Source organism: Lepidochelys kempii, chromosome 4 (assembly GCF_965140285.1).
Source record: "Lepidochelys kempii isolate rLepKem1 chromosome 4, rLepKem1.hap1, whole genome shotgun sequence".
NCBI lineage: Eukaryota > Metazoa > Chordata > Testudines > Cheloniidae > Lepidochelys > Lepidochelys kempii.
Window position 1 is genome coordinate 105766498 of NC_136383.1, and position 144179 is coordinate 105910676.

At 40.9% G+C, this 144179-nt stretch overlaps 1 protein-coding gene across 6 annotated transcripts; it reads right to left on the reverse strand.

Moving 5' to 3' along the window:
• Positions 1 to 18004: 18004 nt before the first annotated feature.
• RBPJ (recombination signal binding protein for immunoglobulin kappa J region) lies at positions 18005 to 114129 on the reverse strand. 6 transcript variants are annotated; one of them, XM_073342344.2, is made up of 12 exons: positions 114016 to 114081; positions 60079 to 60115; positions 56321 to 56359; positions 52351 to 52446; positions 43082 to 43247; positions 41854 to 42028; positions 38250 to 38387; positions 37931 to 38043; positions 34342 to 34482; positions 25078 to 25233; positions 23951 to 24054; positions 18005 to 23767 (listed from the first exon to the last, which is right to left on the reverse strand). In XM_073342344.2, exons 2-12 carry the CDS (start codon positions 60111 to 60113, stop codon positions 23452 to 23454), a joined length of 1479 nt encoding a protein of 492 aa, XP_073198445.1. In that variant the 5' UTR covers positions 60114 to 60115; positions 114016 to 114081; the 3' UTR covers positions 18005 to 23451. The 6 variants fall into 6 exon arrangements, with proteins under 6 accessions (XP_073198445.1, XP_073198448.1, XP_073198443.1 ...); XM_073342347.2 differs by lacking the exon at positions 60079 to 60115 and adding an exon at positions 80293 to 80351 and having other exon boundaries at positions 114016 to 114031; XM_073342342.2 differs by lacking the exon at positions 60079 to 60115 and having other exon boundaries at positions 114016 to 114127.
• Positions 114130 to 144179: the final 30050 nt, after the last annotated feature.

The following is a 144179-nucleotide window of genomic DNA, read 5'->3' on the forward strand; positions in this document are numbered from 1 at the left end:
ATTCTATGCCAACTATTTCATGAGGTATCCATTTCCCATAAGTCAGTCTTTCCTATCCAAACTAAGATTTACCAGAGTTCATCATCTGTTTAATATTTAAGAACTTTATTTATTTTCTCTCTATTCCATAGAATTTCAATAAATAGTTATTTTGATTTAATCTCAACCCAACTGGGTTTTGACTAATCCTGGAGATATAAATTTCTGACACTCTTGAAGAAAACAGAACCTGTCCTTGAGGGAGGCAGAAAAGGTGAAGGTGGTTGCCTGGATGCAGGATTACATGCAAAGCAAAGACTGCCCTCTCCTCTTGAACACAGTATGGTACAGTATGATAGACACCATAGAAAGAGCTGAAATATATTAACTGTGCAAAGCATCTTGGATACCATTTAAACATGACTCTAGCCACCCCAATCATACTTCACTTTACTGCAAACATGCATCTAAATTCAGCAGCCTTACATACCCTTCCTACTCACTTCCCTCCATGCAATATTTACATTGCTTGGACAGACTTGGTTCTTTATATTATTTACAGAATCCCAGTGTGCCTTTTCACTTAGCAGTCTCCGAAAGTTGCTGTGTGTTTTGAATGTGTTAGAATGTCTCTGTGTAAACTGTTGGCAAACAGGACAGATCACTAAAATGATGCTTGTTTTGTTCCATGTTGTTAAGGTGCACAGGGCTCCAACTGGAAGAAAACAATTTAAAGGAAATATTCCTGGATTGTAAAGCTGCTACCTTGTCTGGCTAATGGCAAAGGATCCCTGCTAGGAGGACTTATTGTGGTCTCTGGAGATCAATTACTGCATGAACAATTTCCTTCGGTTTCAACTTCCGGCCATGCCCAAAAGCACTAATTTTGATCTAGTGAAGTATCAGCTGTCCATTCTGCACCGAGACACAATAGCAAGACATACTCATTATAGCCAGCAGGTAGCAAACATCAGGGGGGAAATCATCTCCTGCTGAGTAAATACTGACTTTAATTGATTTCCTGCTCATTCAGCAGTTATTAAAATAAAAAACAAACCCTGAACAGAAATGGAGAAATGTTATTTTTTTGGGGTTTGATTTAAAACAGTGCAGAAGTTCCAGTCTGGCTCCTGCGAATGTGGTAGTCATATTGGTATTCAAACACAAGCATGCAAATCAATAAAATGAGCAGAATTTAAAACACAGGAGAGGATGGGGGCCTGTTCATGCTGCTTAGATTTCTCTCATAGCAAAACACCCCAAAGATGACAGCTTTGAGTTCCTTAGTGTAAGACATGTTTAACAATTGATAAGAGGCCTGGTCAGTGACAGGAAGTGAAGGATATTGTATGTATTTGGTACTGCAGGGTAATTAGGATAAGCAGAAGGCAATACCCGGGGTGGATTTTGGTCACCAGACCAGGCATATTTGTAACTGTAGTTGGATCTTTAATGATCCCAGGTGCTCAGGTTCATCTCTCACCTGAAGAGGGTCGCTTCAGCAGCACAGTGCCCTCTGGTATTATACTGGGGGATTAGATCAGAACAGGCTCAGAGCCAACACACTGGATAACCAGCGCTACTTCCAGCATCACCTACAGTTTTTGAAAGTTTCCCTTCGAAGGACTAACCCAGCCCAAACCTGTTTATCTAATGAGATCAGACAAGATCACAGTACAAGGCTCTTTTCTGAAGCTGTGCTGCCTCTTGCAGAAAGAGCGCGCTTTATTTCAAGATCAAGACGCGATCAAACTGCTGAAATTCACAAAAATAAGCCCTTCTTAAGCAGAGGAGCAAGTAGGGGGAATATTTTCAACCATGAGACAGCTTTTCCTTTTTGCAGAGAGAAAGTTCTGGCCAATTTTATAGTTATGGTTTTAGTGAGATGACACAAGTGAGAGATGGGCTCCAGGGAACATTTCTCAGTACCCTTGTGTTTATTAAATACATAAAACTGTTTAAATAGTGTCAAGGGGCTTGAAACAAAACAACTCAATCCAGGAGAGAATGTCAACCTTAACTATGAATTGCCTGGCATTATTCGCCTTCCTTCCTTCAGTGTGGTTAAAAAAAAAATCTGGAGTGGATGACACTCAAACGATTCAGAGACTTGGTTAAGATGCTGTCATCTGCTTCACTAGCAGCCAAACACATTTTGATTCCTCTGGCCCACTAATACCTTATTCTTTTGTAAGAACTGACAATGCCCTCAGTGCTGTACGAGTCACCAATAAAGACAAGGAGCAAGAGAAAAATGGACACAGATCAGACAAGATGCACTGGGAAACCCAGAGGAAAATAGTGACTGAGGTTTTTCTCCCTTCCTTATTATGAGAAATTGGAAAGGGGATGGCAGAGGGATTACCATTTCTGAGCCTGGTGGAGAATGTGAGTCTTTAGGAGGGTTATGAAGGAGGAAAGCGTGGGGCTCGGTGCACAGGGATTAAAGGCAGTTCCCTGGGGCAGCGTGGAAGGCAGTGAGATATAGATGAGGGTACAATTGTGCAGGACCTTGCAGGTGAGCATGAGAAGTTTAAACTTTCTGTAGCAGACAAGAAAGAACCAGGAGACTGACTGAAAGAGGAAACTACAACATGGTCTGAACTGTGGCTAGAGAAGATCCTTTCAGCTGCTGCATTGTGGACAGCCTGGTTGGGATCAATGTAAGAATCAGGGAGGCCAGAGAGGAGATGGTCACACTAGTAATGGCAGGAGATGAGCAGCGGCAGACAAGCATTTTATTAACTAGCAGGAAGAAATTAAGTTTGGGTGTTTAATACGGTATTGAGAAAGAATTGATCCCAGCCTGGATACACTGGAAGATTGAGAAAGACAAGGCTGCACATTGAGAGCCTGACTGATGGCTGTGCTGTCTACAGCGATTATACAGCATTCGTGGTTATGTTTAATCAGACCTTCTTGGGTTCAAACCAATTGTTGCAAAAGACTATATTTTGTAATGCACTTTGTGCTGATCTACAGGAATTATAAAATAATTTAAGGCAAAAAAAATAGTGCTCTATTTTAGCATACACATTGCTAGGCTGCCAAGATGGGTGGTGTTTCCCCTTCCACACCTGCACCAGCTGTAGGGAACACCACCCTGGTAAACAGCAGTGCTGCATATCTTCCTAGTTTGCCCCTTGCCTTTTTGACCAAGGCCCTTCTCTGATGCATGGGGACACACCCGAGGGTAACATCCTCCAATATAGGACAGAGATGAACATGCAGCCACTATCCTGCTCAGGTTACGTCTCCCACCTCCAGCCAGCATTGGTACAAGCGGCCTATAGAAAGGGGAAGTAAGGTGGAGAAAAACCTTACTATCTCTGAGCCCACTGCATTCTGGGAAGAACTGATAGCAATGGCATTCCAAAATTGAGAAAAAGAAAGCATCTTTTCATCTAGTGACAGAGGATGTGGAAAAAGCTAATGTACTCAATGCTTTTTTTGCCTCTGTTTTCACTAACAAGGTCAGCTCCCAGACTGCTGCGCTGGGCATCACAAAATGGGGAAGAGATGGCCAAACCTCTGTGGAGATAGAGGTGGTTAGGGACTATTTAGAAAAGCTGGACGTGCACAAGTCCATGGGGCCGGACAAGTTGCATCCGAGAGTGCTGAAGGAATTGGCGGCTGTGATTGCAGAGCCATTGGCCATTATCTTTGAAAACTCGTGGCGAACCGGGGAAGTCCCGGATGACTGGAAAAAGGCTAATGTAGTGCCAATCTTTAAAAAAGGGAAGGAGGAGGATCCTGGGAACTACAGGCCAGTCAGCCTCACCTCAGTCCCTGGAAAAATCATGGAGCAGGTCCTCAAAGAATCAATCCTGAAGCACTTGCATGAGAGGAAAGTGGTCAGGAACAGCCAGCATGGATTCACCAAGGGAAGGTCATGCCTGACTAATCTAATCGCCTTCTATGATGAGATTACTGGTTCTGTGGATGAAGGGAAAGCAGTGGATGTATTGTTTCTGGACTTTAGCAAAGCTTTTGACACGGTGTCCCACAGTATTCTTGTCAGCAAGTTAAGGAAGTATGGGCTGGATGAATGGACTATAAGGTGGGTAGAAAGCTGGCTAGATTGTCGGGCTCAACGGGTAGTGATCAATGGTTCCATGTCTAGTTGGCAGCTGGTATCAAGTGGAGTGCCCCAAGGGTCGGTCCTGGGGCCGGTTTTGTTCAATATCTTCATAAATGATCTGGAGGATGGTGTGGATTGCACTCTCAGCAAATTTGCGGATGATACTAAACTGGGAGGAGTGGTAGATACGCTGGAGGGGAGGGATAGGATACAGAAGGACCTAGACAAATTGGAGGATTGGGCCAAAAGAAATTTGATGAGGTTCAATAAGGATAAGTGCAGGGTCCTGCACTTAGGACGGAAGAACCCAATGCACAGCTACAGACTAGGGACCAAATGGCTAGGCAGCAGTTCTGCGGAAAAGGACCTAGGGGTGACAGTGGACGAGAAGCTGGATATGAGTCAGCAGTGTGCCCTTGTTGCCAAGAAGGCCAATGGCATTTTGGGATGTATAAGTAGGGGCATAGCGAGCAGATCGAGGGACGTGATCGTTCCCCTCTATTCGACATTGGTGAGGCCTCATCTGGAGTACTGTGTCCAGTTTTGGGCCCCACACTTCAAGAAGGATGTGGATAAATTGGAGAGAGTCCAGCGAAGGGCAACAAAAATGATTAGGGGACTGGAACACATGAGTTATGAGGAGAGGCTGAGGGAACTGGGATTGTTTAGCCTGCAGAAGAGAAGAATGAGGGGGGATTTGATAGCTGCTTTCAACTACCTGAAAGGTGGTTCCAAAGAGGATGGCTCTAGACTGTTCTCAATGGTAGCAGATGACAGAACGAGGAGTAATGGTCTCAAGTTGCAGTGGGGGAGGTTTAGATTGGATATTAGGAAAAACTTTTTCACTAAGAGGGTGGTGAAACACTGGAATGCGTTACCTAGGGAGGTGGTAAAATCTCCTTCCTTAGAGGTATTTAAGGTCAGGCTTGACAAAGCCCTGGCTGGGATGATTTAACTGGGAATTGGTCCTGCTTCGAGCAGGGGGTTGGACTAGATGACCTTCTGGGGTCCCTTCCAACCCTGATATTCTATGATCATTGTTGGCATGGAGACCACTCTTGGGATAATACCTACTTGTGCAGTTTTTCTCTTCCCCATGCGTCTGAAATGCCACGATCCTGATGAACAGGGCCTTATCAGTTGCTGAGCATCTGAAAAATCTCCAAGTGAAGCAAAAGAGGACATGGGAGGAGCTGCTTGCTGACCTTTCCCCAGTGCATTTCAGCAGAGAGGTTTTTATCACGAAAAACTTGGCTGAGAAATTTCGTTGAGGTTCAGCTCCCTGCCCCCAGGAACACCAATAAATCATACAATATTTACACAAGCACATTTCCTTGGTTACAGCATATTCATTTTCTGTCCTCTGCACTCTGGCCTTAAAGTAGCAGCACAACACATCCCTGACCCTGCTTCCCTGACTGCTTGGGGCACTTAGTTTGTAGAGGCACCCTATCTTGCTGGTCATAACACCAACAAAGTTTCTCCGCCTCTAACTCCCAGCCATGGGAGAGGATCTCCCCGCCTTGCTCTCACAGCACCTATCACGTGAGGCAGACATTGTTAACGCACATTCCACTGACATTCTGCAGCTGCTCAGGGCATAAAGAGCGCCTTTCTCCTGTCCAAGTATGCAGTAAAAGGATTCATAAGCCAGGGAAGGAGAGGATGAATTGTGTCTCCCAGGATGTCAGGAGTTGCAACACCATTAACATGCGGTCTTGGGAGCAAAAGTTCCCTTTCTCATTGCAGTAAAGAGATCAGGGTTTTTAAAGATCCTGGCATCACAGACCTTTCCAAACCACCCCACATTAATGTTGATGAACCTTGCATGGTGATCAACCAGCCCTTGCAGCACCATGGAGAAATACCCCTTTCTGTTAATGTACTCTGAGGGCCTGGGATGAGGAGCAAAGAATAGGCACACTGGTCCCATCGATAGCCTCAGTACAATTAGTGAAACCCAACCACACAAGTCCATCAATGCCCACCTGTGCATTGCCTGGCTTTATGACCTGGCCCAGTAGCATGCTGACAGTAGCAGTGCACATATCCGTGAGAACAGCCCCAACAGCTGATCTACCCCTACCTACACCACATGGGTTAGCTACTGACTGGCAGCGATCAGGAACGGGGCGCTTCCAGATAGCAATGGCCACATGATTTCTTCATACTGAAGGGAACTCTCATGTAGGTGTTCTGCAGCTGCGGCTGTGAAGTGAGCTCTGTACAGATCGCTAGGAAAGTGGCCTGTGCCAGACTGAAGTTCTGCTGTCACTGCTGATCGTCCCACGGCTGCAGCATTAGCCTGTCCTCCTGGTCATTTCTAGTGTGTGTTTCTGGCAGTCGCACTACACCGAGTGAAGATAGTCCAGGAATGCACCCTGGAGAAATAACTACTTGGTTTCACGCTTCTCCCCTTCTCATCTTGACATTGCTGTGGTATTGCCAGGGCTGTCTCACAACTCATCCAAAGTCATCTGGCTCAGTGACTGCCCAGGCATATGGAGCAGCCTGTCCATATTAAGTGATGGTCCGGATTGCAGCACTCAGCAGTGTTTTCTCAGCACCTGACAGCACTTAGAAAATGGCACTGACTTGCAAAACACAGATGAATTGTGGGATGCCAGGAGAGGAATTATGGAAGGAGTTTAGTTACACCTCAAATCCCAGAATTCTAGCAGGTTCAGGTAGGCAACCCACCGTGTATAGAGCCTAGTGGCAGAACATTGCATCCTGGGATGTCTACCAAGGATGCTGGGCGGTTATTTTGAAAAAGTGCAGAGCTATGTGGATGCATTCAGAAGGTAGACTCAGCTTAATCTGGCAAAATAATTCTGTTGCCAGTATAATTTACACCAGCTCCCTGAACGAATTAGGGTTTGCTGGTATAGCTATATGGGATAATGTAGACAAGGCCTAAGCCCCTAGTCAAACAGAGCAGTTTCTCTTTCTGTCTCAACAGATGCTCACCTGCTGAGAGTTGCCTCTGGAGACAGTATTCACTTAGCTAGCAGGGGTGCAACTTTGATACGTTGGGAGGCAATGGGAACACCCCCTTCCACACATACCCTTGTTTTGGGAGGAAGGTAGAGATCCAAGCAGGAGTGCTGGAGCAGGTTTGCCTATGTTCTTCCTGGTTCCCCATCCCTGCAGCATGAAAGTATGGGAATGGTGTTGTTCTTCCTTCCCTTTCTCCCTCCCCTGGCAATGGGGACTTCCCACATGGCTGCCTGATAAGAGAGCCTGACCTAATCCACTGCCATTGTATAGTGGAGCCATTACAGGCTGGCTGATTGGCTCTCACCTGCTGGGGCAGGTGGAAGGGTGCATGTGGCTTCTACTTGTTTTTATATGCCAAACTTTATTTGGAGTCTAAAAGGGATTTTTTCCCACTTGGCAAAATTGCTGAGAGGGTTTTTTCACCTTCCATCGAGCATCTCCGAGGTCTGGTTTGGGGCACTTAAATTACGCTCTTGCAACCTTGACAGGTTCCAGTGCAATTTGTGGATTAAAAGGGGCCTTAGGTGAGGTCTCTGTAACCCAGTGGGCCACACTCTGAGCACCACATTGCCTGGTGAGTGGATATGTCTTCATGTCTCGCATAGCATGGAACTCCCTTCACCTCTCCTACCTCCTGCACCGAGGAGGGGAGCAGGTTGGGACTCTGGGCAGGCCTGAGGGTGTAGAGACGACATTGTACAACCTGTGGCCATTGATGCCCAGTTGAAATCTGCACAGCCCTGCTGGGTACTTTACAAAGGAACAGTCCCAGTTGGTTAAAGGTTTTAATAAAGTTGCAGTCTCTGCCTTTAACTACACTATCTGGCTAGACATAGGCACTGACTGACTATGTAATATACCTGCAATTACTCTGAATTAATCTTGAACAATTTTGTCTCATCTCTCACTATAGAAAAGAAAATGAAGAACTCCAGTATTTGCTTCCATCTGCTTATTGGCTCAAAAAGACTGTTTTACTTCAGTCTGAGCCAAAAATTGTTCTTAATTGCTGACATTTGTCCTTGTCCTCAGTAGAGAGGCATATTTGTGTGTGTGCTTTTTCAAGACCTTTCAGCATCTGTGAGATTCTCTCCACCTGTGAGACCCATTATCTCAGATAAAAGTCGGGTGGGTTTTTGAAGACAGTATCAGGCTAGTAAATGATACATTTCTTCACCTGCTCATTTGGAAACACCTGCTTTTTAATACAACTAAGTAGCTGCTTGCCTACCTTAGATATTAGATATTTCATAGCAGCCTTACATTTTCTTTACTCTGTCTCTTGCCTCTAAAGTTACTCATTGTATTTAGCATATAATAACTCAAGGCATCTCTTATTTGGATTTCTCTCCTTTTCCATACACAGTACATTAAATAAGGCAAAATGTTTAATCTTACCATATATGACTCAAGGGCCTTGCTGTATAGAAACAGAACTCTAGTTTCAGCAAGTTTACCTAACTAAAACAATTACTGTTTTACTTACTTCCTGTGCCTTTTTTGGTCAGAAAGTCTCAACCCGGCCTTACTGCCATGTCTGGATTTCCATTGCAGCTGAGGTTTGTTAGCAAGATGGATACTCTTTTCTAAGGCTTCCAAAAATGTTTTCAGAACAAAACTACTGTAAAATCAGTTACTTGCAACAGGAACCCTGAGCTCCACCAACTTTGTATTATTCTGCAGTGAATGGAGTCAGTAAATCTACCGCTATCATTCTGGAGAGGCTCCATACCCACAGTAGGAATAAATTCACAACAGAACCATTTCTCTCCTCAGTCAAGTCCCTTCTAAAAACTCATTTCTTCCATAGTGCCCACAAGAAGGAGGTTAATTAAATTTCAATAACTGAAGAAGAAACTTCTCTGGACTTCCTCTGTATCGCACTTGTTCGACCCAGTCTTGCAAACTCCTACACATGCTTCAATTTTAATACCATTAATAGTACAGCTGAAATCAATGGGATTACTCACCTATTTAAAGTTAGGCATGTACATAACGTGCAAGATCAGGACATTAGATTGGAAACACGGTGTTGCCAACTCTTGTAATTTGATCATGAGTCTTGCAATAGTTGATACTTTACTTAATGCCCCAGGCTCCTGCTCCAAAGGAATCTCAGCTTTTACTTTTTAAAAAAAGTTGCGAGCAATCAGCTGCAGGGAAAAGCTTGAAAATGTGACCGGGGCGAAGCCTAAAAACTAAAAAGCAAATAAAAATAAACCAACTTATTTTTCATCATCATGACTCTTTTGGGGCCTGGCTCGTGATTTTTGAACATTGGAGGTTCGCAATACTATAGACTTCAGGCAAGGACTGTCTTTTGTTTCACAGAGATCAAAAGTGCATTGTCAGCATGTAATAAATAAAGAAGAGAGGGAATAAAAAGTAACTGGAATTCAAAAGAATGGGTTCCTGATTTCACAATCGGGAAAGTTTCAAAAGGAACAAATAAAACATCTCTTCCCAAATGGAAAGTTGTGAGTGAAGGATTTGTCTCTGTTTCTGCATCTTACCTTCTCCAAAAGTCTCTCTTTCCCCCACTCCCTAAAAGTGGTAAGTGGTATTCATTCTGGAATTTTTATCTTCACAGATTCAGATATAATCATTTAGTTTCTCTCCCCCTGCTTTTGAATCTGAAATGACAAATTCAAATTAGGGCTTATACCTGCAAACTGACTGCAGGTTTCTGAATCTGTGACTGGATGGCAAAGAAATGCTAAGTATATCTGGGTTGACTTATTCGAGAGAGAATTGATTCACATATTCATAAACTTCAAGATCAGAAGAGACTATCATGATCATCTAGTCTGACCGCCATAGCAGGCAACAGAACCTCACTCATCCACTTCTGTAATAGACCCATAGACTCCGGATAAGTTACTGAAGTGCTCAAATCATGGTTTAAAGATTTAAAGTTACAGACAATCCATCATTTACACTAGTTTAAACCTGCATGTGACCCGTACCCCATGCTGCTGTGGAAGGCAAAAAACCCCAGGGTCTCTGCCAATCTGACCCAGGGGAAAATTCCTTCCCAACCCCAAATATGGCGATCAGTTAGACCCTGATCATATGAGCAAAACCCACCAGCCAGACACCTGGGAAAGAATTCTGTATAGTAACTCAGACCCCTCCTCATCTACTGTCCCATCACCAGCCATTGGGGATATTTGCTGCTAGCAGTCACAGATCAGCTACATGCCATTGTAGGCAGTCTCATCATACTATCTCCTCCATAAACTTATCAAGCTCAGTCTTGAAGCCGATTAGGTTTTTTGCCCCCACTGCTGCCCTTGGAAGGTTGTTCCAGAACTTCACTCCTCTGATAGTTAGAAACCTTCAATTAATTGTTGACGGCCAGTTTATATCCATTTGTTCTTGGGTCTACATTGGCGCTTAACTTAAATAACGCCTCTCCCGCCCTGGTATTTATCCCTCTGATGTGTTTATAGAGAGCAATCATATCCCCCCTCAGCCTTCATTCGGTTAGGCTAATCAAAGCAAGCTCCTTAAGTCTCCTTTCATAAGGTTTTCCATTCCTCTGATTATCCTAGTAGCCCTTTTCTGCAGCTGTTCCTGTTTGAATTCATCTTTTTTAAACATGGGACACCAGAATTGCACATTGTATTCCAGAAGAGGTCTCACCAGTGCTTTGCATAATGGTACTAACACTTCTCTCTTACCATGAAGCCCAATTGTTCTATATTTATAATTTCACAAACTCATAGATTCATAGAGTCCAAGGCCATAAGATAGATTGAGCCCAAGTCTATCATTATAAAGAAGATTTTCTAATCCTCATTCTCATTGCTCTTCTCTGAGTCCTTCTTGAATAATGGACACTACAACTGGACTAGGATTCTAGCAGTAGTCAAACCAATGCTAAATACAGAGGTAATATAACCCCTCTATTCCTCTTTATGCATCCAAGGATCACATTAGCACTTTTGGCCACAACATTGCACTGGGAGTTCATGTTCAGTGGATTGTCCATCATGACTCCCAAAGCTTTTTCAGAGTCACTACTTCCCAGGATAGAATCCCCCAGCATGTAAATATGACTTATATTTTTTGTTCCTAGATGAATGTATTTACATTTAACCATATTAAAACAAATTGTTTGCTCATGCCCAGCTTATCAAACAATCCAGATCGCTCTGCATCAGCGACCTGTCCTCTTCATTATTAAACATCCCCCAATTTGTGTGTCATCTGTAAACTCCATCAGTCATGATTTTATGTTTTCTTCCAAGTCATTAATAAAAACATCAAATAGTGTAGGGCCAAGAACTTTCCATGAGGGTTGCCAGTAGAAACACATCTGTTCAGTGATGATTCCCCATTTACAATTACATTTTGAGACTTATCTGTTAGCCAACTTTTAATCCATTTAATATGTGCCATGTTCATTTTATATCATTCTAGTTTTTTTCATCAAATGTTGTGTGGCACCAAGTCAAATGCGTTACAGAAGTCTAAGTTTACAATAACAACACTATTGCCTTTATTAACCAAACTTTTAATCTCATCAAAAAAAGATGTCAGGTTAGTTTGATATGGTTTATTTTCCATGAACCCATTTTGGTTGGCATTAATTATATTGTTTTCTTTAATTCTCTATTAATTGAATCCCCGATAAGCTGCTCCATTGTCTTCACCAGGATTTGTGTCAGATTGAGAGGCATATAATTATCCAGGGCACCCCATTAAGCTTTTAAAAATATTGGCACATTAGCTTTTTTCTAGTCTTCTGGAACTTCCCTGGTATTCCAAGACCTACTGAAAATCAGAATTAACTGTCCAGCAAGCTCCTCTGCCAGCTCTTTTAAAACTCTTGGATGCAAGGTATGCTGATTTAAAAGTGTCTAACTTTAGTAACTGCTATTTAACATCCTCCTGAGATACTAATGAACTGGAAAAAGTGTTACCACATGCTATGACTGCATCATCTGTTCCTTCTCCAAACACAGAACAGAAATATTTATTGAACACTTCTGCCTTTTCTGTGTCTTTATTGATAATTCTACCATTTCCATCTAATGATGGACCTATACAATTGTTAGGATTCTTTTTGTTCCTAATACCTAAATTCCTTCTTATTGTCCTTAATTCTGCTGGCCATAGATTTTTCCTCGTGTCCCTTTGTTTTCCATATCAATTTTCTACAATTCCTAGCTTCTGATTTATATTCATTAGTATCACCTTTCCCTTTTTATTTTTTTTATAGCTGCCTTTACTTCCCCAGGTCAGTTTTTTAACCCATACAGCCTTCCTTCTTCCTTGATTGTAGTTTTTTGGGCATCTAATAAAGAATTCTTTAACAATTCCCAATTATCATTTACATTTTTTTCTGATTAAATTCTTCCTCCTAGTAGATTTTGCTCATAATTGTTTTCAGATTTGTGAAATTGGTCCTTCTAAATCATCAAGTAATATGTATTATTGGTTCTGGCTTTATTCTATTTGCACATTATAGATGTGATCAAGTCATGATCACTTGTACCTAAGCTACCATTATTATTTAGTTCTGTAATCAATTCCTTTTTATCTGTCAAGACATGGTCTAATACAGAATTCCCTCTTGTTGACTTCAACACTTTGAATTAGGAAATTGTCATCTATGATATTTTGTAATTCCAAGGACGTTTTAGTACTGGCAACATGAGCCCTCCAGCATATGTCACTCAAATTGAAGCCCCCATGATCTCACAACTTTTTCCCCTCAACCCTTTATAGATAGGTGTGTAAGGAGCTGATCATCCTGTTCCCTAATGCCATTTTATTATCTGTAGCAGACACCAACTAACACCCCACCTTGTTGCTTTATCTGATAGGACATTGATCCATATGCATTCAGGATAATTTTCTTCTGAGTTATCAGGGATTCATTAGGTGATGCCATTTTTGCTGGAGTGCCACTTCTCTCCCCTTTTGCTCACTCGATCCTTTCAAAATAGGTTATAACCGGTTTGCTAGAACTGGTTGTTAAATTTAGAAGCTCTTTTAGAACCAGTTGTCCAGTGAGGGAGAACTGGTTCTAAAAGGGCTTCTCAATTTAACCACCGGCCAAAAGTGGCGCCTTAGGCGTCAACTCCGTGGGGGCTCCGGGGCTGGAACACCCATGGGGAAAATTTGGTGGGTGCAGAGCACCCACCGGCAGCTCCCCGCCCCGCGCCCGACCCCAGCTCACCTCTGCCTCCTCCCCTGAATGCGCCACCCCACTCTGCTTCTCCGCCCCCTCCCCCGGCTTTCCGTGAATCAGCTGTTCGCACGGGAAGCTGGGGAGGGCTGAGAAGTAAGCGGCGGCTTCGCGCTCAGGCCCAGAGAGGCGGAGGTGAGCTGGGGCGGGGGGAAGGGGGAAGGAGGGCCGCCCATGTTGCAGCAAGTAACCCGGGGGGCCGCGCAGGGGAACCACTCCTGGCCCCACCTCACCTCCGCCTCCCTGGGCCTGAGCGCGAAGCTGCCACCTGCTTCTCAGCCCTCCCAGGCTTCCCGCGCGAACAGCTGATGGAACATCCATGGAGTCGGTGCCTAAGGAGCCACTTTTGACATGATCAGTGGGGGGAGCAGCCGCTCCCCCCCCAAGTTACGCTCCCCCCACCCCTAGGAGCCAGAGGGACCTGCTGGATGCTTCCCAGGAGCTGCCTCAGGTAAGCACCACCAGGACTCCCCACCTCGCCCTGGCAGGTCCCTCTGGCTCTTAGGGGCGGGGTGGGCACCCACTACAGTGGCCCACGAGACCCTGCCCAGTTCTGGGGGCAGTCAGGGGACAGGGGAGGGAGGTAGATGGGGCAGGGGTCCTGGGGGGGGGAGCGTCAAGGAACGCGGGGGGTTGGATGGGACAGAAGTCCCGGGGAGTGGGGGTGGGCCACAACCCCCTTGCGGGGTGAGGAGGGAACTGGCTGTTAAGATTTTGGCAGCTCATCATTGGTTATAACCATTTATTTTAACATTCCAGTAATGGGAATCATCAGGTTTCCATAATACCAGCTTGTTCAAATTTATGCTCATACCCATTGTGAGACAATCAGCTGATATGGATGATAACTTGGTCTCTCTTGGCTGGAGACAATCTAGAAAAAAGTAAAGAAAGATCATTCATCATAAACTGTACCAGATAAGACTGAACCACATACTGTATGAGCAGCCTGTTAGACCCATTTCCAAAGCTAATCTTTAAACAATTTTTATTAAAATACAAGCCAAAGAACAGACTTGGTACTATTCCCAATCAAATGAGAAAGTAAATCAAGACCACTATACAAACACTCATCTGCAATATCCAAAGACCCTGTAACTTTTGCTCCCTCTTCCCCGCTCCCAGTAAAAGCAACTACAGCAAATTTACAGCTTCATTCCACAATCCACACTCAAGCAAAACTCACATCACCAATGACGATGTTGCATGTGTATGGATTGCAGAATAAACAGGATTAGAATGGCCCAAAAGACCACATGCTGGCAGGAGAGAATTAGATATGGATAAGGAAAAAAAACAGGGTTTCCATCAGTGATCAGCAAAAATTTATGTATTCTATGATTCTGCAGCTTCAGAATCCACCCTTTGCTGCATAATTCTACTCCAGAGTCTAAGGGTATGTCTACACTATGAAATTAGGTTGATTTTATAGAAGTAGATTTTTAGAAATAGATTTTATACAGTCAATCGTGTATGTCCCCACTAAGCGCATTAAGTCGGCGGAGTGCGTCCTCACTACCATGGCTAGCATCGACTCCTGGAGTGGTGCACTGTGGGAAGCTATCCCACAGTCTCTGCTGCCCATTGGAATTCTGGGTTAAGCTCCCAATGCTTGATGGGGCAAAAACATTGTCACGGGTGATTTTGGGTACATGTCGTCAGTCTCCCCTCCCTCTGTGAAAGCAACTGCAGACAATCGTTTCGTGCCTTTTTTCCTGGGTTACCCATGCAGCCCGCTCAGCTCACCACTGCTATTGCAAGCATTGTAAACAGCTCACGCACTATACTGCAGTATGTGCAGAAACTGGCTAAGAGACGGCAGCGCGAGGACAATTGTGAGGACATGGACACAAACATTCCTAAAAGCACAGGATGTGGCAATTGGGACATCATGGAGGCTGTGGGGCTGGTTGATACAACGGAATGCCAATTCTGGGCTCAGCAAACAAGCACAGACTGGTGGGACCACATAGTCTCGCAGGTGTCCATGGACAGTGGTGGGGTAGTGGTAGGGTCCCCCCTAGAATGGCATGCAGCTGATCACAGAAGCGGCATGTATGGGGCTCTGACCTGGAGCGACCATTTGCCTCCTTTGTCTTTTGGGAGGCTTGCCTGAGCTCCTTAACTTTCACGCGGCACTGCTGTGTGTCCCTGTTGTAGCCTCTCTCCAACACGCCCTATGAGATTTTGGCAAATATATTTGCATTTCTTCTTTTTCAGCGGAGTTCTGCCTGCATAGATTCTTCTCCCCATACAGCAATCAGATCCAACGTTTCCCTTTCAGTCCATGCTGGAGCTCGTTTGCGATTCTGGGCGGACTGCATGGTCACCTGTGCTGCTAAGCTCACCATGCTGGCCAAACAGGAAATGAAATCAAAAGTTCCCAGGGCTTTTCCTGTGTACCCGGCTAGTGCATCGGAGTTCAAAGTGCTGTCCAGAGCAGTCACAATGGAGCACTCTGGGATAGTTCCCAAAGACCAATACCATCGATTTGCATCCGCACTACCCCAAATTCAACCCAGCAAGGTTGATTTTAGCGCTACTCCCCTCGCCGGGGAGGAGTACAGAAGTTGATTTTAAGAGCCCTTTAGGTCAACGGAACGGGGTTGCTTGTGTAGACGCATTCATTATAAAATAGACCTAATGCGGCTAAATTCAACCTAACCCTGTAGTGTAGACCAGGGCTAAGCTTTCATTTAACAGATAGCTCCTAGGTAAACTCAACCTAAGCTTTTGGGACCCCTGAGTTTCTTCTCACTGTGTTTCTATGGGAACTGACCTGGTTAGATTTAATTTGTTTTCTTTACGTTTGTTTATGTATAACTGTGAAGATAATGTCTGTGGATTATAAAATAGCCATGTTATGTCGTAAAAATTAAGTTATTATTTATTATGTTTCTTTATAAGATATATAAAGATACTTAATTAAGTTCATTCCTTTTGTTCTTTTCGGGATTTGAATGTGGGGAGGTTCAAAAAAATTGTTCTTTAGGTCTCAGTATAATCTACAAACCAGGCAAGTTTGAAGCTTTTAGATGTTCAAATTGTGTATGCACAAAATTTCTCATTTGAAGGATTGTTTTTTTTAACATGTACTTATGTCAAAAAAAACCCACTTCAATTAGTTCAAGGTTTTTTGTTTTAAATCACCTATAAACTGAGAGCACAGAAAGTTTTGCACCAATCTAGATGTTTGCTACCAACTTTTATTGATCTATCTAAACTTTAGAATTTTTAAATGGCCCAGGCTTTAAGGGAGCCTGGTTCAGAAGTCTTAAGATTACGGATGTCTGTTTAGGATAGCTCAGTTAGTCAAGACTGTTCAAATGGAAAGGCAAATGGCACCCCCAAAAAGAATTTACAAGCTGCATTGACAATTTTTTTCCTGTTTTTTCCCTGGTAGAGATTAATGCTAAACAAAAAATGTTCTACTGAAAAATGAAGCACTTAGTAGGCAGTGAAACCTTACGTTTGAAAGCTCAGCATTAACTCTGGCCCCCTATTGTTATGTCTGTCTCTCATATTTATCTGTATGCCAGCATAAGTGATTTGTCAACTAATTCAATACATAACATCAAATAGAACTTTATAAAACCTTACATATAAATTATAGTAGAGAATATACAGATCTTCTGACTTGGGTTGATTTTTAAATCTTAGATCTATAAAAGTAGAACTGTTCAGAAAATTTTCATCAAAACATTTTCAGTGAAAAAGCTGTTTTGACAGAGTCACCATTTTTTTCATGAAATCATTTAGATTTCACCAAAAAATCCTGCAGAAAAAAGAATAAAAATAAAAATTTACATCTTGGAAAATTTACATCTTTTGGAAAACTCTGAATTACATATTGGAATTTTGAAATGTTTTAAGTGTTTTATTTGATGGGTTTTCACATTTTTAAAAATATTTTACAGCATTTCATTACATGTCAATGGCAGGAGTTCACATATGTAGTATTCCACTATTACTGACATGTCATATTATGACATCATAGTTCAAATTCTGATTTATTTTAAAAATTATTAAGGGCAGCTGCTACTTTAGTACTGATTGGAACACCTCTTTTAGATCAAAAGTCAAACTGTTTCATTAAAAGACAAAAAGGAGACAATGACAAAATCTTTCAATTAGTATTAAGTAGCAGTTGTTCTTTAAAAAAAGAAAAAAAATATATTTCAGCTATTATTTTCGTATTGTATGTCAATAGAATAGTGCCCAGATTAGCCTGTGAAACTTTTTGCCATGGGATTTCATCGAGACCAAGACCTTAGTAGGATTAAAAAGGCTGTGGACTCTCATACAAAAAACATGGATAACCAGATTTATAATAGTAAATATTAAAAAGAATTTTGGAAGGGATATAAATCCTATGCTTCAGGGTTAAACTGAACCTGTAACTTTTGGGGTTACGAATAAACCTTCCTTGGGGGCAGGTTTTCCCACAACTACCAACTTTAGGGTTTCTTTTACCATTCTCTGAAGTATCTGGTACTAGTCAAGCTTGTGAGAGGACACTGGACTGGAAAGACTCTTGGTCTAACCAAGTACAGTGCATCCGATTTCTAACTCCTATGCTGCTTCTCCAGCCAAATATTTGCATAATATTCTTTATAGCAACATCTAAACCTCTTATCTGTGTAGTTCATTGCCAACTTTCTACTATGTATTCTTCCACAGCGCTGGCCCTAGTTGAAACAAGTATTAGACTATTTCCTCCCACCGTTCTTTTTTTCCTACTGTGCCACCAGTCTTATCTCTGTTAATGCCTCGTCCAAAAGAATTTCCGCATTTCTGCAGTCTCCAAATCGCCCCATCATCAACTGCAATGGAGCAATGGAAGTGGAAAGGGGCTTTAAAGTGGATTTAAGTGTAATTTACATCCATTTTGGAGTCTATTTATTCTTCCAGACCTTCCTAAAGGACTTTAACATAAATGAGAATCAGACCCTTGATGAGCAGTCAGTGGTTCGAGTGTAGTTCCAACCACACTACATGAGATGTGGTGCCTTAAGAGGGCCACTTACTTTGACTATTCTTAAGGCCACATTCTCCCCCTCTCTCTTCCTTCTCCTTCATCTCTGTGCAGCTGCAATATACCAGGAATCATTCCTCAATTTATGCAGACATGATTCCTTCACATCATGAGTCTTCTTCTACCTTAATAAGGGAAACCCTGTTTCAAGTGGTGGGCCCATTATCTGTAAGGACCAGCAAAGTTCAAGTCTTTGTATCTACTTTCTCCAGTTTGTTCACCTTATACTTTGAACTAGCATTTTCACATGGATAATACTCAATTGTACCTATCCCAAAGGTCAAAATATTTCCTATGGTTAAAATCCTCTACCAATTTACTCCAGTTTATGTCTTTGTCCTAGCAGTGCTTTGCTTATCTAGCAATAGCCTCCTCTTTCCCGTCCCTCCCACAATCTCATCACGGTTAATGAGTGCAGTGTCTGCCTGCCATTCCTAACCTTTTTCTGGTGCATAAGCCACATCTATTCCTCATCTCCTTTCAAGAGTTTTGTATCTTTATGTATATAATGGACTTAATCCTATGTGTCTGCAGCCCAAACAGGAGATAAACTCAATCAGCTGTAGCATTTGGACTTGCTGGTTCATGTTCTCCCTAAAACCAAGGCACAAACTAGCTTTGTTACATATTCAAGGATGAGCCTAGCTATTAACCAACATCTGAAAAATGCTCATCCAAACAGAACGCAACTACAGACTAGGATGAAATATAAAACAGGTTAAGTAGTTGTAGTAGTGAGGCTGCTACATTTAAATAAATAAACACAGTTCATTTTTTTCTTATTTAATAAATAATATCAAAAAAGTGAACCGGTTCTTTTTGTACATTACTGGAAAAACAACAGTCACTTGTCTAACTTCAGCAATTATACAAGCTGTAGAGAAACAGGTTTAGATTTGAAACCAGTTTTTTATGTGGACATTCCGTATCCAGTTTACGTGGAGCCAGGATGCCTGCCTCACATCTATTGATGACTTTTCCTCTCCTGGGCTTGGTCTTCTGCTGCTCTGGTTCCACAGATGACCTCACTGTTCACAAGCCAAAAAAAAAACCAAACCTGATTTCTTGTTTAACATTATGTCAGCAAAAATGTAGCAATTTTCAACAAATGTGATCGTATTATATTACTCCCTATATAGTAACATCATACAGCTGTTAAAATAAGTTTGTCACAGGAGCAGTAACATGACATTTCATCGTGACTGAAACCTTATAGAAAAAAAATTGAAATAAAATATTATATGCGCTTACACACACTGGACAAAACACGTAGTTTACATTTCACTTTTATTTATTCCTTGAAACTGCCCGTATTGCAGATTGTTTTGATGAAATATGGAACTGAGCAATTCAAATTTTCTACAAAATTATGGTAAAAACTTGCTCAATTTTCTACCTTATTGCTAAGAAATTTTACAGGTGCACAGTTTGTAAAATATAACCCTTAAAGGACTGAATGCATACACTTGCTGCAAGGTTCAAGAAACAAACTAAAACTAAGCATAGCGCCTACAGCTGGACAAATGCAGTACGGACTGTAGGCAAATGTGTACAAAATTGGAACTGTTCATCCATTTTGTCACTTTATGAAGGGAGGAAACAGTTCAGTCCTAAAAGGGTTAGGTAGAAACCCCAATATATTACTGTTTCTAACAAAGCTGCCACTCAACCCCACAGTACAGTGCTTGAAAACAAAGTCAACCGCCTGGCACAGGAAAGTACACATTTTTTCAGTACTCATCATACACACAGCTGCTTTTGAAAGTAAAAAGTAAATAACATGGTTAATAATTACAGAGCATTTTGTTCCAAAATTGACACCTCTACAGTTACTTGGTCTGAAGTGGGTAACTCACTTGTTTCATTTTTGTCAGATTTGTATTAGGGGTATTTATGGTTTTATTTCTTTAGGTTCATGTCTTTTCACGTAACTTATAAGTCTGTGCAATGAAGACAGAAGTGAAATAGTGTATATCAGCATTAACAAAAAGACAGATGCGGAGAGCCTTCAGATAAAATTAGGAAAATTGTCAGCAGCAGGTTATATCATACTAGTGTTGAATTCTGAAGTGCAGTTCTAAACAAAAACAGAACATAGGTAGCTTTGAGCATTTAACTTGCTTTCTCATCCAATAAGTTGGAACTATAAAAACATTCTGAACAGACTCAATTTCTATGTATACTTTTAGAAATAATAAGACAAGACAAGACTTAACAGCTACAGTAGAACAGTTCTATAGTTTCATATTGAAACATTCTATAAGTAGTTTAACAGAAATTTTTAGCATTCTTGGAATATTGTGAATATCATGAAAGATGATCAACAGCTCTTGATGCCATTAAAAGTAACAAAGCCACTCACAGGAAAGAGTTCAAGAAAATAAGTTATTTGAACTTAAATTACAACTGAGCATCTTTCTTAGTGACAGTGTGGATCTGGAAGACAATTCCTGTGTTACTAACTAGCTACTAAAAACAATGGAGCCACAAGTCCAGGAAAAAGCCAACAAAAAGAGCTTTAAAAATTATACATAAGCAGATACTGCTGAAATGGAATTTAATGTACTTTTCCACCCACTAGCCTGTGGTATGTAGAGTGGCAAAAATTAGGCCAAATGCATCATGTTTGTTAGATTCTTTAAAAGTCCAGGAAGATTGTGTATACTCCATTGGGCAAACTTATTGCAAGGAAAGAAACTGAATACAAAAGTCTATTGCATTTACATGTAAAAACATTTTAAAATAATGTAATATAAAAGCAGGTGCCTCTTATGGTTTGAATAGCTATTTAAAAATATTCCTTGAAAGTTAAAAAGCTTGTTATGGTTTTATCTGCTGTGTATGTAATGGTTTGTTCTTTAATATTATACTAAATTCATTACTAACCACTTCCTTTAATCCTCAAGCTAATAAATGAAGAAAACCTGAGGCCCATAAGTTAAACAGTACTGTATAAAACAAACATACTTCTAGCAAAAACTTGTGAAATGATTTCTGTCAACACAACCAAGATAAAATTAAATAGCACACAGACAAGTAAACAGATTTGCAAATAAATGCCAGTAAACAGCTTAAAACAGAGATAAGGCCACAATGAAGTCTGCCCTTGGCCACTGAAATCGAGATGAGGCAGTATTTGTAACAATGTTCAAGGGAAGGTTACATAGTATAAAATGGCTAATAAGAAGGCCTGTGGTAGAATACAAGCACATTTTAGAAGGACAGTGGCACTGATTTAACAACTAACTGAATATGTTTTACAACGGATTTCTTCCCTTAACCACATTATCTTCAGTTTTCAATGAATGCAAAACCAACACGTTCATCGAGCAGCTGAGGCAAACACGTAGCACAGAGCGTCAGAGAAGACAAACATATTGCAGAGAAGCAGTGCTTTAAAATGGTGCTGGTGCTGAAATTGGAAACTCTTAAAGTGGTCAATGGAAATCTATTCAAATAGTCAATGGGTAAGCCTGCAGGCCATACTCTGTAGTAAACCACAGGTTCACATGGACACAGTAGTTGTGGCTCTTGTTTCATGGGATGGTAAAGGTTGAGCAATTCATAGAGTTTATATTCTTGTCCTGGAAGGGAAAGGTTACACTACATCCTATAAGCCTATGCCTGGTTCTGGGATTGCAAATGAGCCACTGGGATATATTTTCAAATACAGTTGAAGCGATCAATTACATAGAGAGGGATAAAAAAAGGCAAATTCAGAATGAGAGTCACACAAATCAACTGAGTCAAACTGAGCCTTAAATTTATGGTGGAGAGAAGGCTCGAATATTGCACTAATTGTTCGCAGGGAAAGAGAAAACCCCCTGGAAATAGAGATGGGAGCTGACTTCACGACAGTGCTTTTGTAATCTTATAATTGCCCATTTCTAAGTACTAAAATTTATTTTTAACTATTATGGTATGATCACTTCACAATGAAAGCACGTCAATACAAGGATTACACCAACGTTTGGCCTAATTTACTGAACAGTAGGAAGAAAAACCATGCTTTTTGTGATTTCTCTCATTGTATAATGATGAAGGGCATCACCTACCAATCCCATTTGTAGCAAATACTTCTCATGATATTAGTCACATGCCAACAAGACAGAAGACATGCTGCCAAATGAAGTCATTGGGAACATTCCACTTTTGAAATAAAATGTTTAAGTTACACTTCATACAAATTATGTACAAGATTAGAAAAAACCTGAATGGATCCTAACACACTTTATGATACATTTCTGACTTTTAGGAGGGAAGGGGGCAAAAACCACCCTTCAAAACACCAACGTATTCCTGTGACGTGACCAATCATAAACATGACTGTTTGAAATGTCACATATTTTGAACTCCTGTAATGTTAGACCCTCATGAATTAGCACTATAAATACATATTTTAAAAAAAGGAAAACACAGAAATAACGATTAACGACTGAAACCAGAGCACTAACGTTAACATACATTGCATGTATTGCAGGCAAGGCAGAGGCATTTTATTTAAAGCTTTTGCACAGACTTCATATAATCTTAAAAAAAAATATGCTGGCCTTTCCAAGGTTCCACTTGCTGAAATAAAAACCATTTCAGTTCATAAAAAGTCACAAGACTTCAGTTTAAAAAAAGGAACAGTTCCAGCCACAGACCAAAAATATATCTATTTTTTAAAACTGGAAGAGTATGGTAATTAGATTATACAAGCATGGTCAGGCTTGGAACCTGAATATACTTCAGAGCAAAAGCTCAGAGGAAAAAAAAATATAAACTATTTGGTAACAAAAGTGTACTATATGTTGTGATACAAAAAAGGTATGGTGAAAATGTACCTTTTATACTAAAGCTTATACAAGTTCCTTGGTCCGTAAAAATTATGTCATGTTCATGTTTTCTAGTTTGTTTAACTTGTATCCCAGCCACATTTCAATTTCTTGCCCATTTAAAAAAAAACAGCTGAAAAATAGATTTTAATAAAGTTTATACATTTCAGATTTTTTTTTTTTATTGTGGCTTCTATTTTTCAGATCAGCACTTGCAGGTAACAAAGTTCAAATAATATCACTCAGAATGGAAAGGTGTTTTCCCATGAAACCACAAAATTGTTCAGTTGTCTTGTCTGTAGCACTTGCAAGTCTGTTAAAGTCCAAGCAAACACTGTAGTTAGGAAACTACTGTTGCTGTAGATGATGTGACATTGGTTGGATTTGTGCTGACATTTGTGTAACTTCCCTCGCTGTTTGTATTTGTTTCACTGGAAGCCATGAGGCTTGAGTTGGCTCTGAGAATTGCTCCAGCAGCACTGCAGTGTGGTCGTGGGCCTGGCTCCGGTGTATATGTAAAGGTAAGGCTAGTGGAGTAGATTATGCCATCATTACGGACCAAAGTTACTGGAACCTGGACTGGCTGACGGACCCACCTCCAACCCTCTCGGAATGCAGAAATGTCTGGAACAACACACAGCATACTTTCTGCACATCTGACAAGAGAAAAAGGCAACATATTAGCTGCCACGCAGGTATTCAGTAAAAAAGGTAGTGGCTCAGAAAATGAAGAGATATGGAGCAAACAACAAAAATCAATATACACTCGCCAGAACTTCAACACCGACTGTAATCAGAACTCCACCCACCAAAAATAGTAGTAGAAAATAATACTGCACCTGTACATGGTTTCAGCTTCCACGTCCCCAAACCAGACACGTAAATTTGGAGTGAAATTCTGACCTGTAAGTTCCAGCATTGCTACATCTCCACCACCATTTAACTAGAGAGAAAATAAACCAGACATACAAAATCAGAAGGAATTACTCTTGTAGTACATATGAGTACCATAAACATTGGTTTATTCCTTCTTTTCCAATTAAGAAAAGCAGCAAACAAATTTAACTCAGTTAAGAGAAATCACATGATAAATAGCTCCAAATGGTTTGGTGTTCGGAAGTGAATGGCAACGCTTGAAGGAAGACCATTTCAATCACAAAATATAAATAGCCAGCAAGCATCTATGTGTCAAGTGCCTGCACCGTCTTCACCACCTGGTAGTTCATCAAAGCTCAAGTAGGAAGAACTTCAGGACACAGGATATGACCTTTTGTGTAGCTGACCTTTTGAGTCCTCTCTCAAACAGAATGAGGTTTGTTGTTAACAAGGAAGGGTTCAGTCATAGTGTGTTAATTGGTAATTAGTTGTTATTGATAAGGAGTCAACATAAATTTTTAAATAAACAAAAATAAAGATCTTTGAGGATTTATTAAAGAGGGCAATTTTAAGAAGTGCAGCAATTCTTAAGAAATAGACAAAGTCGATGTTCTCTTTATCAAGCATGTGTTCTTGTCTTGCATAACAGAGTTGAAAAAACATAGCTAAAAGTTGATGGAACTATAAACAGTATTTTTACTTAACATTACAAAACACTCTCTTGTGGATGCAGATATATAATGTAGGACTAGTTTAGAATTGTTCTGCTTAAGAGAGTTTGTAAGACGCTTTCTAAGTGTGAAAATGCAGTCTAGTGATTAGAGAGGGAGAGACTGGGAATCTGAACTCTGCTTTTACTCCCAACTCTGCCACTGACTCACAAGTGACCTTGGGCAAATTATTAAAGTTCTCTTTGACTCAGTTTACCCATCTATAAAACTGGTTACATAATACTTACCTACAGCATCTCACAGGAGCACCATGAAGTTTAATTAAAGACTGTGAAGTATTTAAAGATGCTCAGATGAGAAGCCCTATAGTAAATGCAAAGTTTATTAACAAGAGCAGAAAAAGTAAACAACTGACTTACTTGAAGACTTTCTACAACAGGCACAGGTGTTACTGGAGCATGGACTGGTCCCATCCCCTCATAAAATGTATATTCTGCCTTATCTGTACTAATGATTGTCCAAGAAGCTCCATCATTAATCATCTCTTTATTTGGTTCTTTGGGGCATGGAGTGGCCTTTAAGAAAGAATAGTTAGAAGTTTGGTCTGTATATTAGTTTGATATTCACACCAGAACTAATAATGAAGAATCTGAATTGGTAAGAGGAAGTGGGTCACAATGTCTCATTTCAAAGTTATGCAACTTAGTTTCCCTGTGTCTCTTCCTATAACAGAATGTAGTCAAAGAACAACCCCTTGTACAATGCGGAATGCATTGCAATTTGCAACACATCCTCCTGTGCTAAAATAGTCATCAAGAGCCTTACAAAGCATACAAGACACAAAATAAGCAACAAAAATATTCACACCGAAAGAGGGGTTCTACTTGGGAAATGTGAACAGGTCCAGGAGGAACACCCTTCACTATTTTTAATGATTGAATAGGAGGGAAAATCTTGATTTTTTTTCCTGTTATGAGATGGGGTCATGGCATGGAAAAGGTTGATAACCATTGCACTAGAACAAGTACAATTACTGAATGAAATACAGAGCTGAAAAAGTCACTTCATATGCTTAAGTGGTTCTGTGTTAATGCTTTGTTAATTTGGGAGGGGAGTGGGGGGAAGGTGGCTGCACTGCAGTGTCCAGGTTCAGTGTCAGACATCCAAAAGAGGTGACAAAAGGAGAAATTTTACTTATCTGTACATTTACTTTATTTGACCCACTTTAGATCCTTGGGTTATAGTTTCTCCCACCCAACAGATGGAGACAGAACATTAAGACTTTTGATATCACACCCATGATATACAAAGATTTGGCAGTTTGTCAACCTTCTGTTGAATTCATTGAAATCCGTACCAAACAAAAAAATTGGATTGATGCTATTCAATAATCATTAACAAATAAGTTCAGTAAGTAAAAGAAGAAATCTTAACATGGGATTGACTCAATAATGGCATTAAAACTCTCAGTAATGAGGTAGATGGCCAAGCAAGGGAGATGGGAGGTGAACTGATCTAGAAGATTCCAAAAAGATAATAAAATTTCCCCTTCTATGATCTTCTGTACCAGTCCAGGTGCTTGGAACTTTCCAAAGCAGTTCAACATTTTAGTATGGATGGGACTACCATTAAACTACTAGTGCCAGTAACAACCTTCTACAAAGGTTGTGAATGCAATCTTATTCTCCAATGTTTTCGCAAAGATGTGGGCAGAAGCCCTGAGGCAGTCTTGCAAATCTCTATTAAAGAGACTTCTGCTCTTTCTGCCCATGAAGATCCTACTGACCAGATAAAGAGAGCTTTAAAAGATTCTAGTGTTTTTTTTCCTGCTGTAACATAAAGACACTCTGACTAATTCCCTAATCCATCATTTGATGAGGAGTTCAGAGGCACATGACAACCTTTACATTTTGGTGTGGGATGAAATACTTTTAAGACTGCTTAAATTTTGTTATTCTTTCTATTGAGTCCATAGAGCCCAGGCAATGTAGCCTTCCCCCTGTATGATTCTAGGGCCAAATGTGGTTAGAGTGATTTCCCAGTTCAGGTGAAAGACTGATGATGTCTTGAGCCTGAATTCAGGCAGAGTTGTCAGCATGACCACAACCAGGTGAAAAATCACATGACTGCTTTCAGAAAACTCCACTCCTGGAACTCCACAACTCCTCTTGCTCCTATTATTATTAATAAGGTTAGCGTCCAGAGTCTTAACCAGATCAGAGCCCCATTGTGCAAGGTATGATATAACCATGCTTTTATCAGGAACAGGACTTGAAAACACACGTCTCATCAAAATACTCCTCAGAAGGTTCAAAATGGTGAGTTAGCACCAGTTTCAAGTTTTAGCTAAGAACCACGAGGCTAATCTCACTTTATCTGCTGCCTTCAAGAACCTAGAAACATTGGTTTCCAGGCATAGAAGTAGTTTCTCAGCTTTCTCCCCTGGGATTCTTGCCTGGTACTTGCACCTTCAGCCTGACTGTTCAAAACCTGAAGGGCCTACCCTTGATGTTTGTTACCTCTTCTCTGGTTCAAGCCTATCTTTTTAATGTGATTCTGCCTCCCTTTTCCTGAATTATAGGAAGGGCCCTACCAAATTCACGGCTATGAAAAACACGTCACGGACTGTGAAATCTGGTCTCCCACCTTGAAATCTGGTGTTTTGTATGCTTTTACCCTATACTATTCAGTTTTCACAGGGGAGACCAGTGTTTCTCAAATCGGGGGTCCTGACCCAAAAGGGAGTTGCAGAAGGGTCACAAGATTATTTTAGGGGGATTGTGGTATTGCCACCCTTACTTCTGCACTGCCTTCAGAGTGGGGCGGCCTGAGAGCGATGGCTATTGGCTGGGCACCCAATTCTGAAGGCAGCGCCATGCCAGCAGCAGCACAGAAGTACCAGACCATGCCACCCCTACTTCTGCGCTGTTGCCTTCAGTGCTGGATGGCCGGAGAGTGGCGGCTGCTGACTGAGGACCCAGCTCTGCAGGCAGCAGGGTAAAAGTAAGGGTGGCAATACTATACCATGCCATCCTTACTTCAGAGCTGGGCAGCTAGAGAGTGGCAGCTGCTGACCAGGAGCCCAGCTCTGAAGACAGCGCCACCACCAGCAGAAGCTCAGAAGTAAGGATAGCAGTACCACAACCCCTCCCCTGCCAACTCCTTTTTGAGTCAAGACCCCTACAATTATCACACTGTGACATTTCAGATTTAAATAGCTGAAATCATGACATTTACAATTTTTAAAATCCTAGGACTGTGAAATTGACGAAAATGGACCATGAATTTGGTAGGGCCCTAATTATAGGTATTAGTTGTGCTGGATTTGTTCCTGTTGGACTGTAATCCTAGAGCCCATAGGGCAGTGGTTCTCAAACTGTAGATCGGGACCCCAAAGTGGGTTGCGACCCCATTTTAATGGGGTCACCAGGGCTGCCTTAGACTTGCTGGGTCCCAAGCCCGAGAGCTTCAGCCCTGGGCAGCAGGGCTCAGGTTATAGGCCCCCTGCCTGGGGAGGTGGGGCTTTGGTTTTGCCCCCCCGGTGGCGGGGCTTGGGCGGGCTCAGGCTTCGGTGCCCTCTTCTGGGGTCGTGCAGTAGTTTTTGTTGTCAGAAGGGGGTCATGGTGCAATGAAGTTTGAGAACCCCTGCCATAGGGCCTCAGCTGGGGTAGGACTCACTACTTTGAAGCAGCTAAGGACTGTTACATCTTCTCTTTTCTCCTTGAAAATAAATTTGCCTTTGAAGTGCACAGGTGGTAGTCTGACATTAGAGGAAGAGCCCATTACCCATGGTTTGAGTCACAGAATTCTTCTGCCTGCCACTAAGGTGGCCACGGCTCTAGAAGATGAATAGACTGTCATATCTGGTTTCACACATGAATGAGAGTATGAGGTCCAGAAATGGGAAGGTCAAGATCAGTTCAGCATCCTCATCTTTGGCCTCTGCATACCTGCTTTACCTCTGTAGCCACCTTGCCCTTGCCTGGGAGAGACACGCTGCATAAATTGGAGCTTGCAGTGACAGGCCTGAGATCTGACAAGATCTTTTTTAAGGGATGCCTTACTTCTGTCACGGAGAGCCCTAATAGCTAATCCTTCTTCCACAGGAATTATTGTCCTCTTTGCTACCCCCCATTTGGCACTGTCTGCCCTTTTGATTCTCAATGATCATCTCCACATCTGACACTCTGAGAGGACAGAGAGCCTTTAACGCCATGCTTAGGGTCTGCTGATGGTCAGTCTTCTTTCTGACATAGGAGCGGATGGTCAGCAGCTGCAGGGTCCTATCAGATTAGGAAAGCTCCCTGGCACAGCTTCTGGCCAACAGTTCCTGCAGCTCCAAAATATGTGCCATCCTCATAAAGAGCATTGGCAGGTCCTGCTTAAATATGCAAAGTTCACCTTTCTCTTGATCTTAGGGATCCAGATGGACCTGCTGATTTTCCAGTCTCCTTTCCTTTGCTTTGTCCTCTCTCTCTCTCCCTGGCTATTTTCACGCCACTCCACTATGTCCACTAAGTGGACATGCTCAGTGATTTCCTCTCTGTAATGGGCAGGTAGAAGGAGCTGGCTAAGATGCTCCCTTCATTTCTGCTTGTTCTTAAACTATAGAAGGTAGAGTTCGAAAGACTCCATAGAATCTGGGCTGTAGTTCTGGAATAAGAAGCCTGGTGCTCACGTTTGATTGGGTAGGAAGAAGCAGGTGAAGATGAGACTCTGTAAATGCAGAGGCTTCTTTTCCACAGAGCCTTTGCCCGCAAGAAGAGAGTGTGCTGTTCCACAAATAATCTGGAAAAGGGGATGGGCAAGTGAAGTGACAAAGTTTGCAGATGATACAAAATTATTCAAGATAGTTAAGCCCAGAGCAGACTGCAAAGAGTAATCAAGGGGTCTCACTAAATTGGGTGACTAAACAACAAAATGCCAGATGATGGGTTCTAAATTAGCTGTTACCACCTAGGAAACAGATCTGAGAGTGACTGTAGATAGTTCTCTGAAAACTTCCACTCAATTCACAGCAGCAGTCAAAATGTCTAACGGTATGTTAAGATCTATTAGGCAAGGGATAGAAAATAATTCAGAAAGTACAGTACAGACCCATTTACGCACGGATGTCGGGAGTCAAGCAGTCACAACCGCGTGTTAATGGACTGTGGGTTAAGAGGGCCAGGCTGAAAAAAGTGTCTATGATTCACTTAGGAAAAAAACACAGTTATTTTCTGCTCTTTCTGGCTCGCATTTTTTCTCTCTTATGAAGTCTGTCATTTGCTGCAGATGAATGATTTCAATATTTTCTGCATTTTGCTCTTCCATAAATCTTACAACAGTTTCTACAGCACTAAGGGCTTCTCTGGGCGAAATTTTGACCTTTTCAACGACATTCTCGCCATCACTTTCGTGGTCCGATGTAGCCTCACAGCCCATTAATATTTCTTCGTCGGACAGAAATTCTGAAGTCGGGCAATCTTCATCCATCTCCAGCCACTCAGTAATGATTTCCAGCGATGTATCCAAACTAAAATCCTTTATAATTTGAAAGAGAAGTTTACCTTTATCCTCTTTTGTCTGCGTGCATGTTTGTAGGACATCTTCTTCCAAAAATCCTTCAAAGTCTGGCTCTGAATCAGTGCCACTGCTGGAGTTTTCCGAGTCTGAGCCATCTTTGACAGAAAAGGCATCACTGAGAGCCTTCATCCAGCAGTTTTCAATGGACTTTTGTTTTACTCCGTCCCAAGCTTTTTTAACTAAATAAATAATTTCCTTCATGTTTAACTGTTTCAGGAATTCGGAAATGCCTGAAGACATATAAGACACGATCGCCGAAATAAGCTCCCATCGATAACTGTTTTTAAAAATCTGAACAATGCTCTGGCCTAAAGGTTGAATTTTTGATGTTGTGTTGAATGGTAGGTGTAGCACCTGAATTTCTCCATCGCTCGATACCAGTGATTCGGCTGGAGGATGGGTTGTACAACTGTCAATTAGCAAAAGTGCTTTGGCTTTGAGTTTCTTCGACCGCAGATGCTTACAAAGAGCTGGAACAAAGCTGTTGTGCAACCAGTCATCGACAATGTGTCTCATCATCCAAGCATTTTTGCTGTTAGTGTATATTACTGGCAGTTTCGGCTCTACTGAGGTGATTAAAGCAGTGAGGGTTATGAAAGCAGCCAACGAGAAGAGGGGCAAGCTTATGGCTGCCAGTCTTATTACTACTTATTACTACAAAAAAGTAATATATGATTGCTCTCTATAAATATATCAGAGGGATAAATATCAGAGAGGGAGAGGAATTATTTAAGCTCAGTACCAATGTGGACACAAGAACAAATGGATATAAACTGGCCACCAGGAAATTTAGACTAGAAATTAGACGAAGGTTTCTAACCATCAGAGGAGTGAAGTTTTGGAATAGCCTTCCAAAGGAAGCAGTGGGGGCAAAAGATCTATCTGGCTTTAAGATTAAACTCGATAAGTTTATGGAGGAGATGGTATGATGGGATAACATGCTTTTGGTAATTAAATATTCATGGTAAATAGGCCCAATGGCCTTTGATGGGATATCAGATGGGGTGGGATCTCAGTTACCCAGGAAAGAATTTTCTGTAGTATCTGGCTGATGAATCTTGCCCATATGCTCAGGGTTTAGCTGATCGCCATATTTGGGGTCGGGAAGGAATTTTCCTCCAGGCAGATTGGAAGAGGCCCTGGAGGTTTTTTGCCTTCCTCTGTAGCATGGGGCACGGGTCATTTGCTGGAGGATTCTCTGCTCCTTGAAGTCTTTAAACTATGATTTGAGGACTTCAATAGCACAGATATAGGTGTGAGGTTTTTTGCAGGAGTGGTGGGTGAAATTCTGTGGCCTGCGTTGTGCAGGAGGTCAGACTAGATGATCATAATGGTCCCTTCTGACCTCAATATCTATGAATCTATGAGTCACACAATCTTTTATCTTTTTAAATCCAGCTGTTTTCTGTGTCTTATAATTAAAGGCTAAAGTCTTATCAGGTAGCAGTTTTGAAAATAAAGCTGTTTCATCACAATTATAAAGTTGTTGTTTGTGGTACTCTTCATTTTGTAAAACTGATTTTAACTTGGTGGTAAACACGTTCGCGGCTGATTGGTTTTCTCCAGAAATCAATACCTGTGCTATGCCATGATGTTTTTTAAAACTACTTATACCCCCTTGCTGGCTTGGAATGATTCATCCCCCATTAAATTTCCAAATTTTGTCACTTGGGCTTGAAGAATTGGCCCACTTAGTGGCATTCCTTTCAGCCTTTCCTGAGCAAACCACATGCGCATGGCTTTATCTAGTGTGGGTTTTGCTGAATAGCACACAGGTTTTCGCTTAAGCCCTGCGGCAGAATCGATATTTTGTACAAAGCCATTCAGTTTAAATTAGTTTTTTTTAGCCATCCTCGGAGAGTAGATTTGGTAATCCCAATATCTTTTGAAACTTTGGCCTGGGTTTCTCCGCTATTTACTCGATTTATTTCAGCTAGCTTTTCTTCTATGGTGTAGGAACGCTGACGCTTGCCCTCTGCGATTATATTAGGCCTATGGTTAAAATTTTCTAATGTAATTACTATATAACTACTATAGATTATATATCTCTCTAGAGTGACAATGACTAAGCGTGCGTGATACGTCTTTACCAATATCGGTAAAGACGTACAACACGTTTCCACTCCGCACTTTGTCGATTTCTACGTCAATGAGTTAGTGAACAAATCTGTAGAGCTACATAGCAAGTTCCTGCACCGCGTGTTAACGACTCTCGCGTGTTAAATAGATAGCACTGGCAGGCATGGTGCTACCACCCGTTAAGCAAATTCGCGCATAAATGGGTCTGTACTGTATCATAGTACCACCATATAAAGACATGGTGTGCCCACACCATGAATCCTGAGTCCAGTTCTGGTCGCATCTCAGAAGGGATATAGTGGAACTGGAAAAGGTTAAGAGAAAGGCAACAAAGACGATCAAGGGTATGGAATGGCTTCCATATGAGGAGAGACTAAAAAGATTAGGGCTGTTCAGATTAGAAAAAGAGATGACTAAGGGCGGGGGAGAAGGGGGATCTGATAGAGGTCTGCAAAATCACGAATAGTGTGGCGAAAGTAAATAGATAAATGTTATTGACCCTTTCAGATAGTACAAAAACCAGGGGTGACTTAATGAAATTAACAGGCAGCAGGCTTAATACAAACAAGTGAATGTACTTTTTCCATACACCTAACACCTGCAGAACTCATTGCCACCATATGTTGTGATGGCCACAAGTATAACTGGCAGGGACACAACCCATACCTCTGATCATCAGAAGCTGGGAGTGAAAGACAAGGGAGGAACACTCCATAACTGCCCTGTTCTGTACATTCCCCCTGAAGCTCTGGTACAGGCCACTGTCAAAGACAGGATACTGGGCAAATTGGACCATGGTTTGACCCAGTATGACAGCCTTTATGTTCTTATGAAAGTGGGAAGAGGCCCATGTGCAGCCTGAGCAGGGTTTAATCAGTGGGGAGGGGAAGCAGATGGTAGCCTTTCCTTTGTTCTCCCCCTCCATTCTCAAGAGAGAAATTAGAAGAGTTGATGGTTTTGTTCTTTAATCTTGTTCCTACCCCTGAGAAGAGCTGGCTCTGATCTGACTGAGCTTGATGAGTGCCGCAAGAATAGTTACAGTGGTAGGGTGTCTCTGAGTCCCCACAAGCATTTTCCAGGGAGGCTGAATGTACTGCACTCTAAAGCAACTTTCCACAGCAGCAGGAGCTGCTTTTTCTCTTGACTCCCCCGGCTGCTCTGTGAGGGGAGGTATAATCAGGGAGCTGATTCTAAGCATTCCTGGTGTTTCTTGGCTTTCTGTTTCCTGATGGAGGATGTGTTTTCCTAATGGATAAGATCTGATGTTACAACTGTTCCTGCCTAGAAGACACACTTTAAGGTTGAGCGATAGTTCGTGCTGGGGACGCCTCCAGACACTCGAGGGGGCTTCTCCCAGCTACTTAAGATTCTTTCATGGTACCGCTGTCTCTCTTCAGGGCAAGGATCAAGCCTTCTGAGGCAAAGCCAGGACTGAGTCTTCTTGCTCCCTCCTTATACTGGAAGGAAGTTTTTGTCCAAGGCCTGGTAGAGGCAGGTCTTGCTCAGCTGAGTCAAAATTTGGCCCTAATCTTGTTCCCTTGTAGGGGACAGCCACACTAAACGCCTGCTAAGAGTGGTTCACCATATCAGATGAGATTGAGGGATCATGTCAGTGTGTCATTTGTGCTGCCTGATCAGCTGCAGACATCCTATGTAACAAGGCTCCTGTTAGGCCTCCAATGTCTGCTTTTTCACTCGTGATGCAGCAGCTTGCTAGGAATAATTTTCTCCACCTACTGGAGAACAGAATAACTGAAGACACTTATATGTGAGAGAATGACATAATCTACAGCTTTAATGTTCTGTTTCCATTTATTGACTGGGAGGAACTATAAAACTCAAGAGTCTAGTCTGATACAGAAGACTGGAGAAAGAAAAGAAAATTTAACAGAGTTAACAGGAAGAATAAAGTTTGGTACTTCCTATACCAATTTCTATTAAAAACAAAGACTGCTGAGACCAAAAATGTTCTTCCCAGATATTTTTGAAACAAACTTGATTACATTTCTCATTTAGCACAATCTGTTTAAATAACTCACTTGAAACTGGATTATTCTCTCCTGGGAAAGGCACAAGTACATTCTTTCAGTATCTTTAAGGTAGAATGCACATTTATGGAGCTGCGATACTGGATCATCTGCATCCAGTAATGCTGTCTGTTTATCCACTTTTCGAATGATCTGTTGGTAAAAAATACACAAAGAAATACAGTTAGAACCATGCAATCTATGTTTTATTTACATCAGAGATTATACATTTACGTCTGGCAATTTTACATCAATGGTACGGTAACAAGAGACATTTTAACACATACATTTGCAAGTTTAATTTTAAACATTTGATCAAAAACTCCCTGCAATTTCTAAAACAAGGACAGATATGAAGGCTTCTCTGCTTTTCAGAGTCCTAAGTGAGTTTGTGCTGCATGCATATATTTTAACTTTTTTGCTAGAAGAGAGGAAAAAAGCATCAGAAACCAGCAAAATCTAATTTCTTTTGTTTGGTCTCCTGATGCAGAAGAGCAGCTGGTCAAATATCAATACACAATTTTACAGAAGCAAATGCCTCCAGGATTGACAACTGATATAGCCAACTGCAGCATAAAAGGCCACTTATTGAATTTAAACCTTTCAAAATAGGGATTTATGGTAAAAGTATTAACACATCATTATCTATAGTTTTGCAAATGCAACACTATAATAGTGTATCTCTTGACAGCTGGTCATGATAAATATTAGTTAAGACATGACTGTACAGTACACCTGTAAAGGATGGCTGTTTCCTATATTTGACAATCCAGCATAAAAATACCTACTGTTGTAATTCTAAAAAGTTATAGTATTTGATTTTAAAATATAATTATTCCCTTACAGACGACGGAATCTGAAGCTTGGAATTTTAACTCAACTTCTAGAAAAAAAGTTTAGTACTTCATTTTATGCATCAGCAGCAGAAGCAGCAGCCATAGTGCTTGAAGATTTCTAAGCCGCTAATCAGAAAGCCAACCATGTCCTCTGGGATTTCTAACGACGATAAATGGAATTATTAGCAACATTATTTTCAAGGTTTACATTTTTCTTCAGAAATTTTATGAAAAAAATTTAGTTTCTCGCCTAAAACCCTATAGCCAATATAATAAAATTAAAGGTGACCTGCAAACATACTTTATAAAAAGAATTGTAAGGGTGTGTGCTGAATGTTCCCAACTGCAAGGGTAAAAAGTAAAATGTCATGGTAAATGCAAATTTACTTCCCCTTCCCCATTAGAGGTCTCTGGAATTGCAGATGATGGCGCCTTTCCAACTGGTGGCTGGCCCAGCAATCACGCTAATCATGATGTCATATCGCAATATGGAACCTATTACGGTCAAAGAGAATCTTTCCCTGATTTTCATGTATACTGAATCAAACTAGAAACTGGGTAAATGATGGAATTTTCTATTGCTATAACAGCTTAACAAAGTGAGGTTTTATTATTTTATACCATTTCAGTAGATAAAACAAACAAAAGTTTTGCCCTCAGCAGACCATTTCCATTCTCCAACTGAATTTTGTTGTAGAGACAAATTCTCAACATATTCATGCTGGGATATCTTATAGAGCTGGAACTAAATCTGTCAGAGTTTTATTCTGTCACCATCATCATATTTGAGTAGATTACACATAAAAAAGACTGATAATAGTGAAGTCCCTAATGGGCTAATGATCAATGGTTTTAGGAAACTTAAATAAAGGGAAGGTTTATAATCAGTTATGTACTAATGCCTCCCAGGCTGGCTATTTGTGGGCATTCAGTGCTCCTATATCTATAATTAGCTTGTTAAAAAAGCCCTAAACAGCCCTTTCTCAATCATTGAGGCAGAATTGATTACTATCATTTAAGCTTACAGAACCAAAACACAATTTTTCTTTTGCTCATAGGCACAAAGTAATGATGATGTGCAATTTTTTAATATATGTATTCTTATTGTTATATATGGTTAAATAAGTTCAGTGCCAGTAATCATCTAAAATTACTTTGCATAGTATACTGATACAAGGTGGATAGAAAGCTGGCTAGATTGTTGGGCTCAATGGGTAGTGATCAACGGCTCCATGTCTAGTTGGCAGCCGGTATCAAGTGGAGTGCCCCAAGGGTCGGTCCTGGGGCCGGTTTTGTTCAATATCTTCATTAATGATCTGGAGGATGGTGTGGACTGCACCCTCAACAAGTTTGCAGATGACACTAAACTGGGAGGAGAAGTAGATACGCTGGAGGGTAGGGATAGGATACAGAGGGACCTAGACAAATTGGAGGATTGGGCCAAAAGAAATTTGATGAGGTTCAACAAGGACAAGTGCATAGTCCTGCACTTAGGACGGAAGAATCCCATGCACCGCTACAGACTAGGGACCGAATGGCTTGGCAGCAGTTCTGCGGAAAAGGACCTAGGGGTTACAGTGGACGAGAAGCTGGATCTGAGTCACCAGTGTGCCCTTGTTGCCAAGAAGGCCAATGGCATTTTGGGATGTATAAGTGGGGGCATTGCCAGCAGATCGAGGGACGTGATCGTTCCCCTCTATTCAACACTGATGAGGCCTCATCTGGAGTACTGTGTCCAGTTTTGGGGCCCACACTACAAGAAGGATGGGGAAAAATTGGAAAGAGTCCAGCGGAGGGCAACAAAAATGATTAGGGGACTGCAACACATGACTTATGAGGAGAGGCTGAGGGAACTGGGGATGTTTAGTCTTCAGAAGAGAAGAATGAGGGGGGATTTGATAGCTGCTTTCAACTACCTGAAAGGGGGTTCCAAAGAGGATGGCTCTAGACTGTTCTCAGTGGTAGCAGATGACAGAACAAGGAGTAATGGTCTCAAGTTGCAGGGGGGAAGATTTAGGTTGGATATTAGGAAATACTTTTTCACTAGGAGGGTGGTGAAATACTGGAATGCGTTACCTAGGGAGGTGGTGGAATCTCCTTCCTTAGAAGTTTTTAAGGTCAGGCTTGACAAAGCCCTGGCTGGGATGATTTAATTGGGGATCGGTCCTGCTTTGAGCAGGAGATTGGACTAGATGACCTCCTGAGGTCCCTTCCAACCCTGATATTCTATGATTCCATGATATTCTACTTGCCTGTAACAGGGCACATAAATATACAGAGTGATTTTAGATCTGAATCTAGTAAAGCACATAAACCACTCAGCTTTAAGCACAAGAGAAGTGCCATTGGCTTGAATGAGACTACTCACATGCTTAAAGTTAATCACAAGCTCACTTGCTTTAATTCCCTGGCACCTTTGTTGTCATTGCTAAGCTAGATCTATCTTTTTGAAAAGCTCACAGGGTAACCTACATTTAGCATTTTGATTGATCTGTCTATCATGCCTTCTGTTTAGTTTATGCTTTTACACCTTATCCTTAACTAAGAAAATAATTCTACAGCAAAACAGAAATAAAGATAAAATATCATATTAAAATGAACATTTTTAAAATAAAACAATAGCAAAAAAGAGCTTTTAAAAGTCAAAGCCAATTTGGCATTTCTTCTAAAAATAAATATGTGCTAATCAGCACATGAACTTGCATCTAGGTACTCTAATTAGTATATTACAAATTAGCTATAGCATTGGAGAAGTTAAACTGTACCAGTCTTGGGAGTGCCATGCCAGTAACTGAACACACAAGTTTGACAGTCTGTCCATAATGAATGTAGCCATCTCGCACTGTGAATTCCTCTCCCTCAGATTCATCATCATCCACTGCATAAAGCAGACAAAGTTCTATGTTAAATGGTTTAACTAATTTCTCTCTTGATGTCAAGGGCATAAAATGTTACTATATTACACACAAATATATACACACACACAAAGACTGAATCTTTACTTTGAAAATTGATTAAAAGGGAATAAAACTGGAGGTTTGTATTCTGGGGGGTGTTTTTTGTTTGTTTGCTATTTTTACTTACAGAGATGAATGTAAAATGCTCCCCACTGTTGTGAACTGGCATGGAAATTACCTCCTTCTACGTGCAAGTATCTGGTGCTAACTGTTTGGGATCGAAGTCTATTAAATAGTGCCACTTTTGTTCCTGACGCAATACATACTGCAAGAAAAAATAAAGACTTACTTAATATTGTAAAAATGTTTTTAATAATGCAACACTAATAAAAACAACAAACAGATGCATAATAGACTGGTTCAGACAGTAATTCCCTCACCAATCTGTAATTACGTTTTGTAAATTGAACACATTTGTGACACTCTGGAAAACAGTCACAATTATAAAAGTCAATTGTTTAGCTATAATTGCTGTTCTTTGAGGATACTATAAATTCTTGGTAGTTTGCCACTCTTGGACCAGTGCATCTGTCACTGTGGGAAGCCCCTTAGCTCATAGTTCTAAACCACTGGACTCAGAGGTTGCATTGCCCCACCCTACTGAAATACTTAGGCTATTCTGAGTGCCCAGCTCCTTTCAAGCATAAGGAAAATGATGATGACCAGTTAAAAAAAGGAAGAAAACTGTACAAAATTACAGAAACTTTCAACTCTCTGATTTGCTCAGATCTCTCTCTCTTGCAAGTACAAAAGGTTCAGCGAGTCTGGCAGAGTATAATCCCTCACAAACCTGCTTACTGAATGCTTCAGATTTCTTTGAGGACAGAGTCCACCTAAGTGCAATCTTTCTTCTACACCAGGAGTGGACAAACTTTTTGGCCCGAGGGCCCTATCAGGGAATAGAAATTGTATGGCAGGCCATGAATGCTCACAAAATTGGGGTTGGGGTGCTCTGAGGTGGGGCCGAGGGGTTCGGAGGGCGGGAGGGAGATCAGGGCTGCGGCAGTGGTTCAGGAAGGGTGCAGTTTCTGGCTGGGGGTACAGGCTCTGGGGTGGGGCTGGGGATGAGAGGTTTGGGGTGCAAGAGGCTGTTTCGGGCTGGGATCAAGGGGTTTGGAGAGTGGGAGGGGGATCAGGGCTGGGGCAGGGGGTTGGGGCCTGGGAAGAGGCTCAGGGTGTGCAGGCTCCGACTGGCACTTACCTCAAGCAGCTCCTGGAAGCAGTGGCATTGGAGTGCACTGGAACTGGAACTGGGCCATGCCGCAGCTTCCAGGAGCTGCGTGGTGAGGCCCCGACCCTCCACCCCAGCAGGAGCAGGGCCGAGCCATGTGGTGAGGCCCCCAACCCAGCACCCCAGCCAGAGTGGGCCTGAGCCACATGGTGTAGTTCGTGGACTGGCTTAAAACGGCTCGGCCCACAGGCCATAGTTTGCCCACCCCTGTTCTACGTGGTATTTGCCTTCAAAGAAAGCTCAATACAAGCCACCAGAATTGCAAGACTGGCTATAAGAACATAAGTCAACAATGCATAATGTTGGCCCACTGGTGAGACTCACACAGCAACAAGACTATTTCTAGTTGCACTTGCGGCTCTGGACCATGGGTCCCAACTCAACAGTGTAATGGGCACCAGAACAACACAGCTGATCTAGATGAATGTTTTGTTAGAGTGAGTGCAGGTTGAACTATAGGACCTTGACCCAAGACCGATGTTAACCCTGGCTCTTGGGGCTGAAGTCTTTGGATATGTCTACACTGCAATTAGACACCTGCAGTTGTCCCGTGCCTGCTGGCTTGGGCTTGGGCTCTAGGGATGTTTAATTGCAGGGTAGGCCCACCTTGAAGGGTCCTAGAGCCTGGGCTCCCACCCAAGCCCAAACATCTGCCTCACAATTAAACAGCCCCTTAGCCCAACCCCCACAAGCCCAAGGCAAATGGCATGGGCCAGCTGCAGGTTTTTAGTTGCAAGGTAGACATACCCGTTAAGGCTTCCTAGCCCAGTTTCACAACAGAACTGTTGGAAAGGATCAGGAGGGCTTTAAGGTAAACATTCTGGTACCTCACGGCTTGTGATGGTCTCTGGAGGCATAAATCACAGCCCTTCCAAGGCACAAAACAGTAGCTGTGACTCCCCATTAGTGGAGCAATCAAATTGCATTTCAGAGCATGTTTGAGCAAAAAAGAGAAGGGAAAAAAGAAAAACACAGTGCAACCTCATGTGTTGACTTATGTGCTGAGAAATGGTTATCGTCGTGACTTCCAGTCATTTTGGTTGTTGTAGACCCATTTGTGTTGTTGGGAGCAGTGGGCACCTTCCATCTGCGTGCTCCTTTCCACAACGCTCTGACAGAGTTTCTACGATTTCTCCCTTTCCCCTTACTTCTCTTCATTTCTTTTCCTTACTTTCCCTTTTCTGTATATTTTGTTCTTTTCTCCTCCCCTCTCTCATTCCTTTTTTTTGTTCTTCTGTATTTTTTTTGCACTTTTCCTCTCATCCAGCACCCTCTTTTGTTTTCCTTTCTGGCAGCACAATTAACCTTCTCCATATTCCCCCACTTATCAGAAAAGTGAATGCTTTTAGTATTGAAGGATGTCCACCGGTGCATCTAAGGCTAAGATGAGTTCCACATGAGCAGAGAAGAGACACTTAGGCTGGCAGACAACTGCCTTCATCTGCAGATCTCTACTTATGAACTGCTCCTCCAACTACATTCGGCCACAAAGACAGGCAAGAGGGAAGGTAGGGAGTTTTCAAGAAGTCATCTGCTACTTTAACTGCACATTTGCAAGTTGGTTTGGGGGACTGGGGTCTTTCAGCTTTCCCCACTTACACCGATTCCCTCTCCTGAGCCTTGCACCCCAATGAACTAGTCTGGAAATCCCAATGCAGGATTCTGAGATTGGAGAAGATTAGACGACAATATTTGAATACGAGAGAATCTGACGGATCAAGAAAAAGGGAATACACAGTGTCTGATATGCATCAATTGTGGACAAGGAAAACTCTGAGGGGAAAAAAGCAAGGGAGATTATAGCTTGGAGTGCTTCAGTTATGCATCAGTACCCAAGAATTCTAGAGCTACAAAACAAAAAACAGGCGTTCCAGAATGAGCAAGAAAATTGGGTTTAAAGTCTAGAGAATCAACAACATGAAGAGTCCCAAACGCCAATAAAAGTCAATACTTTGAAGATAATCACACAAAATACATTTATAAATAAAATTGACATCAATGAGAGGAAAGATAGTGAGAGACTGAGAGCGATGCAGAGAAGTGCAGAGTTGATTGGGGTGATATGGAGCTAATCACTAATGTTCCTAAAGCAACGCCTTTGCTGTTGACTACTGGAGGTAGCTTAAGTACCTCAGCAGGAAGGGTCCTGACCTGCTCGAATCAACAACTTAGAACTTTGAGATAAGGAAGTTCTTGACAAGCCTGTGTATAGGTATTCAGATCCATGATTGGAAATCTGCTGAAGGACTTTTTTTAAGACTATTAATCTATATTGCGAATGCTAGCCATATTCAATTCATTTACAGCACAGCCAGGTAAATAAAGGGGAATATTGTAAAATACATCAGTGTGCAGAGGTCTTAAATACATTACAGTAAATCTGAAAAATTCCACTGTATTTATTTTTAGTTCCAATCAAGCCTCAAACATACAAGAAGAAAGTCATGTGAGGTCAAACATATCACCACATAAAGTAAAGACCTGCACACTAAATACTTACGGTCTGCATTTTTCAGTGACTGCTTCTTTTTAGAAGGTTTGGAGATGACTTTGATCCGTTTACTGAGGAACACACCGATGTCGTCACTATTGCCATAGAACATTTTTACTGATAACATGAAGTGCTTTCTCTTGTCTGAGTCAGAGATGTATAATGTTTTGGCTGTGCAATAGTTCTGTAGATTAGAATAAACTATTGTTTCTTTTTCAGATAAACTTTTAGTTCAAGATAGCAGAAACACTTACCACACTAAATAATCAGAAAATATGGGCGGAATTCATCTTTAAAAACGCCTACCCAAATGTTTTTCTTTACCACATTCCCTGAAATCACAAAATCCTGCTCCAATTATTTAAAGCGTACATCATGAAGAGCACTGTAAAATAGACATTTACAGCATCAGTGAAGGAACTACATTGCAAATACAAGGTAACTGAAATAGTGCTTGCAACACCTACAAACAACATAAACCTATGCACAGTCAGTTTTATTCTAGTTTCAGAGTAACAGCCGTGTTAGTCTGTCTTCGCAAAAAGAAAAGGAGGACTTGTGGCACCTTAGAGACTAACCAATTTATTTGAGCATAAGCTTTCGTGAGCTACAGCTCACTTCATCGGATGCATACCGTGGAAACTGCAGCAGACTTTATATATACACAGAGAATATGAAACAATACCTCCTCCCACCCCACTGTCCTGCTGGTAATAGCTTATAAGATAAGATAAGCTTATAAGATAAGCTATTACCAGCAGGACAGTGGGCTGGGAGGAGGTATTGGTTCATATTCTCTGTGTATATATAAAGTCTGCTGCAGTTTCCACGGTATGCATCCGATGAAGTGAGCTGTAGCTCACGAAAGCTTATGCTCAAATAAATTGTTTAGTTTTATTCTAGCTATCTTAGTTCATTGATGGCACAAGAAAACATCCCATAGTAATTTGCATTATTGTAAAACATCTCTCTTCATTTAGCAAAATACTATATCAATTCTTTTAAAAGTATTTTTATTCCCTCCTTTTAAATATTTGTTATACCTGCTTAGAAACTTAATAATTTCATTCTCTTTACCAATTGACAAACCTTCCCCACCCTAATGTCTTATGGGCCACAATAACTAGTTAGTGATCAGAAAATAAACACAACATGAAAGCATTTGCTGAAAGGAGACAGTAGTGGTTAGAATGTCCCATGCTGTAATCTGCAGGAGTAATTATCATACGGGCTCTACCTTTCCTTCCAAATTCAGCTGTTGCATTTCTTGGTCGCTGTTTCCTATTCCAATGAAAGCACATGGTTGTGACTCTTGTTCAGAGCAACCATCCCGTTCCATTTGTTCTTTTTTTTTCTTCCATCCACTGCCCATAAGGTACACACATGGTGGGGGGCAAAAAAACCTGAAGATGAACAATTTACAGATTACATACAGCTTTTATAAAAATCTTTGCACACAAGTGACAAAATTGAGTCTTGTCCCGGCAATACAAAACATTCCTAGCCAAATTAGCATTTGATATTTGAACAAAAGCCCTCCATCACAGCATAAAGGGGGAGACAGATTAAAGATATGGCATCTTGCAACTGTACAGAGCAAAATCAGGAGCTTTATACTCTTGGAAGGGAGATATTCAGAGCTTTTAAATAGAGCCCTGGTAAGTATTGGGTCTTAAAATGACACTGAGTGGGTATTTGTAGGTTACACACACACACACACACATACACATATATACACACACACACAATTGCAACCCCTCAATTACGGTCGGGCTGAGAGTTTCACTTTAAGCCAGGATGCAAATTCTGTTTTGCATAAAAAGTATATTGTATCTTCCTCCAAATTTACAGCATATAATCTATGACTAAACTGAATTTTGAGGATTTTCTCAAATGAATCTATTAATTAGTTTATGAATTAAAATTAAACAAACGTGATTCCTTTATGCAATTTATTCTGGCAACTCTCATCTTTGTGTGTGTAGCTTCCTGGGAATGGCGAACCGCGGCCACCAGGAGCTGCGGTGGGGCCGTGTCTGCAGACAGTGAAAGTCGGCAAAATGTCTCGCAGACCGCACTCAGATTACCCTGATGGGCTGCATTTTGGCCGCAGGTTGCCCACTACTACTCTAAGGACCGTAAAGTTGGTGTAGAGATATTAAGAGCTTTGATTGACAGATAAAATAATAAAAACATAAGCCTTTCAGAAAAACCACTCTAAAATATTCACTTAGTATTTATTGTTATATTTACATCCTTTCATCAATGACAAATGAAAACAAGACTTGTTTTCTGACAATGTGGATAAAACTCTGATTTTCTTTAAAAATATTTTTAAATCAGATTTTTTAAAATCTAAATTAAATACTTTCTTTTTTAAAATAAACCTCTGTAAAATTAAATTTGAAATTATGACAAAACTATGGTAAGGACAAAACTTACTATATTCTATTAAAATAATTTAAATAAATACAAATAATATGCTGCCCCAGTGAGCCCTCAAATTGTAATGACTTAAAAGAGTATTGCTTTCTAAATTATCTACAGAAAAAGGGGGAAAGCATCTTTAACTTTTGAGGTCAATTCAAGCTTTGAAAATATGTTACAATGTCATGTACTGTATTACGTATCTATATTATTTTCAGTCTTTACAACTGAGCAAATGCGGGTGTTTACATATTGCCAAATGCAAGTACTTTCAGTTTATGTTGTACAGAAAAGCTTTTGCCAAAGGACACTAGGAGGCGATAAAGACCACCAGAAAACAAGTTAAAACCCATTTTAAGAACAAACTGGCTGCAACACTTCAACTTTCTTTTAAACTAAAACTTACAATAAGGGCATCAAAAATACTGAATTATATTGCAAAACAAAATCATATACAGACTCGTGGCTTACTAAGTTTTAAAAAACTGATTTTAAACTGCCAAATCAAAGAGAGAGAGAGACAAGGTGGGTGAAGTAATATCTTTTACTGGACCAACTTTTGTTGGTGAAAGAGAGAAGTTTTTGAGCTTTACAGAGCTATTCTCAGGTGCGAGCTCTGTGAAGCTCAAAAGCGTGTCACAAAAAGAAGTTGGTCCAGCAAACGGCAATACCTATTACCTGACCCACCTTGTCTCTCTCATTTCGTGGGACCAACAAGGCTACAACACTGCAAACAAGTAAAAGAGAAACAGTCATAATTATTAGACCTGCTTGATTGGTTCCCTTATTGGTCTAGCCTTAAGGGTTAATCTCTCTTACTCTACCTCCAGATGGAGGCAAGTATTGGTTTTTCAATTTCTAACTTTATACAGAGAATCCTAGTATCTCCTGTAAAGAAGAGTTCAATTATATTGTGTAAAATACAGTATAACTTCAAAGTTATGAACACCTCGGGAATAGAGGTTGTTCGTAACTCTGAACAAAACGTTATGGTTGTTCTTGCAAAAGTTTACAACTGAACATTGACTTAATACAGCTTTGAAACTTTACTATGTAGAAGAAAAACGCTGCTTTCCCTCTATTTTTTTAGTAGTTTATGTTTAACACAGCACTGTACTGTATTTGGGGTTGTTGGATTTTTAGGTCTCTGCTGCTGCCTGATTGCATACTTCCAGTTCCAAATGAGGTGTGTGGTTGACTGGTCCGTTTGCAACTCTGGTGTTCGTAACTTTGAGGTTCTATTGTATGTACAGTAACGTGTGCATGTACAGCACTGATGCAGTTATTTCTCATTTAACATGGGACAAAAGAAGCCCCCATCTTTGATTAGTTTAAAATAACTTGGAGAAAAAGGAATTGGAAGAAATGGGTTAAGATAATAAATGAGAATATCTAAGTTTTGGTCATGGGCTGATTTTCAACTACATATGAAGAGAGGAAAGAGAAAAAAAATTCCTTCAACTATTTTTAGTTTGAAACAATTTCCAGAGTTCAGAATTAGAAACAGAGTGGGACTAGGTGCTATGGAACAAAGAAAACTGCTTTCCCTTTCATCTTCAATTTATAGGGACTTCTAGTCCTCTACATTAACCACAAGACCATAAGCTTCTTCTTGAGTGGGAGGTGGAAGTTCCCAAAGAAGTAATCTGACCAACAAAAAAAAGAAAATGATTAAAAACCTATTGCCTCTGATTCTCCAAACCTTTGCCAGAACCCTGACTACAAGAGGTACTAGTAAAAAGGCATACAGGAGTCCCCTTATCCATTGGATAGATAAGGTATTCCCTTGTTAATTTTTTTCTGCCATGCCATGAGCAGAAGATTGGTAGCTTCTTTTTCAAGTAAGGGATGGAGAAATTTACCTCCACTGTTCCTCTGTGAAGTAGGTAGGCCACTACTTGCTCCAGAGACCACTTGTGAAGATCTGTCATGGATCAGCTCTTTCTGTTATGTTCTTCTTCCCTGCTAAATATATGGTGATCAGAAGTGTCTTCTGGGTAAAAACTCATTCCCACATCTGCCAAGCTTTGCGACGTAAGATGCAAAATTTGGTCCCTTCCTGCTTCTTGATGTAAAGCACAGTGACCCTATTGTATGTCTGAACCAGGGCCACCTTTTGGCATATCAGGTCTCTGAAGGTACTTCATGTATTCAGAACCACTCATCTGCTGTACATAAAATGTTCTGTTGTTGCTCCTATAGACAGACTAAATTCCTTGAGTGGGGTGGGGGGCACTTTCTTTGTATGTTCCTCATGTCATGTTGGACGAATCTGTGGTCACTACAATTTGAATGCCTGGAGTTTGAACTAAATCCCTAATTGAAGCTCATCTTTGGGACTGGCATTTAGCCAGAAAAGCCCAGAGGCTGTCCATCATCCAGAAGAGATGTGAGTCCCCCTATAATGCTTGCTTCCACTGTGATCTCAAGATCCACTGAGTTGGTCTCATGAGAAGAAAAGCCAAGGTACTCCTAATTCAGTTGAGGCCACCAAAACTCAAATGCATTCATAGTATGGCCCATGCTATCATCCATCTGATCTGACAAATCCTCTCCATCAGATTGGTCATGTGTTGAATCCTGTTCTGCAGCAGGAAGACCAAGCGGATACATGCCTAGCATAGCTCACATGTACTCCAAATGTCTGCTGGGGAAAAGTAGAGACTTTGAATCCTACTGACTCCAAAACCCTCGTGATGACATGGAAAAGTGAACAGACTGCTCTTTTGACTCCCTCCATAGTGGTGTTCTTGACCAGCCAATTCCCCAAGTAAGGGTACATGTGCACTCCCAGCCCCTCTAGTATGGCACCACTAAAGCCATGAATTTGGGAAAACATGGTGCTTCAGTGGTGAAACTACCCTAACTAGGCTTACCAGGGAACAATGGGTTTAGGCCAACGCTACTGAGTCCTGGCACTCAGCACTCTTGTTCAACTCTGGCTTCTGCTTCAAGGATTTACCTTTTGAAACACTCTGGCCTAGCCCTGTGCTGGTCTCAAAGTAGTCTTCATAGGTTCCCTTGATGTGGGGTTGGAGAAATACACCACTGTTGGAGGTGACATTTGCATGACAATATTTCCCCTTGTACCTGGTGGTCGACTTGGAGACAGTCAAGGCAGAAGATATGTTTGTCAATTACCCACATTGTTCTGAGCATGAAACCACTCAGCAGTCTTCTTTCCTTCTTAGGGGCTGAAGAAACTGACAACATCCACTGAAGAATACAATGCAACAAGAAAAAAAAAAAACATGAAAAATAATTAGGTGCCAGAGTGCTAAAAATAGGCATCGGAGCCACTTGGCAAGCCTTGAACAAGGCAAAGCACTCAATGACAAAACAATCTTAGCAATAACAACCAGGACCTAACTGGAAGGTAGGCACACGGTAAAGCATACTCAACAATGCATTGCAGAGAAAAACTGAACAATAACTACAAGGTACAGCTTCTGCAAGGAGTTCTTTCACTAACAGCTGTCAAGAAATTGCTAACTAGAATATTCCAAGCGTACTAAACAAACTCAGACAGTAGTATGTGACCACTGGTAGAAGGGCTGGCTCAAAGTCCCATTAGTGACTGCCTTTTGAGACCGTAAAAACTTCAATAGTTTGGGGATCTGTCGCATGCCAGGAAGCTGAGAACCAGGAGTGAAATGGTGGATGGTATCTTTACAGAAACATAACTAGCACAATTCTAATCTAGAATCAAAGCCCCCAGAAGGAATCCAGACAACTATGCTGAATGTAACATCTGAGAACATAAACAATAACTAATGTACACATGTCATTGCCATATGGTTCACCTGCAAATTTCTTCTGTTAAATTTCTATCACCCTTGCCATTCCAAAGGCTATTATTACTAAAGAGAAATATGCTCTCATCTTAGAAGAGTGAAGGACCTGTCTATTATTATTTCTATTACATTAACATCTAGGAACCCTAATCAAAGATCAGTGTGCTAGGCAATGAATAGACAAGTAAAGAAGTTGCCAAGAACTTGGGGACTAAGTCTGGAAGTACCTCTTCCTAAGGTTTTTAAACAAAATCACACTACACAACATTTGCACATCGTATGGTTCCTTTCCACCAAGAATGTCATACTATTGATTAAGCCTCATCAAAACACCTGCAAGGTAGTTATTACCCTCATTTACAGATAGATAAACTGCACACAGAAAGGTTAAAAGGTTTTTCCAAGGCCTCATAGCAAACCAAATGCAGAACTGGAACAGAAATGAGGAGTTTCTATAGCCTCGTGATTACACTATCTCTATGACTGGAAACTGGAATTACAAAAGGAGCCCCAACTTCTGAAAATTTAGAAGCCTGTCAAGTAAAGATAGATTATTCATTACACGTCAAAAGTGAGCCAAGATACTACCTTATCACATTAAAGTCCAGGACCAAAAAACATGGAGAGATCCTTCTATGAAGCTTAAAATACAATGTAACCATAGGCACAATCAGTAATGGTTCAATTAATAACCTCTCTCTTTGGAAATGCAAGGAAAAAAAATGGATAAAAACTAATGTTCCATGAACATGATTAATCATTAGAATAAAATGTCCTTAAAACCTTTGCTAATTTTGTTTAGCCCAGCAATAAGAAAGGAATAAGGCATGTCTCGCTATGAGTAAAGTAAAATGAATTTGAAAATCAAGGACCTAAATCTGCACTCATTTGCACAAAGTATCTGGAGGCAGAAGTGAATCCAAAGATTTAATTACAACTGGCACTTCTGAGCCTTCTGTTGATACCGGCAATTTAGTTAATAATGAGACATCATTTGTGATGCCAGAAGTTTGGGAGCCTAGTGTAATACTCTAAGGTATCTTCTTAACTGGTTTAAACACTGGTTTGAGAAGGAGAATAAAAATTAGAATGTTTAATATTTAAACAAAATGTATAGTTCTAAATATTCCAATTTTTCTTTTAATAACTTTAAATCAGTATTAAATCAGTTTGGCAATGATGCTATAATCTTATACTGAACTGCCAGCCACTGTCACCGTGGAGCTCTCTCTTCCTGAAACTCTGAAGGTCTAAAAAGAAATCTATACTCATTTGGTAAGTCTATTACTAGGAAAATAATTCAAAATACCTGGTGTGAATAAAAACTCCAGCTATACTAAATAGTGGATGGACCTACCTCCACAATGTCCACAGAGTGATGGAGGAACATGCTATGCAAAAATATTTTATGTATCTATTTTAATCAATATCTGATTACAGTTCAGTTTCTGAGCCACTAATGGTGGCCATGACACCCCTGATAAGTGATGTAAAATTTTTCGTACCAGATCATGAGGATCCAGTATCAAACACTACAATACAGTTCCCCCTCAGAAGAGCTTTGGCATTTTAACATTTGGCATTTTGTATTTATGTAATATTAATGTCGTTCTGATTGCATCTTGTGATTACTAGTTGGCATGAGGACAGCAATTCTCAGGAGTTGGGAAAGCATACTTGTATGCATGCCATAGTGGTTTTACTAACATTAACAATATATACTTATGATAACCAGCAATCCACATCAAGAATGCCTGAAGCTCTACTCTGTATTTTATCCATGGAATTGTTTAGGGAAATATTACCTGTCAAAGGCACATGGGAATATTTAGAAATTGCTAGGAACAAAGACCCACCTTGGAAGTATCACCTCATATTTCTTAAGAGTCATTTTGGAGAAGGAGAGGGATGGGGACTTTACACATTTTCCTAACACAAATGGTGAGTTTTAAAACTTCAAATAAAATGAGCCCTCCCCCCACTTCCTTTACTGCAATCCAAACAGGAAAAGAGTAAATCTATCCCTAAAAGGGTTGGATGGTGGACGACTCCTGCTCCTGAAGTACTTTGGGCCCAAGAGAAGGAACAGATTTCTGTCTGACAGAGGAAAGCTCTTTAGAAAAGCGTTTTCCTATTGATGGAAGCGTACAAAGCTTTTTCAGGGGTTAAAAGAATTCAGTATGCTGTACTCCTTAACCATGCTATTTTGGAATAGGATGCAATCTGGGAAGTTAACCATGTATTCCTGCTGTTCAGTCATCATGAATCTTGATGGCTGTAAAATCCTCTTTTGTGAAGCAGCAGGTACTGCTTACTGCTATTCTGCCTTGAATTGTAACTCCCTTGCTATGTGCCCAAAAACACTGCAGTCAGCAACAGAGGGCTGCATAGTCGCATACACACGGTGCACTTGTTCACTTGTGTCCTTTTTTTCCCCCTCATTGAGTTTCCTATTTGATTCTCAAGATGAAATGCAAGGCTCTAAAGAGATCTAAAATATCATTAACAATTAAATGGAACTGCTGAACCTGGAAACTGCCTAGAAGAGAAGCTTAGTGAAGACTGCAAGCTGTGAAGGTCTTATCAGGAGAGTGGAAATACACTGATGTACCAGTAACTAGGCACAGAAGTGTGAAGAACAGCCAACAGTGGCCTTTTCATGAACAACAGAGGCCCAACGGTCGGAAATGAATCCATTTGTACTAGTGGTATTACATCTCAGTACTCTGCAGGCAATTTTCTGATGGATTCTGATTTTCAATTGTTTTTGTACATTGAGATGTTTAATATCTCAACCCTCAGGAAATTTTACAAGCAATATGATACAACAGGATGTGGACCAAGGTGGAGAAAGAAAGATTAAGCATCAAAGGTAACAGTACATGCAGCACGTGTGGCTGTTTTGTGGCTATTGCACATAGATAACATCTGTGTCTGAAACCTCATCTGCTCTAGTCCAATATTTTTAGCTCAGCAATTTAACTTTTGAAATTTGTTATGGACACTTACAGTAACAGTCAGTCATTGTGCATTATAAGATAATTAGAAATCTAGACATAAGGGAGCTTTTTCTGATTGATGCTCCAAGTCAGAATTTAAGTGCACCGGCAGAACAGTGCCGAAGAGTCTGCACACAACTTATCCATAAAGCACATTCACTAACAAGCCTTCCCAAAATGCTTCTTCTGCAGCTTCTTGCCTTAAAAACTACCTGAAGCGTACTACAATTGCCTGGAAATGCAGTGATCAGATATGTTGTTGACAGCTGCAGTATAAAAATCTACACAAATAGACTCAGATAGACAGCATCTTACTACTTATATATTGATCTATATTTGGCAAGAAGTTGTTATAACAAGACATACTTTATACTAATTTTAATGATACATCTCGATGTGTCTTATTGCAATTACAGGCCTGATTCAGGACAGCACGTGCTTAAATGCTGTCCTGAATTGAGGCCATGTATATCTTTATTTAAAATTACTGAAAGAAAAAAGCTGACCTTCCCACCACTTCTTCCAAACAAAATACTTTAAACAGACACTTTACCATGGAAAAATAGTTTATACTAATAGGAAAGTCTTACTAAGACTTTCTCCCATTTTTCTAGAGCTAAGTTTAACTATAATCTGAATACGCTGATCCCCTTAAAAGTGACCAAAAAAGAGGGTGTGTGTCACTTTTTATTTTGGTAAAGGTTCTCATTCTATTGTTTTTTTGTTTTGTTTTTTTTTTAAATTAAACACTGAGATATTGTCTACCTCAGAATGCTCCACAAGTAACTGGAGTACTAGTTAACTCAGCTGGCATGAACAGACACAGAAGCACCTGCAACAGATACAACATTGTTATTGGGGTGAAGAAGAGAAGTGAGGCCCAGGCTAAGGATATCCTTCTCCCCACAGAAATCAAACTGTGCAGGGAAGAACCCCTGCAAAGGATATGAGGATCTACAGAACCTCACTGCTCTCCCAACCATGTGAACTAGATAAAAGAAAGAAATCCCAGGGTGAAGTGAACCTGGGGACTGAGACTGCCAGCAGAAACAGACACAAACGTCTATGTACTAAAAGCAGCAGTTTTCCAACATTCACTATACAAACATCTGTCTAGATTTTGGCAATACACTTGATATATTTCATTAATACATTTATTTAGAATCAGATTAAGGTGTTTTTAATTTAAGGCAATTTTGTTAGGTACTATGCTAAAATTAACGACACGCCAGATAATCAGTTTTTTTGACTCGATGGGAGAGAGAGAGAGACTGACTCTTCCTTACCTTTTTTCATTTCCATAGGACTTCTGTGCAACTTTTGCATGGAGGATTAGTACTGTTTGATCACCCCGCTCCTTTAGATAATTCCGCATAGCTTCCCTAAAAATTAAATTTAAAGTGAAAATAAGTTTTGGAAGTTTTTTTTAGTTTTGTAGTTATAATAATTCAAATAGAACTTTAAGAAAAAAGTGCAGCTGAGGTGGAAAGAAGCAAAACCGGGGGCACATGCAGCACACTAACAATACAGAGTTGGGTTTAAACCAGATGTTTTAAAAGATAATTTTGGGGACAAAAAAAACAGTATTCAATTTGCACCTCACAACTGTAAGTTATACTGCAATACTTTTCAGTGGGTTTTCAACATCTACTACCATCTCAAAGTTTTCCACTACAGGGAAACCTTGGGGTGCTGTAGAAGGACAGTGTTTATTTCAATACGTCCATTCACACCAACAGGGATGTTTTGAGGTCTTGTTGTTACTATTTACAATAACTTGCTACCCATATTTGTTCAAAAACATTGAACAAATCCAAGGTCTCCTTTGTTAGTTTTATCTGATGTGCACTGATGTGCCTACATGACATACACGGTCCATGTTGGTTTTCTAACATTCATCCACACAATGACAACAGAAGCCAGACAGAAGCTGTTCGGCTTAAAAACAAAGACAACCATCTCTTCAGTTGAATAGGTAGATGATGACATTTTACTAGTCTTCTGCATATTACACCAACCCTCCATTAAGCACTATAACCAATTCAAGGTCCCCTGGTCCTTACCTTCAAAGCCCTTAACTAGGTAAGTGCAAATACTGAAGCTACCTACTGAAACTGACAGAAGTAGAGATAAAACTCCGTGGAAGGGGTTTCAGGACATTTTTGGTGAAGGGCATCCACCTAAAGGCAGCCACGCAGGAGATCAAACTCAACCAATGTTTGGATAGTTCTTTAATGGCACCAAAACATTTGTTGACCGAGAACTTTACTCAACCAAGGAAACAATATTCTTAGTTGACAAGATCTGTTTCCACTAGAAAGACCCCTCAGATAAAGAGAGCCTATGGAATACAAACTCACCCAGGACAGTGGGGGACAGAACGTAATCCAACTGGGATGACATTTCAGCTTAAATTCTTGTACTTGTCACATAGATACCATGGTAACTGGTGCACCAGAAATATGTATATAAGTGGATGATGCATCGATACAGAAATATGGGCCAAATCACAATTTTAAATGTGGATTACCTTGATCTCGCGAAATTTGGCTAATAACTAGTAACATCGATACTATGCTGCATACAGCCATAAAGTATAGACAATAAAAAACTGTTTCTCTCAAGTATATTTACATATACTATCTGAGACTATTTACATAGGTATTCAGATGTTCAGTACTTTGTAACTACGAAACCAAAGATTAATATCTTCTCAATGAATTATATTTACATATTTCAGTACTGACACAAAATTCTCCATTTTAGCTTCATTTAACTTAATCATAAACATATGTTCAAATTGCAGAGTGAATTATGCAATATCCATGAATATCTACAGTACTCATGTTAAACAATTGTTCAAAGAAACTGAAACAAATATAGTAAAGAATGCCCATGTGCTGTCAATTCTAGTGTATATTAAGCATTGTGTTGGGAGCAAATTATCTCTACCCCTTTCTTCTGCTCTAAAAGCTGTATTCATAAAATCACTGTTGCCACATAGACCTAACCCCCTAAGAATGGAAAGACTATCCTCCTTTCTCTACCGCTTATCAAGAAAATGTTCAATAAGAATAAGAATACCTACCTCTTACATAGCTATTTTCATCAGTAGATCTCAAAGCACTTTAAGGAGGTAAGCACCATTACTCATCATTACTAAATATGTAATTTTATATATGACTGCAAAAGCAAATAGCACAATAGAACAGAAGTTGCTTAGAGATCTTTTTATTCCTTCAAGGAACTTAAGCAATGAAGAGAAAAAGAATGTTTCAGAATTGCTGAAGAACATGTATCAGAAAAAAAAGTTATTTTCCAACTGGAGATGGCAAGTAGGTGCAACATATTCTATTAGTCATATAGGACTTTTGATAAATAGAAAATAATTTAGTTAAAAGAGCATTTGAATTTTAACATAATGGTATATTCTTCAGACTATCTAAATGTATCATATTCTTACTTATATTTTCTATTATGTATTAAGTATAGGATTGCTAATTCAAAGGGAAAAGAGATACAAGAAAGGACTCCAATTCACCAGTTTCCACCTTCTTTGCCCTCTTGTACTCACAAGAAATCTATCTTCTGGGACACGTCTACCCAGATCCTAAAAGATGTTCTCTACTCAATTCTTTAAGCACAGATTCTCAACGAAGAGGTCAAGACCACAAGAGGCATTGGGAGGTCTTAGTAGAGGATAGGGGAGGGCACTTCTTTGTTCAGATTTTATAGGATGGAAGTTCCTCAACATTTTACTACATTTTCAGAACATGGGGTCTTGGTATGTAAAAAAAATTAGAACCACCCACTCTCACATGGGAAATGGTTCCCAGGTTGAAGATACTTTTCTAACCAAGTAGCTGAACCCTAGATTCATCAAAGTTAAGCATACAATACAGTTTATGCCCTGATATCCTACAGGATGTTCATTCAATTTTCCATTTTTAATTAATCCCAGGAAGGTGGATCCTACCAACAAATTTGGAAGCAGAAAATTCCAAAAGTGATTAACCTTCAAGGGGAGAAAATACTTCATGATTTTAAACCTAACCTGTTTAAAAAAATCCACAAATAGATATAGATAACTGTATAACTCATATGGGAAAAGAGAAAATCACCTGTTGATCTTATTTAAAACTATTATGGGATAAACTCTGGTTTGAGTTATAAGTACTTACAGCCTAAATATGAAGCAAGTTGAGCACAAAGCTAGAGTGTATCTGGAAATGCATTCCTGATGAAATGTACCCCAAACCTGACATGACACAAAACATGTTTCTTCTTGTTTTGCATAAGGCATCCTGCTACCTCACATAAAAGGAAGTAGGCCAGGGTACAGTGGGTGTGTTATGCCCCCAAACACTATTGTTCACACACAGAGCTATAAACAAAAGTGCAGGTTTTGTGCAAATCAGGCAAACGCAGTCGCCAGCATGAAGTAAACATTTACCTACAGTTGCCACACAGTAGTAGCCAAGATTACTATAGTTTTCCCCTCTCCACAGATTAATCAGTATTTATAGTAACTGTTTGGTAACAATTGGAAAATGGTGACTATTTTATGGCTTCTACAGTAAGTTACTCCTAGACAGAACAGGAATAACTCAGATAGAATACTTCACAGCCCTTCTCACAGCCTTTCATGAACAGGTTCCCTTGAGAATGTGGTACTACTTATCACTGGTCACACTTCACAAAACTTTTAGGTTAAGATCGTTCCCTGACAGCATTCTTGATTGTGATGTACATTGCTGCGCAAAAGCCGTCAAATACAATATTTAAATTCTGCCAGTAAGAGAGTTTTGGCATTTGATGTGATTTCATTAGCCACACTTATCAATGAATATAGGGATAGAATGTATATGTACTTGTCAATGAGGAGAGGTTTGAAGTCATCTCTGGAAACTTAGACCTGAGCAGATTAACACCTACTACAATGCTCTACAAATAATAAATATTTGACTACATAAAAGCCAAGTGATTTCTGCAAAGAATTTTGAATTTCAGATTAAACAGAGAAATGAAAGGAAGGCAATCAATGTTCAGAGTACTATTTCTGGTTGATAATTTGTTTGTTAAAGCTTTCCATTTTGGGGGAAAGATTTTAAACCAACATTTTGAAATGTACTCTGACTCTCTGCCGAATGATTATCCTTCAGCACTGAAATTAAAGGCTGACAAGCTAAAATTTGTTATATATCTTTGAAAGGAAAAAATAAGTTTAGATAAAATGATAAACTATTCTATGCTCACCTGGTAAGACGTTTAGGTTGAGGTCGCTCACCAAATTTCCTGTAAACAAACAAGAAGCCAGTAATTTAAAACAAACATTCTGTGATAGATTTTTACACTTAAATATTAGAATTTGCTATATTGCTGTTTCTTTTTTTATGCTGACATAATAAAGTATATATACACACACACTGATATATTTAAAAACACAGTACAAGTACTGATAACTCATTTATGATTCAGAATGTTTTAAATTGAGTATGTTCCATTTCTATTTTTGTTTAAAGCAAACCAGCCTCTTTACAGAGTTTTTCTGTAATACTAAAGACATTTCTATTTCAAAAAAATCAGAAAAATTATATGTTATTCACATTTTAACTAAAATGAAAAAAAGCCCTTCACTGTGAAATTGTTCTTTATGCACCAAAAGGCCTGGCAAATGAAATCATCCATTATTGTCCAGTTGGGGGGGGGGGGGAAGGGGGAAATGTAGTACAATTCCTACTAATGTCCTTGTTTACTATGCCTTCTGCAAAAAGTTATATTTGCCTCATTTTTCTGAAGTTTACTTTAAAAGTCCAAGTTTCTTAACTACATCAAAAATCAGGTATCTGCTATTACCACCTACTAGAAGTGCCAGTAAGAACTGTTACTAATCAACACAATGACAACAACATTACTAATATTGTGATCATCAGTTGTCTGATTCTGAGCTGGCAAATACACTGCACTATAAATACTTCACATTAGAATCACTTTTCTAAGAAACTGGGTTTCCCCTGCCCAGTAACTTCTTACAGTAGGGTTGACAAAGTTTATTATATACAATGGTTTAGAGACTCAAGAAAAGTTAGGTTCTCCGCTAACACGTAGGTATAGATAGGGTGATTCAAAAACATCTAATAATCCAATAGCATTGTGAGGCTATACTACCTCACCACAAACTTTAAGCTAAATCTTCCTAAAAATATTAAAGTATGTAAGAAGATGCATACATGAGTTGTATGGAAACATTCTCTTCAGTAATACAAAGCAAACCAAAAAGTTTAAGTCAGAATTGTCAAGAAGATTTGAGAAAAGGAAGGCAAGAATATTGCTCCCCTGCCTCAAAACACGTCTGTTCCTATGTTCAATCTCTTAAAGGAAGTACAATCACAAGCTAAAATGAGAACAAGAAACGTGTAGCAGCTAGCTCAACACCCTTCTACCTAAAAATAAATGATATGAGACAAGGAAGTCAACCATGCAATGAATACACAGCCATTACTGGTAAATACACCAGAATGGCAATGTTCTTGGTTCAGTATATCATAAACAGATATATCTTTCCCTTTATGCTTCATGAACAATGAAACAAATCCATCTATAATAGTGCTCTACAACATTTGAGGCTCCCTATTACATGACAAGAGATCCCCTAATTTATGGAGCAGATCTGCACTAAACTTTGTAGCAAAGCAAGTACAACACAGTAATGTTAATTGATTATGCAATTATTCAATACACCTAAATTTTATTTAAGTAATTCCAGAAATGCACCACAAAGTGAAAATATATAATTAATGCATATAATTTAATTTGCATTGTAACAGAGGAATACCATCCTGCTTAGGAGACCACCAAAAGAGAAAAACTATAAGGGACAGGCAGCAGCATTAATTTAAGGTGATTAAATCCATTTAAAAACACACCTGAACTATTAAACCAGTTCAACTTTCTGTGTAGACCAGACCGGAGTGTTTTGGAAGACATGTCTGTTTTAAATGAATTTGCAAGCTTGAGTGAAGGATTTTGCATTTAGCTCTGAGCAGATGACAACCATCCACTCTCTGAAAATCAGGTCTCTTTAAAGTATCTCAATTTGGGCACCCCAAAATTGAAGTACCCAACATCACTAGTCATTTTTCTGAGTGTTGACCTAAAACCTAAAAAGTTATAAAAATTGATTTTACTTATTATTTATGCTTTGTTTCTTTTTTACATTAGTCTCAGCTTGAATAATGAATGCAGATTGCTCAATTTCACTTATTTTTATGTACTTGTGGCACCTGAGAGACTAACCAATTTATTTGAGCATAAATTGGTTAGTCTCTAAGGTGCCACAAGTACTCCTTTTCTTTTTGCGAATACAGACTAACACGGCTGTTACTCTGAAACTTATTTTTATGATCAGTATATAGCTGCTTTCACTTTATTTCTTGTGTGTTAGTGCAATGCTGAACTGTTTGGCCTTTGAATGTTATAAGAACTTATATGATTCTATTTGGAATGTAAAAGTAAGTGTGTGTGTCTGTGTGTGTGAGATTTTAAACAAGAATATATGCTGCACTAACATCTATTTAGTCACTGTTCTCCTTTGGAGACTTACGACAATAGTTATATTTAAGGAATAAATAGGGTGAAAAAAAACCTGAAGATTCACTTTCCTGAGACTCTCACTGACCAGGCAGTGAACTATCTCTAACCAATGCCACCTGACCAACTGAAGCAGAACCTGAAAGTTGAGTAAGTAGTATGACTTTGTGGAGAAGTGCATTCTCTGTTGCAGTGCTACCTATGTAGTGTAGCTCACTAAGATCACCTGATTAGGGTCCAATGCTGTGCGAGAAAAGTGGATTTCGATTTTTTATATTTATTTATATTCTGACCAGATCAGTTATTAAACTTTCATTTACTTATTTATATTACGGTAGCACTTGCAGGCCACAATCTAGATTAGGATCTTATTCTACAAGCAGCTGTATTATTCAAAGAAAGGAAAAGTTCCTGCCCCTAACTAATCACAATCTAAGGCCTTCTCTACACACACAAACATATACACGGTTTTTTGAGTTAAATCAGTGCAACTCCCTTGCAGAGACTCTCTTATTTCAGTTTAAGAGAGTCTTATGTGGTGTTACTGTGGCTTTAAGAGAATCTCCAGCGTGTTGGAGCAGACAGTGGGAGGAAGAAGTTGGTTTTAGGTTAGACTGATAGATGGACCTGAGTTAAGATGCTCTGTATATATGTTAACTATGTAGCTAATAAAGAGTCTAGTTAAGGTGCTGGCAGTGAAAGAAGTTAAAAAACCACCTATAGTAAAAGTTACTGAGAAGTGAAAAAAGTTTGATCAAACTAAGATGGATCAATTAAGAATTCCCACATTTCTAAAAATGTCGAGAAATGCTATGGAAAACTGGAAAATGTTTCAACAAATATTTGATTGATTTTTGAGGACACTGGGATCTAATCATAAAGAAGATGAACAAAAGACTGCCATCTTTTTGAATATTGCAGGTACTGAAGGAATTTCATTATATAATTTATTTGAGCTTACTGTTGGAGAACGAGCTCACTATGAGTTTGTCTTAAAAAAACGTCAGAAATACTGTTTACCAAAAAAATGAAACATTTGAAAGATTTCAAATTTCACTCAAGAAATCAAAAGTAGGAAGAGACTTCTGCATCAGTCTTAACAGATGTAAAGATAAGAAATCAGAAATGTAATTTCCAAGAATCTATCTGAGTAAATGATAAGCAGTCAAACTGTGATGGGTCTAACAGATATCAGTGTAAGAAAAAGACTGTTAGAAGAACCAGATCTAAATCTGGAAAAAGCAGTGAGAATTTGCCAAACTACTGAACTAAATCAACAATGATTTCATATTTTAGAAAGAAAACAAACTGATGCGAATATACACTTAATAAGAAAAAGTCTATTGAGGAAAACAGTGAAAATATTAAAGTTGAAAAATATGAGCATATGAAAGAATGTTCTAGATATGGAAGAAGACACCAACCTAAACAACGTCCAGCATATGGGCAAACCTGTCATATCTGCAAGAAACAAAATTATTTTGCAAAACTTTGAAAACGTAAAAGTCAAGTAAAATTAGAAATATACACTTAGTTCAAAATTCAAAAAAAAGTCTCGGAGAAGATGCTGAATAAGGAATACAGAGCTTATAGTACACATGAAAACAATCTGTTTCTGGGTATTTTGAAACAGTCATTCTGTGAACTACAAGAAGGATACGACAGTACACTATCTACTAATGGAACATTTATTTCATATGTAATAGATACAGGTGCACAAGCTAATATAACTTCAGAAGAAATTATAAAATATCTAAAGTAAAAACCTGTATTAGGAGAACTAAATATTAATTTGCAAACTTACACTGGTGAAAAAAATCCTGTTATGGGTATTTGTGAATTACAAGTCATAGTTAAAGATAATTTAGAAAACGTACGTTTTTGTAGTAGTTAAGGGACTATTAATTTTTATTTTAGGTTTATAAACATGTTTAGCACTAAATCTAATTGGTAGAATTCAAACTATTCAGGATTCTGAAACATTGGAAATATAGTATCAATTTACAGAGAGTTATTCACTAGAATTAGTAAATTAGATACAATGCATAAAATAGAGTTAAATGAAACAAAGAAACCAATAATACATGCAACTAGAAAAATACCCTTAGCTTTAAGAAACAGGGTACACAAGGAACTGGAAAGGTTAGTTAATTTAAATATAATTAAAAGAGTGTGAGAGCCAGCTGAGTGGGTGAATTCATTAGTAATCGTAGAAAACAAAGATGGATTCTTATGGTTATGTTTAGATCCCAATGAGTATGTTAAAATGGAACATTTTAAAAATATCTACCAGGGAAGAAATATTTGGACAAATATCAGGAACAAAATACTTCTCTTCTTTAGATGCTTTGAATAGATTTAGGCTAATAGTACTGGAGTAAGAAAGTCAATTGCTATGCACATGTAATACATCTTTTGGATGTTATTGTTTTAAAAGATCACCTTTTGGATTATGTTCAGCTCCAGAGATATTTCACAAAGCAATACAAAAGATTTTTGAAAATATATATATATGGCACACAAGTGTACATAGATGATATAATAATATGGGGAAGAACTTTCCACGACACACCTTATATTGGAGTGTCCAGACCAGGTAGTTCCCCTGATTTAACCAAGTTTCTCAACCTATTTAAATTGGTACCATTTTCTTGTCTAGATAGGGCCTAATTAGACAAGACAAAAAGTATTATCATCCACATTTTACAGATAGCGAACTGAAGCATAGAGAGATTAAGTGAGTTGCCCAAGGTCACACAGGTCTGTGGTAGAGCCAGGAATTGAACCCCGATATCCCGAGTAAATTCCAAAACCATCCTCACTTTGTACACTTCCAGATGAAAGTTACAGATTTTGTTGAAATGGATGTGTGATCTTGGATAGGTACTGCCTCTACTTAAAGGAACTTTTTCTAAGCACATAAAGCTAAAATCAAGCCTGAGAGAACAAACTATTAACTCTCTAAGCTGCTATCTTTTTAAAATACAAATACTTTTGGGGATTGTAGGTCCATGTTTGTTTACTGTAAGCCCAAATTGTGACTGCCTCTATTAAATCAAGCTGCCTTTTCTACAACTGTATTATCTCAGTCCCCTTAAGCTGAAGTCCATGGAGAGGTGAATGTCATATCATGGCATTTTTCAAATGAAAACGAGCATGCTACCCTCTATGTTCTCGGCATTTCTTTTCTCACTACAAACAGGTTCTAAAGTCCAAAGCTTTGTATGCACAAATGGCCACAGTCACAGCAATATTAATATATAATTTACTGTTTGTAATGTCTTTTGGGATGCCTTATGCATGGAAAGCAATGTGAATAGATATTGTTTGTATCTAACTGGTAGCAAGGACAGAAGTCTCTTTTACATAAGGTGCTTAGCAGACTGTTGGTGTTCAATGAACAACAAAGGGCTCCACACACTCAGCAGCACAATGGACCCAAATTCCACAGCAGGTAGCCCATAAATGCACTGCAATATTAATTATGAAAAATCAGAAAATTAACATAATGTGTAGTTGATGTGAAGTAACATCTTCTATGGGATCTCTAGATGAGGGCAAAAGTTTCCCAGTAAGGCTGAATGTTGAGAATCCCTATACAAACAACACTCAGTTTCTGGAGACAGTATATGGTAGCTGGGTAAAGCTCCACCCTTTATGGTCCCGAGCTGCTGCCACATCTCTACCTTGGCCAGACAGAGCTCCGACCAACAGTAGCAGTTCATCAGCTTTGGCCCTTGGCTGCCACAACCCTTCCTCCGCAGTTTCTGCACCTCCACTGCATACTTTGCATCCTTGGTGGGACAGAGTTCTGCCCAGTGCAAGTGGCTCATTTTCAAAACCTCTGCATACCACATTCTCTCCCTAGGGCATACACCTTCAATGTTGGGCAAGGGTGGTCTTGACAAGGCAGGACAGCTGTTGTATCACATGCTGGCTCCTGCTTTTATGGCAGCAAGGTGGGACAATGTGCTGTTTAGGTAATTCACTGTGAACACAAAAAATTGTGTTCTTGTGAACACAAAAAATTCTCCATGCTGGGTGTCGGACTCAGGCTGTCTTTTCTGGGAAAACTTCAGCCAAAATGGTCCAGCCATTTCTGAGAACAAGCCTGGAAAAAAAATAATGTTTTGCTCCTGTTAAATTCTGGCAACCCTTTCTTTTAACAGCCCTCGCACCCCAATGTTTTAGAACAGGGACCTTGAAATTTGGCAGGGGTTAACATTTGTGCCAAGGATGTGTCTTTCACCATCCATGTGAAAAATGCCCAATTTTAGCGAAGAAGTGGGGAGAGGAAAGACACTGAGATTGGACAAGCCATCCATGGAGGGAGATTGGGACTGGGCACCACTAGGGATGAGGAACTTGTGAGTAAGGGGGAGGAAGAAGGAACTGGGTGGTTGAAGGGTAAGACTGGGATTCGTGGGCAAGAAAACTGGGACTGGGAATCTGGAGGGGTAAGACTAGGACTTGCTGAACAAGGACACTAAGTCTGGGATCAGAAGCCTGAGGAGTGATGACCAGGACTGGCTAGGTGAGGAGAACATGAATGGAACTAGGAGAAGGCAGAACTGGGACAGGGTCAGGTTGAAGGGGACACGACAGATGGGGTAATGCTTGGGGGGAATGGGCAGAAAAGACCATGCACACTAAAATACACTTGTCTCCAGAGCCTGGAATGGAACCCCAAGATTCCTGATTCTCACCTTTCCCCCCTCTGCTTTCCGCAACTATCTGTGAAACCTACTGGCAAAGTGCCCCACCCCCTTTAGACCAGCGGTACCCCAAATATTCCCCCCATGCCCACCCCAGCCTTGTGACCAGTAATGGCATGTGTCCACACACACACACACACACACACACACACACAGGGCCGGGAGCTGAGTCACAGCTGGGCTGGTGGCCGCAGCCAGGGGTGGAGCCAGCAGCTGAGCCACAGCTGGCGGCTGAGAGCAGGAGCCAAGCTGCAGCCAGGGTCAGGGGCTAGGAGCAGAGCCGGGACCGCAGCTGTGGCCGGAGAGGAGCAGGCAGCAGAGTGGGGCTGGGTGGCGCTCTGGCTCACGCCCAGCCATGTCCCCTGGACATTCCTCTGCACCCCCCTAGGGAGCTGTGCCTCACAGTTTGGAGACCACTGCTCTAGCCAGAGAGGATGACAACCTTCTTCTGCATCAGTTACTCTGTTAGCACAAAGGATAGAGGTCTGTGTGTTGGATCTAAAGGTTTCACCCATGCTCAGGACCCATGTGGGTATCAATATGATGCCATGTGACTGAATGTCTATTTTTTCAGTTTGCATTTAAAAAAATCTACGAAATTACACACAAGAACTATGTAAAACACATTAAGGTTGCAATGTCAAGCATTCCAAAATTAGGAAATGCCAGAATTAAGACTGCCTGTGCAAAATCCTTAAATCAACAAATCATACCTGTTTTTACTATTAATTCACTACTCTATTCATAACAAGCCTAATTCAAAAGTCTGTATGACTGAATTTTGACTAAAGTTCTCAAGCAGCATTTTTCTTACTTTGTCTATTTGTAATTTTTGATTATTATTGAGAAAAATATTTCTTCAGTTTGCATGTGTATGGTGAAATAAACATTTACTGATAAAAAACGAATTCTTCCAAGCCTACATATAATGCTAAGTATGCTGAAAAATCAGGTCCCAAGGGTCTCAAGTTGGGCACCCAATATATTAGTGGGATTCCTCAGGCCCAATCTTTTAACCACCATGAAATACAGAAAGATTAAGTTCCACTGAGGTGCCATGTATGAATGAGTGCAACAGTGTTTGTGTCAAAGAGAAAACAGATCCTAAACAGCTCAAGAGCAGACACTTGCACTTGATTCCTCAACAGAAAACTGGGCAAAGAAGTGTGTAATTCAGTGACATCCTCAGACATAATGGTGATGAGTATGGTAATAAGTAGCTAGAGCAGATGATAAGTAGCTAGAGCAGATGGATTCTTAGCCTGACTTCTAGGTCAGGTAACTGAAGATAAGAAAAGAAGGTTAAAAAGTTACCATGTATCTACATGGCTCAGGTGAAGTAAACAAAGGGAGAAAAAAACCTGCTTGATGGACAGGAAATAGCCACTATGAGTTTGTGCTTGCTATACAAACTTCCTTGTTATTACCACCAAGTAGCACTCCTTCAGTGCTATCATTTGTGGAAACACTAGAATAGACAAGGCCCAAACATTTTTTACTTACATGTCATATTACCTTCTGAACAGCGTTAGATGATGGGGATAACAATGCCTGAGCTTTCCCTACACTAGTGTTGGGCAAGGAGGTTTACCAAGCTCTGCATTGTATGATATCACATTTACCATAAGGCATGGTTTTCAAAACTATTTTTAAATTTTGTTTCATAGTAGCTAAAGCCTGTCAATCTGGGTTTTTAAACTACCATTTGAGAGTCCCAATAGAAGAAAAGAGAAGATAATCAGATACCAAGATGATCTGACTGTACAATGTTATTGTAGCAATATCAAGTGGAAATTGTAGGAGCAGAATAGCTCCCTTCAGAAGATGAGAAAGTTTGTTAGACATCAACAATTGTTTAGAGCAACCAACACAAAGGCATACGTCCCCATATTTAGTTATAAATGAACTAAAACCTTGAGAAAGTTATTTTAAGTAAAAATGAACAATTTTTATATTAGTTCCTGCTATATCTCTATATTGACTGCTAAAATAAAAAATGAATTTTAAAATTTCATTAAGTGTCCTGATTTCAATGGTATCAGATAAGTCCCTTCATGGAATCCACAATTTACATTAATTTCAGCAGCTATTTCATTCTAAATTGTGTAGACCCTAGTTTAAGATATCCAATCTATTCTGCTATGAAAGTTCGCTCAGTAGTGAAATAACCCCAGTATATTTACACTTTTCCTTAAACTATACTAAAATGAGGATTTCAGGGATTTGAAATGTTACTGTAAACATCTTATCTTCTTCAAAGTGCAATATTAATTGTCCTTAAATCAATATTTAATTTATTCATTTATACTGCTCCAGGTTTAAGGATTAAAATATGTAAAAAATTAAATGGGTATGTTGTGATTACATTGCCCCATGTAACTTTGATATACTAAAGAAAATAAATTATGCCACATGTATGAATTCCAACAAGATTCCTAATTATAATGGTACCACAAATTAGTAGCTTATCGAGAGCATGGATGTAACAAAAACGTGAACACCAATGCTCAATTGCTTTTTTTGCTCCCATTCTTGCTATTCTTTATGGTTCATACTCACTTTCACGTCACAGAGCTGGAACAGTACCCCAGCAATGAGATACCATTACCAACGTCTATTTTCATTTGTTTTAGCATATCCAGAATTCCCTGGACCCTCTGTGACATTATGAGTGTAATATAATATCTCATTGAAAGGTGACTGGGCCAGAAAGAGTTAATTAACTCACAGACTGACCTGACCCATGGCCGAACTTTAGAGACTGGTTAGGAAGATATGTAAATGAAAAGAGCTTTGAAGTGCAAACCTCTATTGTTAGAGATAGAAGAATAAATGTTTGCTCAGGTCTTGTGATGTAAGCAAATAAGTCTTGTCTATGGCTATAGCTTTGATTCAAAGATCAAAAAAGGAAAATTAACATTTAGGAAGATACTTGAGTGAAATAGTACTATTGTCTATGTCTCTTTGAAGGTTGTAATAACCTGTATCTGAACTGTTTAATGGACAAATTATCCTGTGCTAATTGCCATGATGCTTGGAAGAAGGAAAGTTAAGCCTATTGTTTTCTCAGGCCAAAAGGCTGCAGGAAATGTATAAAAACCTTGGGATATGATCCTTCTTCATCTCAGATCTGCTTTGGGTTTCAAGAGGGGGAAACCTTAAGCCATAAGGATTGAGATCCCCAGTCACTGACTGGAGTCACCCTGAATATGGACATTGGTCTATAACCTATGGACTATTTCTAAAAGGACTTTTGGCAACTACAAGCTCATCTCTGCTATGTAACTGAACCTCAAGAATTCAACTCAAGTCTGTATGTATATTGATCTTTTAACCAACATGCTCTCTTTTTTTTTTTTAATAAATTTTAGTTTAGTTAACAAGAATTGACTATAGCGTGTATTTTGGGGTAAGATCGAAGTTATTATTTGACCTGGGTCTGGGGCTTGGTCCTTTGGGGTCAGGAGAACCTTTTCTTTTATATGATGAAATAAGATTTTCAGAATTTATCATCATATGTTTGACATGTGTCTGGATGGAGGCCTGAGGCTGGGTACTTTAAGGGAACTGCATTATTTGGACTTCTGAGTAACCAGTGAGGTACTATAGACGCTGTTTTGTGCTGGCTTGGTAAATCTAAGTATTGGAATATCCACCAGCATTTGGGGTTTGTTTGCCCCGTTTTGTTTGCAGTTCAACCTGATTGAGTGACCTTAGCTGGCTCCCACAGGCAGCACCGTCACACCCTCACATGTACAAGTCCAAGTTCTCCGATACATAGATACAGTAAGACTTCCTGAGAGACTAAGACAAATCTTGAACAAACAACTGGCTATGTCTTCCCAGTTCAAGACAGCAAGAATTACTCCCATAAAGTTTCCTGGCTGATGAACAGGGGCCGAAATATACTGTCACTTTATATTTTAAAATATTATAATATATGGGAGGTCGTAAACCACAAAACAAAATTCACACATGCAGCCTACTAAGCTAATAAGCCCCAATAAATGTCTGATACAGGCACAGTTAAAAGTCAGAAAACAGCCCATCTTACTGAAAACAAACACAAAATATAACAATGCAGAAACACTGAAGTAAAATAAGAACAAAATGTCTTCAGTCTTCCCTCAAAGGAGCCAGAAACATATTACAGCAAATATCTAGACCTCTTTCTAAAAGATATGCTGTAGGTCAAACAAAGTTAAGGTCTTGATGTAGGTTACTAACTTCTTTGGCCTGTGTTATAAAAGAGATTAGACTGGATTATGCAAATATTTTCTTCTGGCCATAAAAATCTCTGAATATCCTTGTGAAGAGAATTCAAAAGGAAAAAGCCCTGCTTCCTTCCCAGAGGGAGAGCTGGCCAAAACATGAAAATCCCTTCCCATGAAAAATTTGGATTTTTTTGAAAGAAAAAGATTGCCCTAAACTAATACAAAATGTCAAAAAAGCAGAATTACTCAATGGAAATGTTTTTTTTTAAACTCCATTCTAGGAGAACCAAAACTAATGTTATTGGCCACCCGCCTGGAAAATTCAACTGTCTTAACAAGGGTGTGTGTGTGCTCTCATCAATTTCATGGGTGGAGGCAGAGCACATGGGTGTGCTATAGGAGCCCTCAGGTACAGCTTTTATCAATTTCACTTGCAGAATGTGAAATTGACAAGAGCCTTCCAGGCAGGCAGGCAGTAATTTTGATTTTCCCCAATGAGAAAAAAAAGAAATCTTTAGCCAAATTTAAATTTTCTCATGGAAAATTTCAGTTTCGCAAAAATGGCATTTTTTGTAAGAAAAAACATGCTGATGAAAAATGCGCAATCAGCTCTACACAGAAAGCATGAAGCAGATGTTCAAAAAGGCACAGAATATGACTGAAACAATTTCTGCCCACAAAATTTTCACCCACAAAATTGAACAGCAGAACATTTTGCACAAGCAATTAAACTTCAGGCACAAATCAGGTCAAATTAGGGACAAATTAGGTCAATCAAAAGCATGTTTCACTTTATTATAAAAGCAACTAAATAGTGAAATGAACTGTATCTTGTTTTAATTGTAAAAATCTCAAACCACCTACACATTAAAATGTGGCTAGTATTGCAGGGAGAGATTGTCTATACTACAGAACATCTTTAGAGGGTTCAGACAACTTTTCATGAGCCAGAAGAGAGATTTTTGCAATATTTCAGATGGATGCTTAGAGACGGCATTAACCTCCAGATTTGGGGTTAGGAGGAAACTTCCCTTGAGAAAGGTTATCCTGTTGCCTAGTGCAAGGTTTCTTGCACCTTCTTCTGAAGCTTTCGGCACTGGCGACTGTCAAAAATAAGATACTAGACTTAGATGATCCAATATGACAATTCCTAAATGTGTTTATCAAGTGAGGATTCTCTCTCTTTTAGATAGATCTCAATCTAGTGCGCGAAGTAGGGGACTGATTCCACTCTACTCAGGAGTTACGGAAGGTGAGCCATGTGAAGTGTGTGCTCATTACCGGAGCAAGGCAGCTAAAGGAACTAGACCATACATGGAGGACACAGGGATAAAGAAGGTTTTGGTTTTAACTGCTAGAGGAGAGTAACGCTTGAAAGACAGAGAACCTTGAATGGGACTCCAGATTTTCATAAAATCGGTGGAGGAGTTTTGATACACTCTATGGGGATCAACAAGAAGGAAGTAAGAGAATTTCTGGCTTCTCCAGAGCAGCAAGAGTAGGCAGGAAGGAAACTTCGCAGACTTGGGAACATGACAATAGAGCATTTTTTGCTCATTTCTGTAAATGGGTAGTGCACTGAGGGTCCTTAAAGGGAAACTATGGGGACTGGCATTCCAATGAACTTTGGGTGACATTCTGGTTAGTGCTTTAGCATACAAGAGGACTTTTAATCCTTCATTTAAAAACCACGTTTCTCAGCTGGCAGATGTGATTATTTTATAAACACATTTACAAGTAACCATATGACACAAACATTGTCACAGTAACAGTTAAATTTGAAAAAGTGAAAAAATAATAAATAACTTTAGCTTGGTTGAGGAGCAGTTGAAGGAAAGTTTCTATTACTTTTTTAAAGGAACTAACAAAATCATTCTGACCACTGTACTTTCATGTTTTCTCTCTCCCCACAACTCTTTGTAAGTCACTTATGGGTTTTTTTTAGATTGCAAGATCTTTGTACAGGCATCATGTCTTCTTATATGTTTGTACAGCACCTAGCACAATGAGGCCTTGATCCTGACTTGGACCTACCAGCATTACCACAATATAAACAAAGCATTTTTTTTTAAAGTATATAGTGTGTTGCTATGTTGTTCTGAGTCCTAGTCTTGTCTACTGATGACCCTTGTACCCTACATATTCACATCTGCAATAGTAGAATTCACTTTACTAATAGTATTTTTATAAATTTTGCTTAAGGTATTGCTACTGGCACAAGGTTCAATTAAAAAGAAATGCGGAGAATGAAATTCACAGTTGCCTAGTCAGTAATATATTTATGAAACTTGTATGGGAACTAACATTTTTTTCAGCAATTAATTGGCTTGAGCAAAAGCTGCATCTGATGGAATCTTTATTTTTCAAACATATTGGGACTCTACTTCTCCTTTACATGTTTTGTCTTTTTTCTGATCTCTCTCAGGTAAAATTTAATCATCACTTGGTAAGAGGCGTGCCAGGCTTTTTTATAAAAATATATAATTAGAATTACTGAATATAGGAATGCAACAGATGTAATATATATGGATTTTAATAAAGGATACAGTCCCATGAAATCCTGAAAATGTATTCAAATTAGTCTGGCTGTGACAACATCATGTGGAATTAAAATTGGCTAATAATAAAGCACAATGAATCAAACTGTAGAGGTGTTAGAGAAGGGACTATCTTTTGCCATCAGAATTGAGCTAGTTATTAAAATATTAATACTTTTGAAAATAGGAGTATACTCATTAAATTCATAGTGATACAAAATTGGGAGGAGTTGCAAACACTAGTGGGGACAAATAGATGGTATCATGCAGAAGAAGTTTAACTTGTAGTCAAGTTTTTCTGTGTGCCATTCCACACCAAACACCACTCAACATGCATCACTGAAAAAGCAAAATTAAAAACCAATTTCTGCTTAACAAGACATTTAATTAAATCAAACGTTACATATATCCTGAGTGAAAAAAACTGTCTGCAAAACTAAAATAACCTTAACTCTAACCCTATAGAGACATCAGCCTCAACATCTTTCCTTTTTTACTCTAGTTCACAATTAGGGCCTGATACTGCAGAAGTTTGCATGGTTAATGGTATGCAAGATGAGGCCCCCTAAGTTGTTTCATTTTGGATCAAGGACTTCAAGGGCTCTAGGAAGTTTGCATGTATAGTTGTCGACATCTTAAATTTGTGAATGCCAATGTGTGGTGTAATGACCATAACCCTGCCATTCTCCTATTTTCCCGTGGTTATACTTTTCATAAGAACTTGTAAACAGTATGTTAAAACCTTAAATATGGAGTATGATCCAGACTTAGAAGCTTAATATCTATAGACCCACTAGTTCTGTATTTACAGATGTGCATATACTTAACACATCAGTGACTTCGGTGCTAGGGAATCCTGGTGACAGGAACCAAAGATAGATACATGAATCTTAAGCATCTGGAATTTCTCTATGCTGTAATTTAATTAATAATTTGTAAAATATGTATTTTCCTATGTTGTTTATGGCTGTGAAGATCTAAGTGACCACAAACACTGATAAGATTGCTGTCTGCACATCACCAAAACAACGGTAATCCCCCCATGTAGTGATGTCTTAAGAAACAAAAACAAAATCTCCTACGAGACAACCTTATCCATTTATATGATTTTTTCCCATTCTGTGGGTGCATATTCATGAATGATTTTCATGGATTTAAAGCCAGAGGAACCACTGTGATTATCAAGTCTGACCTCTTGTATAACAATACAATAATAACTTCTATTAAACTCAGTGTCACAATTGTGTATGTAACCTTAGTTGTTGATTCACAGTTTTCAATATTTGTTTGTCAGATGTTGTTGATTGAATTGGGTATTTGATTTGTACTAGACAACCTTAACCAAGATTTTTGGTTTTCTGACAGCTGACACAGGAAATGTTAAATAACATGCAATGTGCTGTTGAGACCCTGATTTGAGATCTGTATTTGAGCAGGTGGCGTTCTGTGTCTTCCCAAAGCTAAAAATCGGTAACACCCAAAAGCCATGCTCTTCAGGCTTAAAAACAAACAAACCAATCGTGCCCTCAAACCAGTTAAAAAAATGGAAGCAGGTTATTTTTTAGAGGCTGCCCAGGAACTCGGGAGCCATTTGATATTTGTTATCACTTAATAGGTTTTGTTTATTTGCATTTTAAGATGCCATATACTTCAATATGCATATTTTGATTTTTTTTATTGAACTATTAAGGCATTTCATACTTTATTCTTCCAAATGTTGTATGAGGCATGGAGCAAAAGGATAATTGACAATCAAGTGCCTTGACATTCAATTAAATGTTCATTGGTATTACGATTTGTTAGAATTTTCTAATATTCAGAGACGAAAGGCACCTTCAACAGAAAAATCCTAGTTTCTAAAAAGGAAAATATAGGTTGAATAACCAGGAAAATGTTAATATCATTATACTGTAGAGTAGCTTCCCTAAGGGGTATGGTGGAAGCTACATCAGTAGGGACATCTGATACTAAACTGGACAAAATACCAGAAACATGTATTACTGCAGGGAACAATCCTGCACTGAGAAAGAGATAGACTAGTTGATTTGATGGGTCTTTTCTCTCTAATTTCTGTGATTCCATAAATAAAGTCTTCAGAATTTTTAAGTGCACTAGCTGTTCTCATCCCCAACCTTTCCTCTTAAGTTAACTTTTACTGATTATCAGAACATTAGAGGCCACTGCAGTCTAAGTTAATACAAGCTGTGAAAGGTTCCAACTCCTAATGATTAGTCCGGGTAACCTCTGAGGGAAAGGAATCTTAAAATTCCTCAGCTTGCTCACATCCTAAACATTTTAGATGCCCTTTGCTGCTTCCTCTCACTTAAATATGGCCATGAAAGTTGTCTCTGTCATTTCCTTAATAAAAATGCTCTGGAGCAGCAGCTCAGTTCTATGCAGAAACCACAGAAAGTTATGCAGATCCACTGTACCACAGTAATGAACATTTTAAAAAGGGCTCATTTGTTTAAAATACTCGGTAGAGTCTCTGCAACATGAAAAGTTTTCTTTTTACAAAATGCCTGGTTATGCTGACAGCCTGATAAAATAAACGGTGTTGCAAAGGTACTTTGCATCTGAAGAAACAGGCACTGTTCTTGGAAAAAATGAGCTAGCTGCCCCCGCCCCGGCCAGTACAATTCTATAATAAGGACAGCCTTTAGGGCAGAGGTGGGCAAACTACGGCCCACAGGCCACATCCAACCTGTGGGACCGTTCTGCCCAGCCCCTGAGTTCCCGGCCAGGGAGGCTAGCCCTGGGCACCTCCCCTGATGTTCCCCCTCCCCTGCAGTCTGAGCACGCCGTGTCGCGCTGCCAGTGCTCTGGTCCGCCGCTCCTGGGCAGCGCGGTGGCATGGCTGCAAGCTCCTGCTGCTCTGAGTGGCATGGTGAATGGGGGGGGTTGGATAGAGGGCAGGGGGTCCCGGGGGTCAGTCAGGGGACAGGGAGGGTTGGATAGGGGGTGGGTCCCAGGTGGCCTGTAAGGGGGCAGGGGTGTGGATAGGGGTCGGGGCAGCCAGGGGACAGGAAGCAGGGGGCAGTTGGATGGGGCCGAGATCCTGGGAGGGGGACAGGGAGTGGTTGGATAGGGGGTGAGGTCCTGGGGATCAGGGGACAAGGAGCGGGGGGAGTTGGATGGGTTGGGGGTTCTGAGGGGGGCAGTCAGGGGGCAGGAAGTGGGAGGGGGAGGATAGGGGGCAGGGGCCAGGCTGTTTGGGGAGGCACAGCCTTCCCTACCCGGCCCTCCATACGGTTTCGCAACCCCGATGTGGCCCTTGGGCCAAAAAGTTTGCGCACCCCTGCCTTAGGGTCTGTCAGTCAACACAAATCTAAGAGTTCACAAGGTCACCCCTCATGCCTTAGCCCATGCAAGGTATGTGTATACACTGATAAAATCGCTTTCAGCCACCATGACATTGCAGACATTTATTATTTATATGCTACAAGCACTTAGAGGCTGCGATCTGGATTGGGGCCCCACTGCTCTAGTAGTCATATAAACACATTTATAAACAGTCAAGACAAACAATACACAAATACAGACAATGTCAAAGGTATGTCATTAGTTAGCCTCAGCCACATTTAAAATAAGCTGCAACATCTGCACCCATGCTCATACTGCAGCTAACTTGCTTCATCGCTGCTGACCCAATATGCACTCTTTGCTGCCCAAGCTACAGAAACAGATACAAGAATTAAAAAACTGCACCAACCTAATGGTATCTGCGTAACCGAAAGTGAATAAAGGCATGACTTCTCCTACTCATGTGCTCCAATGTCACTTCAGCTGCTCTTCCCCATTTGGAGGGGGAGTGCTAGATGGCCTAACTCCACCATGGTTCTTTGGGGAGTCCAGAAGTGAAAGAATAACACAGTCTCCCCCCCACCCCCAGTCAATACACAGAAAATTCCTTAACTGTCATTCAAAACTTTCTTAAAAACCCACCTGTTCCATGATGAATTCCACTGACCATGCACCATTATATCTTTGTACGGCATGGTCCTGTACTACACCAGACTACGTTCACAGACAGCAAGTCCTCCAAAACAGAGAACGTGCTACTTGTTTGAAACAAGTCTCCTATTGTACAGCACTATACACACTTTTGGCACTATACCAAATAAAGCTCACATAAATACAGGAGAAGAGCGCTGGTTCTCTTAGTCACGCCCTCTCACTGAAATCACTTGTTCAATAAGAAACTCCCTCTCCCTTTTCTTACCCTCTTTCATCCTCCCACAGTTCTTTCATCACTGTCTTCTCTCTTTTCCAATCCCCAAAGAAAGAAAACAGAGGCAGCACAGTTGCAATGCTGCGTCGTTGTTCTGTTTTAATAAGTAGGTTAACTTTTAAACAGTTTACAAGAGTAAACAAGCTCACTTCTACAAAAGTGTCATTTTGCATTTGGAGGAAAAACTCAGCTAGTAAGTTATCACAACTTCGCTACCTAATTCCAAGGAACACAAGCTACAGTCCAACCTAAAGTGGTTCGCATTTTAATCCAACTAAAACTCATGCAATTCTGCCACAAGGATAAATAAATAAACCAAGAAAGCCAATATGATACCTCGTCTAAGGCCAACAATGTGCCTGACCATAAATCTGAAGATACTTTTCATGTATTCAAATGTTACCATAGTTATCTGCTGTTACAGGCTGCATTATTCCAATGATCTTTCAAATCTATGAAAGGTTAATATACAATTAATAGAAATACAGAAAGCGGCACTTGCAGTGAAAACCAGAATTTAACATGTTTATTCTAACACACTATAAAAGGAAAGGCGTACTTGTGGCACCTTAGAGACTAACCAATTTATTTGAGCATAAGCTTTTGTGAGCTACAGCTCACTTCATCGGATGTAATTTTGAAAGATACCTTTTATCAGATATGCTACTACATTTTGTATTAACCCCTCATGAATGAATAAGGCTGACTGAAAAGCTCAGTGCAAACTGCAGACTTTCAGACACTTACCTCAGCAACTGAAAGAGATATCAGCTTGAAAAAATCAGCATGCCAACAGAATCTCAGTCCCTAAAACACAATATAATTTGGCTCAGCTATTGTGATTACATTGGGAATGTTCAATGTAAGGCTCTAGTCTGAAATATCTTTATCCACCAAAAAAGGTAAGAAATAGAGATAGCAAGATGTAAAATGTGGGCCGGGCTGGTTTGTTTACCTGCCACGTCTGCTCCCACTGGCTGCGGTTCGCTGCTCCAGGCCAATGGGGGCTGCGGGAAGGGCGGCCAGCACCTCCCTTGGCCCGCGCCGCTTCCCGCAGCCCCCATTGACCTGGAGTGGCGAACCGTGTCCAGTGGGAGCCGTGATCGGCCGAACCTGCAGACGCGACAGGTAAACAAACTGGTCCGGTGCACCAGGGGCTTTCCCTGAACAAGCAGCGGACTGGCTTTGAGAACCACTGCTCTGCACTACAGCATCTAAGTGGCATAGCTACAGTGGCATAACAGTGCCGCTGTAGCACCTATAATGTAGATGTGGCCTGATCCACATACCACAATCAGTAAGAGATTTTGCAACTGAATTTAGTTATTTCTCAGAAAATAATCCTCACCCTCCCAAAGCTGTACTAGCTCTATAGTGCAAGTTGGAGTAAAAACTTATTTGTCAGCTGATGAAATTGTGAATATAAAGAAGAAGCAGAGCAATTGAGTCAGAAGGACCACTTTTTACTGTGAATATAAAGAAGAAGCAGAGCGATTGAGTCAGAAGGACCACTTTTTACAGTTGTTTTCTGACCATAACTGCATAGTGGAGTTCAGACAACAGCAATTTCTAAACTGCAGTAGGAGTTAATTTAAATTAAATAAACCTTCTCAATATAATGTGTTTGCTTTTGTTGCTAGACTACTTAAGAGTCTAACTGACAGAAGTTAGAAATGAAAGAGACCTACTATTAGACTATTTAGGCAACTTTCATGCCAGTGCGGGATTGATTGTTCTCTACAGTGTAATATGAGGTTTTGTTCTATCTTGTTTTCAATGTCCGAACCTCTCCAGTTTTCAAAGAACAGAGGTTCCTGTTCTTAACTACACCTTCCATCCCTGAAGTGGAAGACAGTAATAAACTTTAATCTTATACTCACATGAAAGGTGTCTCGTACGAATCACATAAAATCCGGAGCCATAATGAATTTCTTTTAACTGCCATCATTCCATACAATGCCAGTACTACATACTATAAAGAGAAACTATGAATGACCCAACAAGGAAGTGGTAAAGGACTAAATTGAGCTTGCAATAGTGTCATTACCAAGGAGGAAGGCTCTTACAAAACTAAACCAATCTTGCTAACCTTAAAAGGATTTTTCTTTTCCCTGAGCATTTCTGACCTTCTTAAACAATCTTTTAGGCTGTGGATCAGGATGCTCACAATCCACTTTTGAGTGACTTCTACCCACTGCTCAACTAAGTAGGAAAAGGTGATAATTCTTTTGTGCTCTTATGCTTACCTATGCCCCACAACAGGGAATTTCATCACCACCACTGGAACCACTACTTCCCTACCAACGGATCAGTTACAGCAAACAAAATAAAATACAGTTATTGCTACGATTTCAAAAGAAGGAGAAGACAGAGAATCTTAGCAGCAGCTCAAAAGAGAGACTTAATGTTTGAAGGAAACAAAGAAATTGTTCAAAGTTTCCTCACAGTCTCTCCCAACAGAGCTGGAGAAGCTGAGGGAGAGCTTTCCAAGAAGAAATGATTGTAGCTACAAGTTTGCTATAAATCTTAGACTGGTGTTGCAAAAAAACAAACAAACAAAAAATCAATGGTTAAATGTTAGGCCATTTCTATGGGTGCTTCAGCAGCACAGCTATGGCATGTTAGGATATAGATATTCAGGTATTCAGATATTCAGCCCCCTAACATCTACAGCTATGTTGCTGTAGCACTGTCGTGCAGATACTTGCTATAGCAATGGAAGGGGGTTTTCCACAGATTTAGGTAATGAACCTCCCCATGAGGCAGTAACTAGGTCAATGGAAGAACACATCAGGAGTTAGGTCAGCTGAACATGTGAATTTTTCACATTTGAGTGCTGTAGCTATGGTCACCCAAACAGTAAGTGTAGACCAGGCCTAAGATAAACAACAACAATGAATCTGCAGCTTTTGAAGCAAGTGTCTTGTAGGAGTAAACTCTGGATAATAAAGTTTTATTCTACTAGAAGTTAGGAGTACTTTAGCTGTATTGTTTCAGTGTGTTGGTGACTCGCCTGACTAGACTCTGTTTTGCTGCTTTCCTCCCAAATTTGGACAGACAGACAGACAGACATTTAAAATATATGGGGATTACAGCACACAAAGCTATATGGCAGTGAAATGTGTTAACCCTTGTGATCTTTACACATAGTGTAAAAACTTTATATTGTTTGAGGATACTTTAGCTCTAAGCTATAATTTGTCTTGCATTTGTATTAAAATACTAAAACAATAACAAAGTTCTGCACTTTAACGAAGGCAGAACTAGTCTACTAAAGACGACCTCAAAAAAGGGCAGCGGCATCCCAGGTATAATATCTAGAAAACGTGAGAATGTGTGAAAATATTACATAATTGATTACCCTTGCAAGTATAGCGAAGTCTTAAATTCTCTCTGTGACGGAGGTAAAATTAAACTATCAAGGTGGAAATACAATTCTATTTTGTATAGTAACTTCCTGAGAGAGTTCCTCCCCAACCCCTTGCAAAAGCCAGTACTGCAAACTCAACTGAAATTTCAAAGACAAGCTGTGTTCCTTCTGGCTCATCCATCATTAAGTCTAATAAAGATCTTGCAGCTGGAATTTAATTAATTTAATTCTGTTTATGATGCATGAGCCAAAGCAGAATCTAGATCATTCTCCTATAGATGTGTTTCTGCAGTGCTTAAAGGTGTGAGAAATGGTGACAAAAATATTTGAAACTAAGGTAAGGTAGATAGTGAGACTGACTACGCTGAGAGAACAGAACTGTTGAGTATGAAGCTGTCATTTTCATACACTGTCACTCTTCTGACTATAACCATATGTGAAAGGACACCAAACCCTCTGCAAGTGAAAGCAAGAGGGACATGACATTCTTCCTACCTAGAATTCTTCAAAAGTAGAACCATTTAATAAATAATTAACTTCAATGTAATAGTCAATCAATAATTCTGCTCTTTCCAAATCCAAATAGCTAGGACCAAAACACCTCTTTAAAAATAAAAATTAAAAAAATGAAATTTGAACAGGCAACTCTATTTACATATAATTTTCTAAAGTTTCAGTGGAAGGCCCAAGAAGACTCTGTTGGGGAAGGATATTATGACCATTTTAGAATCATTGCCCTGTGTAACTCTTGGAATCCTCTTTTTCCTCCCCTACCATGCTGCAGGTAGGGACGTAAAACAGAAAAACCACTTCCCAGCAGAGATAAAAATGTTACTATCTTTGATAACCAACATGGGGGGAGTGGGTTTACTCAGAAAATGATCCTGAAGACAGATTTCAGCCTTATCCCAATCTTTTCTACTTCCCTGACACACAAAAAAGACCTGACGCTCCAATATCAACCTGTCTGGTACTATGCGGGTCCTTGAAATCATGTAGTAAAATAATCAGATACCAGTCAGGAAAGCTCTATTACAAAAGAAAGCTTCTGTGTATCACATGAGGCTGTATGCATAACCAACAACACAGGGGAAGAGGACCTTCAAAAAATTTGTTTTCTTTCAATTCTGTTTGTAACCCCTCTACTCCCTACTCCACACACTCTTTTTGGGCAAGACAGTCAGACTCTTCATTTTGTGTTTGAGAACCTTTTTGATACAAGGGGGTGTACAATGTTTATATCTCCCACTCCCTTTTATTTCCTGTCTCCCCCTTCAAGGGCATCACATTAATCTGCCCTTCCATCAAGGAATGGTTGCAGCTACCTCTACCACCTATTAAGGCCATTAATGCAGTAAGAAAGTATCGCTAGAGTGATAAAAGATGTTGCATGGGAGAGAGTGCTCCACCTGTTGGCCCTGAATCCAGAAAATGACAGATCATAACCATCAACAGTATTTAGGCAGAGGATGAAAATCAAGCCATAATAAATTTGTTGGTAGTAGTTTAGTGGGGCCATTTCCTAACTTCCCAAAAAGCATTTTCTTCTTCACTTGACAAAAGCAATGAGAGGAAATTTGTGAATGCACAAGTTTTGCCAGTCTGCTTTCTGTGTGTTTTAATGAAATCATATTTAGTAACAGTAAGTTTTACAAAATTATAGGGTTTCTTAGATTTCAAAGTGACCAATTATATCACCCAAGACATACTTGGTTACAGAACATTCAATTGAGTGTCGTGGCCTAGAATTAATCTTAATAAGCTGTACTATGTGACAATATACCCAACAACACACCATCCCATGAATATACAAACATCAGCAATGCACACACATGTTGGAAAAAAGATGATAATGTTGAAAATTTATGAAAGTTACCAACTTTTTCCTGTGTATTATGGCAGCCAAGTAATTTTTACGTTTTAAAATGTCATAATTTTATGAAAAATTAAAATAATTTAAAATGGCTTAAAAGTTTCATTATTTTATTAAATTAATCTCCATGCAAACTAAGCCATTGCTTTCTAATCTGGCTATTTCCTAAGTGAAATCACTTCACAGAATTGAGTCTGCCCTCTGCAGAAAAGGGTTAGCTACAACTGACATATAATTTGTGTTATCAACTATTTTTGTGGAGAAAAAAAATCAGACATTTACATTTTCTAAACAGCAAAAAGATTTTTTAAAGTTGAATATCTGATGCTAGATATTTTATTAACCAGTTCTTAGGACTCCCAGTATTTATGATTGCATAATTAATTACTTTTTTTGTGACATAATCCATAGAATAAAGCTCCATTAGCAGATGCTATGTACATCTAATATATTATTATAGTTAACTGGGTCAGTGACATAGGAATAAGAAGGTTACCTGCAAATTTCTGAAATATGCTTTTTAATTCATGTCATAGTATTTCTATAATATATCATGTGTGTCAGGTACACTGACATCTCAATCAGTGTCTCATGCTCCGTTCTTTTTGCTCCATTTGAATTGTAGCGTCTCATACAAAATCTCAGTATAAAATATGGGTGCATAAAACAGCACATTTATAAATATCTCAGCTATGTACCTTGTTGTGTTTTTTAATGTCTTCTTTCTCCAAGTGTACTCATCAAAATGTAATGCTGCCTTGAAAAAAAAATTTTATTACTTTTAAAAAGACATTAAAAAGAATCAAATTATTTCATCCACAGAGGAGAAACACATGTTTTCTATGGGGGATCTTCACATGAAGGAGATCTCCAATGAACAAATGCAAAGTCATTATTGTACAAAATATATTTTTCAAAACACAAATAATTGTTGTCCAAATGTATTCCACACTAGTGTCAGGAGCCTTGTTTTTCAGGTTTATCACATTTAAACTCCACATACAGGCAAATTACAGTTAAAGCTTCTCCATGCACCACAGTGAAGTATACTGCATATTACAAAGCAAACTGGAAAAAAAGAATGCTTTAAATTATAATTTTTCTTGGCTAGAATTTTTGAGCTCCCTTTGATATCACTACAAAACTAGTGTTTTAAATGAAAATTCTACCTCACAGAGCTTAACTACTTCTGCTTAAGCGTAATGGTCATAATCTGTGTTTATTACAATACTGTGTTCCCATAACGACAATCATGATATCACCAACTTAGCATTATGATTATACTGCAAGATAAAATTAAGAGCACATAAGCAGTGTTGTAAGGACACCAATTTCTCAGTTCTGCACCCAACCTCTTTTTAAATTGTCTCAGCTTCTAAAGAATATTCTCATCCAGAAAGCACGGTAAATTTGTAAGAACTGTTTTGAAACGCCAAAGAACTGAGCAGGCCTTTTGTCAGCTGCCCCAATACCAACACCACCTTGAGGACCTAGTCTGGTACCATTTTGAAACACTTGGAGATTGCTGAACATACAGGGTCAGAAGCAGCTTTGGTACATGGCTGAAACAATGATTCATTGGGAAAGAATTCTGGAATTGACACTTCCCACTTGATGATAGAGAGGTAGATGGTCTCTCTAAGAAGCAGCATTGAAGAAGGCACTGGGTCTTCAACAGATTCACTGAACTGGAGCCACCACCACAGCTTACCAGGTGGGAGACCTTAGATTGTCCATGAAAAAAGTGTGGAGTTGCAGCAAAGATTCTTCTATAGCTAAGATAGATGGACAGAAATAGTCATAATCTAAACATCAGGGGATAATCTGTTTATCTGAGAAATTAAAGTTCAGATATTAGATTCCCAGTGTCTTCCTTCAGGGTATCCCTCTTTCACTGGAAATATGAATAATGTGATGTGTGCAATTGTAACTCACACACCTTCTGGATGTGTTGTTCCATCTCATCTAGTGGCACCGAGACCACTTAGAGAGAAAGATAAAATGAGTTTGCTCTACAGCCTCAGCTAACAGGCAGTTGGCTTTTACCTCATGTGGTAGAGGCTCATGCACTAAACTCCAGAGGTCCCAGGTTCAATTCCGCCCACCGATGACCGGGGTCTGTCAGCGTTACAAGTGGGGGCTCATCTGGGATATCAACTGGGAAGGCTCTGAAGCTTGGGACGCTCTTCCTCAGCTAGGGGAAGTATGTAACCCACACACCTTTTGTGTGTGGTGTTCTGTCCCATCTAGTGGCACCAAGTCCACTTAGAGAGAGAAATAGAATGAGTCTGCTCTACAGCATTAGCTAAGAGCTAGCTGACTTTTAGCTCATGCACTGAACTCCAGAGGTCCCAGGTTCGATCCCACCCACTGACGACCAGGGTCTGTCAGCATTCCACTGTGACAATGGCATGAAGAAGGGCCAAGGTTACACCAAGAAAAGACTGTCTTATCTAAATCACAAGGGAAACCCTCTATAGCCAACAAGTAATGCTGACAAATTACTTTCTAGATTGATGATGAAAAAAATTCAGAATGTCTCATTTGAACTGTTTTAATTAGACTCATACACTTTAAAGTCAGAAGGGATCACTGTGATCTAGTCTGGCCTCCTGCAGATTGCCGGCCACAGAACCTCATCCACTCCTCAAACAGACCCCTAACCTCAAAACAAATAATGATTTAAGGACGTCAAGTTACAAAGAAAAAAGAAAAGGAGTACTTGTGGCACATTAGAGACTAACAAACTTATTTGAGCATAAGCTTTTGTGAGCTACAGCTCACTTCATCGGATGCTGTAGCTCACGAAAGCTTATGCTCAAATAAGTTTGTTAGTCTCTAATGTGCCACAAGTACTCCTTTTCTTTTTTGCGAATACAGACTAACAGGGCTGCTACTCTGAAAGTTACAAAGAATTCATCATTTACACTAGTTTAAACCTGCAAGTGACTCGTGTCCCATGCTACAAAGGAAGGCAAAACCCCGCCAGGATCTCTGCCAATCTGTCCCTGGGGAAAATTCCTTCCTGACCCCAAATATGGAGATGAAATAAAAGGAAGTATTTCTTCACACAATGCACAGTCAACCTGTGGGACTCCTTGCCAGAGGATGTTATGAAGGTCAAGACCATAACAGGGTTCAAAAAAGAACTAGATAAATTCATGGAGGATAGCTCCATCAATGGCTATTAGTCATGATGGGCAGGAATGGTGTCCCTAGCCTCTGTTTGCCAGAAGCTGGGAATGAGCAACGGAGGATGGATCACTTGATAATTACCTGTTCTGTTCATTCCCTCTGGGGCACCTGGCACTGGCCACTGTCGGAAGACAGGATACTGGGCTAGATGGACCTTTGGTCTGACCCAGTAGGGCCATTTTTATGATCAGTTATACCCTGAGCATGTGGGCAAGACCCACCAGGGAGATACCTGGGAAAGATTCTCTGTAGTAACTCAGAGACCTCCCCATCTAGTGTCCTGTGTCCAGAAGCTGGAGATTTATGTAGGCGATCTTATCATACCATCCCTTCCATAAACTTATCAAGCTCAGCCAGTTAGGTTTTTTAGCCCCACTAGTCCTCTTGGAAGTCTGTTCCAGAACTTTACTTCTCTGATGGTTAGAAACCTCTGCCTAATTTCACTGGCCTACGCTTACTGATGGCCAGTTTATAGACACTTGTTCTTGTGTCCACACTGGTGCTGAATTTAAATATCTCTCTCTCTTTCTCTCGTATTTATCCCTCTGATTTTCTTTATTTAGGTGAATCTTGGTAATTTTAAACCCCTTTTGTAGGAAAACAAGGATATGTAGTTGGATATAACATCAAGGCTTCATCTTACATGGCTTTTCAGTTTGCCATGATACACATGGTATCCCTCCCATAATATGAAGATGTGCTGTTCACCCAAGCCTAACTAAGGGCAATTCCTTGTCCAACTGTAGGGTTATAAATAGAAGGTTTTCCAGAATTCTAAGTTATTACGTATATATCACAACTTAATTCTAAAATTACACATAATTCTAGAGTCCCTGACTTAAATGGATTCATATAAATTGAAGGGAAAAAAATTATGGGATGAATACTAACTTTATCTTAAAGTTTCTTAGAGCAGGGACCAACTGCACACTAGTCTGGAGAATGTCTAATAGAAAACTGGCAATTTAAAGATACACAAAATATTTCCCTGTGTGATTTAATTTTGTCTTTCTCTAGTGATGTTCAGGATGCTGTTATTAATTTATAGGTACTACTCTTTGAGTAGATGATGTCACTGTCTGGGGGTGTAGAAAGAACTGCAAGACTGTCTGTGATGGGGGAAGTGAGGGGTGGGGGACAGGTTCGGAAGCTTGAGGTACTTTTCACTTCTGTTTTGTACTTTTTCATGTACACAGGAAATTCCCTCTGTGGGAGGGAAGACCAACTTCCCAATGCAAACGTAAAAATGAGAATTTAAATAAAGAAGAGAGTTAAAAATTTTCCAGGTTTCCACACCTGGCCATCTGCCAATTCTGTAGTACCGATAATGATGAGTTGCATCAGAGAGTGCTGAAGTAATTGGCGGCTGTGACTGCAGAGCCATTGGCCATTATCTTTGAAAACTCGTGGCGAACGGGGGAAGTCCCGGATGACTGGAAAAAGGCTAATGTAGTGCCAATCTTTAAAAAAGGGAAGAAGGAGGATCCAGGGAACTACAGGCCAGTCAGCCTCACCTCAGTCCCTGGAAAAATCATGGAGCAGGTCCCTCAAAGAATCAATCCTGAAGCACTTGCATGAGAGGAAAGTGATCAGGAACAGCCAGCATGGATTCACCAAGGGAAGGTCATGCCTGACTAATCTAATTGCCTTTTATGATGAGATTACTGGTTCTGTGGATGAAGGGAAAGCAGTGGATGTATTGTTTCTTGACTTTAGCAAAGCTTTTGACACGGTCTCCCACAGTATTCTTGTCAGCAAGTTAAGGAAGTATGGGCTGGATGAATGCACTATAAGGTGGGTAGAAAGCTGGCTAGATTGTCGGGCTCAACAGGTAGTGATCAATGGCTCCATGTCTACTTGGCAGCCGGTATCAAGTGGAGTGCCCCAAGGGTCGGTCCTGGGGCCGGTTTTGTTCAATATCTTCATAAATGATCTGGTGGATGGTGTGGATTGCACTCTCAGCAAATTTGCGGATGATACTAAACTGGGAGGAGTGGTAGATACGCTGGAGGGGAGGGATAGGATACAGAAGGACCTAGACAAATTGGAGGATTGGGCCAAAAGAAATCTGATGAGGTTCAATAAGGATAAGTGCAGGGTCCTGCACTTAGGATGGAAGAATCTAATGCACCGCTACAGACTAGGGACCGAATGGCTAGGCAGCAGTTCTGCGGAAAAGGACCTAGGGGTGACAGTGGACGAGAAGCTGGATATGAGTCAGCAGTGTGCCCTTGTTGCCAAAAAGGCCAATGGCATTTTAGGATGTATAAGTAGGGGCATAGCGAGCAGATCGAGGGACGTGATCGTTCCCCTCTATTCGACATTGGTGAGGCCTCATCTGGAGTACTGTGTCCAGTTTTGGGCCCCACACTACAAGAAGGATGTGGATAAATTGGAGAGAGTCCAGCGAAGGGCAACAAAAATGATTAGGGGACGAGAACACATGACTTATGAGGAGAGGCTGAGGGAGCTGGGATTGTTTAGCCTGCAGAAGAGAAGAATGAGGGGGGATTTGATAGCTGCTTTCAACTACCTGAAAGGGGGTTCCAAAGAGGATGGATCTAGACTGTTCTCAATGGTAGCAGATGACAGAACGAGGAGTAATGGTCTCAAGTTGCAGTGGGGTAGGTTTAGATTGGATATTAGGAAAAACTTTTTCACTAAGAGGATGGTGAAACACTGGAATGCGTTACCTAGGGAGGTGGTAGAATCTCCTTCCTTAGAGGTTTTTAAGGTCAGGCTTGACAAAGCCCTGGCTGGGATGATTTAACTTGGAATTGGTCCTGCTTCGAGCAGGGGGTTGGACTAGATGACCTTCAGGGATCCCTTCCAACCCTGATATTCTATGATTCGATGAAGCACCAGCCTTAATTGCCTCTTGTAACCAAAAAGGAAAACATAATGGAGCTACACTGGCTTTGGCTTTGTTTTTCAAACAGGAACTAAGTAAAAATTAGAGTACCAACAAAGCCTGCTATCCACCACTGAAAACAATGGCAGCTAAACACCTTAAGTTTCTGCAACAGGGTGAGCTGGCCCTGTAAGGTAGGCTACAGGACCATCTCTGCCTGTTCCAACTTTCACCCTCAGAAACGAGGAGTTTCCAGATGGACACCGGGAATTATTGGCTGGGCAGCACTGCATGCTGGGAAAGGAGATAGGAACCAGTAAGAGGTCCTCTAATGGATCAGTAACTGGTTAAAAGAAAGGAAACAAAGCATGAGAAATAAATGGTCAGTTTTCACAACGGAGACAGGTAAATAGAGGTGTACCCCAAGGAGCTGTACTAGAACCGGTGCTATTCAACATTTATTAATGCTCTGGTAAAGGGAGTGAAGAGACATAATTTGCATATAAAATTACTTAATTCAGATAGTTAAGTCCAAACCTGACTGAGAAGAGTTATAAAGGGATCTCCATAAGCTGGGTGACAAAATGGCAGATGAAATTCAATGCTGATAAGTGCAAAGTAAGGCACATTGGAAAGATTAATCCCTCCTGTATATTCAAAATGATGGCATCTAAATTTTAGCTGTTACCAGTCAAGAAAGATCTTGGAGTCGTCATGGATAGTTCTCTGAAAACATCCACTCAATGTGCAATGACAGAATGTTGGGAACCTTTAGAAAAGGGATAGATAAGACAGAAAATAACAGTGCCATTGTACAAATCCATGGTACACCCACACCTTGAACTGCCTTAAGTTCTGGTCATCCCATCTCAAAAAAGATACATTAGAATTGGAAAAGGCACAGAGAATGGCCATGAAAATAACTGGGGGATGGAATAGCTTCCATATGAGAAGAGATTTAACTGACGGGGACTGTTCAGCTTATAAAAAAGAGACAACGAATGGAAGGGTATGATAGAGCTCTATAAAATCATGAATGATATGGAGAAAGTAATAAGGAAATGTTATTTACCCCTTCACATAACATGAGAACTGGAGGTCACCGCTGAAATTAATAGGCACCAAGTTTAAAACCAACAAAAAGAAGTACTTCACACAATGTAAAGTCGACCTGTGGAACTTGTTGCCAGAGGACTGTGTGAAAGCCAAAAATATAACTGGGTTCAAAAAAGAATTAGATAAGTCAGTGGAACACAGGTCCATAAATAACTATTAGCTGAGATGGTCAGGAATGCAATCCCATGCTCCATGTGTCCCTAAACTTCCAACTGCCAGAAGCTGGGCCTGGATGACAGAGGATGGATCACTCAAAACTGACCTCTTCTATTCATTCCCTCTGACGTTTCTGGCACTGGTCTTTGTCAGAGATAAGATCCTGGTCTAGATGGACTACTGGTCTGACCCAGTATGGTCATCCTCATGTTCTTTGGAGACACCTGAGGGAAGAGGTCCTCCTGTGGAGAAAACCTAGAAGGGCTAAGGAGATGACAGGTCTGGGAAGCTAGTCTAGGAGGCAGTTGGACAAAAGAGTAAGGAACCCCAGGGAGAAGAAAGTTCTAGGGACTCTGTTACAGACCTTGGGAATGGGAGGGGGTGGGTGGGGATAGGAGGGGAAGGTAGGGGAACTGGGGAGGACAGAAATGATTTTTATCTAAATAGCCAGAAGCACCCAAGTCCCAGGAGCACAATTGAGACTAACAGAGTAAAGAAAAAGGCTATGGACAAAGGGAGCACAAAGAACTGGTGATGTAAACTAAGTGCTAGCTTTCTTTTACAGGGCCCAGGATCTGGGCTTCCAATACTGGGTGTGAGTAAGATTGGTCAGACCCTTGAAAAACCATTATGACCCAAAGAGGACAAAGACTGGCTTCTTTTTGGAGCTATTGTTTGTTTTGGATTTTTGTATACCACAGAAGGTGAATTTTCCTAATTTAAATCAAGGGGGAAGTAACACTATTGTTTCACACTCTTATAGGAATATCTCCCTGGAGTTATCCTTTAGAAATAAGTGTCATACATGACAAACATATGACACTTACAATAATGGAAGTGGATTCTATCAAAAAGAGAAGATATCATATCAAAGCACTGCCAACAGATTAATTCTTTCATACTGTGGCTAGAATAGCTTATGTTCAAAAAGTTAATGTCACAAGAATGCAATATTTTTTCATATTGTGGCTGGAATATGACTTGTTCAAAAAGACAATGTAACAAGAATGCAATAATTCCACTACACACAAAAGAACCATTATGGTTTTACGTAGCAGGTTTTCAGTGCTGTCCTAACCACAGATACAGTCACAAGAAAACTCCTTCTGCATAGTAAATAATTTTAAAATTTAAGTCAGGCATTTTATTTTAGGCACTAATTAGCTGTAAATTTCAACATTTAGAAATGATGTTTTTTTTATTTTCAGCAGGTCAAAACACTATCTTAATCCTGCCTCCTCCAGAAAAGTTTCATTGCCTTGTAAATGTAGCACTATCATAAAAGTTTAAGAAGATGTCCTGCTGTTTTTTTAGTCTTTATTCAAATAGGGTCTCTATAAAACCACAAGCATTTACTGTGAATGCTTGCGCAACAGAAGACCTACAACAGCTATGCAACTGTGTCCTAACCTAGTAGTTAGTATCCTGCAGAGTAGAAAATTTAGTGAAAATATATTTTTTTAAAATAGTTTATGGTACCAGTCAGTCACACTACACTTATTTATATACTGTAAAGAATTCTATTTTACATACATTTTAAAAAGTGAAAATAAGTTCTTCCTAGCTGGTTCACAAACTCAGTGGACTAAAAACAAACAAGGTATCAGCGTGGGGGGTGTTTCAAAGTCACAAATGACAGTTAAGCACTCAACTCATTAAAAGTCATTGAGAGTCGGGTGCCTAATGGTTTCGTTTGTGCCTATGAAATGCTCCCCTATTATGTTTACAAGAACTATTCCTAGCAGGTATCAGAAATACCTCTCTTCTGCTCATTCACAAGTTCAATTTCAGTTATCTCTCTTGGGGTAGGAGGAGGAAGAGAAGACAGACATAGCTTCCCACACACTTCTAAAACTATGAAAGAACAGCAAAGTTTGAGGGGAGAGAGAAAGCAAAAAGAAACTAAAAGAAAAATTCCCCAACAATGAAGCTCTTACCCTCTGTTCCTCTCCAGCCCATTGCCTTCCCTCAACTAGCTACACCCTGAATTTTTAGCTTTCTTTCATTCCCTTCTCTTTATTTTAGTCTCATCCTCACTTTTTCCCCCCCAAGGGGTATTTGGATTCTCCCACCACTCTAACCTGATTTACCCTAAACCAGAATAGATAAAAGTCAATGATTTATGGGGCGGGGGGGGGGGGATCAGACTGTTGTCATTTAAATTGGATTTATTTATTTTTTTGCACTTAAATAGATCTTTGATTTTATTTTAACAACAAGATTTTCTTTTAAAAATGAAACCTGTTTACAATGAAATCTGAATTGAATACAAAATATGTTATTGGCCTAACCTTATAATAATCTCTTAAAGCTGTGGTTCTCAACCAGGGGTACGCATACCACTGGGTTATGCAGAGGTCTTCCAGGTGGTACATCAACTCATCTAGATATTTCCCTAGTTTCACAACAGTTTACATGAAAAGCACTAGTGAACTAACTAGTTTCAGTACAAACTAAAAGTTCATACAATGACTTCTTTATATAGCTCTATATACTATATCAGTGTTTCTCAACCTGGGGGTCATGATTTATAATTACATGGTAAAAATGAGAAAGTAAGCAATTTTTCAGTAACAGTGTGCTGTGAAACTTTTGTATTTTTAGGTCTGATTTTGTAAGTTAGTAGTTTTTAAGAGAGGTGAAACTTGGGGGTATGCAAGACAAATCAGCCTCCTGAAAGTGGTACAGTAGTCTAGAAAGGTTGAGAACCACTGTCTTAAAACACTTAAATAAAAAATAAATGTGCTAAATCCATGAGTCTCTATCAAAAACTGAGTTAAAGGCTACTTTTCTATATAAAGAAACAATTGGGGAGAAAGATCTAACTTCTGAGGTCAAGCTTTATAAATATGGCACAGTAGGTCATGTACTGTATTGAGGGTTTGCTACTGTGGGGGACCCAGGGGTTCTGCTACTGGGTGCAAAAGGCTAACAGTCATCACAAATGTTGGAACAAGGTCCCTGACTCCAAGAGACACCATTACTTATCTCATCAGGATCATTCATTAAGACCTCCTGGGCGTATTTTACTCCTATTTTACAGCTTGTCAATACCTGAGCTCCAGTTGGCTCAGTTGTCAAATAATGACTATTTATGACTCCACCCACCATACAAACATACTCTGCAGCTCACAGGAAAACACTTATCTGCCGAGTAACTACCAGCCTGTTTCTGGATGGTCCTGGGCACTTCAAGTAAATGGTCTTGCTCTATTTTTCTTGCATATGTACATAGAGATACAAACAGAAATCCATTAATTTCTCAACCTCCTTCTGTCTCAAAAAAAAATATTACAGTGCAAAAGGCATGTGGGTTACACATGCAATTAAACTTATCTAATTCTGTTAGTTTTTGGTTTTCTGGGGGTAGTGGTGGGAGTGGGGTGTGGCAATGGAGTTACGTTACAAGGGAGAAGGAGCAGAGTGTGCAACCAGAAAGAAGCAACTCTGGTGTCAAAGCAAGACACTTGGAAGAAGGGACAACATTCTTCAGAGAGCAGTCTCCACTGATGACTTTAACACTTGGGAACTGGAGAAAAAAATCCTACTGTGGCTGCAGGTTACAAAAGAGACTCTCTTTGGGAGGATTTTCAAGAAATTTCTGTACCTTAGGTAAAAAAGGAACACATCCCAGTGTAAACAGGGCAACAAAGATGCAAAACCTGGTTGTCAAAATGAAACGTTATGAAAAATCTTCCTCAGAAGTCAATGACTTGGAAGATGATGTGGACACACGCCTGAACAATCTGGATCAACCAGTTAATAATTTTTTTTTGCACCATTCTTACAGACTGCCTACTATGTGGATTACTTATGAATTTCAAGATGTGTGTGTTCATAATTTAATTGCTTTGTTAGTTTGTTGTTGCAGTATTTATCAATTACATTGTACTGTTACTGCTGGACTTCTGAAATGATTTTTTTATTGCCCAATACAATCAGACTAGGTGAGGATTTCCTGTTTAAAAAGTAAAATTTTATTAGGCATTATTCATTTTAACATTTAATTTTTTCCCCAAAATGTTTGGTATATTCCTAGAGATCATGATTTAAACTAATTTAGATAACCATATGGTTTATTATTTTCCTTATGAAACTGGGTTTAGAACATAAGAATGGCCATACTGGATCAGACCAAAGGTTCATCGAGCCCAGTATCCTGTCTTCCAACAGTGGCCAGTGCCAGGTGTCCCAGAGGGAATGAACAGAATAGGTAATCATCAAGTGATCCATCCTGTCACCCATTCCCAGAGTCTGGCAAACAGACGAGGGACACCGTCCTTCCCCATCCTGGTTAACATTCATTTATGGACCTATCTTCCATGAACTTATCCAGTTCTTTGAACCCTGTTACAGTCTTGGCCTTCACAACATCCTCTGGCAAAGAGTTCCACAGGCTGACTGTGCATTGTGTGAAGATATTCTTCCTTTTGTTTCTTTTAAGCCTGCTACCTATTAATTTGACACTTTAGATATAAAGGGTTATGAATGTCCATCATCTACAGCGTCTACAACTTCAGTCACTTACTGATACCACCAATTCTGCAATTAAACATACATACTTTAAATAGTGAATTACCTGTATCAAAAAAGAACTTTCATCATCCAATAAAGCCATGTCTGAGTTCACAATCAGGACCAGTAAATTCCAGCAAGATAAAAAGATTGCTCATTTCATTTATGAAACAAAATTCTCCCTTTCACGTCGTTCAGAACAAACATTTCAATGACACGGTTCAATCATTATGATCAGGCTATCCTCCACCCAGCAGAACAGACATCACTAGAAAGTTGCAGGATGGAGTATATGAAAACCAAATTCCACAATGTGCAAAAAACATTGGCAAGATATGGATGGAGTAAAGTACACAATAATCCAGTAATATCTGCTTTTGTGACAGCAAAAGATGGGGTTGTATCAATTGTTTCTGCAAAAACAGACATCAGAAAATGCCCATACAGCAAAATACTTAAAAGTAGCAGCAATAAAAGCTATTACAAACTCTGAACAGAAATTCAAATGTTACGCACATAGCTATGTCACAGACAATGGAGCAAAGATGAAAAAAAAATCTAGAAGAAGATAATGAAGGGAAACTCTAACTTGTAACATATGGGTGCAGTGCTCATTTGAGCATCTTTTAGCTAAAGACAAAAGAGATGGAACTTTCACAGCCAAAGTAGTCAACATCAGACTAAACAGAAATGTAGAAGATATGCTGAATATACTGAAGCCTATTTCCATAGTCTTGGACAAACTGCAGAATATTGCAGCTGTATTGCTAATGCTGTTGAAATTTGGAAAGACCACCAAGAGACACTGAAGAAAGAAGTAGCCAACAACAAAGTTAAATTGCAGGCAGATGGATCAAGCACTGACTCCACCTCATTTTCTTGGCAATATTCTCATCCCAAAGTACCAGGCTAGATGCCTAACTGCTTCAGAAGATGCTGCTATCACATGGGCAACTAATAGTCACCCATAAATCGTGCCAACCATAATAAATTTCACAGCTGGAGGCGAATCATTCAAGCAGTACATGTTTGCTGATGTTTTAGAAAAAGTCACATCAGTGAACCAGTAGAAGTCACTGGCTAAGCACCTGCAACCAGAGTTTGTTGAAGTGCTAATCAGCTTTTGACAGCAGTAGCCTCTTCTGCAGATACAGAAAGAATATTTACTTCATTTGGACTAAATCACTCAAAGCTGAGAAATCGACTGGGACCTGAAAAAGCAGGAAAACTTGACTTTCTTTTCCAGCCTATGAATAAAAACAAGGAGGGAGGGGATGACATCAACTAGTTTTAAAAGTCTGAAGGACAGCTTAAGTAACTGAGGGTAAGTCTACACTGCAGTTAAAAACCCATGGCTGCCCTGTGCCAGCTGACTCAGGCTCACAGGGCTCAGGCTGCTGGGCTGTTTAACTGGTGTGTAGACTTTTGGGCTCAGGCTGGTATCCAGGCTCTAGGACCATGTAAGATGGTAGGATCCCAGAGCTCAGACTCCAGGCCGATTACACAATTACACAACCTGCAATAACACAGCCTCACAGCCCGAGCCCCGTGAGCCCAAGTCAGCTGGCACAGACCAAACTCAGGTTTTTAACGGCAGTGTGGCAGTGTACACATACCCCAAGGAAACTCGTGTCTCATTTTCAAGGGATTTAGGCAAGTCGGGAATTAAGCTCCAGTCACTTTCATTTAGGCATATTTTTCCCAGTCTGATCTGAAATAATCAGCTTAATCCACTGACTACAGTTAATCCTTCTGTTTAATAAATCATTTAGTTGTAAATGTGAAACATTTTGATAAGAAAAGTTTAGGTACCCAAAACATTTAAAGTTGTTTTGTTTCATAAAAATAAATTTTACAGATTGTGTGTGCTTGTTCTGGCCCTGGTTCTCACGGGAGACTTCAATCACCCTGATATCTGCTGGGAGAGCAATACAGCGGTGCACAGACAATCCAGGAAGTTTTTGGAAAATGTAGGGGACAATTTCCTGGTGCAAGTGCTGGAGGAACCAACTAGGGGCAGAGCTCTTCTTGACCTGCTGCTCACAAACCGGGAAGAATTAGTAGGGGAAGCAAAAGTGGATGGGAACCTGGGAGGCAGTGACCATGAAATGGTCAAATTCAGGATCCTAACACAAGGAAGAAAGGAGAGCAGTAGAATACAGATCCTGGACTTCAGAAAAGCAGACTTTGACTCCCTCAGGGAACTGATGGGCAAGATCCTCTGGGAGAATTACATGAGGAGGAAAGGAGTCCAGGAGAGCTGGTTGTATTTTAAAGAATCCTTATTGAGGTTACAGGGACAAACCATCCCGATGTGTAGAAAGAATAGTAAATATGGCAGGCGACCAGCTTGGCTTAACAGTGAAATCCTTGCTGATCTTAAATACAAAAAAGAAGCTTACAAGAAGTGGAAGATTGGACAAATGACCAGGGAGGAATATAAAAATATTGTTCAGGCATGCCGGAGTGAAATTAAGAAGGCCAAATCACACCTGGAGTTGCAGCTAGCAAGAGATGTTAAGAGTAACAAGAAGGGTTTCTTCAGGTATGTTAGCAACAAGAACAAAGTCAAGGAAAGTGTGGGCCCCTTACTGAATGAGGGAGGCAACCTACTGACAGAGGACGTGGAAAAAGCTAATGTACTCAATGCATTTTTTGCCTCTGTCTTCACGAACAAGGTCAGCTCCCAGACTACTGCACTGAGCAGCACAGCATGGGGAGAAGGTGACCAGCCCTCTGTGGAGAAAGAAGTGATTCGGGACTATTTCGAAAAGCTGGATGAGCACAAGTCCATGGAGCCGGATGCGTTGCATCCGAGAGTGCTAAAGGAGTTGGCGGATGTGATTGCAGAGCCATTGGCCATATCTTTGAAAACTCATGGCGATCGGGGGAGGTCCCAGATGATTGGAAAAAGGCTAATGTAGTGCCCATCTTTAAAAAAGAGAAGGAGGAGGATCACTGGAACTACAGGCCAGTCAGCTTCACCTCAGTCCCTGGAAAAATCATGGAGCAGGTCCTCAAGGAATCAATTCTGAAGCACTTACATGAGAGGAAAGTGATCAGGAACAGTCAGCATGGATTCACCAAGGGCAAGTCATGCCTGACTAATCTAATTGCCTTCTATGATGAGATAACTGGCTCTGTGGATGAAGGGAAAGCAGTGGACGTGTTGTTCCTTGACTTTAGCAAAGCTTTTGACACGGTCTCCCACAGTATTCTTACCAGCAAGTTAAAGAAGTATGGGCTGGATGAATGGACTATAAGGTGGATAGAAAGCTGGCTAGATTGTCGGGCTCAACGGGTAGTGATCAATGGCTCCATGTCTAGTTGGCAGCCGGTATCAAGTGGAGTGCCCCGGGGTCGGTCCTGGGGCCGGTTTTGTTCAATATCTTCATAAATGATCTGGAGGATGGTGTGGATTGCACCCTCAGCAAGTTTGCAGATGACACTAAACTGGGAGGAGTGGTAGATACGCTGGAGGGCAGGGATAGGATACAGAGGGACCTAGACAAATTGGAGGATTGGGCCAAAAGAAATCTGATGAGGTTCAACAAGGACAAGTGCAGAGTCCTGCACTTAGGACGGAAGAATCCAATGCACCGCTACAGACTAGGGACCGAATGGCTCGGCAGCAGTTCTGCAGAAAAGGACCTAGGGGTTACAGTGGACGAGAAGTTGGATATGAGTCACCAGTGTGCCCTTGTTGCCAAGAAGGCCAATGGCATTTTGGGATGTATAAGTAGGGGCATTGCCAGCAGATCGAGGGACGTGATCGTTCCCCTCTATTCAACATTGGTGAGGCCTCATCTGGAGTACCGTTTCCAGTTTTGGGGCCCACACTACAAGAAGGATGTGGAAAAATTGGAAAGAGTCCAGCGGAGGGCAACAAAAATTATTAGGGGACTTGAACACATGACTTATGAGGAGAGGCTGAGGGAACTGGGATTGTTTAGTCTGCAGAAGAGAAGAATGAGGGGGGATTTGATAGCTGCTTTCAACTACCTGAAAGGGGGTTCCAAAGAGGATGGCTCTAGACTGTTCTCGGTGGTAGCTGATGACAGAACAAGGAGTAATGCTCTCAAGTTGCAGTGGGGGAGATTTAGGTTGGATATTAGGAAAAACTTTTTCACTAGGAGGGTGGTGAAACACTGGAATGCGTTACCTAGGGAGGTGATGGAATCTCCTTCCTTAGAAGTTTTTAAGGTCAGGCTTGACAAAGCCCTGGCTGGGATGATTTAGTCGGGGATCGGTCCTGCTTTGAGCAGGGGGTGGACTAGATGACCTCCTGAGGTCCCTTCCAACCCTGATATTCTATGATTCTATGTTTTCTAACATACAAAAAATGTACAATTAATAAGAAGCTAAAAATATTATGCTATATAATTGCTTAAATAAATGTGTATAGTTTTAGTGTACCCACATAAGCAGCAAAAAGATGTACTAAATCTATTTAAAGGCTACACTTAGTCATAATCATTAGGCCTTATCTACACTAAACGGAAAAATATCTAAGCTACACATAGCTGAATGGCATAACTCAAATCGACATAGCTTAAATCTACTTACCGCGGGGTCCACACTACTTGATGGGAGACGCTCTCCCGTCGACTTCCCTTATTCTTCTCCATCAGGTGGAATACAGGAGTCAACGGGAGAGCGATCGGCAGTGGATTTAGTGGGTCTTCACGAGACTTGCTAAATCTACCGCTGATGCATCGATCGCCACAGCATCAATCCTCCGGTAGGTGTAGACAAGCCCTTAGAACATGCTGATTTACATCTACCAGTGAGAATACATCTTTCTTTCGAAAATAATTGAAATACAAATGAAAGAGTTGATTAAAATTGATGATTTAAATGAAGGCTTTCCACTTGGAGATTTAAATCAATCCACCCTGCCCTATGTGATGATGTGGACTACGGCAACTCACTTCTTGGCTGAGCAATAGGAATGGCTTTCTCTAGTGTTTCTGATATGTACTCTCTTCCAAGGACCAAGTGGACTGGCTTATCAAAGCTCCTAGTCCCAGAAGCAAAGATCCACATTTGGGCTTGAATTGCAATATGCTGTTGCTTGACTGACACATTGGCTCTGTGGAGTAGGGAAGGAAATCTGTGAGCGATCCACACAGAGGATAGCTGAACATGTATTTGCAAACTAGACTGTCCAGAGACAAAATATATAGGACAGAGGAAGAGGACAGAGCCTTGTGGAAACCACACAGCAAGCTGGACATGGGATTAGAAGGCTCCTCCAAGTGAAATACTGAGGGTATGTCTACACAGCAAACAAAAACTATGAGCTGACTCAGGCTCACTGGGCTTGTGCTGTTTCATTGTTGTGTTTTCATTCTGGACTTGGGCTGGAGCTCAAGCTCTGGGACCCACACACCTCTCAGGGTCCCAGAGCTCAGACTCCAGCCCAGAAGTCTACAAAAAAATGAAAGAGCCCTACAGTCCAAGCCCCACAACCCCAAGTCAGCTGGGATGGGCCAGCCATGGGTTTTTCTTTGCTTTGTAGACATATCCTGAATGAACAATTAGAGAGGCAGAAGGAGAGCAAAGAAAGAACAAAGTTACAAAATCCAAGAGAGGACAAGGTTTCAAGAAGATGATCATGGTCAACTGTGTTTAAGGCAGGATCAAGAAGAATGAGTATAACTGGTTAAAATTTTTGGCCAAGATGTTATTGGAGACTTTCAGAGCCATTTAAGTGGAGTGCAAGGGCGGAAGCGGAACTGGATGGAATTAGAGGAAAGGAACTCCAGACAGCAGTCATAAATGATGCATTCAATGAGTTTAGCAATAAAGGAAAAGGGAGACAGGGCAGTAGCTAGAGAAACAAGTGTTTCTCACTTTTTGTTTGGTTGTTTTTTTAAGATGGAAGAGACTAAAACATGGTAGTATTGTGAGGTGAAGGAGAGGGAGAAAAGTGAGAGGTTCAGTAGAAAAGAAAGGGAAAACAGGATTGTGAGCAATGGCGATGGGATGGGAATATGATTTCGTTCAAGTAGTGTAATTTGTGTGCAGAAAAGGCTTAGAATAATAAAATTTTGGGCTTGAAAATTTCAAACACCAGAAGCAAGTTGGAAGCTTTCCCTTGTGAGTGGAAGAGCCTCCTTCTTTAGATACTTCATGTGTATCAACTATCAATTTCTGTAGAAAGCTTTAATTTTTTAAAAAAGTGTAAGTATTACAATTGAAAAGATAAGCTTTCAAATCTGATGACACAGTGTCATCTTCCTGAGTCTGCAGATTGATGGTCATAGCCCCTCTGCTGCTACACCTAACTGTTAAATTGCTATAGTTTGAAATTAACAAGACTTTACTAAATTTCACTACTGCTAGTAAGAATTCAGGCTACAATTCATGGGAGCACTTACACACATGCTGAAGTGCTATCCTGAATACAGATGCTTCCCTGAATTGGGCCTTAGTGAGTAGCTTCACAAGGCACTAGAGACAGACACTGGAGCTATTCAGCAAGGAAGGATGACCCTTCCAAAAAAAGAAAACAAAGCCTATGGCTACATTAGAGAGCTTACAGCGGTGCAGTAAGCTGCTGTAAGCCAAGGAGTAAGAGCTCTCCTGTTCATTTAATTACTCCAGTCCCCGTTAGTGGTGGTAGCTATGTTGGTAGGAAAGCTTTTCCTGCCCACATAGCACTGTCCACAATGACACTTATGTTGCCGTAATTATGTAGGGCTAATTCACACCCCTGAGTGACAACTTATATTGACTTAAGCTGTGGTGTAGCCATAACCCAAGATTCATCCTCTACTTTCCAGCAGCCTATTGTACCTTATGTGGAGGCAGTTTCCATACGAGTTACAAATGGCCCACCGTGATTATCATACACATTGTAAGGAGAGTGGTCACTTTAGATAAGCTATTACCAGCAGGAGAGTGGGGTGGGGGGAGGTATTTTTTCATGCTTTGTGTGTATAAAAAGATCTTCTACACTTTCCACAGTATGCATCCGATGAAGTGAGCTGTAGCTCACGAAAGCTTATGCTCAAATAAACTGGTTAGTCTCTAAGGTGCCACAAGTACTATTCTTTTTATGAATACAGACTAACACGGCTGTTACTCTGAAATAGAAAGCTTGTGTTTGTCACTCAAATCTACCTATTACTCACCAATAGTCTTCCATTGTTTTTTTCAAATGTATCTCTAGGTCCAGTATAGCAGAATGAGAATGTTTAAATGCTATTTATTAAATAAATAATTTTAAAATACTTATTGTAAAAGGGCTAATCTTCTAAAAAACGTGGACCATTACTTTTGCACTTCTCTATAAATTTGTGAGTTCTGCATTTTTCTGAGACTAACCCTTTTCTTCATTTTTAAATTTTTTTAGTCATGACAAAAAGTAAGTAGCCTTAGCCATGACCTATGACAGAAAAGCAGAAAAAGTGTGCAATGAAGCCAGAAAGAAAGGACGCATAATCAAAATCACAAGCAAGAGTATAACATTTTAAATTAAATAGAGAGCTGATCAACAATGCTATAATTAAATACAGAGAACAAAAAACAACACAGAACTGTTTTCTTCCTTCAGATTGCAATCGGTGTTTCTTAGGCTATGTCCACACTAGCACTTTTGTCAGTAAAACTTTTTGTGGTCAGGGGTGTGAGAAAACCCACACCTCTGACTGCCATAAGTTTCACTGACAAAAGCACCAGTGTGGACAGCGCTACGTCTGCTGGAGATCCTCTCCCACCAACATAGCTATTGCCACTCGTTGGGGCTGGTTTAATTATGCCAACGGAAGAGCACTCTCCTGTCAGCAAAGAACTTGCTCATCACCATAGTTTAATAGGCAAAACATAGGAGACTTGGGTTGCAGAGCAACTCTGACATTTGTTTTAACTAATGGTTGTCAGTGTTAATCAAGTGCCGTTCTCTGTCTCAAGAAGAGCGCAGCAAACATGTCTCTGCAGCAAGTCTCCAGTGGAGATTTTATCGTATTAGTCCCTTACATATTTAATTTAGTCAGTACAATATTTTTACATTACAACATTCTATAGAGTTTTTAAATTTTCCCATTTTGAAGATCCTTAGGGGCATGGTCAAAGGTTACTTGAAATTAAATTCCTAGCTTCCCATCTGTGACAGGGTATATGAACCCCTCACTGGACAGCAAAGAGCAGATCTGCACAGAGGAGGACCCATGCCGAGCATGCTCCACTTGGAGGTGCAATCTACAAGGGAGATGCTCAATTAAGGGTGGACAGAGCAGGGAGGAGGATCGACTCTGGAAGCTCCAGAGCAGAAGGCAGCCACATACAAACTGAGTGAAGATATGCTGGAGAGCAGCAGCCCTTGAGGGACAGAGGGTGGGGGTAGACAACCACCAGAACAGACTGCAAAAGACAAGATGGAGGTAGGAAATGGCCCAGGGAGGCTGACTCGAGGCAATTTAGGGGAAGGCTGGTAAGCAGGCCTCACGGGGACATAGGTCAGAACCCGGTGGAGCGGGAGGGCCCACATTCCTCTAGTCTTTCAACTGTAATCATTAGGCGGGGGGGACTGCTATAGACCGAAATCACTGGGGATGGGGGAACCGCCAAAGACTGTAACCACTAGGCAGCAGACCCCGGGCCTGATCACACCATCTCCAAGAGTAATTTACAGTAACCAGCTGTTCCACTGTCACCTATCCCAAGTATATTTTTCATTGCATCCAGTAAGATCAGCATAGTAAGCTATAAGTTTCTGTTAACAATCAGCAATGATAGTGTTAATATTGGCATTTATGGCCTCCTTTGTAAAGTGTATTTAATTTCTGGAGGTGCTCTATAAAGCTAAATATTAGTTAAGTCACTGGGATGTAAAGATATGATTGCTTGAGCTGAACTGAGACAGTTCATGTCTCAAACTTGTCACAGGCTCCTGTAGTATCAGGACAGATTCACATTTAGATTATTTTCTTCCACCCCACAAAGGCCAGAAGATTAAGTTCTGCAGTGCAACTTTTCACCTACAGAATCATAGACTACACATGGCCTTAAACATATATTGAACTTGTCAACATCATAAATACTCAAACAAGGCAGGGATGTAATTATTTCCTTTGTATTCTATAAAAAAGTTACAATTGTTTAAGAGCTGGTGTAATGGGGAAAATCTCATCAGTTGTGTTTAGAACTAAAAGCTGAGAAAGATCTGTATTCTAAAGAATGTGTACCTGTCTAACGCTTCAATATCTGCTTTGCTAGGTAGCTATCAGCAGTGACTGTGAAACTCCAGAAGAGGTGGCGGGGAGGGCAGGGAGAGAAATAGCTGGTTGATATCTTAATCATTCATATGAAATGGCTGGAAAATATCTGTAAATTAATTTCACACACAGGGAGTCATGGTCCCAACTAATTATTTCGGTTAACTACTCTACTACCTCTCTACTGTCCTGAGATAAAATACAATTAGGTTTTAAAAGCAGAGTTGTGATTAGGAAAGTTATTTTCAGTACACACACAAAAAAGTTAGCTGGAGAATTCCCAGTTCACCTCCACCAACCATGGAATGTTAGAAAAAATCTTGAATGCAAAAAGACTAAATGTTGGCAGAAGTGCTCAACAACATGGAAAGAAAAAAAAAACGTTGGCTCAGAAAGCAGTTGGCCACAGGAGATTTGGTCAAAGGAAGAAGAAGTACCAGAACTGATCATTGGAAGACATCACAACATATACAAAGAATTGACTCGTTGATTTCTCCATGAAAAAGTAGAAGGAGAAAAAAATCCGTCCCTCCGATATAACTGATTTTGCCCTATTTTCATTCCTGCAGCTCACTACAGTTCTGTCTTACTTTTGTTTGGGAAGCTGGAAAGAGGTGTTACATAAAAGAAAAACCAAATCATCTATGCAGATTAACTTGTATAGAGAAATAAAGAGATGGCCCCTGAAGGTTTCATGCCTGTTCTGCTGAGAGCTCTACAACTGCACTCTTCTTGACACCATATCTGTCTGATTGTTCTGCACCTTAAGAACTTACATGAAGGGAGTAGCATCCCTTCTGTTGCCACTGTAGGTCCACACTAGTAGCAATTAAAGCTATTAAAACTGATTAACCATGCAAATGATTACTCCCTTTTGGTTTCTCTTTCCATATTGTTCTGCACTGAACAAGACAAAAAACTACGTAATTCTGATGTCTTCCCTCAGTCTTCTGATTCTACATTTCTGGTAGGTGAGAAAAAACACTGCTTCCACTTGCCAATAACAGCACACCAAAAGGGAGCATGGCCCAGCAGCTAGAACACAGTTCAGAGAATCAGGGCTCCAGTCCCACCTCTCCCATTGACTCTGCATGACCTTGGGGAATTTTCAACTTCTTTCTGCCTCAGTTTCCCCATTTATCAAAAGTGCTTTCAGATCTATGGCTGAGAATCACTGAATAAGCTCCAAGTATTATATATTCTGTTAGTGCAGATATTGGAGCTTACATACAATGGCATAAATTCACAGTGGGCTTGAAAATATCCCCTCCATTCTCCAACCCCCATTTTAAAGTTCCCTGCAGATAACAAAATTAGTACATATCAGAACTGCCCAAAAGTAGAAGCAGCTGCCCACCAGAGAGAAACTAACATGTTTAGTAAGTATCACACAGTGCCTTGCTGAGCAAAACACCTTTTTCTATGCCAGAGATGAGCAACATTAAGGTAGACTAGAGCACAAAATCCACTAAACCCCTTTAGCAGCCACATAGGGTTTTTTGTTTGTTTGTTTTTCAAAAAGATTGCGCCAGGTTGCTAAGGGGCTCAGTCTTTTAGAAAAGCTGCTGTTGTCTCATATCGCTAGGCTTCACTTCCTCAACAGCACAGGCTCCGACTCTACCCCATGCCATCCAGTTCCAGTTACTGCCCCATTGGCTGACTGTTAGGAAATGAAAACCACATTTCCCCTATCCACCCATCAATGGGAAGGAAGTAACCAGAACTGTGTAGCATGGGGCAGCAGAGTGAAGCAGAATGCCATGTGTCAGGTCACACCATTTAAATCTAGCCCAAACACCCCTCCAACATACCAACAGGGAAGGATATTTGCTGTTACACTACCCAATTCTGGTTACTGCCTCCCCACTGGCAGACATATGCCCCGATTCATCCACAGCCTGGAGAGTAGGGGGAGATAGGCTGGCCCCAATCAGACTAGCTGTGAGAGCCGGGAGCCAGTGAGAACGCAGTTAGAGCCAGGTGGCTTGGAGAGAAGCCCCTTCCCTGCATGCATGAAACTAGGGTGGTTGGGCCAACGAGTGGCATTGTGACCGAGTCCCTGGGCTTCTGCTCCCAGTTCTAGGCTCTGCTCCCCCACACCCCACACTTTAAGCACTGTGTCTGGTGCTCAGATTGGGTGGGCCTAGGAGCTAATTGGGTAGGCTGGGGCTCAACCCTGCTCAGCCTCCCACACATGAGAATATTTTCACCAGCTGCCTCTGGGCAGACCAAATAAAATGATTTGGGCAAGCCAAATCTGTCCCCCAGGTTGCCAGTTACTCATCCCCATTCTATGCAGTGCCTTTTCCCGAACTTAAGGTGGGTATATGAAACTGACTAGGCTTTTGTCAAATTTCAGTCTGAGTTTGAGGTTCTTGGTCTGCAAAATTGCTGCACACAGGAGTTGCGGCACAGGTGTAAACTCAGGGCTTGTCTACAGAGAGACTTAGCAAAAGTCAAGCCAAATTGTGACAGTTCATCACACTAGCCTTCTGTGCACCAAGTCGACCTACTGCCTTTCACTAAAAATTTAGTAGAACTTTCGTTCCAAATAGCAGGAGGTCAAAGTACACTATGGAACTTTTAGTGCACTTAGTATACGGCAAGCTAGTTTACTGTTAATGCACGCCTTGGTTTGCCATGCACTAAGTCTCTGAGTGGACACGCTCTTAGACGAGGAAAGGGAGGCCAAAATCTTCTATATACCAGACAGGGTTATCCAAAGGATTCTCAGAAAGGGTTGCTTTAAAGGTGGCACATAGAAAAAAGATGAACCACTGAGGGTTAAGATTGCAAATGGATTTATTTTGGTGACTTATTAACAATTATAAATAATTGGACTAACAGTGAACACACTCTGGCATAAAACCCCTCCTACACACACTTCTGAATACCTCCTCTGAGATACATAAAAATGAAATGAACACACAGATGTATCATCTCATGCAGTGTATTTAAACATGACTGTTTGCCAACCACTCTGCTGTGAGGCCTCTACAAAACTTGATAGTGATTAGGCGGCTAGCGTGCTGACACCACTGCCTATTCCATCTATCTATATCCATCTGTTGTCTCTTGTCTTGTACTTCACTTGTAAACTCTTTGGGGTAGGGACTGTCTTTTTGTTCTGTTTGTACAGCACTTAGCACAACAGGGTCCTAGTTCATGACTGGAACTCTTGCATACTATAATAATACAAATAAATAAATGATACATATTAATAAATGAGTTTGTTAACTAGAGCTACTCAATATTATCCCCCCAACTCTTAGTATTATTTACACATTAGTTTTGATTAACTTAAGACCACAAGCAACAAGTTTTCAAAGTAGCATTGTGAATTGGCATTATGTTGAACATTGTAAAGCTACAATAATTCTGTGGGTGTTTTATATCTTGATTAACCAGCGTTCTCAAGTTTGAAGATACTGTTTAAATGTGGTTTCTTACAAACCACCCATACCATCACATTACAGAGTGGGGCAGGGGAAGGGAGAGCAGGGGAAAGGGAGTTTACCCCCTGCATGAAAGGCCAAAGAAAGACAAATGTTTTTATTTGATTTAACCATATATTGTTGAAGAAGCCAGATGTTTAAGTTAACAGGGAGAAACATTAAATCCTAGTCTACGCTACAAAAACTGTTATTCAAAAAATGTTTGATAAAGGTACCGAAGAATGAAGTTAACTAAAATGCTGCTGACCACAATTCTGCAGTCAGTGTAGTCTAGGACAAATTATGTCCAGTATTATGTCAGCTAATCATGATTAAATGATGACTAGCTGACAAGATGTTGAACACAATCTATCCTTGCTACACTGACCACAGTCATGGTTGGTTTCATGTCAGCTAATTTGATTCTTCACACCAGTAAAACTTTGCAGTAAAGATTTCATATTCTAAAGTTATGTAGTGAAGAAAAGCCCCAAGAAAATATAAAACAGGACACAGCATTACCAAGAAGGATAACAACGTGTAAGAGAAACATTTTAAAGTGTGTTTGTATGAAATGGTATGATCATTACAAATATGCCATCTTGTGTGTATTTTAATCCCTTTCTGCTTATTTTTTGACAAAACCGGGTTTGAAATTTACAAATATGGGTTTGAAATTTACTGTTCTTAGATTCAATAACAGTATAATGATTTTTGAACGGTTACTCTCAATAATTTCCTCCTTAAATAAACGGATCAGCTGTTGGACAGGTGCTCTTTTGTTGCTTGCCTATTTCATAGCCTATTCCTCTGCATCATATAAACTTGCTTATTGAAATTATGTGTAAGAATCAGTATTACCCATGTCTTGGTACACATATGAAAGCTTATTGTGAATTTCTTAATATTGTATGATGACCTTCCACAGTGGAACATCAATCACTCAGCAAATTCAAGTAGGAGGTCAATTTTATGTTGGAAAAATGTACAGCTTTATTAGAATATAAACACTTAAAATTTACATAAAAATTTGTTGACAGATTTACGCATTCACCCTGAAGTAGGTGACATTTTTTACTGTTAACCTAAGTAGTGGGAACAGATGAGCACTGGTTATATTTAAGTTAATGAACATTACAACTGTTCCTTTCAGCTAATTTAATCAAAGTATTTTTTTTTTAATTAAAAACCCACTTGCATGTTCAACTATGCCTTTCCTGTAAAATGCTTCTTGGGAGCCAACAATTTAGTATATTATAGTAACATGTAGATCAATTAATGAAGTGCTTATAATTAATTTCAAAGGACTTGGGATGAAGAGTACTGTAAGAGAGCAAGAGCATACTGCAACCACAGAGTTAGGCTTGGAAATGTTGATTATTTTTTTTAAGACAGATAATATCAATGTTTATTTTTAAGCATTTTTTTCTATTTTTAATCTATTTAAATTTTCAAAGTTGTGGGAAATTATTTGGGGGCAGACAATTATTTAGTGACTGTAGACACAGATTAAAAAAGCTAAAGCTTTACAAACATTAAAAACAAATTGTCAACATTACATGTCAAAATATACAGAGAAAATATCCTTAAATCAAAGTTTAATAAGTTCTCAAGCAGCATTTTTCTTACTTTGCCTATATGTAAATTTTGATTCTCATCAATGGAAATATTTTTTCATCAGTTTCTGTGTGTGTGTACAATGAAATTGACTTTTACTAACATTTACTGATAAAAGCCTACATAAATTTCTGCTTTGCACAGTTTTCTTCTAAAGATGAAATCAAATTATGTACTGCGTAAATTACACTTCAAGAGATATAAGAATGTATTTCATAGTCCTAAATATTTATGATGTTTATATAATTTACATCTTAGGACATCTAAAAGCACAGCTTTTCTTTCTTTCTTCCCCCTTCAACCACTGCTCTCCACCAAAGCAGAGCAAACGTTAATTATTATTGACTATATAGTTTAGTACTAAAACTCTGACCATGAAGACCTAATATCTTTGTAAGCCACTCCAGCTAGAGACATTTCTCCTTCTTTCCATATTTCTCTTCTTTTAGTACAACAGCATCCTGTTAATTTTTACTAATGTCGAAGAACACTATAGTGAATTGTTCTATTGCTAATTTGAAAAAAGTACTCTGTTCTCTTATTTTGACAAGTGCAATTTTCTTTAAATAATTTATTACACTTCATAATGTACTACAGTATATTTTGTAAAAATAAAAGTGTTATATCTCTAAGACTTCATTATTATATTATAGAATTTTTTGCTAAGAAATAAAGAGATGGCCCCTGAAGGTTTCATGCCTGTTCTGCTAAGAGCTCTACAACTGCACTCTTCTTGACACCATATCTGTCTGATTGTTCTGCACCTTAAGAACTTACATGAAGGGAGTAGCATCCCTTCTGTTGCCACTGTAGGTTCACACTAGTAGCAATTAAAGCTATTAAAACTGATTAACCATGCAAATGATTACTCCCTTTTGGTTTCTCTTTCCATATTGTTCTGCACTGAACAAGACAAAAAACTACGTAATTCTGATGTCTTCCCTCAGTCTATTTGGTGCATGTCAAATAAAAGACGTACAGATTAGTGAAGTTCTACATACTACCATAATCTGAATAAAAACAAGATATTTGTTTTTAAGTCAGTCTTTACTCCTGCATTGGACACTGCAGTCCTTTTTGTGGCAATTAAATAATTGTCATAGAGGATTTAGGGTAATGAACAAGCAGCAAATGCAAACACACTAAAAATCAAAGATAATATTTTCATACAACAATCCTTAATAAAACCATGAAAAAAAAATGTGTTTAGAGCTATCTCAAAGATTTTCAAGGATTCCCCAAAGGTTTCTCAATAGCGAAATTTAGAACAGTAATGCTAATGATTCATATGTTAATACTTCCTTCTTGTGTGACTTTTATTCATTTGACCATAAATGATCTTATAAAAACAACCTTCTAGACTATGTATGTGTGTGCATACAGTATAAACATCCATAGTTTTACTATTCTCAAATCTTAACCATAAAGTTTAAACCTAGAGTGATAGGCACATCTCCCTTCTCCCTTTCATTGCTAAGCTCATTGCACAGCTGTTTACAATTGCTGTCTGGAGTTGCTTTCCTCCAATTCCACCCTAGACCCTCTTCAGTCCATCTTCTGTGCCTTGCACTCCACTGAAATTCCTCTTGCCAAAGTCTCTAATGACCTCTTCCTAGCTTAAGCTCAGAACCAGTACTCCTTGACCTTTCAGCTGCCTTTGACATGCTCTTAATTGAAATATTGTTATCCCTTGGTTTCCATGACTGTCCTCTTCTGGCTCTGCTACTTCTCTAATTGCTCCTTTTGCATATCCTTATCCACCCTCCAACTTTCAATGGCAGTTCCCCAGAGCTCTGTTCTCGGTCCCCCCTTCTCTTTTCCTTCTACATCTTTTCTCTGGGTAATCTCATTCACAACCACAAATTCACTACCATTTCTATGCTGACAATTCACACAGCTTCTTCTCTATTCCTCTTTCTCCTCTAAATGCCTTTTGTCTACACTAAAATCTCAGACTCTCTCGCTGACATCTCTGCATCCTCAACATGGCTAAAACAAAGCTTCTAGTCTCCCCCACCACAGTCCTTCCTGCTTCTTTCCTATGGACAACACCACCATTCTGCCTGTCACTCAGGCTCATAACCTCAGTGCCACCTTTGAGCTGGACCGCCAGGTTATGTCTAAATCTTGCTGAGTGCTTCTCCATAAGATCCTAAGATATAATCTATTCTATTCATCCACAGAGCCAAAACTTTCACCCAGCATCCCAATTACTGCATTATCCTACTCTCTGGCCTTGAAAAATGCAATTTTGCTCCACTCATATTAATTCAGAATGTTGCTACAAAGACATTTTCCTAGCATGGCACTTCGACCATGTCACCCCTCTCTCTTCATTCCTCAATAGGCTCTCTTCTTCTCTACTGAATCAAACATTAGCTGCTTGTCTTCACTTTCAAGGCTGTCATAAATATGAAGGGAAGGGTAAACCCCTTTAAAATCCCTCCTGGCCAAAGGAAAAATCCTCTCACCTGTAAAGGGTTAAGAAGCTAAAGGTAACCTCGCTGGCACCTGACCAAAATGACCAATGAGGAGACAAGATACTTTCAAAAGCTGGGAGGAGGGAGAAAAACAAAGGGTCTGGGTCTGTCTGTATGCTGCTTTTGCCGGGGACAGAACAGGCATGGAGTCTTAGAACTTTTAGTAAGTAATCTAGCTAGGTATGTGTTAGATTATGATTTCTTTAAATGTCTGAGAAAAGAATGACTATCCCTGTCTGTGTGTCTTTTTTGTAACTTAAGGTTTTGCCTAGAGGGATTCTCTATGTTTTGAATCTAATTACCCTGTAAGGTATTTACCATCCTGATTTTACAGAGGTGATTCCTTTACTTCTATTAAAAGTCTTCTTGTAAGAAAACTGAATGCTTTTTCATTGTTCTCAGATCCAAGGGTTTGGGTCTGTGGTCACCTATGTAAATTGGTGAGGATTTTTACCAAACCTTCCCCAGGAAGTGGGGTGCAAGGGTTGGGAGGATTTTTGGGGGAAAGACATGGCCAAACTACGTTTCCCAGTAAACCCAGTTAAAGTTTGGTGGTGGCAGTGGAAATTCCAAGGGCAAAGGGTAAAATTTAATTTGTACCTTGGGGAAGTTTTAACCTAAGCTGGTAAAAGTAAGCTAAGGAGGTTTTCATGTAGGTCCCCACATCTGTACCCTAGAGTTCAGAGTGGGGGAGGAACCTTGACAAAGGCCGTTCATGGTCTGTCTCCACACTACCTATTAACTCATATATGCCACAGAGACATCAACTCCTACCTCCAAACAACCCATGATGCCAGCCACTACCACCCACTTGTTACATTTTTTAAACACCTTTGATGCTTCCTCATATGCTGTCCCTCATGCTTGTGAGGAACTCCCTGTAAACATCTCCAAAAACTCACTCATTCTCCTCTACACTCTCTTTTGGTCAGCAGCCTATGACACCATGTGGCACACAGGGCTGCTGTAAAGATGTCAAAAATTTTTCCTAGATGGGTTGCCATGGCAACTGTGCTATTGCTCCAAGGTAGACATGTGCAAGTGGCTCTAGACCATAAAACCAGCACTTGAAGATTCCAGAAGAACAGACTCTAGAAAGGCTTGATGCTGGAACCAAATTTATTTTATGCATTCACCAATGAACTGACATACATCATCTCAAGGAGATTCATGTAGTCCCATGATACCTGCTTGGCCTCAAGGGACTCTAACTTCCAAAAGACTGAAGAGAACCTGAACAGTGATATTGCTGCCAAAGGTGACTACTGTAAGAAATGGAGACAAACCAAGTACATGAAACACTGCATCAGCATGCTTCCTCTTACATCATGAGGAGAGCCAACTTGAGCTTAAATATGTTTTTGAACGGTCAGAAGTTGGCATATGTTCTAAAACCAATGTATCAAGGGGTTACTCTAAATCACACACTTATACACAAATGCCACCTCACTAAAGTAGTTCAAAAAATCAAGAGCAGAAACTGTCTTCTGAACAAACTAGTAGTTTCCTCTTGGGGAGTCAATGCGCTATGTGGTTTGGGGCTCACCATATGCTACTGAGAGGGAGAATGTTGTGCCCATTTGATTAAGCTCTGCACATGCTACACTAGCAGACAAACAACTCAATCATACCATGAGAATTATTACCAGGCACCCTCAAGACAATAAAACTTGTATGTTTACCAATCCTAGCCAAAAATCCTCAACCTAACAGCTAGCATCACAATATAGCGAATAAACTGATCAGGGTGCAAAGTACCTTTATCAAGACACCAAGATATAGCAAATGAATATATGGGATGTACCCCATCACCAACTGCACAGCAGAAATCTTATCTGGACAGTGCTGCACACACTCTGTGCAACTGATATCATCCTCCGCTCACCATGGTGATCAGAATTGAGAGAGAACCTCTCCCACCGCCTGTAACTCTCACATCACCACCAGGCTGGATGAACAGCAACCTGACTTTGGGCAACTATGCCACCTTTGGAGACAGTTCAATAGGTCCAGGTGTGGCAGGGTTTGCTATGCCAAGACAGACCATGTCTAGGGCATCAAGGACAGCCCTCTGTGCACCTTTAATGCTGTGCAGGAAGCTGCATACATGCGGGATGGCTGCACTTTTTGTGTTGGATTCCCCAGAGGTCTTCCCATAGTGAACACTGCTGACTCAATGGCCACTTACCGGCTCAAGACCATTTAGCTGTTTTGGCATTGGTTTGTTTTTTAAAAGCTTGTCTTGCTCACATGCAGTCATGTGCATACTCTCCCTCTGTAAATACATATAGTGTGTGTGTGTTTGTGTCATATCCTTTTTGTGATACCTACAAAAAACTTGACAATGGAAATGCTGCTGGTATACTAATACCACTGCCTATCGTGCTGACCAATACTGTCTCATTGTTTCCTTGTACTCCCCCCATCTGTCTGTTTATAGCCATCTTGTCTCGCACTTAAAATGTAAGCTCTTTGAAGCCTGGACCGTTTCTTTGTTCTGTGTTTGTACAGCACCCAAGTACAATGGCGTCCTGGTCCATAACTAGGGCTCCTAAGCACTACAGTAACAAATAAATAATAATAAATCTGATAATATTACACCTATAATTAAAAACTGTATAACCATACATTATTCACACAGCTAAGTCTACGAAAAAACAAGCTCATATTATTGTTACCCCATCCACCTCTGTTTGCTTATATCACCCATCTTGTTTTAAACAAAACTAAGATCTTTGGTGCAGAAATTGTCTTTCACTATGTCATATATTTGTATGAGGCTTATCACAATGGGTTCCTGACCTAATTGGGGCCTTTAGGTACTTCCATAACACAAAATTGCTCAGAATGAAGGTTTCTTATTGAATCTATGCATCTCTAATAGCTGATATTTTCATTAATACTTCATAGCCTTAAAGTGATTAACGTTTTCCCAATCATTTACATTCTGCAGAAAAGCTTATGATATTCTGTCCATAAGTTATCCATTTCCATTAGTAAAATATTTTTGAGAATAAGACATTTTCAGTTACTTGTCTGCTACATTTCTAACACATTTTTCATTATCTCTCTCTCTGCCCCTGAAGTGAGTAACTTAGGTTCAATCATAATAATGACTGTATACTTCACTATTCCGATAAAAATGTATTTGAAATAAAATGGTTACAGTCTATAACTTCGTGTAGATAAGAAAGCAGGTAGGTTTTGGTCATACCGGAAAAACAACTTATGTGGTGAAGCGCTAACCTCGCTATTTCATGAACAGGTTACTGGCACAAGTGAATAGATGTATGCAGGTTTATTTACTGTAATTTAAGTTTTAGCATTCACAGTTTTCATAGAAAGATTGTTTTTATAGAAAGACATTCAACTTGCATTGACTAGAAAACAATCACTTACATGCTTTGTCTAGCAATCTCAGTGTCAATAAAATTGCAAGCCACCACTGAAAAATTTTCACTTACTAAAGGACACATCAGATTTTAATTTTAACATAGCCACAATGAAAACAGGATATAACATTGCATAACATTAGTATAACATTGCTAATTCAAAACTAGAGTTTAATACTGCTAATCCACAAACCTAGTAATTCTCGCAAAAAACATCAACTCATTCCACTTTATAATATGAAATATTATAAATCATGGCAAACTAAACTACTCCTGTCAAAATTTAGTCATCTGCATTTAGCAAGGTTCTACCAGATAGCAGGTCCTGAGACCATCATTCAGTATACTAACATACACTCCTCAACACAATAAAGCCACACCTGTTAATAAATTTTAGCATGTCTTTTAAAGTCTACCTGTGTGATAGACATATGCTTGAAGTGATTAGCCATAATAATAATAAAAAATGATTCAGGGTCTCAGGTAGTAACAAATGATCTCCCACCTTTAATAAGTACAGTATTATGATTCACGGTTTCAGGGAGTAACAATGAACTCCTTCCTTTAATAGGAATTAGTAAATTTATACAGGTTTTGATCAATACAACCAATTTTAGAATCCTCAAACACACACAGTCTTTTCTGTTCTCATGTTAAAGCACAATGTATTTTCTTCTCTCCTACTGTTAGCCTGGTATAATCATTTCTAAGAAATTTTCTAGGATTATGAATTAGTCAAAAGGTAGTACATATCTCCTAAGAAGAGACAGGATGATACAGACCTGAGAGCATTATTGATAGCAGTTTGCTAATCAACAAGCAAAGAAAATAACTGTCAAATGATCAGACAATTAAATGAAATGAACATAAACTGGAATACAATTCATCCATAACTAACCCCACAGCAACATTTAAAACAAACATTTTAAAGCACTTTTTTGTCTTGTTCCCCACAACCCTTAGAACTCTAAATAGTGCCATCCAGAAACTGTAACAAACACCTGCTGCCTTAAAGAATATTAAATAGGAAAAATGAGCAACAGCAGCAAGCTCCATTTGAACATGAAAGAAACAAGGCAACATCCAGGCAGCAGCTTAGATCTTGTTTTCAACAATCAAGATTAAAAATGGAACAACCATTGAGGCCAAAATGAAACAAGAAAAATACCATAATGCCACTTTTGCCAAGAGAACAAAAGCAACCACCAACCCCACCCCAAACAGGCTGCTGGCCTCTCTAACCACATAGCCATAGCTGGAGATAATGTAATCTCATGGGGAAAAGAGTACTTTTGTGTGTTTGTGACATTCACTGTGAAAATATCAAACTAAGTCCACAATGTAAAGATACCCAGCAATATTCTTACGAACCAGGATTTTGTTATGAACAAACAGGTGGTGAGCAGACAAGGCCCGCTATTGTACTTGGAGCCCCATCCCTCAAGAGTCAGTGTGTGTTCAGTGGAGTGGACGCAACTACACAGTGTGACCCAAGACTGGGGGTATGGTGCCTGCTTTGTGCAGTGTAACTCAAGATGTGGCAGAGGTGTGCAAAACAGCTGCTGATGCACCCTACCACTACAGTGAATCTACCATTATTACCTAACAGCAGCTGACTAGGAGTATGCCACCGATTACCATGACACAGTTTACAGGTGGAAGGCCATTATTCAGTATGACCCAGTGGCCTTAATGGGGATGGCAAGTAGTTTTCATGCGGAGTCAATTAGGAGCAGATGGAGTGGGAAGGCTGCTATTCTTCTGTTGGGAGGGAGGCAGCTAAGAATATTCACTTGTAACCCAGAGAATGGTGAACAGGCAAGGAAAGGGGAACTTCCACCCACTTCTGCAAGACAGCAGGGGGTCTTGCTTGGGAAGAGACTGTTCCTACTGAATGGGACCTAGAGCCTGATGAATTCAGCGCACCCCGGCGCGCGGGGAAGGAGTGCTCTGCCCCCTCTCAGCGCGCCCTGCTAGAAAGGAGGAAGGCACCAGGCGGCTTTCCCACAGCAAGACAGGAGCCTTTGTCTGGTGCCCCAGGGCCGGTGGCTGAGGGGGCCTCAGCCCGGACCCGGGCTGGGAAGCCCCACGAACAGGTACCCACCGTGGGGGTGGGGGAGAGAAGAGTGTGCCCGGCACCGAGCCCGCTCCCCCGTCCCGCCTGGGATTTGGGAATCTCGGCCCTCCCTGGACCCGCCCCCAGACTATCCACCTGGGGATCCCGGCCTATCACCCGGGGGCCTTCTCCGGTGCAGCCACCTGGGGGGTCCCAGCCCCCGAGGGTCTGTGTCTCGTGGCCTCCCCCGGATCGCCCGGCTAGGAGCTCCCGCCTCCCCAGACTGGCGACGGGGAAGCAGCAGGGCCAGAGGACGACGGTGGGTGAACCCCAGTGCCCGCGGAAAGGGATCGCTCCCGGCCCGGCGCTGCGAACCCCCCGCACTTACCCTGTCACAACAGGCGCCATCTTCCACAAACTCTCGCCAAAACTCCTACTCTCGCGAGACCTGCCTCCTCCTCCCCAGGCCGAGTGCGCGCGTGCGCGGGCCCGTGAGACAGACACGCGGTCGCGGAAGGGAGAGAGTGGGGAGGCGCGCCGCCCCCTCATCCCGGGTTCTCCCCTCAGACACAACAGCAGCAGCAGGCGTGGGAACCTGCCCAAGGCTCGCGAGAACTCCAGCAGCGGCCTGCCCGGCGCTAAGCCAGACTCGTATCGCGAGAACAGAGTGAAGGGGAGGGGGTGGGGGATTCCCTCGCTGCCGCGCTGCGCGTTTGTGGTCCTTGTTTCTCTGAATCTCCCTGAGCCGGCGGCGGGCGAGGACTAAACCATTCGGGGGAGAGGTGCGGTAGGGACCATTTGCGTGGGGCAGTCAGGCCCTGTCCCACAGGCAGGGAGCGGAGCGGTTCCCTCGCGCGCCTCTGCCTCTTGCCGGCACGCAACGTGCCCGGCCGCGGGGCTGGCAGCGCTCCGGCGGGGCGTGGAGCCGCCCCGGCCTTCGCTCCAGCGCCGCCCTCCCCGCGGGGCGGGACGGCCCAGCCCGGCTCGGGCAGCCGCCCGCGGTAGGAGGTTGCACGCTGGGTAACCGCTGATGTTCTAGCTCCTTGCGGCCCATTCGTCTCCCCTGCCCGCCACCCTCCATCCCCCTCTATTTTAGGGACTCTCTGAAACCCACTCTTTTCCAGGGGCGGTGCGTCCTTTCTCCCTTCCTCACTAGGCTCCCCCACTCTCCCACGCGGGCCTCCCTGGGACAGCCCCCATGCTAGGTTACCAGGGCACCCCAACTGGCCAGGGGCTCTGCGTGCATCCCCCTTTCCCCTGCTCGGTTACAGACAGATAAGTAGAGAACTGCCGTGGTGGTGAGCATGGGCCTCACTTTCTTCAACACAATTAACTTGGCAACTGCCTTTTGGCTGCACTGGAAAGGTAGAGGGGAGAATGAGCAGGCAAGAGAAACAATGTCAGTAACCAGGCTATTAAATGATCTACACATGGACAAACTTCTTAGAATCATAGAATATCAGAGTTGGAAGGGACCTCAGGAGGTCATCTAGTCCAACCCCCTGCTCAAAGCAGGACCAATCCCCAATTAAATCATCCCAGCCAGAGCTTTATGAAGCTGGGCCTTAAAAACCTTTAACAATGGAGATTCCACCACCTCCCTAGGTAACCCATTCCAGTGCTTCACCACCCTCCTAGTGAAATAGTTGTTCCTAATATCCAACCTAGACCTCCCACACTGCAACTTGAGACCATTGCTTCTTGATTTTATCATCTGCCATCACTGAGAACAGCCGAGCTCCATCCTTTTTGGTACCTCCCTTCAGGTAACTGAAGACTGTTATCAAATCGCCATCGTACTCTTCTTCAGACTAAATAACCCCAGTTCCCTCAGCCTCTCCTTGTAAGTTATGTGCTCCAGTCCCCTAATCATTTTCATTGCCCTCCGCTGGACTCTCTCCAATTCATCCACATCCATTCTGTAGGGGGACCAAAACTGGATGCAGTACTCCAGGTATGGCCTCACCAGTGCCGAACAGAGCAGAATGGTCACTCCCTCGGTCTGCTGACAATGCCCCTACTAATACAGCCCAATATGCTGTTGGCCTTCTTGGCAACAAGGGCACACTGCTGACTCATATCCAGCTTCTCTTCCACTGTAATCCCCGGGTCCTTTTCTGCAGAACTGCTGTTTAGCTAGTTGGTCCCCAGCCTGTAGTGGTGCATGGGATTCTTCCTTCCTAAGTGCAGAACTCTGCACTTGTCCTTGTTGAACCTCATCAGATTTCTTTTGGCCCAATCCTCCAATTTGTCTAAGTCACTCTGGATCTTATCCCTATCCTCCGTCATATCTACCTCTCCCCCCAGCTTAGTGTCATCTGCAAACTTGCTGAGGGTCAATTAATCCCATCATCCAGATCATTAATAAAGATGTTGAACAAAACCGGCCCCAGGACCGACCCGTGGGGCACTCCCCTTGATACTGGCTGCTAACTAGACATCGAGCCGTAGATCACTACCAGTTGAGCCCAACAATCTAGCCAGCTTTCTATCCACCTTAGAGTCTAATATAGTCTTGGCAGCAGGGATTTAAGAGGAAGTGGGAAATCCTGATTTGGGGCCCTAAAATTGGCATTTAGGAGCCTAAAAGATTATTTGCATAACTAAACGTGCACTAGGACTTTCCAGTTCAGGGTCTGAATGTATATCAGATGTGGACTACATTTGAAAAGTAGACTACTGATGTGCAAGATCACTACTAGCTCTTCCTTCACCCCTTCAGCTTCCTCTTGCTGCTTCTGTAGTATCAGAAACCATCTAGCTTAACACTCAGATCCTCCATATTAATAAAAAAAAATGCAATATGAGAATGAGATTCTAAAGTTTACTTCATTCTTATCACTCTACTTTGGCAGGTCTGGCTCTATCATCTATATGATTTTTGGTCTGCTTCTTCAGCTTATTCTCTACTGCTAATATAATGCAATGGAAAACAGCTTCCTAGACAAACTACAGTAAACTTGTGCATTTTAAAAGACTGCTTTGCCACAGAGTTTGCTGTAGTTGTACAAACAACTAGTGTTAGTTATCATTACGAATACTCTTTTCCCACCATAATTTCTCCCTCCTCATTAGTTGCAAAAGGATTTTGATTGGTTCCTTACAGGTACACTCCTCATCTGAAGCACAATGCGTACTGCAAATCCTCTGTATTGTTTGTGGAGCAGTAACTCACAATCCCCCTTTAAAAAGCTCTTCCTGAAAACATCTTTTTTTTCCAAGACTGATGAATGATCTCAGTTCATGCTAGTTCCATTGCAGTAAGAATGGTTTCTGGATTTTTGCCCTAGTTTGTCTGTAAATGGTTATTTTGTGGGGCCTCTTCTTTTTGTGTGTGTTTTGAATCAAACTGGAAAATCTAAAAATATTCTTGTGTACCATATGTCAAGACTTTAATATTTTCCAAAGAGGACATATTTTGATTTAAAAAATTGGATCCCAGAAAGGTATATTGTTTCCAAGGATTAATCATTAATAATTTGAGAAAAGTGCTTTCTATCACTGATTCAGATGCATTTTTAAAAACCCCAGGATACATATTAAACTATTTTTAAAAAATTATAAGTATTCTATAGTAGCCTAAAAGGTCACTCACCCTAACAGTCCAGAATTAAAAATCAGGAACACAAACCATAAAATCAGAGACAGGGCTACCAATGTGATATATGCCATCATGTGCCAGCAATGCCTCTCTGCCATGTACGTTGGCCAAACCGGACAGTCTCTACTCAAAAGAATAAATGGACACAAATCTGACATCAGGAATCATAACATTCAAAAACCGGTAGGAGAACACTTCAACCTCTCTGGCCTCTCAGTAAAAGAGTTAAGGGTGGCAGTTTTGCAACAGAAAAGCTTCAAAAACAGACTCCAGCGAGAAACTGCTGAGCTTGAATTAATATGCAAACTAGATACCATTAACTTGGGTTTGAATAGAGACTGGGAGTGACTGGGTCATTACACATATTGAATCTATTTCCCCATGTTAAGTATCCTCACACCTTCTTGTCAACTGTCTAAATGGACCATCTTGATTATCACTACAAAAGTTTTTTTCTCCTGCTGATAGCCTGTTACAGTTTGTATGGCGACTTCCACCTTCTCTGTATGTAGATATATATCTTCTTACTATATGTTCCTTTCTATGCATCTGATGAAGTGGGCTGAAGCCCACGAAAGCTTATGCTCTAATAAATTTGTTAGTCTCTAAGGTGCCACAAGTACTCCTGTTCTTTTTCCAGATACAAACTAACACAGCTGCTACTCTGAAATCTGGAAAGAAAATAAACTTCAGGCAAATTTAAATTTTTGGATGGACTTTTTTAAAGTATTGCTAGTACTGACTGTTTTTTGTTATTTCACAAAGTGCTGAGTATTTAATTCCTAATGATTTCAATGGGAGTTGAGAGCACCCACCACCTCATGAGACAGGGCCCTAACATCTGATCCTTAATGGAAGACAGTACCAGATCTGAGGAATAAGAACAACTTTAGATACAGTATAGGGCAGTAAGGACTTTGGATTTATTTGTTATACAAGGCAGTCTGTGCCAATCCAGTATACAGTCTTGTATCTAACCCAGCCCCTATTGAACTCAATGGAAAGAGTTCTAAATCAGGTATTAGGGACTACATTTTCAAAAGTGACTAGCAATTTTGGGAGCCCAACTTGAAACACAAAGGGGACTGATTTCAGAAAGTGCTGAGCACCTGTCCTTTAAAATTTAGTCCCCTTTCAAGGTGTCAGTTTGGGCATCCGAAAACAGTAGGATTAAAATTTTCAAAAGTGACTAAGGAAGTACTGTTTTTTAACCTAGTTTATAAACTCTTTGTGGCAACTACTGGCTGCTACTACTACAGTTTGTACAGTGCCTAGTACAATGGGGCCCCATTCTTGGTTGATCCTTAGGCACTGTTTTAATAAACGTAAGAGTCGTTAATAATTGTATTTTTAACCCCTAGCTGCTTTATAAAAGATACTGACACTAATAAGCAACATATATGCCAGTACCTCACAGACTATCCATATCTTAGTTCATTATAAATAATACATTTCATCTCACGATGTTTCAGTTTACATTTCTGGATGTAAATCACATAAACTACTAGTACTTATTATGATATAACCTTTCTGGAATTTTATAAGCACAGGATGTGCAATATGGTTTAACCACGTTTCTAGGAAAGAAAATAAATACAGTTGCCCACAGAGTATATCTTACATCTAAGCTTGTGTGTATACACCAACAAAAGTTATCGCTTAAACTGCTAACTGAATAAGACCTAGATCTCAGAAGTGACTTTGCTGTTTAAAATGGAAGTTCTTATTCGGCATAGCTGAAAGAAAAGAAGGCAATATTACAGTATCTCCTTTTGATCAATAAGAATAGTTATTACTAGCAATCTCAAAAAGGTATGATTTTGAAATTAAACAGTTTACACTTGTGTGTTGTATTCTCAAGTAGGCCACTGGGACAAAAGAAAAGAAAAACTCTAATCTGTCTAAATCTTAATGCTAATAGGTTATATCTTACTATGTATTATTTTACTATTATTATGAAAGCTCCCAAAAGCTAGAGTCAGGTTGGGGCTGCATTGTGCTACACACTGCAAACAACCCGAGGTTGATAGTCCCAGCCCAAAGAGTTTATAATCTAAAGACAAAGTGCAACAAGTGAGCATAACAAACAATAGGAAGGAAGAGGGGGAGGGAGGATGAGGTTAACAGTATTAATATCGTGGTTATGTAGGTTAACAGTGTGCACTGATGGCTCTGAATCATTTAATTTTTTTAGCATCATTTTAAAAATTCCCTATCAAACCACAATCCCTCATACAGTATTACCATTTGTCCCCTACACACCACCACCTAGCTACAAGCATTTAATTGCAGTGTAGACATATTCATTGAATTCCAATACTGTGAAGGTGCAACTATGGGGTGCCCATTACCTCTCTCACACACCCAACAGTCAAAGTTCAGAACTGCTGACATTTTCAGGGCTCTTAAGATTTTGCACCGGACCCTGCCCTGGTGTTAGTGTGCGTTAAGAGAGCTATTGGGGCTGTGGCTCCTAGAGTACTTGCTTCGTGCAGTGGTAAATGCGTAATACACACCAAACCTGTTCTGGAATTAAGCAAACACTAGATATGATTACAAAATAATTTAATAAAAAGAGAAATAACGAATATCCTCTGGAATTTTATTCCGTAAGCATCTCCCCCAATCTTTCAAAATATGCTAGAGAAAAGTGAGATGATATGTCCCTTCTTGCCATTCTTTATTCTACATTTAGGATTGCTTCTGAGATGATAAGAATAGCTTAATAGGAGCAAATTCATTTTTGATTAAACCTTACTGAAATCAACAGAGTTACAACAGGAATTAAACTGGTCCATTTTTATTTTATTTTTAATGGAATTACATCTTTATGGATGCTTAATAATAAGTATCGAAAAGTACATCTCAGAGAAAAGACATTTGCCTGTTTATCTATAATTAAAATTGCACTCTGGATTGATCTGTGACAGCCACAATTTTGAACTGATGTGAAAATAGATGACAATTAAATCTATGTACCAATCTATGACCTATAAGGTAAAAATAAACTACACTTAAAACAGATGCCTTCCTGCAGGAAAAAGTAGTTAACCAGAGGTGCTGCCTCAGCTCTAATCTTTTCATCATGTACAATAGTGACCTACCTACATGCTGGTGCAAATCTCACACCCAGGACTGTCACTAAATAAGTGAGTTTACATGCTTGCTATTAAAGACATCCTTTGAAATAATGCATGTTTCCATATATCAGCACATGAACTCTGCAGGCCAATATGGAAAACATCAAAATCATGATTTTCTAGGAAAAGCCATGAAATAACCAAAACTCAAATTTGATTTTTACAGATGCAAAAGCAGACCACACCCTTGACTGTGCATACTTTGGTCTCATAGTTAGTGCATGAGGGAGTTTCAAACTAGCTATAAAAATATTACAGTGAAGACGTCAGCAGACCTACCCCATAAAAACGTCACTAGACACATACAATCCCTTGATAAAACTGCTGAAACTCTTTGACATAATTTAACCCATTTTACCATATAGTAGCAAAGTCTGGGCCCCAACCACAACTATGTAGAATGTGATAAAATACCAACAGAAATCCTTAACCTGCAATTCTACAAACCAGTACCACTGTATGTGTGTAATGCTGAGAGACGCCGGTCCTCACCGGGAGGGATTGAACCAGGGACCTGTGGAGCTTAGTGCAGGAGCCTCTGTTGCATGAGCTAAAAGCCAATTACCTCTCAGGCCTGGTCTACACTATGAGGTTAGGTTGAATTTAGCTGTGTTAGGTCAATTTTGTAATGAATGTGTCTACACAACCAACCTCGTTCTGCCAACCTAAAGGGCTCTTAAAATTGACTTCTCTACTCCTCCCTGATGAGGGGATTAGCGCTAAAATCAATGTTCCTGGGTCAAATTTGGGGTAGTGTAGACGCAGCACTGTGCAATTCGATGGTATTGGTCTCCGGGAGCTATTGCAGAGTGCTTCAATGTGACCGCTCTGGACCGCACTTTCAACTCCGTTGCGCTAGCCAGGTACACAGAAAAAGCACCAGGAACTTTTGAATTTCATTTCCTGTTTGGTCAGCGTGGCGAGCTCAGCAGAACAGGTGACCATGCAGTCCTAGAATCGCAAATGAGCTCCAGCATGGAGCAAACGAGACACTGGATCTGATTGCAGTATGGGGAGAAGAATCTGTGCAGGCAGAACTCGGATCCAGCAAAAGAAATGCTGATATATATGCTAAAATTGCACAGGGCATGGTGGAGAGAGGCTACACCAGGGATGCACAGCAGCGCTGCGTGAAAATTAAGGAGCTCAGGCAAGCCGACCAAAAGACAAAGGAGGCAAATGTTCACTCTGGGTCAGAGTCCCAGACATGCTGCTTCTTGCATGCCATTCTAGGGGGGGACCCTATCAGTACCCCAAAACTCTCTGTGGATGCCTGCAAGGTGGCAGCCTCACGCAACACAGATGAGGATTTTGTGGAGGAAGAGGAGGAGAATGCGCAGCAGGCAAGCGGAAAATCTGTTCTCCATGGCAGCCAGGACCTTTTCCTCACTCTGGAGCCAATACCCTCCCAGGGCATATTGTTCCTGGATCCTAAAGGCAGAGAAGGCACCTCTGATGAGAGAACATTTGTAAGGACACTACAAGGGTTAAAAGCAATTGTGTTTAATATTTGATTTGCCCTGAACAATTGGGATGCATTCGCAGCCAGTACAGCTAAAGGAAAGGTCTGTTATCGTGTCTGGGGATGGAGCGGGAATCCTCCAGGGACATCTCCATGAAGCTCTCCTGGAGGTACTCTGAAAGCCTTTGCAGAAGGTTTCTGGGGAGAGTTCCCTTATTTCATCCTCCATGGTAGGACACTTTACCATCCCAAGCCAGCAGCAAGAGGTCTGGAATCATTGCAGCACAAAGTGTGGCAGTGAATGGTCCTGGATTTTGGTTGCATTCATGCAACATTCGGTCTTTATCTTTCTGTGTCACCCTCTGGAGAGTGATATCATTCATGGTCACCTGGTTGAAATAGGGGAAGTTTTGTAAGGGAACAGTAATCCCCTCTGTTTGGTGATCACTGACACATTAGGATAGCTCAGTGGTTTGAGCACTGGCTTGCTAAACCCAGGGTTGTAAGTTCAGTCATTTAGGGATCTGGGCCAAAAATTGGGGATTGGTCCTGCTTTGAGCAGGGGGTTGAACTAGATGACCTCCTGAGGGTCCCTTCCAACCCTGATATTCTATTATTAGACCCCAGGCATGCTGGGCTAGTTGCGCTTGGCTAAAAGTGATCATCCTGGAGAATAGCCACGTGGGGGGAAAGGGGTTTGCTGCACATCCACCCCAAAACCGCAGCTCCTCCTGTTACCCGGGGTTCTTGCAACCCAAAGCTCTTGGTAACTTTTACTCTGTGCAAGGTGGTGTCAGGAAATAAATCAGGGGAGACATGGCCGTCTGGATGGCTGGCACAAACAGGACAACACAAGAGTGCTTTCACTTGAAGCTAAACTTTACTTAGTCTCAAGCACTTACACATGTCCGCAACAGGTTAGTAAAACACCCCCAACCCTTGATAATTACTAAAGCTAAGTGTAGCTCTCAAGTGACACAGCAGCAGGCTTCTGGTGACCAAATCTTCTGTCTGCCGGTGGGGACTGTAAAATATATCCAGAGGGAGAGTCCAAAAAGAGTTCAGCTACCTCAAAGTTTTCCCCCTTATTTATACATTAGTAATAGAATGACATGTCCCTTAAAGAAAACTTAAGTAAGTCAAGCAAGAGGTTCCTTCCGATTATTGATTAACCAGGATTGATTTTCCAGAGTTTGCAGCCTTGAGGCCCCAATAGGCATTCCTGGGGCACATTCTGCTCTTCCAAAATGCATGTATCAGCAACTTCAACACAATTCCCTTTAGGGAGGATGCGGGGTCAAGCTGCCCTTTCTGTGGCACCCAAAACCCCCTCCTCTCCTGCCTTGGTAAAGCTAAGTTTGATACATGGGCACTTTACGGCCTGCTGACTTGGCTGCTTTTAGCAATAAGCCATAGTGGTTTCAGGCACTTTACTGGTTTGCTGACATCTCCCCGTACACTCCTGTTGGTCAGCCATGTGTGAGGTGTCACCATACCAGCAGGCGCTCAATATAAAAGGCAAAATGTGACTTTGTACTTAAAACACGTCTGCTGTCTGCTGTGAATTGCTTGATTCGCTGTGAAAGAGTCTCCTTTTTGTTCTCAGAAATATATATTCTTAAAAGTCTATTCTCCCTTTTTTCCCCCCTGCAGCTGCAAATGCTTCTGTGCTCCCAGCATCAACTCCGTCCCTGAGGTTATCGCAGATTAGAAGGTGAAAAAAATGCACTTGCAATGACGTGTTCAGAGCTCATGCAGTCCTCCCACTCTGATAGGGTACAGCTGAATGCATGGAGACATTCAGTGGCAGAGGACAGGAAAGCATACAGTGAGCATGATTGGAACATGCAGGAGGAGATGCTGAGGCTAATGGGGGAGCAAACGGACGTGATGAGGCGTCTGGTAGAGCTGCAGGAAAGGCAACTAGAGTACAGACCACCACTGCAGCCATTGTGTAACCGCCTGCCCTCCTCGCCAAGTTCCATATCCTCCTTACCCAGACACCCAAGAACGCGGAGCGGGGAGGCTCCGGGCACCCTGTCACTTAACTCCAGGGTATGGCCCAAGCAACAGAAGGCTGTCATTCAAACAGCTTTGATTTGTAGTGTGGCTACAATAAGCAATGTGGCTTTGTCCTTCCCTCCTCCCCAACCGCACCCTATTATCAAACTTTTTGTACACCTGGGCTTCCTTTTACTAGCCAGCATTGTCAGTGATCTGAAGTTTTTTTAAATAAATAAAGAATGAATGTATTCAGAACAATAGGGACTTTATTTCCTGTGCCAGCTGTTGTCGAAGGCAGGAGGGGGATTAGCTTACAGGGAAGTACATTCACCAAAGGGGGCGGCTTTGCATCAAGGACAAACACACACAACTGTCACACCATAGCCTGGTCAGTCATTAAACTGTTTTTCAAAGCCTCTCTGATGCAGACCATGCGTCGGTATGCTCTTCTAATTGCCCTGGTGTCTGGCTATTCAAAATTGGCCGCCAGGTGATCTGCCTTAACCTCCCACCCTGCCATAAACATCTCCCCCTTACTCTCACAGATATTATGGATCACACAGCAAGCAGCAATAACGATGGGGATATTGCTTTTGCTGAGGTCTAACCTACTCAGCAAACTGCGCCAGCGCCCTTTTAAACATCCAAAGGCACATTCTACCACCATTCTTCACTTGCTCAGCCTATGGTTGAACTACTCCTTACTGCTGTCCAGGCTGCCTGTGTACGGCTTCACGAGCCATGGGAGCGAGGGGTAGGCTGGGCCCCCAAACATAACTATTGGCATTTCAACATCCCCAATGGTAATTTTCTGGTCTGGAAAGAAAGTACCTTCTTGCAGCTTTCCAAACAGCCCGGTGTTCCAAAAGATGCAAGCGTCATGCACCTTTCCCGACCATCCCATGATGATCCACCAGTGCTTGCAACAACATTGAGAAGTACCCCTTGCGGTTTATGTACTCTTTGGCAAGGTGGTCCAGTGCCAAGATAGGGATATGCGTTCCATCTGTTGCCCTACCACAGTTAGGAAACCCCATTGCAGCAAAGCCATCCACTATGACCTGCACATTTCCCAGAGTCATTACCCTACTTAGCAGAAGGGTATTGATTGCCCTGGCTACTTGGATCACAGCAACCCCCATGGTAGATTTGCCCAAATTGATTCCCCAACTGACTGGTAGCAGTCAGGCGTTGTAAGCTTCCACAGGGCTATTGCTACTCGCTTCTCAACTATCAGGGCAGGTCTCATCTTGGTATTCCTGTGGTTCAGGGTGGAGAAGAGCAACTCACAAAGTTCAAGGAAAGTAGCCTTACGCATGCGAAAGTTTCACAGCCACTGGGAATCATCCTGTATCTGCGACACTGTGCGGTCCCACCAGTCTGTGCTTGTTTGCTGGGCCCAGAATCAGCATTCCACTGTATCAGCCAGCCCCACTGCCACCATGATGTCCCAATTGCCACATCCTGTGCTTTCAGGAACGTCTGTGTCAATGTCCTCCTCACTATCTTCCTCGTGCTGGCGGCGCCTAGCTAGGCTCTGCACATAGTGCAGGATAATGCACAAGGTGTTTGCAATGCTCACAAAAGCAGTGTGCAGCTGAGTGGGCTCCGTGCTTGCTGTGCTATGGCATCTGCATGGATAACCCAGGAAAAAAGGCGTGAAATGATTGTTTGCCATTGCTTTCAAGGAGGGAAGAAGGGAGGGGAGACTGATGACATGTACCCAAAACGACCCACGACAATATTTTTGCCCCATCAGGCATTGGGCGCTTAACCCAGAATTCCAATGGGCAGCGGGGACTATGAGATAGCTACCCACAGTGCACCACTCCGTGAGTCGATGCTAGCCACAGTATTGAAGACGCACTCTGCCGACCTAATGCACTTAGTGGGGACATGCACGATCGACTATAAAATCGGTTACTAAAGATTGACTTCTATAAAATCAACCTAATTTCATAGTGTAGACATGCACTTAGCTAAGGCTGTAGAGCAGACTTATTTTCTCTCTCTCTCTAAGTGGTCTTGGTGCCACTAGATGGGACAGAACACCACACCCAGAAGGTGTGTGGCTTACATGTGCACACAGGAATTTTACTATGATTTCAGAGCAGAACTAGGACATTCACCCCTTTGCAGGGAGTCAGGACAAGGCAGAGGTATCACTTTAATCCCACTTAAATCCTACTTTGATTCACACATGTGATGTATAGGCATCGTGCTGGTCCTCTGCACTGGGGCAAATTTAACCTGATGTGCTCGGTGACATAGGAGAAACTGTCCTTGTCCACAGTCTAGGAGGACAGTTTTTATTAGTTTGGTTCTATAGTTCAAACAAAAATAAATAGGAAAGTTATACATGCCGAATGAAGATTTTTTTTTCAAAACAGAAGGGAATAAATTGAAGACATTGTTGAGGAAACTTCATCCTGAAGAAAATGAGTGTGTGATATTGCCAAGTCAATGTCATTTTTGGTTTATTTGTAGTGAAAGGGATAGTTGTACGAATTTGACTTTCCAGGGCCTACTCTAACTTTTATGCAATAACTTTTTCATTTTGAACCTCTATTTTTCTGTATCGCTTTTGCATCCTGACAAAATGTGTATCAATGGTAATCCACTGGACTCTGACATAGCTATAAAGTGGAAGTAAATTCAAAAACAAATAGGAATGTCTTACTGCTTTTATGCACTGTATATGATATTCATGGATTAAAATAACCCTTCGGGGAATGACTTAAATATGATTCGTAGCTGTCTAGCCCATTAGTGCTGGATAAAATGGTGATGGGCATTTTATAAATGAATGGTCGAACAGAGAAGTCATGGCTGAGATACTGACTTTATATTTATTGCTGAAGTGAGTGGAAACATCATTAATTTTGATTAGTTTTAAATGAAATTCTAGTGAATGTTTATCTCAATATTTGTTTCAGAATTAACCTAACATTATTTGCTCTTTACACTTAATTCTGGCTTTTCAGTTTTTAAATGGCCTAGCCAGCTAAAGCCCTTTCTACAGCACTTGTAGACTGCCACCCATATTACTCATTGCTTAATTGTCAATTTGCTTTTCTGCTCATTTCTGGCCCTGATCCTGCTAGCAGTTAAGTTACATGCATCATGTTACTCATGTGAGTAGACCCATTGAAACTAATGGGACTAGTCTCCGTGGTAAAGCTACTTAAGTGTCTGCAGGTTTGGGCCCGGTATCACTGGCGACCTTTATTTTGTCAAGATTGTGAAACCTTTCCTGGAAGGAGTTAAGACTGAGCAGAATCATTTTCTTTGCCGTTCACATGTAGATACGTTTGCACAATTTCTCTTGGGCCTAATCCTGATTGATGGTGAGCACCTTCAGTTCCAATGGGAGTTGCACATGCTCAGCGTCTTTAAGGATCAGGCCTACAGTTCCTTACAAATGGGCATTATCATTTGAATTTAACTTTAGCCTGCTTTTCAGCTGTGCTACCTTCTTCCCCTGTTTATGAGTATGGAACAGGTTTTTTTATTTTTAAATTTTGTCATCCATAGGGCCCAGTTCATCAGTATTGCCTGAGCTGAGGCTGGCTCCAACGTGACGGGGTGTAAAGATAACTTTACATCACCTTTGCATCTCCCAAATTCTGGGGCTAGACAATATTTATATAGACCACTAGCAAAATTAGATCAGCTTGAGGATCTGCTTTACCTCTGCCTGGCTGTCAAGCACCCCAGGGAGACATTGCGGCAGCCAGGAATATTTAGAGTGCAGCTGCACTTCAGCCATAAACCCTTTCTCTGAAATACTTGCTTACATTGGAGCTAGAAGGGGAGTAGCAGGGAACGGTTACTCTGTCTTTCTATGATCCAGGTAGTCATAGAATTATAAAAATGTAGGGATGGAAGGGACCTTGAGAGGTCATCTAGCCCAGACCCCTACACTGAGGCAGGAGTCCTCCCACACCAGAGGAATTCCCTGGTGTCCTGTTACACCAGAACTATTACCCCTTTACACCATAGGGCAAACATAAATTGGACCCTGTCTATCAAGCCTTGAATGAGCTATAAACCTGTCAGGGAGGGGGAAGGAGAGGAAGGGAGGTTGTTTGCATGCCTACAAGATGCCCCGCACACTATGAATGACACTAGTTTATATAAAATGCAGCTCCTCATTTATAAAAATAGACACCACAGCTTTGCTGTCATTCGGAAGAAATAAATCCTCTGTGGCCCTGGAAAGAAACTTCAGTTTGGAGACTTTCATCAGTTCTATGTATCATTTTCAAAACAGTCCTTCATTTTGACCCATTGACAAAAACAACAATAAATGGAGATGAAAAATTAATGAAATCATAGTGTCTCTTGTTTGCATGCTGGAAAAAAAAATGGTATAATTAATCCTGACCCACTTCTCTGTCCTTTTAAGGATATATACCAAAGTGTTATTTCCTATGGAGGATTTTTGTATTTATTACCCATTTTACTTCCTTTTCCAGGAAAATTTCAATTGAATTGGGCAGCTAGAGGTCTGAATTATCCTCTAGCCCACATCATTTTTATTAATGGTGGAAAGAGCCATGCTGTGTACATGCAGTGTTCATTTTGATGAAGTCTCATCACCCTAGGACCTATGATTAATGACAGAGGAGGAGCACTGAAGAGACAGTTAGGGTTTTGCCAGCTTGTACTGTATATACAGCTGTTGCTGCATAGGGGAGGGAAATGTAAGGCCTGGCTGTCTGCTCAAAACAAAAAGAAATGGCACATGCTATTAGTTCCAGATCACTGGAGTCCCTGCACCACCATCTGCTTGGGGTCAGAGCAGTTGTCCGGGTCGGCGTCAGTCATGCACAAACTGAATGCTTACCACTGAGTTGCACTCGGCAGTACATATTTACAAGAACAATAAAGCAAACCTGCTCCCTAGACACAGGCAACACAATACTCTGTCACATTCCAAACAAAGGAACACAACAAAAGTTGATATGCATCACAAAAGACGTACTGGGGATCTCATCTTTGTAATTTCAGGCTGCTAACACAAATGGGGGTAGGGTGAAACTGTCACCAGTCAGCTGAAAAAATAGTGATTGTAGCACTGTATTTGTGTCAGACATAGTAACGGATTCAGAGACATGAGAACTTGAAAAAGATGCCTCGGGCAGCAAGCTCTCCATAATTGAAACAAAGAATGAGACCTTTTCATGGATCTCTGTATCTTTCTGTGCATCGATCGGCATGTATGTATGTATAGTTCAGTCTATGACTCTGTCCTTCTTTAAGTGCACAAAGAGTCTCTAACTAGATGGATCTTTGATAATTTCACACTTTAACAAGCTCCAGTAACTAATGGAGTAACAGCATTTTTGTGTGGCAATGCATGTTCTCTGGAGGATCCTTTGAGCTTCCCAATTTACAATCTGCTTTGCGCAGAGTGAACTCAGAGTTTAGCTCTCATTAACAATTTTCTTTCACCTAGCTTTCCAAGCTGAGTTTAGTTAAGTTTCCAGTAGGGAGCGTAATAAATGTTTCATAAAGCAGAGATGGCTGAGGGGGAAAACAAATAACTTCTTCTCTTGTGTTAGAGTGAGGCGCCTCAGTCTGGCCAGGTGTCTCTGCTTTTCATGTCAGGCTTTTCAATCAGGGTACTTCTGAGGGACCTAAGGCTAAGGCTACACGATAGGTTAAGTTGACATAAGTTAGCCACCCCCCGAGAGACATAACTTATGCTGATTTAACCACCAACGTAGCAGGACAGTTTCACCCGCCGACATAGCTACTGCCGCTCATGGGGGCTGAAGTAATTAAGCCGACAGGAGAGTTCTCCCCCCCTTTGGCTTAAAATGGCTACATTAAAGAGCTTACAGCAGTGCACCTGCATCCGAGCAGCTATGTCGCTATAAGCTCTCTAATGTAGCCATAGCCTAAGCCCTTCTTCAGCCCCAAAGGCAAACAGTGAGAAACTGACTCTCACGTAAAAAAACCTCTCTGATGCAAGAGTGGTAACATGGCTCACTTGATAGCATAGTGGAGATTGTTGCAAAACACACACACAGGGCTTTCCAGTGCTCCTGCACAAAAATGATAACACCCACTTAGCCAGCCCTTGAGAATATACCGTCATGCCTATGGGAATGGTTGTAGTCTGTCTTATGTTGCTACACAGTGTTTTTCACCTCCCACCTTGACATTTCATCTGAGCTGCATGGTCTTGTTAGCAAATCGTTAGCCTGGACCCACGCAGGCCAGATACTGATGGAGTCCTCCTTAACTGCTCTAGCATGTCCTTACTAACACCTGCCTGAGCCCTGGCAGAGGTAAGTCCGTATATATCTGTTACACCTATGCAACAGCTATAAGGCTGGTACCTGCTGCTTCCACCATGCACTGTTTTTGCCTGGTACATAATAAGTAGCAGTAGACCTTCGGGCTGGTTGCACCTGCTTTCCTGCCAAACTCCACCCACTTGGCCTAACATGCAGTAGTACGCACCAGATTGTGCAGGAGCTCTGAAGCTGGTTCTGCAGCCTTTTGCTGAATGTGGAGAAGCATTTACTCCACTCTGCAAAAATTTCACCGGAAGCAGTGCACATTGGCACTAGCTCAGGAGATGCACCGATGAAGCACCTGCATATCTCAGTCCTGAATTGGGCTCTACAAAGTTCATGTTCTATTCAGATAGCTTTTACGTGAATAGCCAGAGCTAAAGACAGGATTTGTTTAAAAAAAAAAATCAATGTTATAAGGACTGATTTTAAAAAGAAAAGCTATGTGGAGTCAGAACAGTAGTTCATTTATAGATTGTATATGATAGTGCTGAACATTTAAAGTGTAAATAATTTGCGGGCCCCTTAAATTAAAACAAACGAACAAAAAAAGCTGACAGACTGGATGTTTCAGGGGACTACTAATGGGATAAAGGGAGCCTTTCACCTCTAGGTCAGTGATCTAATCTGGTCGAAGTGTGAGAGACTGAAAGTCATGACCATCTGATAACTGTCCAGCAGCCTATGAGACATTATTTGTTGTTCTCTCAGTCTAGTTCCTAGAGGACAGGTGTCCACATCATGGAAGTCATCCCATTTGGCACTCACTTTCACTCTTATTGGCAGCCTCAGCAGAGAGGCCAAGGACTGAATGAGAGTGGAGAACAGATCACATTCTCACCCCCGTAAGTGGTGCCTCCTGAACAGAGTTCAGGCACATTTGTCAGACAGACAATGTTGTGGGAAACAAGGACTACTGTTACCTGTTCTTCAGATAAATGTAGGACTTAACAATCCAGGACTATTTCATGAGTGCTAAATTAACTAACAAAACAAGCTAAAGCAAGAATGCATTCTGGCTTCATAAAATAATTTTACATATAAAAATTCAGTTGTCTCCAAACAGTAAACAAAGTATGTGTGCGCACTTATGCACAGATGTGTGTGGGGATGTTTGTGTGCACTGCTGCTAAAGTGTGCTATATTTTTCTTTTAGGAGGTTTTCAGTGAAGTTCTCTTCCATCTTTGTCTGCTCTTAAAACTAATCTAAATAAAAATCACTTACAAAGTTTCATGTTGAGGATGAACCATATGATAGGGCTCCATTTTATAAATGTAGGGATAGATTTTCAGAAGAGCTCCCACATAGGCACCTAAATGAAGTGGCCAGATTTTCAAAAGAGCTCAGTTCCCAGGAGTCCCATTGAAAACAATTCATTTGGGCACCTAAATGGGAGCTGAGCTGTTTAAAAAAAATCCAGCATAAAGGGTGCATGTCGTGCATTTGTGAAAATCTGGCCCAGAATAAATATTTGTATTGCCGCATTGTTTTGCCAGCATCAGCCTTGATCCCACATTCTCTCGCCAACCACCTTCTGACACTCTGATGCCAATACTTCTTCACCCGCCCTGAACTAATTCAAAATTTCACTACCCTGTCCTTCAAATCCCTTGTCAAGACCCACTTCTACCACAATGCCTACAGAAGAATGCTATCTGGTAATGGCTTGATAAATGGCCAATAGGGAATACTGAAATAACAAAACAAAAGTCAAATGGATATCTTGTAATTTTAAAAACAGACAATTCTGAATGATTCAAGACCAGCTAAGAGCACACTTTGTGTATAATATGTAATCATGTGCTACTATCGCTTGTTCTTTCCAACTGAGTATTACACCCACTTGTTGCATCTTGTCTTAATTAAATGGAAAGCTTTTCAGGACAGGTACCGCCTCTTATTTTATGTGTCTGCACAGCCCTTGGCCGAAAGAGTCCCCCATTGTGACTGGGGTTTCAGGATACTAAAAATAAAAATAAATAAATAGGCAGCTTTAGAACTTGCCACCAAAGCCCTGGGGGTTATATTTATGCAGAATTTTTTTCCTGGATAAATCTTCACAAGCTGTTGCAGGCAGATCAGAAGGTCATATATACTTTTGTTCATTTCCTAAGTTACTACAAGTGGCTTAATAGAACCAGCAAAGCTTGTCTTTCTTGATCTGCCAGTGACTTCCACTCAGCTTCTTAACAAGGAAAATCATGTGGAAAACATAATTAACCATGGGGTTACATGAAAACTCATTTTTTAGATATACCTATATAAACTCTGGGAGGAAAAAAAGGTTGCAGAGTATTAAATACGTTAAACAGCCAGTCCTTAGTCAACACCTTGAAATAGCTTTATTCTCTTATTTTCCATATTTTTTTATTCTTCATTGTTTATAGAATCCTTTTGGGAAAAAACTCCAGCTGTTTTGTTTTGATCAGTTTTGTAACATTTGCTTTTTCCCTTTATGTAAAAATGGAAAAGAAGCTGTCATAAATATAAAGGGAAGGGTAATCACCTTTCTGTATACTGTACTATAAAATCCCTCCTGGCCAGAGGCAACATCCTGTTACCTGTAAAGGGTTAAGAAGCTCAGCTAACCTGGCTGGCACCTGACCCCAAGGACCAATAAGGGGACAAGACACTTTCAAATCTGGGGGGAGAGGCTTTTGTTTGTGCTCTTTGCTTACGTGGTTGTTCTCTCTTGGAACTGAGAGAGGTCAGGCAGAAATCCATCTTCTCCAACCCATCCTAATCCAAGTCTCCAATATTGCAACCAGTATAGGTAAGCCAGGCAAGGCGGATTAGTTTATCTTTTGTTTTATGTGAATTTTCCCTGTGTTATTCCTGTTTTCTGTGACTTTAAGGTTTTGTCCAGACGGGGATCCTCTGTGTTTTGAATCTGAATACCCTGTAAAGTATTTTCCATCCTGATTTTACAGAGATGATTTTTACCTTTATTTTAATAGAACCCTTCTTTTAATAACCTGACTGATTTTTCCATTGTTCCAAGATCCAGGGGTTTGGGTCTTTGATTTTGTAACCAATTGGTTAGGATATTATTCTCAAGCCTCCCCAGGAAAGGGGGTGTGTTGGGGTTGGGGGGATATTTCGGGGGGGAAGACATCTCCAAGTGGTCTCTTTCCCTGTTCTTTGTTTAAAACGCTTGGTGGTGGCAGCATACTGTTCAAGGACAAAGCAAAGTTTGTACCTTGGGGAAGTTTTTAACCTAAGCTGGTGAGAATAAGCTTAGGGGGTCTTTCATGCGGATCCCCACATCTGTACCCTAGAGGTCAGAGTGGGGAAGGAACTCCTACAAAAACAGTGGCTATTCTGGAGTAGCAGTGATGGAAGGGGTGACAATCTAGTGAGAGGGAAGACATGTTATAGGAGAGAAATGGAGAGACAGGAAAGAAAAGGAGGTGGAAAGGTAGAGTGAGAGACTGTCACTGCAATAAACAATACAGGGGTTGGCTGAGGAGACAGCATTAAATTGCTCCCAGTCTCTGCTCTGATAACAGACCAGAAGGACATGCTGAATTTGTTACCCCCCATTTGCCAGTCTTTTCTGTAGCAGAAATAAACTAACGGACACTGTCTCCAGAGCAGCTGAAAACTGACAAAAAAAAGCTGGTCTCTTATTGCCAGGAAAGCAGCAGTTCATTGTCTTGTTAGTTTCAAGCCATAACAGAAGCACCGTTGACAAAGTGTGTGCTGAATTTGAGGGAGCAGAATGTGACAATGAAAGAGACCAGAGAGAGGCAGAGAAAAGAATAGAGGGGGAAGATTAAATGGGAGTGTAGGAGCAAACAAAGTAAAAGAGCACAGTCAGAAGAAAAAGAATTGCCCTAAACTTAATAAAATTAAATAATAATAATAAGGAAGTTCACCTTTTATGCAATGCTTTACAGATGGTCATCCTCACTGCACCTCTGCGACATAGACGAGTATGTATTATAATCACCATTTTACACATGGGGATAAGGAACACAAAGCAATTAAGTGACTTACCCCAGGCCACACAGTGAGTCAGTGACAGAGCTAGGAATAGAAGGTAGGAATTCCCAGCTTCTAGCCGCATGCTGCGCACATTGTCTAGTTCCAGAGAGAAGCAAAAATAATTGAAGATATCTAAGAAATGTAAAGACCAATATATGCCCCATCTGCATAGAAATGTGCAGAGATGAACTAACAGAAAACAAAGCCATGGAATTGGCTTGTTCTCGCCTTCCCTCCCCAGTCATGGGATCAATAGGAAGGGAGACCAGGATGTCAACAGGGTGAGCAAAAGCAGGAGAGGCCAGGGAACCCAGGTGGACCAAGCCCCAACATTGCAAAGCCATTCAGAGGGACTCCATCTCCTCTACTACAGCAGCATGGCTAGATAAGTAGCTGTATTGCCACTGGGTGCCTGGGTGGTCTGTGAGCGTTCTAAGATGGGATCAGAGCACACAGAGGAGTTAATACTGCTTGATACATTGTGGTATTTCTACAGTTTTTACAGGGTCCTTCAACACTTCTTGGAGGGGTCAAGAGATGCAACAAAAATCAGAAACAGATAGAAGTAGAAATGCACCATTTACTTCAATGGGAGCTGAGCATACCTATCCAAGTCTGAATTGGCTGAATATGTAGAAGCAAACTTTCCACCTCCCAACACTCCCCAGAGACTGCTGCTGTGTAATGCCAGAGCACACGGTTGAGAATTTTAAATTATAATCATAACAATTGGCATGCCAAGTTTTCCACAAGTTTCAGCTGTTTAGTTGGATTATTTTTCCACGTATGATAAAGGCCAAATTCTCCTCTGAGTTACATTAGTAAAGCTCTTTTAAAATCAATGCGGCTGCACGGGTGCAGTTGAAAGGAGAACTATTAAGCTATTAAGAACTATTGGCTATTAAGACAAAATGGAGTCTGCTTCTATGACACAGAAGCCCACTGGTTATTCACAACTCTGTGTCTGCAACTCTTGTCAGGCTTGACTTACTCACTACACCTAACACACTGTTGTTATTATCTGTATCTAAAAGGTGGCATATAATATATCATTTGAAAACTGATGACACACTGGTGATTAATATCACTGTGAAATGTATATATTAATATTACAGGAGACATTATGGATATTCACTGATATTATGTGTTAAAGTCTGTGACCAAACAAAGGGAGAAACAGTTTCTCTCCCAGACAGCAATTAATGCAGCTGTCTGCCATCTCCAATGTATGTTAAGCAAGGTCTCACCCAAAGACAAAGAAAAGCACATTTACATGTGAGGTAAATAAAGCCATCAGAAGAGCAAGTGGGGGAAAGTGACCACCTAATCTCAATAGGGGATGGAGATTGCAACCCCAGGAGGCCTTGCTGCCTCTTCAAGCAGGGTCTATGAACTTTGGGAAGATGTAAGCAGAGAGAAAAAGGCATTTTGGCATCCTTCACCTAAAGAGAGAAAGGAACCAAGCACTTTGAGATCTATGAAGGGTCATGGCCAGAGAGTTTGGTCAGCCATACTGTAAAGGAGACTTGGTGAACAAGAGTGTCTAATTTGTTAAAATCAGGTTTTGGTTTTAGAAGTGTATTTTTACTTTTGTTTGCTTGTAACCCTTTCTATCTTTATTCCTTATCCTTGGTATCACTTAATCCTATGTCCTTTTGTTAATTAAACTTGTTTTACTTTTACTGTAAGCCAGTTCAGTGCACTAACTAAAGGAAAGTGTGTGTTAATTCCATTTAAGTTAACAGGCTCAGTGTATCATCTATTTAAAGGATCAACAAAGTTTACAATTTCTATAAGTGTGCAGTAAGGGGGCTAGATGCTGTAGGGATATAGTTTTGTGGAGGTCAGGGTCACCCTGCAAAAAGCAACTGGGAGGTGGAAGTTAGGGTATGACCTGCATCCTTGAAGGCTGGCTGTTGGTGTCAAGGCTGTGAGCCACAGCATACCAATTAAGGCACCCAGAGTTGCAAGGCAGGTGGTGAGAACACCTTACTGGTCTGGGTTGAACCCCAAAGCATCACAAACAGCTTTGAGGCATTCAAAATAGACCCACCCTTTGTGACATACCAGGTTACAGTGCAGACCAGTGGGGGACTGTGTCATCCCTGCCCTGCAACCTTGGGTGCCTCATGATGCCTTGCAGAAGGAGCTCCCATGTGGACTACTCATGAACAGCCTTCCAGCATACAAGCCACACTCTAAGGGCATTGCTACACTGGAAACATCAAAGCACTGTCACAGGAGCGCTCCCGCGACAGCGCTTTGAAGTGCAAGTGTGGTCGTGTGCGAGCGCTGGAAGAGAGCTCTCCCAGCACTCCTGGTAATCCACCTCCACAAGGGGATTATCTCCGAGCACTGGGAGCATGGCTCCCAGTGCTCAGAGCCTGTTTACACTACTGCTTTAAAGCGCTCTGACTTGCTGCACTCAGGGGGGTGATTTTTCACACCCCTGAGCCAGCAAGTTAGAGCGCTATAAAATGTAAGTGTAGCCAAGCCCTGAGTGTCTGTGTGTTACTGCAATCTGCCAGCCACACTTGGGTTACACTCTGGCTCTCACCAGCCTTGGTTATACTGAAGGACGACCCCAACACACCCCCAGTCTTAGATTTCCCCCCAGAAATGTATGTCCTGTGTTGCCCAGCCCTCCTGTGGACAGTTCAGATATTTAAAGTCCATTATTCCTTTAAGGAAATAATATGCCAGTTTATTATCTCAAATAGTTATTCAGACACACCAGTTTAAAAGACACTGGATTAGATAAAACAGTAAAAGAAGTTTAACTACAGCGAGTTAGATATTAAAGTGAGTACAAGTAATGAGGTATAAAAGACAGAAAACAGTTACAAGAAAAATAAAGATGAGATATTTACTAATGCCTAACAAACTATGTTAGATTCCATCAAAGTTTCTTACTGTGTACTCCAGCAGTTTACCAAACTCTCAGGTCAGGACTCCTCCCTCACAGTCCAACACTTACTTCCTGTGTCTCTTCAGATGTAGTGAATGCTAGAGGCGGGGAGGGGAGGTATGTGCCTTGGGATGTTTGTCCCTCCTTTTTATAGTTTCAGTCTCCCGCTTGAAAAACATTTCTAGCAGGGTATGAGGGGACAAAGATTCTACATGGAAGGATGTTCCCTGCTGCCTTTTTCCTCACCTGTTTGAGCTGTCTTTGTTTCCCTCCCTGTTTCATGACTATTTGCTGTTTAAATACAAATTATGGCAAGCACACATTCCTTTCTTTAGGACAGATCTGTTTTCCGAATTCTGTTTGGGCAGTACTGTGGGGTTTGAACATGTGTTAATATGATTCAGGGAAATCCTATAACATTACATACAATGTTCCCACACATTTTATCAGGACAATATGGACCTGAAAATTATGAGTTTTCAAATGATACCTTACAAGACATGCCTTATACAAAAATTACTACAATAGTGTGCAGGGTGTGAACACAGAGGTATATTCTGCCACATGCTCCTACCATGATAATATAGCAAATAAAGAAATGGCCTGGTGAAGCAGGGAACCACTTGGAGAAAGGGTTAAGGCAATGGATGGGTATTCAGGACATTTATGTTCAATTCCTGGCTCTGCTATAGGTTTCTTTGAGCAAGTTTTACAGTGTCTCTGTTCATCTGTATATTGGGGATAATACTTTCCTAATTCCCAAGGAGATTAAAATTAATTCTGAGGCACTCCAATAAAATGCTGTTGAGAGCTATGTAAACCTGTAAATTGAATATCAGTTTGGGGCTGGTTCCGATCAGCAGTGAAACCTGTAGATGCAGAGTTCTTCTGGTGGGTGTTATGTTACATACAAGTGTAAGACTTCATAGACTTTACAATCACAGGGGCCATTCTGATCATCTAATCTGACCTCCTACATAACACAGGATGAAGAACATCACCTAATAATTTCTGCATAAAGCCCACAACTTCTGTTTAAACTATGTATCTTTTAAGAAGATATCCAGCTTGATTTAAAGATTTCAAGGGATGGTGACTCCACCATATCCCTATGTAAGTTGTTTCAATGGATAATTACCTTCACTGTAAAAAAATTTCACCTTATTTTTAGCCTGAATTTATCTAACTTCAGCCAATCGATCTTGTTATGCCTTTTTCAGCTAGATTAAAGAGCCACCTACTGTCAAAAATCTTTTCACCATGAAGATACTTGCAGATGGTGATCAAGTCGGCCCTTAGCCTTCTATCAGATAAATTAAACAGATTGAGCTTCTTTACTATATGGCACATTTTCCAGACCTCAAATCATGCTTGTAATTCTTTCCTGAACCCTCTACAATTTTTTGCCATGAAGTATGGCTACTACAGCTGGAATCAATATTCAAGAAATTGTCTCAGTAGGGCCATATAGGATATGTCTACACTGCAGCTGGGAGGGTCTACACCAGAGGTCCACAAACTTTTGAGGTTTGCACCCCCCTTACCCCTGTCTGTGCCCCTGCACACCCCACCCTGGAACTGGGGCTGCAGCTCCAGGGGGAGCAGGGAACATGGCCAGAGTAAGGGGACTGAGGCTTGGGCCACAGCTGGGGATGGGTCTGGGCTCGGGAATGGAGCTGCAGCCAGGGGCCAGGGCTGGGGGGCTGGCAGCTGGGCCCATGACCAGGTGAGGATCCGCGCCAAGGCTGGGGCCGGGCGTAGGACCGGGAGCTAGGGCCGCAGCTGAGGGTGGGGCAGGAGCAGAGCTGGGGGCAGGGTGGGGCTGGCTGGTGCTCCATCCATGCCCCCCCTTGGGAGCTGGCCTGAGCCCTCCGTGCCCCCCCAAATGTTTCTCCATGCCCCCCTAGGGGAGCACACCCCACAATTTGGGGACCTCTGGTCTACACTCATATTAGTGAGGCTTGAGCTAGGGCACTGAAAATAGCAGTGAGGACATCTAGGCTCTGGTGGACAATCAAGCTAGCTACCAGAGCTCGGACTCAGGGGGTTGAGTGGGCTTAAGAGCCTGAGCCATATTGCCCATGCTGCTATTTTTAGCACACTAGCTCAAGCCTCACTATCGACAGTCTGTCTACCTGCACTAGTAGGCTTGCTCCCAGCTGCAGTGTAGGCATACCCATAAAGAGGTAATACCACCTCCTCTCTCCTATTTGATATGCCCCACATATACATCCAAGGATCACATTCATCCTCTTAGCTGTAGCATCACACTGGGAGTCCATGTTCAGTTGGTTACCCACCATGATCCCTCAAGTCCTCTTCAGAATAACTGCTTTCTGCTTTGCAGGGTATAGCCCCTGTCTTCTAAGTATGATATCTATGTAGACACTTTGTTCCTAGATATATGACCTTGCATTTGGCTGTGTTAAAACACATGTTCAATGAGCTTACTTTACTAAGCAATCCAGGGTGATCTGTATAACTAACCTGTCCTAATTATTTACCAGTTTACCATTTTCCTCATTTTGTGCCACCTGAAAATTTTACTAGTATACTTTTAGCATATATTTCTTCTTCTTTGAGTGCTTGTTCATGTTGATTCCATTCTAGGTGTGCGTGCACATGCATGTGAGGCCATTGGAGATTTTTTTGCCATAGCGGTATCCATAGGGTTGGCTGTAGCGCCCTTTTGAGTGCCGCTCGCATGTATCGGTATATTAGGTGCCACCGGCCCTACACCCTCTCAGTTCCTCCTTACCACCCATGATGGTTAGTTGGAGCACCTTTCCCTTGCCTTGCAAGGGCTAGCGATTCTTCTACTTCAGTCTTTGAGCCTTAAGGTCTTGTAAATAGTTTGTTTACAGTAGTTAGTCAGTAAGTATGCCCCGTCTCCGGGTTTTAAACACTGCTCTGACTGTAACAGGCCTATCACTGTTAGCGACCCCCATAGCAGCTGCCTCAAATGCTTAGGGGAATCACAAGGAGAAGTGTTGCATCTGTAAGAACTTTCATCCTGGAACTCAGAAAAAGTGAGACGTCTGTCTGAGGGCCCTCCTAATGGAGCCTGCTCTCCGCCTGGCCTTCAAGCCTTCCCAGCCAGACTCTGCCCGAGAACCTCAGCCTTGGTAAGCAGCACATCCCTATCAATGGGCTACACCCATCACTGCTTCCCATCATGGGTGCCTAAGAAGAGGTCGAAGAAGAGTGACTCCCCGGCACCGAGCAAGAATGGCAAAGGACACAGTTCAAGCAGACATCCCACATCAGAGCCACATGTGGATGCCTCTCCTATGGGGGCCTCCTAGCCCTCCGAGGGATCCGTCACCAACTCCAGGGAGTGGTAGGGGTCCCAGACTGGTGGGAGTGCCAATGCCTTCCCAGGCTCTCCTGGCACCCAGAAAGCAGAGGCCTCTACCAGCACCACCGGCAGCGTGTGTATCGCAGATCATGGCAAAAGCTCCCGGTGAGGGCAAGCCAGCCGTAAAGACCCCCCAGATGATGGGAGAATGATGGCAGTCACCAGAGACGAGACAGCACTCTCCATCTCCACACCCCAGGTCTCTGTCTTCTGCGGGACATCCTACATCGCTGGCACCGTGGTTAGCCATGAGACGCAAGCTTCAACGGCTCCCCCGTGGTCACCAGAAGGTGTTTCCTCCAGTTTGGAAAGAGAATTCAGCCCTTCACGGCGACAGCACTGGCGCAATGGGGCACCTGAAGCCATGTTGACTCCACAATGCCACTGTGGTGAAATGGCCCTTCTGGAGCTCGTCGGGCATGCCTGTGACGCCAATGTCTCAGTCAGTCCATTCCTTGGCCGCCACTTCAGAGCAGCAACCAACAGCATCGGTGACACTGAACTCAGTGCATGTGGTGCACTCAGAGGCCAGGGCAGAGGAGCAGGCACGCATCCCCGAAACCCTCTCCCTCCCCGCCGCCGAGGGGATGATCCCTTGCGGCCTCCCGTGGTGACCCAGTCGTCATCCTCATTTGTGTCTTGATTTTTCCAAATTGCAAAAATAATTTTTCATTAATTTTTTTGACTTTTATTCCTTACTGGCCAGCAAACTCTGGAAAGTTTTTCATACTTAATGACTGCCACGGCCCAACTAGACCATCTACACTGAATCATCACACAGTCATGGAGGTCCTAAACATGTACTTGAATGGACAGTTTTAAAAAGTAGCTTGTACTTTATATAGTGGGGTCCTTATATAATTAAATATAAAAAGCTATTTTCCTATCAAGCTGTTTGGTGAGGAAACTGCACTGTTGACTGAGGAAGTTTTATCAAATTAAAAAAAAAAATAAAGGTTTGCCAATCAGGAAATGTGAATAACTGTCTTTCATCAGAGAATAAGATTTCAAAGAGACAGAGGGAGAGGAGAAGAAAAAATCTAATATTATGTAATGTGACAAAGTTTCTGCTCTACCTTGGTGGGCCTTGTGCTTATTGGCGGAGTTGCTGGCCTTGGAGCTTCACGGCAGCCCTCAGCTTGGCCGTTTTCCTGAACCCACAGTCCAGGTCGACTCCTTCTGTGTCTGGCCAGGAGTTGGGAGGATTTGGGGGGAACCCGGGCCCACCCTCTACTCCAGGTTCCAGCCCAGGACCCTGTGGAATACAGCTGTCTAGAGTGCCTTCTGGAACAGCTGTGTGACAGTTACAACCCAATGGGCTACTTCCCCATGGCCTCCTCCCAACACCTTCTTTATCCTCACCATAGGACCTTCCTTCTGGTGTCTGATAATGCTTGTACACCTCAGTCCTCCAACAGTCCGTGTTCTCACTTTTAGCTCCTAGTGCCTCTTGCTCCCAGCTCCTCACACGCTCACCACAAACTGAAGTGAGCTCCTTTTTAAAACCCAGGTGCCCTGATTAGCCTGCCTTAATTGATTCTAGCAGCTTCTTGATTGGCTGCAGGTGTTCTAATCAGCCTGTTTTAATTGTCTCCAGAAGGTTCCTGATTGTTCTCTGTTACCTTACCCAGGGAAAGGGACCTACTTAGTCTGGGGCTAATATATCTGCCTTCTATTACTCTCCTATAGCCATCTGGCCTGACCCTGTCACAGAAAACTTAATGAAAACAATTTGCATGAAAAACCTTCAGTATTCAAGTAAAGGATAGTTAAATGAAGTAATTACCACACACTTGCCCCTCTCAGTCTGATGTTTCCTTTATTTCTTCAGGGAAATATAGAATTTGATTTGGCCAGTTTTAGAAGCAAAGATTATGGGGAGATCCACAGTTACCTTATTGATTTCAATGGAGTTATGACAATTTGCATCAGCTGAAAATCTGCACCTAATACTATATTAAGGGCAATTTCAGAAAAAATCTGCACCAGTATATCTAATAATGATAATACTTGGATTTTATAAGAGGTTGACATTTAAAAATTCAACTGCATGAAGCGTTCTCTTTTTGTTGCGTGGATCAAGGTTTCTGTTTCACATCTTAGATTTTATCACAGGCTTCTGGTTTTATTTATGGTTTTAAGTAATGAAAACACCATGTAAACAAATTTTAGAAGCTGAACAAAACAGGGCGTTTCCTGTAATACACCAGCTTAGCCTGGTGTTTGATTCTGAAAAGCAAGTTGAGGTATTCTAAAGATCATGAAGAACATAAGTTAAACAGTGTAAAATGTGTCATGTGTCAACAAAAGGGTTCAGAAAAATATTAATTAGCCAGAGCCATCATTCAAAATCAGAATTTGAAGTCAGGGAAAAAAAAAAAGTGTGGTTAACTCTTCATTTGTTTTTACTCATCTCTACCAGTGGCAATTTCAGGTACTATTAGAAATGCAGGTACCATATACTTGGGAAAGAGTGCACTAATAAATTATTTTTTAATATGTTTATTATGGTAGTGCCTAAGGCCCAACCAAAAGCGGGGCCCCATTGTACTAGGCACTGTACAAACACACAATAGCAGCCAGTCACAGCCCTGAAGAGCTACCATGTAACTAGGACAGGCACAAGGTGGGGTGGAAGGGTAGAACACAGAAGCAGAGCAATCAGTAGTATGGAAGCAAACATCATGTTAGTTCTACAATTTTTTAAAATGTATTTACGAATTGGGAGGTTGGTTTAGTGAGCAGAGGATTAATTAAAATGGAAAGAAAAGGGTAAAGCAGGAGGCAAGGAGGGCAGGGCTGGGGAGAAGAGGGGCTGATAAGGAGTGAAACTGAGGTGACAGTCTGTGGGAGCACAGCACAGGGCAGAGAAAGTACAGTCATTGACCATGGGTCTAGAAATCAGGATTGCCCAAGTGCCAATTCTCACTTTGCCCATGGCTTGCTGTGTGGCCTTGGATAAGTTACTTCAATTTTCTATGTCTCAGTCCCCCACATCTGAGAAACAGCAATATTAATGCTTCCAGGAAGGCAGAGAATAATTAACAATTTAACTCATTTTGCCTCTTTCCATCCATGGAATGTATTTCAATAATTTTCTTTAATTTATTAAAAATTTGTCCTGAATTTCATCTTCCCGATGGCTTACTCTTTGAATTGAGTGGCTTTATTGTGATTGGTCACACAAGTCAGGAAGTGCCATTTCAGTTCCCTGGCTGAATCACCATAACTCAAACAGGTTTCTAGTGCAATTGCTCATAGAAAGAAGTTTAAAATTCAGTTTCAGTGAATACTTGAGGGTGTGGCCATCACATTTGCTTTCCACAAGTATTTGTGGTTTTAAAGCTCGAGTGCCCACATGTTTGCACACAGAAAACACAAAAAGGGTGCAAAAACTCAGCCAAAATGAATTTGTTTAAAAATTCAAACAAGTTTACAAAAAGTAGTTTTGCAGTATTTCCTCAGCTCCTATAGCTACTCATACTTAATGTTCTCACAAAGGTGATGTAAGGATTCGTTAAAGAGTTTGATACTGCTCTGTCTGTACTCATGGATCCTTCACGCAGTCCCACCAGTCGGGGTCCCTAAAGATCGTAATCATTTTTCTCCCTAGCACCCCTTTTACACCTGTCCACCCTCAGAACTCCACAAACTCACAGTCTAGGCAGGGACAGTCCCGCCTTATGTGTCCTTTGCCTGGTACCACTTGGGCAGCTGGGGCACCCTCTTTTGCCCCCTGCATCTCCTTTCTGGGCTTTGCTGTCTGCGATTCTTCAGCCCTCT

What these genes read in the sequence shown, in the direction of transcription:
- RBPJ (XM_073342344.2), bottom strand. Translation starts at nt 60,113, where the DNA reads ATGACAGGTTTGCCCATATGCTGGACGTTGTTTAG. An exon ending in AGCTGAATTTGGAAGGAAAG is followed by an intron (nt 42,029 to 43,081) that starts GTAGAGCCCGTA and finishes TCTAATCTACAG; the next exon opens with AACTATTGCACAGCCAAAAC. An exon ending in CTGTTGTAGAAAGTCTTCAA is followed by an intron (nt 24,055 to 25,077) that starts GTAAGTCAGTTG and finishes TTTTCTCTCTAG; the next exon opens with TTAAATGGTGGTGGAGATGT.